The sequence below is a fragment of the Rissa tridactyla genome, chromosome 18, assembly GCF_028500815.1.
Source record: "Rissa tridactyla isolate bRisTri1 chromosome 18, bRisTri1.patW.cur.20221130, whole genome shotgun sequence".
Lineage (NCBI taxonomy): Eukaryota > Metazoa > Chordata > Aves > Charadriiformes > Laridae > Rissa > Rissa tridactyla.
This window is the reverse complement of record NC_071483.1, coordinates 8,412,585-8,555,090: the sequence shown is the minus strand read 5'-3', so window position 1 is coordinate 8,555,090 and position 142,506 is coordinate 8,412,585. Positions and strand designations below refer to the sequence as shown.

The 142,506-nt window shown below is 42.6% G+C and overlaps 3 protein-coding genes across 16 annotated transcripts in view; all 3 read left to right on the top strand.

The window, feature by feature from the left end:
• RLF (RLF zinc finger) overlaps positions 1–51,486 on the top strand; it is a 53,881-nt gene extending 2,395 nt beyond the window's left edge. The window contains exons 1-9 of one of the 10 annotated variants that reach the window (XM_054224020.1): positions 2,908–3,037; positions 3,436–3,472; positions 7,974–8,055; positions 21,339–21,468; positions 21,976–22,108; positions 30,963–31,165; positions 36,904–37,040; positions 43,753–43,894; positions 45,718–51,486. In XM_054224020.1, the coding sequence (XP_054079995.1) occupies positions 31,004–31,165; positions 36,904–37,040; positions 43,753–43,894; positions 45,718–50,454 (5,178 nt within the window). In that variant the 5' untranslated portion in view covers positions 2,908–3,037; positions 3,436–3,472; positions 7,974–8,055; ... (1 more) ...; positions 21,976–22,108; positions 30,963–31,003 and the 3' untranslated portion in view covers positions 50,455–51,486. Of the gene's footprint in view, positions 1–2,882; positions 3,038–3,435; positions 3,473–4,193; positions 4,275–7,973; positions 8,056–13,131; positions 13,330–17,762; positions 17,997–21,338; positions 21,469–21,975; positions 22,109–28,819; positions 29,001–30,962; positions 31,166–36,903; positions 37,041–41,740; positions 41,896–43,752; positions 43,895–45,717 lie in introns of those variants that run through there. The other 9 variants (XM_054224022.1, XM_054224019.1, XM_054224023.1 and 6 more) reach the window with 9 other exon arrangements.
• An 11,366-nt stretch (positions 51,487–62,852) lies between these two features.
• ZMPSTE24 (zinc metallopeptidase STE24) lies at positions 62,853–84,546 on the top strand. The gene is made up of 10 exons (XM_054223812.1): positions 62,853–63,022; positions 64,620–64,766; positions 71,784–71,870; positions 72,531–72,647; positions 73,860–74,012; positions 77,985–78,126; positions 80,533–80,693; positions 81,245–81,349; positions 83,307–83,450; positions 83,760–84,546. Exons 1-10 carry the CDS (start codon positions 62,906–62,908, stop codon positions 83,982–83,984), a joined length of 1,398 nt encoding a protein of 465 aa, XP_054079787.1. The 5' UTR covers positions 62,853–62,905; the 3' UTR covers positions 83,985–84,546.
• Positions 84,547–87,308: 2,762 nt separating this feature from the next.
• KDM1A (lysine demethylase 1A) lies at positions 87,309–132,290 on the top strand. 5 transcript variants are annotated; one of them, XM_054223332.1, is made up of 21 exons: positions 87,309–87,635; positions 91,304–91,469; positions 96,563–96,622; positions 100,249–100,382; positions 103,525–103,603; positions 104,591–104,683; positions 105,412–105,518; positions 107,526–107,607; positions 109,834–109,928; positions 111,244–111,363; positions 116,447–116,589; positions 117,120–117,210; positions 117,906–118,040; positions 119,345–119,418; positions 120,122–120,233; positions 120,625–120,757; positions 121,483–121,670; positions 122,118–122,232; positions 126,708–126,835; positions 130,350–130,496; positions 131,619–132,290. In XM_054223332.1, the coding sequence occupies exons 1-21, from the start codon at positions 87,351–87,353 to the stop codon at positions 131,802–131,804; spliced, it is 2,673 nt and encodes an 890-aa protein (XP_054079307.1). In that variant the 5' UTR covers positions 87,309–87,350; the 3' UTR covers positions 131,805–132,290. The 5 variants fall into 5 exon arrangements, with proteins under 5 accessions (XP_054079307.1, XP_054079308.1, XP_054079309.1 ...); XM_054223333.1 differs by lacking the exon at positions 96,563–96,622; XM_054223334.1 differs by lacking the exon at positions 111,244–111,363.
• Positions 132,291–142,506: the final 10,216 nt, after the last annotated feature.

The following is a 142,506-nucleotide window of genomic DNA, read 5'->3' as shown; positions in this document are numbered from 1 at the left end:
TGGCACAGTTTCCTTGAAGATTCCTGTTTTTGAGCAGGGGAGTAAGATTGGTGTCCAGGGTAGCACAACAAAGAAACTCATGAGGCCTAAATAGTGGGTTGACTCTGCAACTTTATATTGTACAAGCGTGAATGCTTTGCGTGTTCACCTTAAGAAAAACATGTCTGTTGGGGAGCTCAATATGTACCCAAAGAGCCAAGTAGAATGAACAGTGTGTGTGTTTGAGGTTGCGCTGTCCTAAATATGAGGGACAGTTAGCAGTGAAGCAGAGGTTTTAGGACATCAGAGCATCCCATCTGCCTTTCTGAAGGCTTTCTGAAGTTATTCAAGGTGACGCAGTTGAGGACTGTCAATTGCAATCAGGTACGTTTTAGAAGAGGTGTAAGGTTTTTTTGTTAAACAGAGCTTAAAGCTGTAATAACAGGTCAGGCAACTTAGACATGTTTAAGTTGGTTCTGAGCAAAAAAATTGATGATTCTGAAGAAATGTAGTTAAGCAGGTATTGCAGCAGTGCAGGACATGAGAATCTCTGCAAAGTTGAGGACCTGGGCTGGTCTGTAGATTACACGGTAGGTGGCTGTGTTTGGCTTCTGCTCTTCTCACCCCACTCGCCAATTACAGTTATTGCGTTTGCTTATTTGTCAGTATGCTGATACTAATAGCATAATAATATTCAAAACTACATCTTTGAAGTTCAAGCTTTATTAATAAGTCTCTTGCCTTGAATCTGTCTTATACACTGAAACTGTCATTGCTCATCTATTTGGGGAGAAGTTTCTGATAAATGGCCACTCAATGAGTTGCTAATATTAGCTGTAAGACTTGGATCTCAATGCTAGGATTGCGCTCCAGCAAGGGTGCAGTGTTTTCTAGTAAGTTTATTTAATCTTAGGAAATATTCTATCATGTTTTATGGTTTACACAGACCAGGGAGTTTATGTCTAAGTGTCTGTTAAAATAATTGAGTAATAAATTTGGCTGTTTTAATGGATGCATTTTCAGAAAAGTGCAAAGATTTGTATGTTTGATTTTCTATTTCTGTAGTCAGTATAATGGTGGTGTTACTGCTGGGTTTACTAAACAGATGACTTTATGATAGTCATCAATAGAGTATCTCTAGGGATTGTAGCTTGACAGCCTTTGAATGTAATTTAATGCTTCTAATGCCACATATAATTTGAGTTATATTATCAAATCCTTCATTAATCTGTTAGAGAAGCACTTAGACTGGTTGGTTGCTAGTCATTCACTGCTTCTGCTAATGGTCCTTCTGCTGTGTTTAAGGATGATTTCTGTAAACATCTGATCTTCCCTTCTGCCATCCTCCTTAAATCTCTGTAACTATTAATATTGTGTGGGGTTTTTGAGAGTTTATAACTACCATCTAGGAGTTATATAACAAGTACTCAGTTCTAGGAGAATAATCTACAAAGCAGTCTTGATTTTTACTGATTCTTAGATGGTATTTTTTTATAAATTTTCTTTTGCTTGTTTCTTAAATTTCCCAAATGGTTGTGCCAGTCTAGTGGATGTTTGCTTCTCTTTTTTTTTTTTTTTTTTTTTTATTAACCTTAGGACTAGTATTTTATAGTTAGATCACTGACATAACACTGGGTAGTCCACAAAATAGTGTGTAGCTGGCCACTTACTTCTTGCTGTGTTGGAAGTTAGGCTTTGTCTTGGAAGTTTCTGGCTGTTTTAGTAAGCTCATTATAGGGTCTGTTCAGTAGCGTCTTCCTTCCTGTCATAACCTGATATGATCATGTGTCTGTTTAAGGTGTTAAAATAAATTTCTTGTGTCAGAGTCCCAACTTGAAGTGATCTGAAGGCTGATATGAGCTGATCATCATTTTAGAACAATTTGGCTTGTATTGAATTATAGGGTGGGGCACTCTGAACTTCCCCCCCAACCCCATCTTGGCCCTAAGGGCTCCAGAAAGCACAGTTTTTATCACTGTTTTTTGTTTTCTTTGCAGCTGGCCTTAATCAACAGTGGTACCTTGTTTGGTCTAGGGAGGGTGCAACATGGGAGAGGGATTATAACTGGTGAGATCGCAAGCGTAACAGGTCTGGAGTTGTAGGAGGGCGTGCCTACAGAGAAGGGATGTTATTTGTGAAGCAAGCTGTTAGTAGAGCTAAGGTGTCCTTAGCTCAGCACCCTGCTTGCTCTCAATATTACTTTATAACCTGTCAGAAAATAACATGGTAGTGTACTGGAGCTTTAAAAAGGTTGTGAGATACTACTGTCATCCCTGTGCTGATTTTTGAAACTTATTTTGATTTCTCTTAAAACTGGCTAGACTTTACATTGCTTCTTCTGTACTGTGCTTGGATAATGTGGGATTGCTATGGTCAAGTAGTAAAATCTAAGGTTATTTTGCATTTGAAAATTGACTACATAACCGTCAGATCTGGGTTTTGTATCCCCTTCTAATGGCTTCATGTTTGTTCTATGGGTAATGCATGTATCTTTAAAATACTACAGCTGGAATAATGTTCTTAATCTTTAACTTCTTGCCTATTATTCTGCATTCTCACAAGTAATAAAGATTCCAGTGTTACATGTGCGGTTCTGTCTCCATGGCAGAAATTTTCCCTTAATTTTTAACTTAACAGTTCACATTTCTGTTGATTGCATCTAGCTTACTCGTCGGTAGAAATTCTGATAACTTTATCGAAATAGTAAAAGTAACAAAAATATTTTTGGATAAAAGGGAGAACTTCTATGGAGGAGAAAAGCTACCATTTTTAAATCTCCTTTGGAGTAAAAGCTTCTCTTCCAGAATTCTTCCACTATATACGCTTGATATTGCATATTGATGTTTATTTTCTAGACAAAAGTGTGTTATGAGAACTTCTAATGATAACTCATTTTCTTTCAGACGCTACTTCAGTATGCTGGCAGTCGGGGTGCATCGGAACATATTTTACCTTTTTTGGAAGTATATCGAATCTCCATCCAATGCTTTGCTAATGCACGACCTTACTTGACTACAGAATGTGAAGATGTTCTTTTGGTACTTGGCAGGCTAGTGCTGTAAGTTTTAAGTTGATACATTAATATTTAAAAAAACAAACAAAAAACCCACGAAAACCTGTGCTTTATAAATGAAAGGGCAAGTTGTTGAAATACTGTAATACTTAATTTGACAGCTGTATTTGTGATTTATTATCTAGTATATGTCTTTAGTACTTTTTTAATCATACCACAAAAATGTACTTGAGCATTTTGTTAACTAATGTGAACAAGTGGTAAGGCTTTGTTCTTTATTTGGATAAATGTGCAGGTATTAGGAAGGTTCTGTTCTTTCTTAAACATTCTGAAAATTATTATTATTTCCTGTAGAAAAGACTTTGTGTGGTCCATATTAAACAGAAGCCTTAATATTAGACGTTCATGCATGGATTGATAAACCCATATCACTTGCTCTGCAGGTGCTGCTTTCGTGTGTCGTCTCACCTGTAATGCAAGGTAGTTCTGAACGTGCCCCTGTTTGAAAAGGAGAAGCTGTTTTGTATTTATGGCAGTCTAAGCTGCACGTGTGGGCTGGTGCTGTAGGATAGCAAAACAGAGAGTAATTCAACCGGAGCTCTTTTGCAAGTATCTGTAGACATGACTTAAAGCATAGCGGCTCTTCAAACAAAACGCAGAACTGTTTTGCAGTCCATCAGCTAAGTTGGAATAACTTGTAGTTTCTCAAAGTCTGTTTTAAGTGCAAAGCAGCTATTTGTAATTGAAGAGTATAGCCTGAGGGCTTTCCCGAACATTGGCATATCATCAGTTACTACCAGTTAGCCTGAGAAGGATAACTTTGTCTTGCTGGTCCTTCCTTGCTGGTAAGGCTTCATTTGAGGGGGGAGGATGAAGATCTAGAACCTTGAATATAAATACTATCATAGAATGAAGATAATTCTGTGACACTTCTTCAGCTGGCTATTTTTTCTCTGTTATCAGTAGTTTATTTGCTTTGTAGTCTGAAGTCAGTTGTTCTTTGTGAGACGGATTTTGCCATGAACTCCTTGGTCAAATACTTGTTTTGCAGTGTACTGACTTGCAATATAAATCAACAGCTCAGAAACAGGTATTTCCATATGATGCATTGAGGGTTTGGGGGTTTATTTTTGGAGTTACGAGAAAAATGTGAACTTGGAGTGATTGATTTTTTTTTTCTTTTTTTAAAACCTTTTGCAAGAAGGGAAAAAGTGTGAAATCAGGAAAAGTCTGTCTTCTTAACTTGGAAACAGAAGGCTTAAACTGCCAAAGCACTTACCTGGTACACAATACATATATTTTTGGCAAAATACCCTAATTGCTTTTGCAGACTGTCCCTTTATGGGTACATTATTCTCATCTTTGTCATATTATCATCAACTAGCTTGTGTGTTCTACTGTTTCCTACTCATGTCACTTAAAGAGTTTGTCTTTCACTGTCTTCGTGTGCAGGTCATCCATATCTGGAGTACTTTCTATATATTTTGCCAGTGTTACATACTTTGGGGCAGGAATCCCAATTCTGTGTTAGATATGCTTATCAAAATTGCTTTTCTCCTGTTGAGAAAAACCAGAATATACTGCTTCTGCTAATGGGGTTTCTTCCATCTTTCAGTGTGAGGAGTGGGTTTGCTGTGGCTTTTGTATTCAGAAAATTTTGTGCTGGAGGACAGCAGAGAGGCTGACTTACTGGAATCTCCGCTGTTCTTGTTTTGATTACATTTGAGAGGAATCTAAAGAATGAAAAGACAAGGAGTGAGGTCACAGATAGGGTGAGGTAAATTGCATACCTAGCTGAACTCGCCCACATTTTTCTTTTACATAAGAGTTTCCAAGGGAGGGGGAAAGAAGTTAGAGCAGGGAATTAAAGATAAAAACTCAGTTCTGTGAGGGAGGAAGACTCTTACCTGGTTAGGGACATGAAAGTGTGCTGCTCCCATATAACTGATTTTTGGGGAGACAGCTGGGTTACCTATAGCTGTCATACACACTGTGTATTTTCAGACTTGAACCCTGATGAGAAATGAAATGAGCAAGCTTCCTGTTTTAAAGCACAAGTGCTCTACTTACTATTGAAATCCTCCTTTCCTTCCAACATCCCTCAAGGAGAAGGGGGAGGGACCTTCCTCCTCCTGACATCCTTCTCAGTGAGGTGGGTGAGCCAGTAGCAGGAAAACGCAGTATTCTGTGGCTTCCCCTGACACCTGACCAGGTCAATTGTGTGGTCACAGTAAATCTGACATGAGATAGAGACTGTGCCCCCCATAAGAAACACGATGCTGATGCAGCGTGAGACGTTGTTGGTCCACAGTGTAACCTTAAAAGCTCTGAGTTGTTGCTCTTGTAGTTCGCAGATTTGGCAAACGATTGTGGGGGAACAGGAATGTTATTGGCCATGGTTGTGAAGGGACGTACCTGCTTTGGTCAAGTAGAACTTGGACTGCTCGTGTCTGCAGCCATAAAGCACAGCACATTCCCCATAGCCCCCAGTACTACTATATCAAAGGTATTGACTCTATAGAAGAATGAATAAAGAATTAGCTTTATCAAAGGTGTCTTTCACGGAGATCTGGTTAGCTGGTTATCCTCATGAATCTTAGGAAGCCCTTGAAGCTGATTGTTCACTCAAGCTTCTGTAAGTGCTTTTTTTTTTCTGGGGATGCTGGTTACCATCAGTTTGAAAATTTTGCTTCCATCTGAAAATGGTTTATGTGGTCCTAAGATTAATAGACTAAGTTAACAGAGTAGAAAGAATGTTCGTAGTTCATGTTGTGTTTGCCAGTAGCTAATATTTGACAGCTTTCTACTTTTTCCTGTTTGCTGTGATAGCCTGAAATGGAGTTTACCATCTTTTTTCTACACCTTTGAGAAGATGTTTATATGCTTTTCAACCGTAAAAAGAGAAAGGAGAACTGAATGTCATTTGGTCTGAGTAGCAAAACTGGATTCAACTCATAGGACCGGTCTACCTCAGACTTCTGTAGGTGTATCTCACCTACTGGGTCTAACACACGTTGCTTCCAGGAAGAGTGTGCTTGCTTTCCGTAACACCCTGTGAGGAGGCACGTGTGATGGTTCGCTGCTTTGTCTATCTAACAAAGCATTTCTCAACCTAATAAACTGTTGCAGTTTGATTCACTAACTTGCATTTACCACTCCGCTGTCTGTCATTAAGAGCTAACTCAACCCTTAACAAATGCAGGATAATTCCTGGCAACAGGTGAACTATTCCTGCTGGTTATCTGATATATAATTAGTCATCTTTTTAACTCCAAAAAGCTTAGGATAAAAGTTTTCTAATACAATCTAAATATGAACACAACTCTGAAAGCTTTTAGAATTTACTTTTTAAAATTTCTGACTTAAAATAATAGTGAACTATGTATAAAGTGATTACAGAATAATTGTATGCAAATAATATGTTGATTTTTCCCTAGTTATTCCTTCCAAAATAAACAAACTCAAATCTAGGAGACCTTCCGCTAAAAGATATTTTGAATTGAGTGTTTGAGATTAACGTTTTATTCTTTTTAATAATGGAAGCATTCAAGCACCCGTTACAGTTTATTTGCAAAAATTGTGATTAAAGTTTGAGTTTTGTGTAGGAAGGTATTGTGGTGGCAGTGGTAAAGTGGGGTAGAAAGGCTTGACTTCATGAAGTGATCCTGGTATTTTCAGTTGTGATCTTAGCATGATACCTAAATTCTGTTTGATTGCATTACAATAAAGAAGGAAATGGGCTTTTAGGGATAGAGGTGCGTTTTGAAGTATTGTGTAAGGACCAAAATGAAGAATTCCGCTAAATGGCTGTTCCTCCTCCTTGCTGATATGAAAGGCTGCCTAGTCTTTGTGCAGGTGTATGTTTGAGTCAATTGTTGTAACAAAAACTTAGGCAATTGACTTAGAATTCTAATTATTTTTCTGCCAAGGAAACTGTAATTGGAATAGCCTGGATATTACTTTTGCAGTTGTGCTCTAAGCTGTTGGGTACTAAGAATTTTGGAACTCGCGTTTCCTTTATGGTCATCTTTTCCTTTTTCCCTTCCCCAAGCTCAACTCTTCTATCTATCGTAAGACTGAATGTGTTGTCTTGTCATTCTATTTACTGTGTGGGAGTGGAGGTTTTGAATTAAAAATAGCATGAGGTGCAACTATGTAACAATGTAGGTGTAGCTTATAGCAATTATTTAGTGCAGTTATTGTTTGTGGAGTCTTAGACCATTTTTCTTTCCCTATATTGTCATGATCTGAACATCTTTGATAGGCATATCAATGTGGTGGGGTTTTTTTGATTGGGTAAGCTCTTGAGCTTGTTGCAGTTCGCACCAGAGGTATTTGAATGTTTCCCTCTCCTCATGCTGTCAGAGACTCGCAGGATGTTTTTAGGAATCTGTTCTGTGGGTCCATTTCTGTGCTGATGCACTTCGTGACGTAGTTTGTCAGACGGTTGCTTTTAGGATACCATTAGGGATCTGTTCTCTAGGTCTGTTTCTGTGCTGATGCTCGTGTCTTGTTCTGTCAAGCTGCTGTTCTTTAGTTTTATTTTCTTATATATGTCAGCACTGAAACTTTAAGTTAGGTAAAGCTGGCTTTCATTCTTCCTCTTGGCAAAGAGACCATCCTGGGGTCAAAACAGTTCTATTCAGAGTGGATATTAGGATTCCTTTGTGAGAGGAAGGAGCAGAAATTCTGTAATGCAGTGTTCCTGAGCCACACTGAATAGCTACCTTGGATTACAAGAGTAGCTGGAGTCTTATCCTAGCAAGGCTGTGCATAGTAAAAAGGAGCACTCTTTCCATGTGATGACTGATGCCTGATTCTGGGGCTGTTTCTGGCCTTTAACTGATTTGTGCAGTCAAACATGTTTCAGTGTTACTGTCATTTCTTATCTGAATGCTAAGTAATATATGCCACAGATGTTATTTAACGTAATAGCAGAATGTGTTCAGGTAGCTTGCTTACTTGCCTCTTACTTTTCCAGGAGTTGTTTTGAGCTACTGCTTTCAATTCCTGAAAGTGAATTGCCGCATGAGGTGTGGTTAGAATTCCATCAGTCCATACAGGTAAGTGTTCTGAATTCCTTTTTTCCAATTTAAGTATTTTTTTAAAAAAATAAGGCTGCTGTTGTGCTTCTTGGTTTTTGGTTTTTTTTCTACCCTTACCCTGAATTCCACCTGTCCTGTGTTGCTGTTATCTAGGCAACAAGAATTTCTGAGCGGCAAAAGACTATCCAAAACAGTATTGGCAGCCTTAGGCCCAACAGCAGATTTATAACTACAGAATCAATGGCAGCCGTAGCGGATCTTGATCTGTCTAATGGTTTGTGTCAGAGAAAGACTGAGTTAGATGAAGTGACATAACAGCTGCTCTAAAGTATTACTTTGAAGATGACTGAAAAAAGGTGTTGGGGAGATCTGAGTGGAAAGTTAGTGTCTATACCTGATTTCAGAGAGATGAAAATAGTGGGACAGATTTTTAGTCCAGCCAGTTCCTAGGAGTGTTTCTTCTGAGGTGATGCTGGATCAAGCTCGTAATACTACTATTCCTAGACTCAAATGAAGATGGCTACTGTAGACTGTGTAGGAGGAAGTGATGTTTTCCGGGGTTTAATCTGAAGGTAGTACCTAGCTGCCTGCAAGGACTTGTGTTCCTTGTGGGGCTGAAAGACAGGAGTGGTAGTCTTGCTGTGTTCATACTAATAGACCCTTCCAGGACCAGGGACTGATCTGTTGCTGCTATTGCCGGTTCTGGCAATCAACTGTGACTAATGAAGTTGGAAGATAATATCAGTTAAAAGTTTCTGAAGTGAAGGCTTTGGCAGGAAGTAGTTGGAAGGAAGTGAACTTGCACCTTGCAGCTGTCCTTGTGCAGACCTTATCACAAGATCTTATACCCCTATGACTGGGGATTTCGTCAGTCCCTGAGGCTCGGTGGCTGCTGCTGCTGTAGCTCTGAAGATGCAGGTATAAAGGTTCTGAAGGAGCTGCTGCTTTTGTTTCACCTGCAATCAGGGAAATTGCACATGTGGAAACTCTTCAGTAGACTGAAGATGAATAAACCTGGCACTTTAAACTGAGAGAAACAGTCTTGTAGAGCTTTGTAGTCCCGCTAGTAGCGGAAGGGAGCAAGGTGGTCTGTGACTGGTGTTTTCAGATGTGGTCCTTTTCCTGAAATACCATGGAATACTTACTGTAATGGCAACCCTAAAAACAGTTGGGTGTGGCATGTACTTTGTAGTAGAAAGAATTGCATACAGTTTAAATCCTATGGTCTTAGTGGTGTCAAAGATTTTTCCTTTGTTTTGAGTGCTGATCCGTAAGTCCTGTAACTCCCTTAGTGACTGCAGCAGATGGTAGTGGACATTGCAGCACTCCAGAACCAAATTTGAAGGTATAGCAGTTTATTTTGACAATACCCAGCTACACCATGCTAGTACACATAGCCTGTAGCTATTAGCCATGGTGTTGCAGAGGCTAGGTCTGTGCTCCTAATCCCCTCATCATGTGGGGATGCCACAAATAAGGTTGATGAGCCACAGGTTTGTCTTTTGTGTTAGGGCTGATGGAAGAAGTTGGAACTTACTGTTTCCAAGGTAGCGCTTAAATTCAGTGATCCAGTTGTCATTGGATAAAGACGAGTGAATCTAGAATCATAGAATACCAGGTTGAAAGGAACCTCAAGGATCATCTGGTCCAGCCTTTCTTGGCAAAAGCTCCCAATGTTGTCCAGCCAAATCATAAAAGTGTCCAATGTTGGGGAATCCACCGCTTCCCTGGGGAGAGTGTTCCAGTGGCTGATTGTTCTCATTCTGAAAAATTTTCCTCTTGAGTCCAGTTGAAATCTCCCCAGGAGTAACTTGTACCAATTACTTCTCATCTTCTCCATGTGACTCCTTGTAGAAAGGGAGTCTCCATCATCTTTGTAGACACTCTTTAAATACTGGAACAGGGTAATAAGGTCTCCCCTAAGCCTTATGAGCTTATCATACACTAAAAGGCATATAATAAGTTTGTAACTGAGATGACCTAGGCCTGAAACAAGATGTTCTCTCATTCAGAACATGGGAGGGCATATACGGGCTTTTTCCCATTATAGCAGAGGTATAAAGCAGCTCTGAGAATTACTAACTTTTAACTGGAGGGATCTGCAAGGAGGATTCTTGTTACCAAGGAGAATAATTTTTGTAATGTAACAAGCATTTGTGTTTCTAGGTTTCTGAAGCCAGTGATTGAGCTTTGATACTTGTGTTTATAGAGAGCAAGTTTTTTAGCCAGATGAGATGACTTTATTCAGACTGAATATGTTGGAAGGAAACTATTAAATTCCAGGGGTAGAAGGGTGACGCAAGCACAGATCTCTCAAGGCAACTTTCAAAACGAAGGGAAAATTCAGGATGTGCTGCTGCTGCATTTGGCTTTCATACTGACTTTCTGAAACTGTGGCTTACAAATTTAGCATTCATCTAACGGTCCCCATAGTTCCAATAGTAAAAGATTTGGGCAAAGCTTCTTAAACACAGTAGTACTCTGAAACCTCGCTGAAGAAGTTCGTGGACTTTTACAAACAGGGGCTTCTAATGAGATTTTGAAGTGGCACTTTCACAGAAATATGAGAATGTTTGTACCCTGCCCTGGAATATAGTAGGAACTCACTCCTCATCAGAGAAGAGGAGAGTAACAGAGGAGAAGTATGCAGTCATACAGAGGGCAGTACAGGCCTTTAGACAGGAGTCGCTCATAGGGTCTCATATGAGGACTTGCAGATTTAAAGCCTGTGACCACGTTAATGTGCCCATCTCCGGGCAGATCCAGTAGCAAAGCACTGCAAAATTATATATTAGCACATGCCCCAGATTGACAGATGTGATTGTGCTTATCCTTTCCTAACAAAAGGGGCGAGTGTGGCTGATGAGGAATATCACTTCAAATGTAACTGGTAGTTGCAGCAAATATGGGACAGGTATTTCTTTCAGATCTGCCTGCAGTAATTGTTGCTCTGTAACAATCTGCACAGGTAGTGAGAGTCAATGAAACTTCAAGTGCTGATAAGGGCTTGCATTTCAAAGCAGCAAGCTGTAGGGACTGTTCTAAAGCTAAAAATGGAGTGTTACTGCTCTCAAACTTATATACAAAACACTGGTGTCTGAACCTGTTTGTTCTTTCATTGTAAATAACAGTAGTTACGCCCGGCAGTTTTCCTTATGTCTAAGCAAGAGCAGAGGCAGCCTGTGTGAAATGGAAACAAGATTTGACATTGTGTGTCAGGAGTCTTAGCACAGATTTTATACAGTGGCAGCAGGCAAAAGGAAGTGGACACGGGTGGTGAAACGCTGTAAAGTATGAGTGAAAGGGTTGGGGCAGATTTACAAGGCCCTTCGTAAAGGTAAACTCAATTAATGTGGGGGAGGAACCCAGCGGAGAGGCACTGTGGGAATGGATGTAATCTGGCCAGTTGAGGAAGATCAAACAGTGCATTTAGGGGAGTGTCATGTCCATGTATTGTCATGGGAATTGAATAAGGATTGCGGAACAAGGGTTCCCTTCAAGCCTTACAACAAGCCTGAATGCTTTCTTTAGAAAAGCTGTATATTGACGGTGAGCATAAAACTAAAACTTGTAACACTGTAGTAGATGCTGTTTGCTTTAAATTGCCAAGGACTGAAAAGTCCAGGTATCTTCAATAAACTTCCAAGGATTGTATTTTCTCTTTAACTTTGTCCATAGGCTCGTACTATATTATGTTTTCCAGACTTCCTCTAGAACAAAATGTGTTGTGTCCCTCTCTTCGGATCTGTTTATGATGATGTCCCAACTTAGTGAGATATATATACTTAAATTTCGTGTTAGGTTTCTTCAAAGACTTTTGAAGTATTCTTAGTAGATTTTCGTAAATATTTCCATTAATATTAGACTTATATTCTTCAGTAGGTCCAATAATGAAATGTTCAGCTAAGCAGGTAGAAGAGAAGCAGAGAGTATTGTTGGTAGTTAGTTACTTATGCTACATACGTTGGTGAGTTTCATATTCAGTATTTCAGTATTGATCCTCTGGAGCCCCCAACATGAGAAGGACATGGCCCTGTTGGAGGGAGTCCACAGGAGGCCACAAAGATGATCAGAGGGCAGGAACCCCTCTGCTGTGAGGAGAGGCTGAGAGAGCTGGGGGGGGTTCACCCTGGAGAAGGCTCTGGGGAGACCTTCCAGTCCCTGAAGGGGCTCCAGGAAAGCTGGGGAGGGACTCTGGATCAGGGAGGGGAGCCATGGGACGAGGGGGAAGGGTTTTAAACTGAAAGAGGGGAGATTTAGATTGGATATTAGGAAGAAATTCTTTGCTGTGAGGGTGGTGAGCCCCTGGCCCAGGTTGCCCAGAGAAGCTGTGGCTGCCCCATCCCTGGGGGGGTTCAAGGCCAGGTTGGACGGGGCTTGGAGCAACCTGGGCTGGTGGGAGGTGTCCCTGCCCAGGGCAGGGGGTGGCACTGGATGATCTTTAAGGTCCCTTCCAACCCAAACCATCCTATGATTGTATGAATCTCAAATGCAGTACTGACTCGGCAGGTCAGGTGACTTGTGTAATAGGCCCCTTCTTTCTCACCTTCTGAGGGTTTTCTTTCAGCTTTTAATACAAAGGTGCTGAAATGTGAATGATGCTCATAACTGAACTGGGCTCTGCTAGCTCTGTACTGCATCCTAAAGCACTTGGATTAGGGAAGAGTTACTGTTGGGAAAACGTTTGCATTGGCTGTCTGGATTGCAGAATGTCATAATCTGAGGGATAGCAGTCTTTTCAGTAGTAGTACCTCACCCTTGTCCAAATTGTATGATAGTTGTTTGGGTTTGTTTTTGTCAGTTTCAGTGGTGGCAGCAGATAAGTGGTCTGTTTTGCCTTTCTCTGAGGCAGTGGCTTCTATCTCCTCTTGAACGTGCAGCTCAGTAGCAGATGGACTTGGGATAAGTATCACTACAAGGCAACGAATCTCAGCTACTGTAGTGTGCCATTACAAAATCTGCTTGTATGGTCTTTTGGCACTTGTTGGTTGGCAAGTGTTTGCCGGGGCCAGGATGGGTATAGTCCTGTCCCATCAGTAGAGACAGTGAGTTCATGCAACCAGGAGTTGGTGTTTCCCTTTCTTTGCCTTTCAGAACTGTGCAGAGCTGAAAATCCTGTTTGTTCGTACTTCAGTCTTCTTCACCGATCAAATACCTTGGAGTTGCTGGAACAGATTTTTGGGTGACACCACTCTGTGTAATGTGTGCTGAGAGCTCTCTGTGGCTTCCTAAAGCAGTGTCTTTTGCAGTGCTGCAGTACATTTAAGTACAGTATAGCACTGGCAGTTTGAGGTGATTCTTTCTCATGTTTGTTAAACTATTTCTCGACAGCAAGGGCCAGGAATCTCTGAATTATATGCTCAGGAAATGGTATAAATTCTCAAGACTTGCAGTAAAATTGTTAAATTTTTATTGGTTATTAACGCTTTGTTGAAGCTCTTTGTGAAGAATCTGAACATATAAACAGCACCCTCAAAAGAAGTGCAGACTGATTACCAAAGGTCTTCTGATAATGAGAACTCTTCTGATTCGTCTGTTATTTTTCTTCAAGAAAACATGCTGTTTAAAAGATATGGTGTCCTTTCTCCTCTTACAAGTCATAACTATGAGGAACCTGGAACTTTTTGCCATTATTTAACACAAACCAATTGGAAGAGCTTTGCTGATCCGTTCCACCTCTTTCCAAAGCATAACACGTGCTGAATGCCTTAGCGGAGTGCTGTAGCTCAGTAGTGCTCACTGAGGTCAGTCTTCCAGGTGAAATTTGAAGTCATAGGCTGTTAATTATGATTTTTTTTTTTTTTTTTACTTAGTGTTTGACCTGATTTACACTTGACACTGATACAGGTTAAAGCTGTAATGTTAGTATGTGGAGGGGAATGCACAATGGATGCTCTGGCAACCTATTGGATTGAAAAGGCAACGTATGGTGCTGTACGGTTGAGAAAGGTCAAAAGTAGAGGCTGCCAAAATGGACTTGTATTTATTTTGTGGGTAAGATACAGTATCCCTTCTACCTGCACACTCATAATTGTTTTCTTAATAACCCACGTCTGAGGATAAAAAGATATACATAGACTTCTATATGATCATAACTGCCGCTTAAGGAAACTCCGGACTGTGATTCCATACTTCATAGGTATAAATTTAGATCAGGTTGTTGATATCCACTGACATTTTTAAAGCTGTCCTGAGGCTATAACTTGAGCATCTTTTGGCAGCAGCACTGACTTAAGTCTGTCGTTCACCTGCTTGATTCTACTACTGGCTATAAAGTGGGGAACTGATCATGCTTTAATTTAAAACAAAAAACAAACCACAAAAAAACCCAAACCACTCCTCCCCTGAGGCTCTTTCTGCTGAATTTGGTTTCCTGACCCAGCTTGCACAGGAAAGAAAGACTTGATAGAAGGAACAGCTGTGTGAGCATAAGGATTGCTTAAGTGATGTTTTCAAATGCTTAAATACAGACTGAAAAAAGCCTTTGTGTGTTGTAGCTCATGTATTAGTGTCTCAATGCTTTAGTTAAGAGCAGTTTGAGCTCTGGTTAAGAACAGATGAAGTTACTTGCATCTTCAGGGTGCAGCTGTGACACTCCAAAATTTATTATTTTCTTTTTTTCCGTTGACCTTGTGAGTAATGTTTCAGGCTCAAGCCTGGAAATCAGTCATTGTAAGCATTATACTTGGCTATCTTTGCACCTGCAAATTAGCACTAACTCTTCTACTGATATCAGCAACTGATTTTGAGGCCACGTCACCAGTAGCTCACTTGCTAGTTTTACTTTCTTTATAATCATTTTTAGAAGTAGCTTGCTCTTTAATACTGGATTTTTAGTTAGCAAGCATGCTAGGAGCTAAGAGTTGCAACACAGTTACAGCAGTTACCTAAAAATAAAATCACTACTGGGGCAATATTTGTAGAAAATCTTGGGTAACCCTAAGGAAGATGAGATGGTTAAAGTTATCAAAACTGCTAGATTGTTGCATTCAGCTATGAGGCTTTTAATTTTGGCACTTCTTAAGAGGTGGGAGTCTGCACTATAGTTCTGCATTTGGAAAGAACTCCTAATGTGTCCTTTTTCACTCACTTCTGATGTTAGTTTGGTTTTGTTCTTTCAGGCAGAGAAGAACAGGCAGAAAGAACTACTGATGCTGTTAAGTGTGCTTTCAGTATGTCTGGTAAATGTGTTGAATGTGCAGCCCTCTGAAGGTGTCTGTTATGGAAGAGTCGTAAGGTAGCTCAAGTTATCTAATCCACCTCTTCGCTCAGAGTATGGGCTATCTTGAATCAGGTTGCTTTGGGTCCTACCCCACCAAGTTTTCAGTGTCTCTAAGAATGGAGATTGCACAAACTTTGGGTAGTGTTTTGTCCTGATTTCAGCTGGGATAGAGTTAATTTTCTTCCTAGTAGCTGCTGTGTTTCAGACTTAGCATGAGAATAATGTTGATAGCACATATTGTTTTAGTTGTCACTAAGTAATGTTTGTATTAAGTCAAGGACCTTTTCAGCTTCCCATAGAAGCTCAGAGGGACCATAAACAGGATGAGCTGGTCAAAGGAATAGTCCACACCATAGACCATTCCCTGCTTGGGAGTGGCTGGTCAGCCAATCATTGGGTGGTAAGAGCAGTCGGATTGCATCACACCAATCTCCTGGTTATGCTCCGTTTGAAACTGTTCAGCGTAGTTTGCCTTGTTTGCAGTGAGGGCTCACTACTGACTTAAATTACAGACCCTAGAGGCCTGTTGTGTCAAACTGGAACCTAGCCAGCTGGTCACCAGCCTCTACTGATACCTGGGGTTGTGCCAGGTTGTCACGTCCCACTCTCAGTAAAGAGGGGGGGTAAGTGACTTCAGATTTGTAAATTCTCAACAGTGCGGACTAAGGTGAGATAAATCTCAAGGTCCATATTGAAACATTTATTAGCTTCCCAAAATGGTTAGTATAGGTCTTAACAAGTCCACGATAATTGGTTAGGTATATAACAAATGGTGGCAAATGGGGGGGTGTGCATCATGTTACTGAACAACAGGGACAGGACAACTTATGGCAAGCGGTACTTAAGGTTGTACTTAAGGTCGTTACTTCACAACTCTAACTGTTACTTAACAATTCTAAGAGAAAAGAGAAAGTGAGGGATAGAGAAAGGAAAAGACAGAGGAAAAGACAGAGATAGAGAGATCACCTGTCTTGGTTCCAGTGTCTTTTCCAGGGAGTCTTCCCAGGCATAATCATCTTCTTTCTTGGGAAAAATCTTCCCAGGCACTATCTTCTTCTATTGTTTCTTCTTTGTTCCCCCCTAGGGGCACTTATTTTCCCCTTTTATGTTTGCTGAATTAGCACGGTCCGCCCCCCTTGCCAGGGACAGCCTTGTCTCAGGTTTTTCCCTTCTCCCAGGTGACGTGTGGCATGATTTGGGTGGAGAGAGGAATGCCATGGTCATCCATGTTTAGCATGGTCTCTATAATCTTCATTAGCATATGCAGGGTGTGCGCTTTCATATGCATTTCACGGATAATGAAGCAAAGGTCACTCATTGAACACAATGGCCTCGAGAACTGGGAACTAGCGAGCTCACCACACGAGTGGCAGAACTACCCTGTCTTCACAAGACAGTTCTCCCACACTTTCAGGTGCCAGAAGTGTGAGCCTTATCAGTTCTTTGAAGGCCAGGCCTGCATTATTTATTTCCTTGCGAGTGTTTGAGGCATTCCACTGAAGGCTTGGAGGGGCTCCTGCCCCTCGGCAGGGAATTTACAGTCCGTCCCTCACACAGGTGCAGCACTTTGCGTTTGCCTGTGTTGAACTTCAGTGAGTTCCTGTCAGTGATGTTCTGTGGCCTGTTGAACGTCTTTCTGAATGGCAGCCCTGCCCTCCAAGTTCTGTATGAGCTGTGGGCTGGCAGAGAACATGCTTTGTCCGGTTATTCAGACAATTAATAAAGATGTTAAAAGTATCAGCTCAGTGTTGACCCCTGAGAAATGCTGCTAGGAGACAGCTGCCAGTTGGTTTTTGAACAATTGGTCACAAACCTTCCAGGCCTGGCAGTTGAGCTGATTTTTCTACCTGTATTATTGTTCCACTTTTCCATATTTTAAAAATCTCATTTTAAAGATAGTATGGGAGACTGTCAGAAGCCTTGCTAAGTCTGACTGCTCTAATGTCATCTGCAGTGTCTTATCGCAGAGGGTAGTCATGTTGATAAAGTGACTTGTACTTGGCAAGTCCTGGCTGTTCCGTGTCACATTTTTGTTCTTCACATGTGGTTTCCAGGAGAATTTGCCCTGTAGTCTTTCTGGGGATGGGTTATGCTGACTGGACTGTAGTTCCCTAGTGTCTTCACCCCTTGGTCTTGAAAATGGGCATGGTGGTTTCTTCCAGTCACTAGGAACCTTCCCCCAGTGGCTGTGACTTTTCAGAGCTGGCATTGGTCTTGCCGGTGACATCCGTCAAGACCCTTGGCTTCTATTTGGTACTGAGGATGCTAACGTGATTGTCTTAACATCTCATCTGTTGTGCTGCTTCATGGCCCTTCCCCGCCCCCAACTCTGCCACTAGTCATAGGGACCGGGAAGGTCAGAGTGCAGACCTTGACAGCAAAACTTGAGGCAAAGTTATTGAGTACCGCAGCCTCTTCTCTGTTACTTGATGCCCTGTCCTGTTGAGCTGGTCTCACACTTTTGTTGTCCTTCATTTTGCTTTCAGTCTTATATTTTCCTCAGCAAAATGAAGGAAACTAGATGGATGCTCGTGTCCTTCAGCTTGGCCCCCAGAGCCTCGTATTTACTCTGGATGTGCAGTGTGGTTGGTGTCCAGGTGTGTGAGCAGCAAGTGGTGGTAGCCTGAGGTCAAGCCTTGGCAGCTTCTCTGCAGCAGCCCAGATCCAAGTCGCTGTGAAGCACCAGACCTTGTGAGACATGAAGTCTGATTAGCAGCTGGAGGTGGTGAATAGTTAGGTAGGATTTTAGCCATGAAAACAGATAGCTTGCTTTATTTCCTTCTTCCTTTCCCATCTTACCTACTACAGTAAAGACTGGTTATTGCAGGAAATCCTGTTTGTTTTAGAGGTTAGTCTGGGCATCGTGTTTCTTTAATGGCATGACTAGCATAGGAAGAAGATTAGCTTAGCTGTGGAGTACAGTTCCAGTTTCTGGAATCAGGAATATGTTTTGTGCTATGTTATCAGCTTACATGGAAACTTAGAAAATATGCTTTACTTATCCTTGATTTCCCTATGTCTTGTGACAACAAGATCTCCTACAGATATTTAACACCTGCATTGCAGAAAGCCACCCCGTATTCTTGCTCATCCTCTAGAATTTCACAGTTCATTGTGTGCTAGATGAGCAAGCAGGAAGGTGACTTCTATAATGAGCTTTGTAGGAGTATATTATCTTTCTGTGGTCCCCTTTTGATCGTTGGATTCTTCACTCAGTACTTGCTGGGAATGACTTTCTTCTAAACTTGCCTGTGTTCTCAGTTTAGTGAAAGAATGCCCTGAAGTCATCCGTATGCATAGACTCCTTGAAGAGCCCCATATGCTTAGTTTCATATTCTGGAGACTGACCGACTGTCCAGGGGATGAACGCATTGGTATAAACTTGCCACTGGACACAGGCTTCAGTGGTGAAGTTATACTCGAGTTTATTCCATATAGTACACAAGTATGCTGTGGATAGATGTAATTGGGGAGCGAGGAGGGAACAGCCCTGTGTTAGCTGTGCTTCACTTTAACTTAGGATTTACAAAACAGCATGTCTGATAGTGTGGTTTTGGAATTATTTGAGAGGAGTCCTTTAAGAAACTTCTGAGACTATTGTGTACGACAGCTATGGATCAATGTAGTTGAAACTTTCACTGCAAGGATGTAATTTTCCCCTCATGACTCTCCTGCTGGGAATAAAGCTTCACTCCTTAGTGGGTAGATGCTTTGCCCAAGAGTTAAATCCAGGTTCTCCTGTGCAGAGGTTTATGGAGTACAGTTTGCTGCAGTATTAGAAAGGAAATTGATATTTATGTCAAAACATTAAAGTTGCTCTGAAATTGGTCTTCTCGTATTGAATGTTGTCCTGGTTTCAGCTGGGATAGAGTTAACTTTCTTACTAGCAGCTGCTATAGTGCTGTGCCTTGGATTTGGGATGAAAGCAGTGTTGATAGCACGCTGATGTTTTTCGTTGTTGTTAAGCAGTCAGATCCTCTTACGCTCCTCATACCACACTGCCAGGGAGTGCACAAAAGGTTGGGAGGAGACAAGCGAGACAACTGGCCCCAACTGACCAAAGGAACTGTACTGCATGGTTAAAGATGGCAAACTGAGATATATATACACAAACAAAATAAAATTTTATTTTAATTTATAATGGTGTGATCAGGCTAAAGGATACAAAATAAAACTTGATCTTGATCAATAATGGCGTGTTCAGGCTCAAGGACATTAATCAGAACATCTGCTACACAGTATAAAAACTATAGCTACTACTCATTACAATTATCATTTACTAAATCAATAGTTCAAAGCTAGGTTGATAAGTAACTCTTTTATAGAGACTGGTGTTACTCACCCAAGTGATGAGCACCTGTGGGTTGCTCTCTTTCGCTCAGCCCTGAGGGGTGTCCCCGCACAAGGGAGGAATCCCAGACATACCTGTGGGTGGGAGCGTACTAGAATCCCTCCTGATCAAAGACGGGACTAAGCTTTTATAGTATAAAGTGATTGACTGTCAGTCATTTGTTGCCAAGCCAAACTGTCTTGCTCAGCGAAACACCGTTATATTCTTATTATTTCTCTGTTCCTCCTGAAAATACCTGGTTTCGCATCCTACCCTGTGACATTCATTTTGGGGCTGCTGCATCAGGCTACTCCTTAGTGTCCTTCAGCCCTAGGGACCGTATGACCTCTTCACGTCTGGTAACTTTCCACCAGAAGACTTTTACAAGTAGTTCAAGATGATGCTAGGCAGAGTGTCCTCTATGGGACTATTCTGTGCCATATGACATCATGCTCAGTACCTAAAGCTGGGGGAAGAAGGAAGGGGGGATGGCTGGAGCGATGGTGTTTGTCTTCCCAAGTCACCGTTGCATGTGATGGAGCCCTGCTTTCCCAGAGATGGCTGAACACCTCCCTGCAGGGAAGCCGTGAATGAATTCCTTGTTTTATTAAACTCTCTTTTTCTCAACCCGTGAGTTTTCTCACTGTTACTCTTCTGATTCTCTTCCCCATCCCAACTGGGGGAGTGAGCGAGCAGCTGCGTGGTCCTAACTGACGGCTGGGGTTAAACATCAGTATCTACTTTATTAAAGGGAATCTGTCTAACGATTAAATGCCAAGATGCCTTTTACTGTTAGTGGGAAAGTCTTGGGTATTTTCATGGCAGATTCACTTGGTTGTAGAAGGTAACTCAGGAACTTGAAAAACACATCTTGTGTGCTGCAGTGTGGAATGCAGTTCATTGCTGTCTTTTGACAGCCCCTGATACAAGGCTCTTTGGTTACTCTGGTATCCCAGTGGTCATAGCAATGATAATTCAGAACATGGAATTGATTCCGGTATTTAGAGAGGATACAATAGAGGCTATGGAAAGCTGTGGCTAATAATAGTGTTTAAAGTACTGCTAACTTAAAGCACAGCTCATTAGAACTAGGGGACATTGTCACATATCAAACTAATTCTTAAGATGTGTTGTGACTTATGTGAGAAGCATTTTTACTGAACATGTAGCCACAAATTGCCTACAGTAAGTTGGCTTCAGTTTGTCAGTGTTAGGAAATTCTGTGTGGTGATATTTTAATTTTTTCAGTGCAAGTCACCCTAGATAGATTTCCTGCTAGGGACAGTAAGTGCTAGAATCTTTGTTTTTTTTCTTCTGTATTAGACTCCAACTTCTGTCTGTGCGTAACATCTCTTTTTTTTTTTTTTTTTTTCTTCTTCCTTCGCTCCTTGGATTTCCAAAATTGAAAGTGGTAGGGCCTAGATCACTCATGAGTGTTGTGCTATGTATATGGGTTTGGTGGGTGAACTTCTGCTGTAGACCTGGGTGCTGCGCAGAGTCAGCCTTCAGAGCGTGAAAACTGTCAGGATCAGAAATCCATGGTTCTTAGAGTACAGGCGCTGAGCACGGAGTAGTTTCTAAGGAAATGTTGTATCTGTATCCAGTAGAATGATGTTTTCATCTCAATAAATTATTCATTTCCAGTTTTGTGTCTGGACTGTGAGTGTTGTCCAGCAGACTGTTGTGGATATTGTGCACTGCTTTCTCTTTCTTAAGTTCCCCGAAACTTCTTGCATGTCTAACCACCAGGAGACCTCCAACTTCATGTGACCCCTGCCTCTTTTGGTAGATGAGAGTCTTTTCTGAACATCTTCCACTGCACTACTTCTTACGTAGCTTAAGGATATTTTGCACCGCTGCTCTCACATTCCTCTGACTAGTGAGTGACGGCTTTAATAATTCTGAGAAGTGAATTGGCTGGCTTATCTCAGTAGTGTTGACACTAAATGTAAAACTTTACACTCAGCATTTTGTTACTCATTTTAAACCTCATTCAGATTTCTTAAATGGCACTAAATGCTTTGATACAAAATCATCCTTTGTCTCTTATACAATAGTTTTTGTAATTTTATTTATATGTATATGTGTACATGACAAAACATAAAAATTCCAGAAGAGTTACAACTGCAGAATATGCTTTTTGAGTTAAGCCATTTCAGTTAACTTTCAGTACTTTGAAATTGGGAAGTTTTGCTATAGGATTAGAGAAGTGAAAGGACATACTGTTAAAATCCCAGTGCAAACATGTCAAAACAGTAATGACTTAGAAGAATGGTGTGAAATTATTAGAATACAGTCAAATATTAGGACAGATAATGTAAAATTGTATTGGTTTACTGTTTAGCAAAGACTTTAAATGACTCTCTTTTTTTTTCACATTTTGTAGGATTCACATGATGCTTTACTGGAATTTGGGAATAACAATCTCCAAATATTGGTGGATATCACAAGGGAAGGAGTATGGAAAAATCCAGTTCTTCTTAAAATTCTATCCCAGCAACCAGTAGAAACTGAGGAAGGTAAGAATGTGATTTTTAGAGATGATATGTGACTATTAAGAAATTATCTAGTGTAGTTTTGGTGGGGAACCAGTGATTCGAGGTCAGGACAGACTTGTATTTTAAATTGCGTTGTGCAATAGTACTCATGTGTTCCTAAACGATATTTGTGATGGAACTCTCTCACTGGTACTCTGAATACTGTGTCCTTGCTAGTGCATCTCTGCTTGGGCTATACTATCCATTAGTTTGAGTATTTTGAAACTCCATTTTTCAACAAAATTATTTCTTTTTTCCATCATAAAAATACGGAAATTTTCCTCCCTGAGGTGGTTTGTTCATGATTTTAAATGTTTTCCTGAATGCTTCCCAAGGAGGAATTGTATGTGTCCACACATTTCAGAGGCATGTGGAGGAGCAACCTGAGTGTGCATTTTTCCTTTATTAAGCTCTGGGCTGGGAAGCTTATTGTGTTTAGACTATGGAAATAAGATCTTGAATCAGAAAATGTTCGGAGGTGTGGAAAAGGAGATTTTAGCATTATAATTTTTGAATGTCTTCTCTTAAATTCTCTTCTTCTACTCACTGAAATTTTTTCATATCTATTAGTGGTACCATTAAGTACTTGCAGGTATTTCTTTTAACTGTTCCGTTAACAGTACATCAGACCGCAGTTACCTCAGTGGCAATCTAAAGTTAAAAATAATACAGAGGGGAAGAAGAGCTTAAAATAATGTCTTAAAAATTAAAGGGATTTTAAGGCAAGCTTTCTTCCATTGCAGAATCCTTCTTTCTGGCTTTGGGTAGCCTCTGTTTGAGTTCTGTTAAGTTAGTACTTTTTAATAAATGAGAAACACGTTAAGGTTATTTGAGAAGGTATGTTGCTTCTGTGTGCTAGAAAGCATTAAAAAAAAAAAAAGGCAGCCAAGTGTGGGCTGCAGTCTTTGCTAGTCTTCACTTCAGGTATTCAATGGTATGGCAGAAACATTTGAACTCCAAACAGCACTTAATCCCCTGTCCAACACGTCTTGAAAATAATTGCATTCCGTACTAATGTCCTGTCTTGGAGTCTTTCATTTATCGTATTGTTAGGCCATCCAGTTGCCCGGTTGCTGCTCTTAATGTATTTCTACGCAAAACGACTTGCATTTCATAATGGGTCCGTATTACTGAAAACCTTCAGCTATTGAAGAATCCCGTACTTGGAGAGTGGTATTCCAGCGAGGGCTAATGTTTAGCTAGCTTTGCAAACTCCCTTTACCTGTGGCAAGCCAAGAGTTCTTCTGGAGGACTGATGTGAATTCCAGTAGGAGCTATTTCCTCATATCCTGTGTGGACTCCATTATAGATGAATTTGCTTCTTACACACGGGACTGGTTTTATCAGTGGCTATATTACTAAATGCTGCTACACTTCTTTGTTCCTGTGCAGGAGGACCTTGACATGGTTCAGACTACCTCTTGACTTCAGCAGTAATAGAACTAGTTTGTTCAGTCCTTTGGCTTTTGAGTTGAAGTTTCTGCTGACGCAGATTGACTGACACATCTTTGACCATGTTGAATTGGACTGAGTGTAGGTTCCCATTTCTGAGATCACTTGGCATCCTTGAAACGATTCTTCATGTTCTTTATTTCGTACATAATTGTCTGTTTAGGTAAATCTGAATACATCCACAGAGAGTCGTCCTCACTGGTCGGTCTTTCATGTGATGCAAGCAGAGGCAACAGGACGATCATTGGAGCTCTTCTAGAAATTTTGTAACTGCACAAGTGCTTTCTCATACAGTCTGTAGTAGTCCACAGGCATGCATAAACAGTCTGAATGTGACTTTGGAATCTCTTGTTAGACCAGTCTCTCAAAGGAACGTTTCTCAAGTAAATCATAAGGTAATGAGTTAGACATCTTAAATAAAGGGCAGTTCTAAGAAGCCAAGTACCTGCCTAAAATGTTGCTTCCGAAGTCATGCCTTTGTGGCAATCATGGAAGCCTTGGTTTGGTTTCTTGCTTGCTTTCAGGGTATCAAAGAGCAGATAAACTTGAGAAAAGTGTCATCCTTGTAGCCTGTTGACATGCAGCATAGCTGCTTAGACATATCTAAAAGATCTTTCTACAAGCTTTCCAAGCTATCCAAATGTGTCAACTTAGCACCCAAGCAAGATGTTTTAGATATTGGTTGAGTGCTTTCAACTGACAATGCAGGGAGTGGTAAGTAGTAGTAGAGCTCGTGCAGTATGTGTTGATGCAGAAAGACAGCAAGAGCACCACAGGAGAGTGCTTTGCTCCTCCTGCTGTTCTGGTTTGCAGTAAATACTGTGAAAGCGGTGGATCAAAGCACTAGTGTTATTAATAATGGAAATGGGAAAACAGCGAGAGGGGAAATAGGGATATTTAATCATAGAATCATAGAATTGCTGAGGTTGGAAGGGACCTTTAAGATCATCGAGTCCAACCTTTAACCTGCCCTGACAAAAGCCACTTCTAAACCATGTCCCTAAGTGCCCCATCTACCCTTTTTTTAAACACCTCCAGGGATGGTGAATCCACCACCTCCCTGGGCAGCCTATTCCAATGTTTAATAACGCTTTCAGTGAAAAAATGTTTCCTAATATCCAATCTAAACCTCCCCTGACGTAACTTGAACCCGTAAATAATTAGGTTAATACCTAGAAATGCTATGAAGTAATGCTTCAATAGTTAAATAGTTCTGTGCCCTTACATTACAGAGGATGGAGGTTTTTTTATTTGGTTGGTTTTGTTCTTGTTAGCTTCTTGGGAGACTAAGAACATGTTGAACAGGTATTGAAGATTTGCAGGGGATTGTAGGAGAGAACGTAAGGCTGGGAGAGACAACGTAGGGCATAGGATTCGGTCTCCTGTAATTGTTGCCAGCTATTCAATAACATTTCGGTATTATTCAACATATTCAGTAATGCATATCATGAGTCACTGTGAGTCATACAACTCTGAAATGTTAGAGAAAGAAGTAGATTGGGGGTATACATAAAGTTTACTCTTTTCTCAGAAGGCAAGATGAACGTGCCAGATTTGCATACCCTACAGTGGTGCAAGGCGAAATGAAAACTTAAAGAAATCCTGCTCTCTATCCCAGCAAATTATGGCATGGAAAATCTTCTGACTACTGAATTGTGCTGCTAATGTAACTAGTTTATCTTCTTGACATCATCAGACAAGTGTAATTCAGTGACTACAGAAGTTATTTCTGAAACAACAAACGATCCATGAAGCTGTATCATACCATGTGTTATGATCAGTAAAATCTTACTGGCTGTGTTTCACTTCCATTTCTTTGTTCAGAATCCCTTGTTCAGGGAGTCAGATGCTGCTGTAATATTGTTTGGCTTGCAAAAAGTCTGTCTGGGCAGCTGGAATTACTCTTTTTGCCTTGTGTAGGACATGGTTGGAGCTGGGATTAAGCAACTATCTCTAGATGCCTACTGAGTTAACTTTTTACCTTTGTTACCTTCAATTACTGAGTTAATTTTTTACCTTCAGAATCATATCAAGTAAATGCTTGTAGCCGTAATAGGAGATCGTAAGTCAGTGATTAGTTACTAGGTTTGTCTTCCTGCTTTTATTTGTGTCACCTCTTTGATCTGTGTGGACTTCTCTTCTGACTGCCGGGCTCAATTTGATAGAAATAGCAGGAATCAAAATGCACTTTCTACGGGTCAGAGCAGGGATGACAGTTCTGCTGTTAGGCATGTTGAGTAAGGGTTGCAGAAATAGCTCTAGCACAGTGGTTTTTCAGTTGTTTTACTCAAACTGCCATTTTCTTCTTCTGCACAACAACAGTTTCACAGAGTGTCTTCTGAAGAGTTGTTGTAAATGAATGTGATTTCAGTCACGTAAAACTTAGTTTCTTTGAATAGCTTGTATTTCATGCTTTTTGTGGTGTGTGTCTGAAAAGCATTCGTAGTTTTTGCTGTTGTGGGCCACTGGTAAGCGAGAGGCGAGAGGAAATCAATGTGCTCGGTTGGAGCTTGTTTTGTGAAATGGTAGTGCACATTAACGATCGTCAGATCATTGCTTGAATTGAAGATAGTGAAAATGTGACATGTTCTTGTCTCTCTTGATTAGTTCTTAATACTTTTTTTTATTTTTTTTAATGCACTGGCCCTGAAAATAAACTGATATCAACTGTAAATTTGCTGGAACAGATTTAGTAAGCCAGGAGTTTCATAGCAGCTTAGGTTCTGTCTGCTGCTTCTATGGCTGTTAATAAATTAAACTGCCCTGTGTCTGGGGTGGTTGTTGCTGTTTTGTGCTCTCAGCTGACTCAACATGGTTGGTTTGGGTGTGAATATTTGCTTGAGGAAAGGGCTGCAAAAACATCATTGCTGCTTATGCCTGTTAGATGACTAAATGATATGAGCATCCCAAAGTGAACATAATAGATGCTGTTCAGCAATCTTGACCTCCAACGTTGTTCTATGCCTGAGAAAGCTAGCTTTAATACTCTTATTTCAAGATAATTTTTTTGGCTTAACAAATAGTATCATTGAGGAAGACCAAAAGGGTTAGGGTGAGCTTGTTGCTGTGTGCAGCATATGAATACCAGCATCTTCGTGTGTCTTCATTGACATGAGATGGTTTGTAGGAAAGCTGAGGTATCTCTCCCTCACACTGCTGTTGTAATATATACAGACCTCGATGTCGTTCGGGCGTGCTTAACGTACTTTACTGCACTGTAACATTGGTGTCCTGTTCCAGAGGTATTTTGGTGGAAATGCTCAGCAAGATGCTGTTTCGCTTGAGGATTTCTCACAGTGACTGCAGAGTCTTTTCATGCCTTAGTGCTATTCACGGTTTATAAAGGCCGTATTCACAATATTGTGGTATAACTTAAGTTCATCTTATATTACCAAGTGGTTTGAGTGAGAGGGGAGTCTTTTATCCTTCCTTTTTGATCCTGGGAGAAGAGAGCCCTTTAGATATGTGTAGAGTTTGAAACTGCACTGACCCTTTACTGGTCTAAAGGGTTTGGAGGAGGGAAGGCATTTAAGGTGTCTTTGCATTGATTTTCATAGCAAGGCTGTCTTAGTCTTGAGATGCTTGGTGGAAGATTGGGACGGAACAAACAGCAGGAGGTCTAGGAAGAGAAGGAACGAGAAAATATGCTCATGGACATGTTTGGAAACATAACAGGTGTAGGATTGAGTACAAAATTAGGTTCTCTGAGGGGAAAACAACTGTTCTGAGGAATAGGCAGCAAAACGAGGTTTGTTGCCTTTTCAGGGAAAGTGAGGTGGTTGTTGGCAGGTGGACGGAAAAGAATAGACACGTCAGAGTAAAACTAAGTGCTAAAATAGAAATAAATCACTAGTCAGGTATCTGATTTTTGCTTCTCCCTTCATCATTTACATCTGCATGACTGGAGGAGCTCAGTCTGTCGCTTGCATCCCTGGCAGAGTGCAGTACACCCTCACCCAGGTGGGGAGGGCTGGGCCTGGGGCACAGACCTCCCACCCTTGGCGGGGAGCAGGTGCACAGGCTTACCGGCCATTCCCAAAGATCGCAGCAAGTTGAGACCCTCTTGTCCATACCAGCAGTGAGTCCACCTCCTGTATTTCATTAGCAAGTTTCTCATCTAAACTTAAAGATTAAAAATGTGACTGTTAACCTGAAAATATTTAATTTGTCTGGCTGACTGCAGGTACTCTTAAAAAACACTTCCCATGTCGTGACTAACTGGCTCTGATATGTCAGTAAAAACTTCATTTGAGCAATTGCCAAACACGTGTCTTGCTGTCTAATAAGAAACAAGAAGAATCTAAATCATTTTTAGAGCAGGTAAATAGAATATCTTATTTTTCTATTATTTCTTTTAGTTTTCTCATGGAGCTGAAAAATATTTTTAATTATTCTGTGAGCCGAGAGCTGTAGAAACAGGGACTACAGAACTGCTTTGAATGCTTGTGGGCGCTAAAATCCATTATTGACGTGTCCATGAATAGCATGCTATTCAGCATGCTTCACCTGGAGAGATTACTTTGTTCTGATGTTGAGTAAGCAAGCCTTCTTAGAGCTCTTCCTTACCAGTGATCTCCTGGCCACCTTGCTGTGGTAGCAGTCTCTTACATCACGTAGGATGGATATCACGGCATTGTTAGTTTTCCTTGGTAAATTTTCAAGCACAGAAGCATACACAGATGTAATTTTTAAGAAAGAGAGGAGGCTTGTTTCCTAGCAACTGGAGATCTTCCTGCAGACTCTCTCTTGGTCAGACAGCTTTTTTTACCTTCTCTGTTGAAGTTGCTGTAATATGAAGTGTCAATGTCAGCCGTGTCAAGAGTTTTCCACTCAGAGGTTTTTCCTGTGAAAGATGGAAACCAGTACCATAGACTTGGATCTTAAAATGGTCTGTAATGGGCCACTAAGCAAACTTCTGCAGAGTACTAATAAGACCCCTACAAGCCTGTAGTATGTACTTGGAGTTTTCTGTTTAGGTAAGCCTTCTGCCAACTAGTGTATTGTCTGTTAGAACATGGCTTTTTTCCTGTTTGGACTATAACTTAAGTGCACAAAGCATGATAATTTTCTTGTATTATGTACGATCCTTTCAGAAATTTATACTATTAGTTTCTTAGCTACCCATCTCACATAGTATAAAAAATTGTTAAATAGTGAAAATATTTTTATGCAACAATGCTTCCAATAAGTTGTTATTCTAAAGCAAACTTTCTTTTTTGACTAATACAGAGTCTCTTGCAGGCTTTACAGGTAGCCGCTGCAGAACACTGGTTCTAATATATGTTTTATCAGAACGTCTCAGATGCTTCCATAATTTCTTCTACAGATCATCAGAGAGTTTGTTCCTTGGTTGATACGTATTATCGCATGCAGTATAAGAATGTATTGGCTCCTCTTTTGTAATTCTCAAGGGTCTTTTGAAGTATGTACAAATCTGGAGACTAGTATCAAGCCTTTCTGTAGATGTTTATGTTAAGCTGGAAATAGCACCATAGCTGTCTGGAAGCCTACTGTTTTGTCAGCTAAGGCAAAGTACGTGTACTTTAGCAAGGCTTTTGATGCTGTCTCTCACGTTATCCCTTTGGATAAAATGTCCAGCATACAGATCAAAAAGTCCGTAATACATTGGGCAAGGAATTAGCTGGTGCGTCAGGCTCAAACGATTATAGTAAATGGGGTTACATCAGGCTGGCGGCCCGTCACTGGTGGGGTCCCCCAGGGCTCCGTTTTAGTGCTCTTTAATGTCTTTATAAATGGTCTGGGTGCAAGAGTCAAGAGTACATTAAGTAAGTTTGCCAATGATATTACATTGGGAGGAGCTGTCGACTCCCTCAAGAGTACAGAGATCTTACGGAGGTCTGGATAAACGAGAGAGCTGAGCAATCGCCAACTGTATGAAATTTAACAAGAACAAGTGCTGAATTCTGCACCTGGCATGGGGTAATCCTGGTTATATGTACAAATTGGGGGACGAGAGGCTGGAGAGCAGCCTCGTGGAAAGAGATTTGGGGGTTTGGGCTGATGGCAAATACCTTACTGAGTCAGCAGTAAGCCCTGGCAGCCCAAAGGGCCAGCTGTGTCCTGGGGTGCATCAAGCACAGCATCATGAGCTGGTTGAGGGAGGAGGTTGGGAGGCCCCACCTTGAGTACTCTGCGCAGTTTTCGGCACCTCAATAGAAGAAGAACATCAAACTATTAGAGTGTTTCCAGAGAAGGGTGGCCAAGGTGAAAGGCCTCAAGGGCAACACTTAGTAAGAGGGTCTGAGGTTGCTTGATTTGTTCGGCTTGGAGAAGAGAAGGCTGAGGGGTGCCCTCACTGCAGTCTACAACTTCCTCAAGGTGGGGTGGAGGTGCTGATCTCCTCTCTCTGGTGACCAGTGCCAGGCCACAAGGAAATGGAATGAAGCTGTGACAGATTGGACATTAGGAAAAGGTTCTTCACTGGGAAGGGTGGTCAGTCCCTGGAACAGGCTCCCCAGGGAAGTAGTCAGGGCACCAAGCCTGTCAGAGTTCAAGGAGCATCTGGACGATGCTCTTAGTAATATGGTTTAGCGTAAGGAACAGGGAGTTGGACTCGATGATCCTTATGGGTCCCTTCCAATTTGAGGTAGTCTGTGATTCTGTAAGTACCTGGGAAGAAAATCAAACTAAATCTGTGAGGTTTTTAATCAGATTAAGTTAATTTTGCTAACTACTTACAAAAACGAATTTTTGTAAGTATTTACAAAATACTGTATTTTGTAACTGCCTGTAACTGAAGTTACATTTTTACTATTGAATTAGTTCATCAAATCTCATAACGATTGGTTGTACTAGGTTGATCTAGAGCATAATTAAACACAATTCTTCTAAAGTACCATAAAGATAAGGTTTTCACCCTCCATTTTGTGTATTTTGGCACTATGTGGGGGTTTTAATAACTTGGGTGGAAAAATCTGTAGTTGCAAAGTACGTAATGCTTTGAAATACTTTTGGTTCTTTGGAATAGGAGGCTACAATTAAAAGTTGAAGATTTTTGAATCTTTTCTAAACTACTGGTATCTTGTTCAAAATTTTATATGGTCTGACAAGTGTCCCTTGGCCACTGCTGTGGCGTACTTACTGCCCTGGTAGATGCTGTCTTATGGCTGGGGGGGATGGTGGCGTTGTGCGTCTGTTTTCTATAGCCCCGCATTCTCTTCCCTACACAGTTGATCTGAATTTGGGAGGAAATACTGCATTTATTGCTGTCACTTTTTATCATACCTAGAGTTTCCTAGGAAAGCTGACCATACTTATATAAGTTTGTAATAAAATAAAGTGTGAATGCAAATGCAATAAGACAATTTCAGTTAAGCGTCAGCTGTCAATTGGTGTATTCTCAAAGGCTTTTTTCTTTTCCTAGCTAATAAATTGATTACACGAGAAGGGCCTTCCTTTCTGCAGATGCGAATAAAACATTTGATGAAGTCAAACTGCATCCCACAAGCTACTTCCTTGTCAAAATTGTGTGCAGATTCTGCAGAAATTGCAAATGTTTCATCTTTTCGCCAAGCCTACATCACATGTGTGTGTTCTATGCTGCCTAATGAAGAGTCCATTAAGGAGGTTAGTAATCCATAGTCCCTTTTTCATGTATGTTTTAGAATTTATGTCCATTTTAGAATTTATTTCTGCGATAGTAAGGACTGAAGATGAAGAGTGAAACTGTTGCTGCAGAGTTCCAAAAGAGAAATGATCTCCTGCAGACTGCAGTAGGAAAGAACACTTGTATTAACTGTTGGTGTAATAAGTCTGTATTATATGCTTGCATTCAAGGTTGGATGTGTTTCGAAGGTTAAAATAAAGCTTGTAACTTTAGTTCCCCTTGAAAGCAAAATATAATTGGAAAGCTGTCTCTCCGAACTCAAATACTAGTGCTAGAGCAGTTACTTCTTTTCTAGTTGTTCTGACCTAGGAAAGAGAAGTGTGTTTAAAAAAAAAAAAAAAAAAAAAAACAACCAAAAAAAAAACCCCAAAAAACCAGAAAAACCCACACAAAACAAAAAGAAACCCCTTTAGAGTTGTTGCTCCAGAACCCTGAACTTATTTTTAGTAGTTAGCCTTCCTCTTACAATAACAGTCATAGTAATGATTTGTGTTAACACACTGCAGTCGTAGCAGCAGTCATACAGCTCTCGCCTCTGTTGCCTCTTGATCTCACACATCTGTTATTTTATCAATCTCAATGTTCTTGCTAGAGTTGTATGGATTTGGTGTAGTTTTAAATGTAAGACCTGAACGTTTTGAGTAAGCTTCTGTGAAACTGAGGGAAGCTTCACATATTTAAACAAAAAAAATGCAACTCTGATGTCTGCACTTCCTGAGTGAGTCGCAGACTTGTTAGGAGAGTTGTTGTTATATATGTAAACTCTTTAAAAAGCATTCCTTTAAAAATACTTGTTTTGAAAAATAAATATTTGGATAGGTGTATCCTCAGACAGTCTCTGCAGTTTGAGCCAGATTCCCTTCGGTTTGTTGTACTGTAGGAGCATTTAACAGCTCACTGCAGACACTTGTTGGATTGGCTACAAATGATGAATGACATAGAAATCACATTGAATTGTGTTCAGTTTTTCATTTCATTTAAGAGTTGTGAAGTGTAGCTGTATCTGGTTTACTAGATACTCAGAAAATCTTTACTTGCCTGTCAAATGTAAAAGCTAGAACACAGACTGATGGATTGAATCAAATTATGATAATCACCTAATTAAACCTTTTATGGGAAAATGAAGCCACTTAGCATCAAAGCAGTATCTTAAACCAGTATGGTTTATTGATTTAACTGGACCTGATGCCAAACCGTGAAAAGTGTAAGGTCTGTGGTGTTCAGTGCCAGAAAGTTGACATAAATAACTGGTAAAATGAGGATTTGCATGTAATGCTTTTGCATGCTTGGTCATGGGTATTGTGTAGTTGACACTCTTTCCAGAATTGCTAAAATCTGAGACTTCTAAAACCCTTTTATTTGTTTCCAGAAGGAGAGAATTGTATTATATGTTCATGTCTTTAGGTAGAAAGTTACCAGGTCTAATGATAAGTGGGGAAAAGAGATGGATAACAGATGAAAGATGAAGAGCTCAAAGAATGGCAGCTGTTGGAGAATGAGAGGTGGCAATGACCAAAAATGCAGCAGGGGGTAGAGGGAATTAACTGTAATAAAAGAAACAAAGGTTAAGTGAAATTTGAAGTTCAGAGTAGGCTGGGGTAGATGGAGAAAGAGGGCTTAGCTAAGAAAGTAAGTGTTACAAAAAGGGTGGATATTAGTGAAGATAGCTTGGGGAGGCTTGGAGAGAAAGAATTTGGTTTGGAAGATTAGACAATGTACAGCCATCCCTTTCCAGGAATGGGAGGTGATTGGAATGGGTAGGTCAGGGTTGGAAGTTAAATTGCCGAGCTCCTAAAAGTTAAGGCTGGGAAACTACTTCTGTCTATAGGCAATAACGTACATATATATATGTGTGTGTGTGTATGTACATACGGATATATATACAGAGGGTGGAAGCAAGGACAGTAAGCCTGGGAGGAATACAGAGAAACTGTCCAACCAGCCAGGGACCAGGTTAGGCAAGCTAAAGCCCTGATAAAATTAAATCTGGCCAGGGACATCAAGGGCAACAAGATGAGCTAGCTTCTATAGGTACATCAGTGATAAAAGGAAGGCTAGGGAAGATGTGGGCCCCCTCCGGAAGGAAATGGGAGACCTGGTCACCCAGGTTATGGAGAAGGCTGAGGTACTCAATGACTTTTTTTGTCTCCGTCTTCACAGACAAGGGCTCTAACCGCCCTGGCTGAGTCGCAGAAGGCAAAGGCAAGGACTCTAAGAATGAAGAACCACCCAGTGTAGCTAAAGATCAGGTTCGAGACCATCTAAGGAACCTGAAGGTGCACAGGTCCATGGGACCTGATGAAATCCATCCATGGGTCCTGAGGGAACTGGTGGATGAAGTTGCTAAGCCACTTTCCCTTATATTTGAAAAGTCATGGCAGTCTGGTGAAGTTCCCACTGATTAAAAAGCAGAAATGTAACCCCCATTTTCAAAAAGAAAGACCTGAGGAACTACAGGCCAGTCAGTCTCATCTCTGTCTGGCACAATCATGGAGCAGATCCTCCTGGAAACTCTGCTAAGGCACACGGAAAATAAGGAGGTGGTTGGTGATAGCCAACATGGCTTCACTAAGGGCCATGTGAAATGGTGCCTGACAAATTTGGTGGCCTTCTGTGACAGGGTTACAGTGTGGGTGGATAAGGGGAGAGCAACAGATGTCATCTGCGTGGACTTATGCAAATAGTTTGACACTGTCCCACACGACATCCTGGTCTGTAGATTGGAGAGACGCAGATTTGATGGATGGACCACTTGGTGGATAAGGAACTGGCTGGATGGTCACACTCGAAGAGTTCAGTCTGGAGAAGAGAAGGCTACAGGAAGATCTTATAGCAGCTTTCCAGTATCTGAAGGGGACCTACAAGAAAGCTGGAAGGGGACTTTTTACAAGGCCACGTAGTGATATTACAAGGGGTGATGGCTTCAAACTGAAAGAGGGGAGACTTAGATTAGATAACAGGCAGAAATTTGTTACTGTGAGGGCGGTGAGCCCCTGGCCCAGGTTGCCCAGAGAAGCTGTGGCTGCCCCATCCCTGGAGGGGTTCAAGGCCAGGTTGGACGGGGCTTGGAGCAACCTGGGCTGGTGGGAGGTGTCCCTGCCCAGGGCAGGGGGTGGCACTGGATGGGCTTTAAGGTCCCTTCCAACCCAAACCATTCTATGCCTAATGAAATACTTTTGGCATAAAACATGTTCTTTTATTAAATCTTGAGACAGCAGCTCCCAAATTCTTGCGGATGCAGCAGCAGTATTTAGTGTAAGTAAAGTAATATGCTGCAAAAGAGTAGACTGTGTTTACGGACTCGAGTGTGATGTCCCAACTCAGCTAGGGGGAGTTTACACTCTCTGACCTGAAACTAAGCTGCTTTCGGCTCGTTCGTGGTACATCTCTAGCTCCTGAAAGGAGAGTGAGTCTCCCTAGATAAGCAGATTGGCTGCCCCTTTTTTAAGGAGTATTAACATGATGTCTTACTAAAACTAGTAGAAGGGTTAGGTTAGCGCTAGGAGATTTTTATGATAAGAAATGAAGTATCTTTGTAATGTAAGATGTTTTCTTCAAACTAAAATGGCATGGAAGACAAAGACAAAATAAATCTTACATGATCGTATGTTCCATGGAGTAACTTTAAGGAGTAAACTGCCATCCTTCTTGCTGACGGAACACGGGGAGCATGTCAGCATTTTTCAACAATTCTAATGTAAAATATCTTAGTACTGTTCATTCTGTAGTCCCTGAACTTTCATTCAGCTATTGGTCTTGTTGGGTTTCTAACAGACTGACAGGAGCCCTGGTCAGTATTCCAGGTTTAGTAATGACACTTTCATTTGGTACGTGTCTGGTTTGTCGCTTAGGTGGCTGACTGGATATTGCTGGACGATTTCAAGCTGTGCATTTGGACTTTTTGTCTTAAATGTTATTTAAAAAAACCCACCCAAACAAAGAATAAAACGAGGTCTGAAATAGGATGGATTATTGCCAAAGTTTGAAATAAACAGGACTTGAAAACAAATCACCTTGTTGCTAACTCAGTAGTTATTGTCCTGAGCATGAGTGAATTTGGCCAAAAAGAATCAAATTTCTGTGAGGAGAGCGAATCCAATGTGCTGCGTGGCTGCAGGCTGCTCCAAGTGCCACAGACACGTTTGGGTCACTTAGCTATGTTTTCCTAATTTGCTTTAGAAAATGTGCTGATGGAAATTGTAGCCTATAAAGAATAGGAACAACTGAGTGGAAGAGAGGTGGAAGAATATTGTGAGAAGACTGGAGTTGCCCAGCTGTCAAACACGTATTCAGCCAGATTTCCCACACAAGCTGAAAGGCTGTGTGCCTGCAAATACCAAAGGTGGATGAGAACGTAAGCAAGGTACTGCTAGCAAAGGATGTTGGAGGGAGATGGTATGCAGCAGCATCCCTTGTTACCTGTAAGCTGGAACAGCCACGTTCTCTCCTGTGCAGTGATGAACACCTTCAGAATTCTTTCACGCGGCCATTGGTATGGGCTTGCTTTTCTGTCTTCCCCAGCCTGATGGAAGCGGCACTTGATTTACAGATATTGTAAGTGCTTATTATCTCTGACATGCAAGGAGCAATGATGTCTGTCCCCTTAGTTAGCAAAGCATTGTCATTTAAATCAGTTTTAGAGATTTCTCTCTTGCCAGAGGTGAACCAGTGACAAAATGCCTGACCAAAATAATTTGCTACGTTTTACTCTTTCTCAAATGCAAGCATGACGCATCTGCAAGCATTTGCACCTTGTGAATTGCTGTAGAAATGTCTGCTGCAAAAGGTCAGTCATGGGTCTCAAGTTGAACACCCAAATTCAGTGGACCCTAGAAAACATTGGCATTGCTCAATCAATGAGCTCCAGTGTCAAGCCTGTACAAAAAACTGGGCTAATAGATCTGCTTCTGCTCTTCCTGCTGAATGAGATGTCTGTGAAAATTATTTTGATGTATTTTATCTTCACTTTGTTCTTTCTATGTCATTATTTTTCATGATTAGCAAGAGGTTTGAATTGTTTATAATAGCAATGCCTGATTAAAGTAGATGTTGCTTGAGTACAGCCTGTTCTGTGAAGAGGAATAGATCTGGTGGAAAAAATGCGTTAGAAATAGTGTTGTCTTAATAGTAAAAGCACTAAATAATTACTGTTGGTGGTCTAAAACACTTGGCTTATAACCAAGGTAGTGCTCTATTTTGATACACAGATAGGTACTACCTTTAAGTAGGCTTTCCAGAACTTCCATGGGATTTATTTCTCCTCTACAGACTTCTATTTTTAACATGATGCTTTGGAGTGTGTTGTTCAGAATCAGCACTTATGGACAAAGAGGACAAGAGACTGGCTCTTTCACATCTCTTGACCTTTTTGGGCCTGGGACTGGGGATGCCTGCAAGTGCAGAGAAGGAATGGGCAGTTTTAGGTAGACTGTTGCCTGTATGTAAGTATTTTGCGAAACTGCCCAAAATGGAAGATGATCCCAAAGAAAACTAATACTGAGAAGGGACCAGAACTAACATCCGTGAACAACTTCTGCTGTTCTGTAGCTGAAAGGCGTGGTATGATCTCTGGGTATTAAAACGAGACATGGGGTTTTGTTCATGTGTCTGTGTGGCCGTGTCCTTTGATGCAGCAAATGTGCATTTCTTTTGTAAACATGCTGAGAATAAAGTGCCTTTTCTTTTAATTTTCTTTAAGATTGCAAAGGTGGATTGCAAAGAAGTACTGGACATCATATGTAATCTGGAATCTGAGGGACAAGAAAACACTGCGTTTATTCTTTGTACAACGTACCTTACTCATCAGCTTCAAACAGCAAATGTCTATTGCTCTTGGTAAGTAATGAGGTGACTGCTGCTCCTAACTGTTCCTTACTGGCTTCAATGCAAGAGAAATGAGGTAATGTAGCACAAAAGCGTGTAGAGAAAGTGCATATATCTTTAACTTGAGAAGTACATCAGGCTGAAGTACTTTCTAGATAACTTGTGACAAAATAAATAAGGATTCATCTTGCTACAGTAATAAAGCAGTTAGACAAAAGTCATTTTTAAATTCATTTAAAAACACAACAGCACTCGTTGTTATCATTAGCAGTAGTGCTTCAACCATGTAGTAGCTCTGTAAGTAGCGCTGATCAGCGCTGTCTGGGTTGATATTGAGCCCCAAAGCTTTGTGATTCCACAAAGTATGTTGTAATTGAGTTCTTCCCTCCTGAATACTTAGAGCCATGAGACTTTGATGCCTTTTGTCACCTCTTCCACAGAGATGTAAGTAGCAGCAGTGTACAGAGGCAGCACGCTGTAACCGACCCCCAACCCCAGATAGCCTTTTTATATTTTTGTAATTTCTATAACTCTGAGAATTGTAGTACTACATCTTGGACAAATTGTGACTATAAAACTTCTCTGCCCTCTTAACTGGCTGGAGGTACAAAACTTTTTGCCACTCTGTTTCAGCAGTGGCAAACTGGTAGTAGCAAAGCAGGGAAGCTGTTTTCTGCCCGTTATAAAATGGGTTTGTAGTTTTAGCTTTTGAGGCATGGCTAAATGTGTAGTTTTCTCCTGTTTAAACACTGATCTGGATAAAGCTTTACATTACCAGACATCTGAGTGTATCTTGGGAATTTGGGTTTGGTTAACTGTGGCATTGTTCATTTATTCACTCCACATTTTAATGCCCTTAAGAAAAGCTTTCATAGCACTTAAGTGTCAGCAGAATGACTGGTAGTTTAGCCTGGTCCAACCATCTGTACAAAAAGGCCAGAAGTATTTAGATATTGCTTCTGTTTCAGGCCAGAAATGTCTTTTTGAGCAAAAGCATACCTTGTAGGGAGAAATGAACTCGTAGAAGACTCAAGAAGGGAGAGTCCACCACACTTGGAAGTTCTAGAGACTGACTGGTTTTCGCTGCTGAAATGTGTTATTAGAGATGAGATTAGAGCCATGTCCAAAGAGATGTGAGCCTGAAGGAAAGGGAAAAAGGAAAAAAACCAAAACAAAACCCCCAACAACAACTGACATTCTTTCAGGGCAAATTAAATGATTCACTGTTAAGCAGATCTACCTAAAAGCTGGGTCCCTAGGGTGCAGATGAAGAGAGAGGGACTTCATGTATAGCTGAGACTTTTATTGGCACTGGGGAACAGGGTTCAGTGAGGTACCATTTATTGTTACAGAATAACATCTCTTTTTAGTGACAACTGTAGGTAGGGTTTTTTTTGCTTGCAGTACCATAGAATCATAGAATCATACCATGTCTGAACTGAAACTAGTTAGGATTTGAATGGAACTTGCAGGTCCTGTAACCCTGTCTAACCTTCATTTTCTCCTGACTAATGAGTCAGGAGAGATCAATTCGAGCTGCAGATTTCTCCTCTCCATGCCAGTCTGGCCCATGATGGGGTCTGCCTAAGTCTACACAAAACATGGTGCAGCTCTAACCTGAGTAAGTACTTCCACATAAGCTTTAGAATTGGCTAGCCTAGGTGACAAGCAGTGAAGGCTTGAAGATACAACGGTTAGCTCGGTCTAGTGTGTTCCTGCATACTTGTGTTAGCAGGTTTGTGTCACTTGTGCTGGTCACGTCACATCTGTGCTGTTGTCGGTGGCTGTTCAGGAGAAAGGTGCTGGTTCAGACTGTGCTGCCTGTGTCCATGCATGCCACAGTTGCCCCCTCTGCTGCTGTCTGGACAAACTCCTCAAGTTCCAGCTGCCTTTTCCCAGGGACGAGACAGGAGAATGAAGTCTTCTGTCTAACACTGAAATTGTATAGGTGTATAAATTCAAATTCTATACTGTACATAGCACAGTACACCTTGTACAAAAGAATCGCACGTAACCGATGCGGTCTGTGCCCACTGAAGAGCAAAGCTTCTAGGGTGCTGGGGCACAGACTGAAGAAGTTCATCATCTGATGACCTCCTGTCTTGTGAAACTGGTGTAATAATTCTTGACCATCAGGTTAATTGCTCACTTTGAGGCTGTGCCTCTAAGTCTGTTTAAAAAGTACTGTTGCTTGAAAATAAGAATGCCTTGCTGGTCCAACGGTGAACTGCTGTTTGATGGAGTGGCCTTTTTCATGGACCTCCACCTGCTTTCCCAGTGGCAGATGCAGATCCAGTGATTATTTAGCTACAGGGTAGATGAATTTAAGTGGCTGATGTGACATAAAACTTACAATTTAGAGGATTACTTTTGTCAGATCAGCCAACTTTACTGATAAGGTGTGAGATTACACATTACAGATGTAGTGGATATTATGGCTCACAAAAATGAGGAGGCCTCTACTCCATACGAACTGTGGCGATCTATGAAATCATTGCAGAGATGGTTTGAATCGGTACCCTGGAAAAGACACACGGTGATGTTTATTTCTCTGCATTAGTAAATTGAGCTCAGTCAAAAGAGTGATAAATGTCAAAGCCAGCTGGAAGGACAGGAAATGTTAAGATGGACTTACTGCAATGTGCATGTTTAGCCTAATCCTACAGCTAAAACTAACGTGGAGGAATCACATGCTAGAGGTTGCTTGCTAGCCACATATAGGCTTGAGCACAGCATAAATATATACCTAAAATACTTAGTTAAATTGAATACATAAACCGAGACATACTGCTTTCTGTGACCAGCTGCTGGTTTTAAGGGGCAGCAACTGCCTAATTCACTTCAAAGAGAGTCTTGCCTGGTTCAACAAGACAGCATTGTATTTGAAGGGTTACTTTACTCTGTGATGCTTGATCTACTGATGGTTTGGACTCTACTTAAAATTTTTCTAGCAATGTCATTAACACCTTTTTTGATTTTGATTGTTAATAATGTAACTTTTTGTTGTGTGTATTTAATCATAAACCTGCATAATGGTGTTTCAAGTCAATAAATGATTTAAGCTTTAATCAGTTTTCATAGTGTACTTCTGGCACATTGTGTAATTTGATAGACCAGAACTTAAGTGTTGATGAAAACATTGACTAAGGATCTTTGAGAGGAGAGTAAGAAGAGAAGAAATGCTCTGGTACGGTGTCGCTTGCAGGTCAGCTTCCCTTTCAACAGACAAGCCCTAGCATATGTACTTGGAAATGTTTCACTCGTCTGTAGGATCCTGAAATAAAATGGTTTCCTGGGTCATGTCCTCGATTTTTAGCATAGCAGTACGTTGAAATGTTTTCTGCTAGCCCCTGGCTGGCCTTTAACAGACGCTGTAAGCAAGCAGTGTTGCTGGGCGCAGTCCTGCTTGCTGCCAGCCACCATTCCATTTATTCTGCTCCATATCTTGCTTGATGCAGTGTAAGACTGAACTAGCATAAGTGATCCAGATGAAAGTATTCTGGTTTAGTCAAGGGAAAAGACCCATTGACAGCTGTGAGTAGCAGGTGAAAGTGAGGATGCTTTTGAGACTGTGTGTGGATGAGTGTCTTCCATAGCGGATGAAGATGGAGCTTTGGTGCCATACTCATACTTGCACCAGTCCTAACAATTTGCTGCTGCCAAAAAGCGGTAGGTAAATTCTTGCCGTATTGTGGTGCTAGCTGCACAAGCCTGCCTCATCTGTTGTTCTGGCTCTGGGCCCATCTGACCCGGCCAAAACGGTTTACAGCTTTCTACAGGTTAATGCTTGATTAGTTTACCATATGGTCAGACAAGTACCAGTGAAGAAGTGCAACACTGGTGCTTCGGGAAGTTGTAAGACGTTAAATCTGTTCAGCTGTAACATCACTCTCAGTCTTGGGAGAAATCTGCCTCCCTTCCCTCCCATCTCCACTTCTCTAGTATCTATCTGCCTGATGGCACAGTGCTAACTCTCCAACCCGGCACAAACTTCCTCGTAGTATTTGTGCATGTTTGGAGACGTTAAGCTATTACATTAGCTTAGCTCAGCTCATCCTGTAGCCTCAAGTGTGTACCTCCAAAAGAAGATTAGTAAACCATATATATGGAATGTGAATTAGTGCTGTTGGTGTGAAGCTTCATTTCACATCTGAAGAAGAAAGCAGACTTAGGTCTGTATATGTTATTCCTCACCAAAATTGGAATATTTTGCAGTGATTGTTGCTGATAATCATAGAATAATGTGTAATGCTACATTTAAGACTGGAGGCATCTGCCGTGTTTGGAACTTTATCTAAGAAGCAGTGCCGCCCTGGGCGGTAGCTCTAAGCTAGCTGATTGCATTAGTCTCCATGGAGTCAGGCAATTCATCGCTACATAAAATAATGTAATCCTTAGCATTAACACAAGTGGCATTAAGTATGCTAAGCACAACTTCTAAAAACTTCTCTGTGGTTTGATGTGCTAGTAAGATATTTTCTTTTTTTCTATTTCTAAGTATTACCAGCTATCGGTCTGGAGTTTTTTCTGTTCTCTGCACTGCTTCGCATCGATTTTGAAATGGAAAATGGCCCAAATACTGAGAGTTTTCCTTACTTGCCTTTCCATGTGTGTGAAGATTATCTGAGGAACACTTGTACATCACCGTCCTTGAGGACCCCCTCCAACAACGTATTTCAGCTTTGCAGAAAGAAGGGGTGGGATGAGAAAGAGAACAGGGCAAACACTGAAAACTTTTTGCTCTGCCAAAACCTCCTAGGCATAAGGGATTATCCAGAGTGAAGCCCTTCTCTCACTATTATTCCAACTGCCAACTATGTAAATATACTGAATAGATATACGAAATGACTGATAAACTATTTTTCAGGTTTGTTTTGTTTCTGTTGTGGTGATGCTGAGTTAAAATATTTTTGCAATACTTACATATGTTCTGTGCCTTCCTTATGTAAGCTTCCCTTCGTGCAGTTCTTCATGGGGGTCATCCTGATGTTCAATTAAATTTTATATTTTGTCAGCTTCCTGGGGCTAAAGGGCAGTAGAATAAGTTGCTGATATTGTGGGTTTCTGCCTTTTTTCCTCTCTAGTTTTGTTTTAGGATTTAAAATTAAAACACCTTGAATTATACTGCTTGTATATTAGTTTCTTGTAGGCTTCTTTAGCTTCTCAGCTGTCTCTTCCTCACTATGAAAGGCTGTTAATTGCATTTCTAGGCCTTTAAACAAAAAAAAAACTGCAAACAAAAAAACTCCAAAACTGTTACCAGTAAATACTGTCCATTTCTGTGCAATAGATGTGTCCCAGGTCATATCCATAACAAGGCCTCGTTCCCTTTCACTTGCCTTAGGGTTCAAGAGCAGGATGATCCGGGGGCTGGAGCCCCTCTGCTGTGAGAACAGGCTGGGAGAGCCGGGGGGGTTCAGCCTGGAGAAGAGAAGGCTCCGGGGAGACCTTCCAGCCCCTTCCAGTCCCTAAAGGGGCTCCAGGAAAGCTGGGGAGGGACTCTGGATCAGGGAGTGTAATGATAGGACAAGGGGTAACATTTTCAAACTGAAAGAGGGGAGATTTAGATTGGATATCAGGAAGAAATTCTTTGCTGTGAGGGTGGTGAGCCCCTGGCCCAGGTTGCCCAGAGAAGCTGTGGCTGCCCCATCCCTGGAGGGGTTCAAGGCCAGGTTGGACGGGGCTTGGAGCAACCTGGGCTGGTGGGAGGTGTCCCTGCCCAGGGTAGGGGGTGGCACTGGATGATCTTTTAAGGTCCCTTCCAACCCGAACCATCCTATGATTCTAGGATACCGATAACTCAAAGGAAAAACCTTGCCAATATTCACTGTAAAGTTTGCCTAGGTGTGTTTTCTTGATTTTTGGCTCTAGTGGCTACGACTGGCCTTGCCTCTAGAAATGTATGTGTATAATTTGATGCACAGGCAGGTTAAATTAGTAAAGGTGAAGTTTGGTCTGCTACAGGAACAGAAGAAAAACTTTTTTGAAGTGATGTAAAAGATACAGCTCCTATTGCTCCGCAGCTTTTCCATTTCTGTGGCACTCATTGTGATAGTGAAGCAACACAAAGTGACAGATTTGCATCATTCAGTGGCTGTGTTACCTTGGTTATAATAAACTGCTTAACAGAACAGTTCTGTGCTCAAATTTATGAGCAGTAAAGCACATAACTGCTCAAAGACAGTAGACAAAACCCTCAGCTTGCATATCCTATATGTAACACTTTACAAAGCGTGTTCTATTAGGGGTAACTTTTAAAGCACTGAGTGGCAGTTGCATGATTTGAATGCAGGTGTCAACATCTAAGCTGCTTCCCTAGTGGGAGAGAAGCGGCTACTTCACATTATGATTCTTCTTACCAACTGTAAATTTCTGTGTGAAAAGTTAAGCTTCTGCTAGTGTTGGGTTTTTTTTTTTCTTGTCTGGAGAGGAAATCTGTGCAGCTGTAGATACCCGCATTAAGCGAGATGAATCCCATTGCCAGTGTCTTTCCACATTAAATAACGGGACATACACTGTGCTTTGATCTGGTGCTTGTTTAGGAGTAAGGCATGATAACAGTTCTCTTCAGCATCTCCCAGAGATGGAGACCGGACTGAAGTGTGTGCTATTTTTTAATAACACTTAAATTGCCGTTGCATCAAGTCTGAACTAAAGCCTGTATACTCTGGACAAATTTTGTGTATCTGAAATGTTCTTATGTTCTGCTTTCAACCCTTTGCAGGGAACTGACACTTTTCTGGAGCAAATTGCAGAGAAGAATAGATCCTTCTTTAGATTCCTTTTTGGAGAGATGTCGTCAGTTTGGCATCATCGCCAAGACACTACAGCATTTATTTTTCTTGATAAGAGTCATACAATCTGAAGTAAGTAAGCTGCATTCCGGAGTCTTTGGACATAGCCAGAACTGTTTACATGTTGTCTTAATAATTCTACTGAACTGATGTGAAATATAGCTCATTTCATTATTCATACTGTCTGATTAAGTGCTAATAATTTACTAACAAAAATGCCTGCCATTGTAGTCTTGTGTCAGCTTGACACATTGAAGTGACCTTCAGTCAGTGTGGAATGGTTCATTTGTTACTCTGAAAATACAGTATGACAGTATTTGGCAAACAAAGCAGAGCTGTGTTTTGATCTCGTACCTGCTTAGATGTGAGGCACAGCAACAATCTTCTGCAGCATCTCTAAGAGATGGAGACTTGGCTAAAATGTCTCATAATCTTGTATTCTGAGAAAATACTTTTTCCTCAGAATGTGGGATACAGTCGCATCTGGACTTCTACCTTCTGTTCTGATGCCTGTATTTAGAAAGTTGCAGAAAGGTTCCAGAGATGCTTAACAGCAATTTTTATAAAGTCATAATCTCTGTTTGAGGAGCAATGGAAAGACTTTAAACTGATTCGTGTACCCAGGAGGCAGATACAGCATGTTCTTTGTAAACTTAACACGATTGTCTGTTTGACAGATCATAGAGAGTCCAGAGCTCTAATTTGACAAAGATGAATTCCAGTAGTGATTGCACAGAGAAATGTTTGCTCTCAGTTTCTCTAAGATTGGCCTGTTTCTGCTTTTAAAGCATGCATGAATGTGCACTTTATATATAAAACGCATAATACATTGTTAACTATATGCCAGTCCTTTGTGTTTCCTGCTAAAGCATATTAAAACTTCTTCTCCTGGGGAAGCAGGTTTGGGTTTTTTTGTGGCTGTTTAGCAAATAAACACTGTGAATTAAAGAAGTAATGCATGACTTCCAGTAGCCGGTGCGCAGTGAGCGTAAGAGCTTGCAATGCTTTTAACTTGGTCTTAGTGCCTTTGGATCTTTACCATCTGAGCTGGTGTGGATGTGGTTGTGTTAGCAACATCATCTCTACACTATTCATAAACATCTTAACTGTTACTTACCTTTACTAATAATGACTAAATAGTTACTTCGTGCATTCAGATTCTTCATACTGAAAAGTATGCTTTTAGAAGAAGGTAACTTTCAATTTTGTCCATGTAGAATTTAGAACGTGGTATTTTTTAAAATGAGCATGTGAATAATATTTGTAGGTGTGCTGTTGATGCTATGGAGCAGCACCTCAAAGTTGCATAGACTTCTCAGAAAATATTTGGAGGTGAAATGCCAGTTATCTTCATCGAAAATCATTTCTGCTACTGTACTGCTTATGCTGCTGAAGGTTATTTTGTTTCAGTGTGTGAATTTAGATTAATTTCCTTATTACACAGTACTGCGTTTCCTGAATTAATATCCTGTGTGACTGCGGCAGGAGGATTGTACATGGAAGATTTACACCATTCTCTTTTAAGACATCTTTCTTAGTTATGATGAGAGTCACTCAATGAAGAGAGAGAGGAGTTACAAAGATGTTTTGCAGCATCTAGTGCCTGTACTAGTTCATGTAACTCCACCACAGAGTGCACTAAATGTGAAGTGGCTCCCCCCACTTGAAAAGTAGAAGAGGTCGCCCACGTAACAGAAACCACAGCATTTTAGAACATGTTCAGTGACTCGGGCACTTAGCACTCAGCACTTAGCCTGAATACGTTCTGAATGGGCTGTAGTCTATTGGATGCTCTCATTGACCATTTTTTTTCATAGAACAGTTCTGGAGAGAATGTACTTATCAAAGAAAATTTTTGTTTGTGGCTGTTTGTTGTTTGTTCTTCTTTTAAATAGGCAGAAGAAGCAGGACTTGCTGTGTCTGTGTTGTTATGTGTGAGAGCCCTTCAGATCAGATCAAACGGCAGCGACGAAATGAAGACATCAGTATGTAAAACAATTGCATGCCTTTTACCAGAAGACCTTGAAGTTAGAAGAGCTTGTCAGCTCACAGAATTTTTGCTTGAGCCAACTTTGAGTGGATTTAATGTGTTGGAAGAGCTCTATATGCAACCAGATCAAAAATTTGATGAAGAAAATGCACTGGTTCCAAATTCACTCCGTTGTGAGCTGCTGTTAGCTTTAAAAGCCTATTGGCCATTTGATCCTGAATTTTGGGACTGGAAGACTTTAAAGCGACATTGCCTTAAACTGTTAGGGAAAGTAGCTTCTGATTCTGAGGATGATGCAAGTTGTAATATGTCAGTCAATGAAACTGACATGTTAGAAACTTTCTTTAGTGACTGTGATGAGACGAAAGAACATAAATACTATGATGGAAAAGACACAATAAACCACCCAAAGGAAAAAGCAAGAGTGAAAAAGCCAATTGGTTCTTCAGAAAGATATCAGAGATGGCTTCAATACAAATTTTTTTGTGTACTCTGCAAGAGGGAGTGTATAGAGGCTAGAATACTGCATCATTCTAAGATGCATATGGAAGATGGTGTATATACGTGTCCTGTGTGTACAAAAAAGTTCAAGAGAAAGGAATTTTTTGTACCACATGTAATGGAACATGTTAAAATGCCACCTAGTAGAACACACAGGCCTAAAAAGAAAATAATACTGAAAAAAGAGAGATCACCACAAAAGACAACAGCACCCAGCAGCCCACCTCCAGCGTTTCAGGAAAAGTCACATCAGCCACAGCTGCCCGAAAACTTTGAAGATGACACACAAGAATATGTCACATTTAGCCAACTGGAAAATTGCCAGCTACAAGACAGGGACATCTATCCATGTCCTGGAACAGATTGTTCTAGAGTATTCAAACAGTTTAAATACTTAAGTGTGCATCTGAAAGCTGAACATCAAAACAATGATGAGAATGCAAAACACTACTTGGATATGAAAAACAGGAGAGAGAAGTGTGCTTTCTGTCGCCGACACTTCATGACATCCTTCCATTTGCGGGAGCATGAACGAGTGCACTGTGGACCTCAGCCGTACATGTGTGTGTCGATGGATTGTTATGCTAGATTTGGGTCAGTTAATGAGCTTCTCAATCACAAACAAACACATGATGATCTTCGTTATAAGTGTGAGCTAAATGGCTGTAATATTGTTTTCAGTGACTTAGGGCAACTTTACCATCACGAGGCACAGCACTTCAGAGATGCATCGTACACGTGCAGCTTCTTTGGTTGCAAAAAGTTTTACTATTCGAAAACTGAATTTCAGAATCACCTTGCAGTGCATAATATTGAAGTGTCAAATGGGGAAGTGAAGCAAACACTAAAACTTGAACAGTCGGTTTCAAAGGACAAATCCAGTTATCTTCCAGAGTCTCAGCTGCTCGAACAATCTGAAAATTCCAGTCTGAATGATAACTTGGATCCCTCAGGCTCTCAGGAAATTCCACAGATAAAGGAAGAAGCTCTCTCTGACAGTGAAGATCTAGACAGTGAAAGTAATTGCAGTCTTCATTGTGGGGACCACAGTGCAGATGCTGCCGTAAACCAAGGCCAGGTGTCTCCTCTGCTGATTGAAACAATGGCTCACAATCAGTCAGTTCCAGGTTTTCTCATGTCCCAGGAAGGAGTCTTCCACCCAGCAGATGTGAAACAACAGTGTTCCAATGTGTCAGTTTGCCTTGATGAAAAAAAACTTTCCTGTGGTTTTGAAGGCTGCTGTTCCATACACAAAAATTCCAGAAGTATGCAAAAACACCTCCGCAGGGCCCACCCGTATAACTTTAAAGGTAAAAAAAATACGGAGATGAAAACTAAAGACTTTCTCGATCTCTTGAGTGATGCTCAGGATAGTAAATCCCCTACAGACATTAGTGCAGAGCTGGGTCATAATTCAGATACAAATGCTGACTCTCCCGAAAGCTTGTATTGTACTATAGATGCTAAAGGAAGCAATGGCCTGAAGGAAGAAACTTGTCCTTCTTCCCCAGAAACGTCTTTTTATGACAGTACTAAGGAATCAAATATTGAAGATAACATGTTGGAACTAATGTTAGGCTTGAAACACCTAAGCTTAAAAAACTCTAACATTCAGAATTCCTCAAGACACAAGCCTTTTTTGGGCTCTTTACAGCCCTATTCATCTAGGGATGCCAAGTGCCCTCAGTCAGTAGATGAAACTACCTCAAAATTCCAGCTTCAAGAGCAACAGGACAACTTACCCAGCCAGTACCTTACTCAACTGGCAGCTAAACCATTTTTCTGTGAATGCCAAGGATGTACGTGTGAGTTTGTGACCAGAGAAGCTCTCTTAATGCATTATGTTAGAAAGCATAACTATTCAAAGGAAATGGTTCTTCAATTAAATATGTTCCAGCATCGGTACTCGCCATTTAAGTGTCATATTTGCCAAAGATCGTTTACAAGAAAAACACACCTGAGAATTCACTATAGAAACAAACATCAAATTGGCTGTGAGAGGGCAGCTCACAAGGTATGTTCTAATGAAAAATTTGATCATGCAGGTTTATGTTCAGACGACGTGCATAAAAATAGCACTGTTCCAACGTCTGTCTGTGCAACCAACGCTGAGTTCGTTGAACGTTCAGACCACTCTGAACAGCTGTGTCATCCAAAAAAGGGAGACTGTAGCTCCGAGACAGATTTGGAGTCCAGTGAAGAGGCAGACAATGTAACAAGAAAAACGTCTAACATAGCTTCCATAGACAGCCATAGGGAAGAACTGGAAGCACGACAGGGAAGAGGAAGCAAAAGAACAGTTGCTAAAGGAAACCTGTGTTATATATTGCATAAGTACCACAAACCATTTCATTGTATCCATAAAAGTTGCAACTCGGCATTTACCAACCAGAAAGGTTTGATTCGCCATTATAGAACTGTTCACCAGTATAACAAGGAACAGCTCTGCTTAGAAAAAGACAAAGCAAGAACAAAAAGGGAACTTGTCAAATGTAAAAAAATATTTGCATGCAAATACAAAGAGTGTGGTAAGCGTTTTTTATGTTCTAAAGCTCTTGCTAAGCATAGTAGTGACTTCCACAATGAACACATAGAGGATCAAAAACTCCTTTCTGAAGCTGAATCGGCAAGATTTGCTTGTAACCAACCCCATTGCCCTGCTGTATTTTATACCTTTAATAAGCTTAAACAGCATCTAATAGAAGAACATGCCAATGAAGAGAAATTAAACAAAGACTTTGAAATCCATTGTGACCTTAATGGCTGTGATCGGATTTTCACAAATTACAGTCACTACTCTCAACATGTGTATTTCCGACATAGCGAATATTACGATAGCCTCTTTGGAAATCAGAGAGAAGAGGAAGATGATAAAGATAAAAACGAACAACGTTACTTGAAAGACGGTTTTGACATAAGCAAGCAGAATGGGAAGCAGTCAAAAGAAAAATCTAAAAGAATCAGCAGAAGTAGAGAAAAGCATTTGATGAATTTCAAAACAAAAGAGGAAGCCCTACAAATGTGCAAAGAGAAGTCTAACCAGACCCAGTACCCTTGCATGGTTCAGGGATGTTTGTCTGTTGTCAAACTGGAAAGCAGTATAGTAAGGCACTATAAACGCACGCATCAGATGACCAATATGTACATAGAGCAACGCATTCAGAAACTTGTTGTTTGTGTTAAATGTGGCATCATGACCGAAAAACAGTCCTGCTCCGACACAGCTTCAGACTTGGATAAAAAAGGTGTAAAACCTAAAGAGGATAAATCAGCTAATCCTGAGAACGTGCAGGAAAGTGACAAACCTCTTGTTCCAAATACTGACTGTGATCCTAAAGATGTAAGCAACGAAGACCAAAAAAGATGTCCATCAAGTAGTGTGAGTTTTGATGCGAGTGCCTTTATGTATTCAGGCACTTTAAAATATAACCACAGTTCAAAGAACACCTGTTTTGAAGAGCATAACATCAGGGAGACAGTTACATGTAAAACTGAAGATTTTTCTGAAAATAGCGAAAGAGAGAACACCTCTTATTTCTCCAGTTTACAATTAGAGTTGCCAAGAGAGAAAGACCCAGAAGGATGTCAACATAGCGCAGTTAATCAAAACACAAAAAGAAATGTACTTTGTACTACAAAGGACAAAATCCAGAAGCCTCCAGCGTCCAAACCTTTTGATCTAAAGACATATAAACCAATGGGATTTGAGTCTTCATTTTTAAAATTTATTCAGGAAAGTGAGGGAAAAGATGACGACGACGACGATGATTTTGATGAGGTAGTAGAATGGGAGTCTCCTGAGCAGTTGCCAGTAGATAAGACCTTGCAAAAAGAGGGAGATGCTCAAGGGGATATACCAGTAAACAACTTTGTAAATGATAAAAATGTTATCTTACCCCAGAATAATCACAGGCAGCTAACAGAAATCCAGCCCTTGTTGTCAGAATCGTCATCCGCCCCTTCTTTAGAAAATTTGAGGGCGATCTTGGACAAGGCACTAACAGACTGTGGAGACCTTGCCTTAAAACAGCTTCATTACTTAAGACCAGTAGTTGTTCTTGAAAGATCCAAGTTTTCCACGCCCCTCATAGACTTATTTCCCACAAAAAAGGCAGATGAGCTTTGTGTAGGAAGTACGTAAGTAGTTTTGCTTAGAGCAGATCGCCTCCACTACTGCTACATGGGGAGAACTTCAAATTAGAACAATAATTGTTACAGTACACACTGTTTAGGTTAGGTTAGACTGTTTAATTCCATGAATGTATAATAGCTGTCAAAAGTATTGGCCAAGTTAATTTAGCTCCCCAGTTTTTTTCAATGGACTATGCTGATTTTGGTGCTATTTAACACATCAGAATGCTGGGGGCTTCCTCTCGAGGGGTAAATGTGCATGATTGTATATGGAAGAAGTACTAGGGTACCAGGGTTTGGGGGGCGATGGAGTTATTACTTGACTTGAATGTGCACCCTAGGGTGCTTTGTGTAACATATTGTACACTACAGCATCTTATATTTTTTGAGTTATGAGTTTCAATAAATTACAGTTTTTTCACCCATTTGTTTACTTTACAGTAAATCTTTAACGTGGTTTACTTGTAATTGAATTTGGGACCATTCTGACTGCATTGGACAATGTTGCCTAAGTTTTATGCATTTGTAGATAACTTATCAGATGGAAACAATATAGATACAGAAAAGTAAAGTATTGCATTTTATTTTATAATATTCTCTGTGCTTTTTTCAGACTTGAAAGCATTATAATTAGTACAGGCAGAAAGCACTTGCCACTTAAAGATGAGAAAGTCCTAGTTACTTTTCCCTTTAAAGGAAGAAGATGCTTCTGAGAATGTATGGTACAACGCAAGCGTTTGAAGAGCGGTGCCGGACTGCCAAGAGTTGTGTGACATGAAATTATCAGTGCACATTTTGGGTTCCCTAGTTAGCTTTTTGGATAATTAATAAAACCTAGCTGGAAGATTCACCAGAGGAGCAATCTAATGTTTCAAGGTCTGTTTCCTGTTCTTCTGTGTCTGTTGGCTGGGTGCAGGAATGAAGAACGCTATCTAAAACAATATCTGGAGAACTGTTATGACCAAAACTAGTCAAAAATGGCATCTTCATACTACACTGTTACTTGGGCATCCTTAAAATAAAAGTTAGATTAAAAGTCATACACCAAGCAGGAGAAGTGTAGTTTATTGCATATCTTTCCCTGTAATTTCCTTTCTCTAAACTATAAACTTCTTGTAATGAAGGGAACGTGGTGCATGAATCTTCTCACTAGCTTTTAAAAATGGAAGTGAGACAGGGTCAAAAGGTTAAATACTGCAACAGGGTCAGACACCTGAAGTGTGTTCCAGAGTGTTTCTTGTCTCTTTAGAAAAGAAAAAAAAAAAAAAAAAATCTACCTTTTGATGTTGAGCTTGTGTCATGTTTGAACGTACTTGAATCTTCAGGATCTCAAAACAGGGAAAGAGATTAACTGCAAACTTAATAAAGATGTGCTGGCTGTTGCAGGTGATGTGCCTAGAGAGGTACCAGTACGGTACTGGGTTCTTTGAGCATCCCCCAAAGCAATCTGTCCACTTCAGTGCTAGAGAAAGAAAACAGGTCAGCAAGAATAGTAAATGCATTGAGGTTTTGAGTCTTCAGTTTTGGGTCAAGCAGGTGTGTTTCCAGTAGATAACCAGAACTTCAAATATGACAGAATTAAAGAATTTAAGCATTTAAAATACTTACTTTGAGAGAAATTAGATGAGAATGCAGGAATGAAATGAGATGGAGAAAGTGTACATATGCCACAGGCCAGAGGGGTGGTGACACAAAGGCAGTGTGCACGCTTTTGCTTTGTGTAGTCCTAAAAATGTACCAGATCTTTTAAAAAGTAGTTCTGATGTCATCGATTGCTTCCTACAACTTAAAATGTTGTGAGTACAGTCGGGAAAATGGAGATGATAAAAGGCAAGACTGATGCTTAATGTGGTGATAAATTAGCTGGGTCATGAGACAAGTAAAGAACTTTCTACATGGGGAACAGCAAAGAGAAATAGATTCCACCAGAGCGAGAATCTGCAAGCTTAAAAGGTAGGAGAGGATTTTGTGGTGACTCCTTAGGCCACCTGAGGCCCGTTTGAAGGTAACAGATCTGTATGTTCCTGAGACAGTTGCATCGTGTCTGATCCTGACAGCCACTTCCATCCATGAGCACACGCGGACGGAAGTCTACGCTGTGCAAGGACCTGAAGTTGCCTTGCGTCCTCAGGGGACGACTCGGTTTTCGTAAGAAGTTTGAAAGGTAATACTCCTACGTGCTCACAGAAACCAGAAGAAAATTTTAAAATTAAAAATGGGATTTATTTCCAAGGCGCTGCTTTATGATGTAGATGCAGCTCTTGATAAATATGGTATTTAAGGTAGTATGTGGCAAATAATGCAATCTTACAGATATTTTTTTTTTTAATAGTAGTTTTGGAATAGTCGCAATGCCCTTGCAAACCTGAAGGCGTTTAAACACAGACTTTTTGCTTTCCACTTGCAGTGGTTTAGTTGACAGGTGGAAATCTGTTTAGCTGGGGTAACAGTTCAGTGTGATCTTTTTACCTACATACACAGGAAAAACTTCTCTGAGAAGTTTGCGTTTATTCTTTTACGTCATTCGCTAGACCTTCCTCTCATGAAAACCTGAGGTTCTCGGAGAATAATGACATTACTCTTTTTAGAAATGCTGCAAATGGTTCGGCTCCGACTGCAGATCTGAGCTTCTTCCCCCCATTGCCCGTTGCATGTTTTGCACCTATTGTAACCTGAAGCTGGATAAGATTTCACTTTAACTCCCCGGTCACATTTTTCTCTTTCTTTTTACGCTTGACCGATACTCAAGTTTGATTGTACTTGAAACTTTCTTCAAGTTGTTTTCTTTCTTTTCTGTTGTTGCCTCTTGGGGTCAACGCTGGTAACTCCTGCTCAATAGGAAGCCATGGTCACAGATTCCCAGTGAACAACCTCACGGAGTTTGTGAATTAATTCTTTTTATAATGAAGAAGACTCTGGGACGACAGAAGTTTTCCAGAAATAAGGAAAAAAAAGAGTTTCTGCCTGGCATGCGTGAAGCTTTTCTGTGTAAAAGATTAAAACTTGGCAAAAGTTTGCCTAAGACTGCTGGATAAATTGTCGCGTGAACGAAGGCTTATTGCAAGTGTCCGTCTTCTCTGATGTAACTCACGGCGCGTCTCTCCCGGGTCTGGCATGAACGGGGGAATGGGTTCACTTCTAACTCGCCGTTAGAGCAGCAGTTCCAAGTGCAGGTTGTTTGGAGGTACCGTGTGTCCTTGTAGTGTGACTGACGAACAAAAGAAAACCTACAGTGGCAGAGCCGCGCCTCCCCCTTTGGAGCGTAGCGTCTTTCTTCTGCCAAGCTCCTACATTGTGGATAATTTTAAAACTATAACTCTGAACGAGTTTGTATATTTGTAATTTTTTGTATACTGTTCATATAAGCTCTGCTGCAAACTTGCCACCAAAGAACTCTATAAAGTGATACAAAATTATACAATCCCGCTGTGTTTAAGTTGTGTCTTAAAGTTCTTCAGTGTTCAGCTTTCCTATTAAAAAAATTGATCCTAGCACTCGTATAAACAAATTTGCATATTAAGCTTGAATTTTGTGACAGTTGTAACTGTGTAATCCAACGGAACAGTCGTGTGAAGCTTTGAGTTCCTTGAAGGTATTCAGCTCTTCCCAAAGAAGAGTTCCTGCCCGTGTGTGAGTTACCGCCACCAGGCGCAGGGCAGGCGTTTACAGACGCATCTCTCAAGTGTTCTGTACATCCTGTTGAGTCGGCTGCTGCTGTTGCTTAAATTACCGCCCTTTACATAGGCTGAATGTAACGCCGGACGAGATAAAGAGGCAGATGTCATTTCTGTCTGCCAGATAGGGAGACGGGTCCTGTGACGTTCTTCAGTCTAGAGCTGCCTTAGGAAGTGGAGAGTGGCTTTTCCTCGGTGGTTGTACACAGGCGCCTTACAGGCGTTGTCGTCTGGTGATGCGGCATCCTGAGCTCTACTGGGGTTTTTAATACTGCGCTCTCAACTTGTATTCATATTTCTGGTGAACGATACCAGTGTTGCATGGTTCTATCAGCTAATTCTAGAAATAATGTCTTCTCCATTTCAGATACTGACAGTGTGTTTCAGTTTTTGAACTCCACTTCTTTATCATCTACAAAAAGGAAGCACCATCTCTGCTAGGTGATAGATGTTACACCATCAAAACCATACAGTTTGATCCACATCCTGGTTTCTTTTGTTTATATTATCTTGCTAATGGCCTGGCACTAGTGGGGAGGAAGGCCACAAAAGGGCAAAGGTCTGAAGTTACGAGTTTTTCTGTCTGTGTCTGTTTCATCTCATTGAGTAGGCTCAGTTTTCCTTCCAAGTGCTGCTGCAACTTGTCTTGCAGTGAAGATGTGACATTTCCAGCTTCTTGCTTTCACACATATGGAAGAAACATTTTGTTCTCCAGTAAAGGAACACTATCAGGTTGACTTCCTAAAAAAGGATTCTTGAAGATACCTGAGAAAACGTAGGTGTGAGTTCATAATCGTTGAATCACAGAATGGTTTGGGTTGGAAGGGACCTTTAGAGATCATCTCATTCCACCCCCTGCCCCGGGCAGGGACACCTCCCACCAGCCCAGGTTGCTCCAAGCCCTGTCCAACCTGGCCTTGAACCCCTCCAGGGATGGGGCAGCCACAGCTTCTCTGGGCAACCTGGGCCAGGGGCTCACCACCCTCACAGCAAAGAATTTCTTCCTAATATCCAATCTAAATCTCCCCTCTTTCAGTTTAAAACCCTTCCCCCTCGTCCCATGGCTCCCCTCCCTGATCCAGAGTCCCTCCCCAGCTTTCCTGGAGCCCCTTTAGGGACTGGAAGGGGCTGGAAGGTCTCCCCAGAGCCTTCTCTTCTCCAGGCTGAACCCCCCCAGCTCTCTCAGCCTGTCCTCACAGCAGAGGGGCTCCAGCCCCTGGATCATCTTTGTGGCCTCCTCCTGTCCACATGTCCTTCCTGTGCTGAGGGCTCCAGAGCTGGACACAGCGCTCCAGGTGGGGTCTCAGAGAGCGGAGCAGAGGGGCAGAATCCCCCCCTCGCCCTGCTGCCCACGCTGATGGGGATGCAGCCCAGGGTATGGTTGGATTTCTGTGTCATTGCTGGCTCATGTTGAGCTTCTCAATAATCATGGCATGTTGCTCCCATTTTTTAAATCACTGTCTTCCAGTGTATGGATTTTATAGGAAAACAACATGTTTGTTGTTGCGCATGCCTAAATTCCCCAAGGCTGTGGCTGCCCTGTCATGTTCCCGTGGATAGTAAAAAAACTGAATGCCGTTACAAGGAGAGACCTTCTAGGCTGACTTCTGTACTTCTGGTGGGGCCCTCAGCAGAGACAACACTTCTCTGTTTTCACTTGCCTGTTGTTTTCTGGCTGTCTTTGTTCATGCAAGATCTTTGAATGTTATGATCCCGATAAAGCCTTCTGACACTATTTCACGAATTCTGCATCTTGGCTGCAGTGGATTATTTGAGGGAAATTCAATTTCCAGTTAAGTCCGAGCATGTCTTGTCAAGAATGGTTACGGCAGAGAATGGGGGAGGCTTAAATGAAACCACCTCACCTTTGTCTGGCCCTGCCAGGTGCAAAACCTGTTCTCCTCCCTCTCCCCTAAAGTTTACAGCTGGTGCCCTTGAGCCCTTCAGTTCTCAGTTCAGTTCAGTTTTTCAGTTTAAAAGATGCACCAGAACAACCTACCCAACAGTTCTGATACGCAAAGGACCAGCCCAACTATCACATCACATAAAAGTTCTGAAGAGCAAGATATTCAATGCCACAGTTACAATACAACAGAGTCCCTAAAAGTAATTTCAGCTTCCATATCAAACATGCCCAGCTTTGGGCACAGTCAAGATCTTCAAAGTCTTCTGCAACCAGTTTTCCAAGAAAAAGTTTCACAAAAAAAAGATAATGTTCTCAGATGTTCAGAATAACAGATAAGAATTACATACCACAGGCCCAAATTACTGGAAACTATTTATGGCCTTTATATGCCATGTTTATGGCATTGCTAAATCTCACCCTAATACAGCATTGGTTCAACTCTCCAACACCAACTGAGGGAAGCTGAAGAACAGGGGACTGAGTGTAGCCATCACCAGTGTCATTCCATGCACATAAGTATCAAGAGAAGCTGCATCCATATAACCCTAGTAAGAACATGAAAGTGCTCATGAAAATGTAAGATCATAAGAACTCAGATGCAATGCTACAGTGTTTTTGTGGGGGTTTTTTTGCTGCTGGATATCTGACCAGGAAGCCCTCCATAGTTCCGAGGCCATCGCAGACTGCTCTCCTTTGTGAAAGCACGAGTTCTCCCCAGACCTCATGATGGCGAGCGGTGACTATACAAGACCTTAATCCGCATTAGCCTTTGCCAGGTGCAAAACCTGTTCTCCTCCCTCTCCCCTGAAGTTTACAGCTGGTGCCCTTGAGCCCTTCAGTTCTCCTGGCTCCCCACAGGAACATTCCCCCAGTTTTTTTCTCTATGCCTACATGAGCTTGAAGGGGGTAAGGGTGTGATAAGAGCTGTTGCTCTTCACTGAATGTCTTTTAAGATTTATGAGTATAGGGAAGGAAGTAGGTGAGGGATGAGTCAGGATGCAGTCTGGTGCTGGGGAGGGATCTGGCTTGGCCGGCTTCCATGGATTGCTGGAGCTTCCTCTAGGAAAGGAGACAAGCGACAGCCAGTAACAGCTTGCCCAGAGGAGCGCTGCCTTGTCTTAGGTGGCAGTTGGCAGGGATAGTATTTCTTCTGGGGGGACCTACCTTCTTACAGAAAAGATAAGGTGGTTTTTAATTGATTTGGCGGGTCATTCTGCTAAATAGTTACAAATGGTAACTGACAGAAAATGAGAAAATTAAGTTGGGATCATTTTATTAAAAGTCAATTAAAAATCCACAGGCAAGTTCTGTTATACTTTAGACTGGTAGAAATAAGATGAATGACTGATACTAAAATGCTTTCTCAAGAATTGGCTAAAAAGGAGCATTCATTAATGCTCCTCTTATTGCATCTCTATCAAGTTACACGTTCATGCTCGGCGTGGTACGCATGGCCCTGGTGCTGCTGTGGCAAGCTCTGGGGATTTCAGCAGCACCTGTGCTGTCTGCACTTAACGTTAGAGATACCAAACACGAAGAGAATGTTTTGACTCTGAATGAATATTGATTCCTTGCAACTTTGTATTTCCCAGAACATTTTGGGTTTATTCTGGTTCAGAAAGGAGGGGACCTGCTTGCCGTCGGAATGAACGGGTTTAGGCAAAACCCGTGACAAGCAAGGCTTGAAGTGTTTTAACGTGGTTGAGTTCTTTGGTCCTTGCTACAAAACCATGTAAGTGTGTGGGCACCGTAAGCGGGGGGGAGAGAAGGGGATTGGTGCTCTGCTTTTGGTGGCAGTGCTGGTGCAAGTCAGCTTCAAATGCTCGTTGAGACAAGCAAGGCAGTAAACGTCTCATTGCCACCGAAAGGAGCCTCTGCTTCTCCTGGTCCCAGCTGTGATCTGCTGTTTCCTTTGTGCCAGCTCTGGCGCTTCTGTGAATTTATTTAACTCCTTGAAACATTAGAAAACAAACCCAGCAACAGTAACGTACAATTGAGGACACATTACAGCGCAAGGAAATAGGGCTGCAGCTCACAGTCACAAGTTATTAATGCTGTTGGGGCTACAGTTAACGTGAGAGATTTGTATCCCGTTTGGACGCCCGTGTGTCCTTGCCCAGGCCTGTATCACGGCATCTCTCATCGCCTCAGTTTCCCAAACTCCCTACCCCAGTCCTCTAGGCAGGCTTTCCCTCTTCTGCACTCTGATCTCTGCACTCCTATTTTCTTCCTGTGCTATAATCGATCTTGTCTTCCTTTTCACAAGTAAACTCCAGTGTCATCTCCTTACCCACGAGCACGGCAAGTGTGAGCACGCTGCTTGCTCAGTGAGAACGGAATTGCCAAAAGATAACAGTTCAGACTCTGGAGTCACGGCCTTCCTGATGTGAACGTGCCTGGCTGCGCTCTGCAGGGGTCCCCTCTAGCCCAGTCCCTTCCACTGTAAGCTGTTGTGGTCCTTCACCGAGTGTATTACTGCTGTGCACCACGTTACTCCTGTCTCAGCTCTGCTCCAGGGACGGTCGGTAGCAGTCGCTTCTCTCTGTGGCAGATCTCTCTCTGGTGGCTTGACCGGGAGGGCCTATTCACCTTTAATTCTTCCCTGGTTTTAAAAAGAAAAGAACCCATGTTCTGGGAGTTCCCCTCCAGCAGTATCAGGGCAGGGGGTTGGAACTAGATGATCGTTAAGGTCCCTTCCAACCCGAGCCATTCTGTGATTCTGTGATCTGCCTGTCTGCGATAGGGAGTCCCAGAGCAAGCATCCAAACAAATGACTTTATGAGACGTGTGTTGTGCCAGCCTGCTTTATTTTAGAAAGGACTTAACAGAGCTTACTCTAGTAGAATTGGAGTGTGTGAGCCAGCACAGGCAGGATGCAGGAACAACCACAAAACCACAGGTTAAATGCAAGCAGTACATTTATTTTCACTGACTCCCCAGGCAGGGGATCCCCAAAGCAGCGCCTGGGCAGAGGCACAGTGGGGACGCAGGCACCGCGGAGCCCAGTCCCTGCCAGAGGATCCCTGAACCCACTGTTCTTGCCTGTTTATCAGGGATTCACGCAGGCGGAATTTACCACTGCATCCTGATCTCTCCCACAGCAGGGCGGGAATCTCAAGCGTGTTCAATAAGGTGCCTCTAAGTCTATCACAAGCCTATGGTACCTAGGCACAGGTGTTCTACTTGTCAAGCACACAAGACTAAACAGCGATTAGTATGATATATGTGGGGTTTTTATACACCCCAGCTGCAAGTAGCTTGAGTGTGTTTACAATCCTCCTTGCCGATCTTCCGTTATTTTCCCACCGTATTAATTTTTGTACTTCCCTTCTCTCCGTGTGGCTGTGAAAGCATTTTGCCAAGTACTAGTGAGGCTTTCTGTGCATTGTTGTGTGCAGTCTGGGGAGCTTGCACTGAAGAAAAATTATTTAAACATCTCATGTACAGACTGCAGTACCCGGGGAATGAAAAGTCTGGTGGATGAAGAAAAACTAACGGCCCTTGGACCAGTCAGCAAATGCAGCCCAAGGAGGAATGTGTCTCCTGTCTTCCCCTCAAGTAACATAGAGAAGCTGCGTGAGCCTACAGACGGCACTGCACAGAGCAAATCAACAGGAACGCTGTGCTGGAAATCAGGAAAAAAAAAGTTGCAAATTATTAGAGCGGTTCTGGAAGATCGTTTCTGCAGAAGCAGTGAGGAAAGAGACCTCTTTGAGCTTGTGAAAGGACAGAGCAGGGATGACTGGCCTCAGTAGCAAAAATTGCATCCATCCAATAATAAAGGAAGGCCCTTCAAGCTGTATGCTAACAACAGAGAGAAGCTGTGTGACAGTCGGGAGTTCACTCTTTTGCATTTCAGGCCACTGAGAAACTCCCTGCTTATGCAAGCAGGCCTTCTGCTGAAGTTCTTAGTTTTACTGGAGAGCGGGGAGGGCAGGGAGGAGTGTGAACAGAGGAGCAGCAACACTGTGTTTGGGTAAGGGAATTCAGCTCTAGCATGTAAGTTCTTGTGCAACACTGGGAAGAATGGCAGATGTAAACGGATGCAGACAAGGATTGCTGAGTCGCAGCAGCAGGAACTAGCAGAAACTATCAAATAGCAACGACTGGTGGAAAATTTCCTAATGTTATCAGATGGAGCCAGCTGAACAGTATTTGGGAGGGGTGGAGTTGGAGATAGGGCAGGATTTCAGATCCATGTGGGGTAAACAACACAGCATGAAGAAGGTATTTTGATTCCATAGGATCTGAAATCAGAGACAACAATGAAATGTATATGGCTTCCTATCAATTTCAGCGCGAGATATGCTAGTGTTAGAATAATACCCAGAAAACACTGAGTGGAAAAAGGAATTCCAGATTTATAGTTATAGGAGGAGCAAAACTAGGCAAAGATGAAACCGTACAACTACTGTACACCTCTCGTCTTCAATGAGCACAAGTGTCAGTAGTGCCCAGGAGTCCTCTGGAGCACTGCAAGGTGAGTGCTGCTAGACACCACGGACGGTAGGATGAGCTTTCCCTTGAGCCTTGTGCCTCCTCCTTCAGAAGGGAGGCCCTTGTGTCATGTTCCTGCAGAACATACACCGCGCTCCGCTCACTGAACTCAGCTCTCTCTAGTTATAATGACCCTGCTTTTCCCCAGCCTGTTTCCTTCGAGTTGCCAAGGTTATAGCAGGTCACCTGCTGGACTGTGAGAAAACTGTATTAATTAACTTGATGAATGCCTGTGCCCTGATGCCAGGCCCAGAAGAAGTGCAATTCCAATAATGTTTGCAGCCAATAATGTGCCCCTCCTGTTGTGCAGAGTGGGGCCTGTCACACTCTTCTGCCCAAGCATTGACACCTCTGCACCCTACAGAACTGGTGCCCAATGCTGCTCCTGGGTGCAGGCTCCAAGATCCTTGTGAAGGTGATCTCAGTGACCTAGCTCTGTGCCAGGCAATGTGATCCCTCCTGACCAGACCTAGGTGATCCCAGGTTGGAGCATCTTGGACAGCTGTTTCACAATTTGCTTCCCGTAGTACATAGTGCCAGTCCCTTCTTTGCCTTGTAGCAAAGACATTTCACGGCAAGAGACGACAGCTACCACCCAGGGAAACTGCAGGGGTTTGCCTCTGACCTCCACTATGTGAGGGAAGTGCTTGGGCGAGTTCAGTAGTGTGTTGACCTAGCTGATCAGATTCACTTGGGAATTGTATTAAGTTTGCCCTTGCCAACCAATTCTACTCCATTGCTGTCAAGCCATTCCTCTGCCTCCTCTGGAGGAAGATGATGGGGTTGTTGCTCCACAAGCTGGGCCTGTTGCTGTACACAGTCAATGTTCTCCCTGTGACTCAGGAGACCTGGTGCATGTGAAGGCCCATAGAAAAGTCTTCTCGGTGTCCTCTTCCACCTTGGTCAAGCTGTGTCCTCATGGTTTGAGTCAGGTGGAGACAAACTTTTTCCTGCTTCTACTGCACATCAGAGTGGGCGCTGGCCCACTGCTGCCTCTGGGTACCTCTGTGATCCCCTCCTGCTGAGTCAGACTGGAGGCTGGGGTGCCAGAATGGCTGCACAGATGGCACAGAACTCCGAAAGGGTCTTCCCCTTTGGAGGGATCACTGCATCTGGTCTTGCTCATGGTCTGCCCCTCAACATCCTTCGCCCCAGCCTTGTAGCCCTGGCCAGCCTCCAGAAGAAATATTTAAATTTATTGAGATCACAGCTACAGTTTGCTGAGTGGGCCTTGAGTCTTGCTCTGGAGAGCAAAGAAACCATGGCTTGCTCTGTACAACCGCTCAGTGGTAATGAAAATTTGCAAACTGGCCTGTGCCAACTAAGGAAAGAGGTCAGGAAACAAAGTACAGAATTACACAGGTAAGTACTTAATCCATGCTCATGAGGTGACCCAGTCAAACTGTGGCACCCTGAATGTGGTTTTACAAGGGGTTCTTATACCCTTCAAATGCTCAGGTGCAACATGGTTTGACTAATCACTAACACCCATGGTACCAATTACTAGTCATAGTAAAACTTTGCAAAGCAACTGTATTTCTGCATCATTCTTGCTGCTTGTTTATCGTTCCAGATGTCCCTGCAGTCAGTCTCACTCGAGCTACTTATCTCCAGATGGTACTGGGGTCGCCAGACAATGCTGAGAGGGTTTCAGGGGTTGTCCGGGGTGTCCTTTATCCTTCATGGACAGCTCTAAGCCTCCAAGAAGCAAAGCCCTTATTTCCAGGGCTGGGCTGTCCTTTGGTTTGTTTTACTTAAGCATGAAAACATCAAAATCTCCAGTAAAATTCCACTACCTCATCCCATTGCAGTGAACTAATGTATACATCAACAAAGTTAATAAACTTTCGTACCATAAAGACTGATTGATGCAATAGTTAGGGAATTTCCCCAACATCAGTCCCTGCGTCTTTGCACTTGGGCAGCAGGAGAGGTTTCTGGGCACTGCGAGGCATCCAGCGCTGCCGGGCGCCTCCCTCGCCGGCCGCGACACCTCCCAGTCCCGCCGGCAGCCCCTGAGGGCTCCCCTCCGCCCTGCCCCGGTGCCCGCAGGAGCAGCGCACCCACCCACCGCGGCGCCCCCGGGGCCCGTCCTTGCCAGGGGCCCCTCACACGAGGCCTTCCCGCTCCTGCGGGCTGCCGACTGGGACGTCAACCGCGGCGGCCGCCCTACCCCCTCCCGCTGCTCGCCGGGGAGAGGCGCCCGCCCCGGCCGCCCTGCCCTGCCCTGCCCTGCCCTCTCCGCGGCGGGGCTCCTGCCGCCGGCGCCGCGTCTCCGCCGCCGCCTCAGAGCCCGGCCGGCCCCGCCCCTTCGCGGCTCCTCCGGGCGCCAGGCGGCGCCGCTGCGCGGGCGGCTGGAGGAACCGCGGGAGCGGCGCGGGGTCATGGCGCTGCCCGGCGAGTTGTGGTCTGAGCTACCGGCCGAGAAGCGCATCTTCTGCTCCGTACTGCTTTTCTCCTGGGCCGTCTACCTCTGGGAGGCCTTCCTGGCGCACCGGCAGGTCGGCGGGGGCTCGGCGGGGACAGGCGGGACGAAGGGCTGTGGCGGGCCCAGCCTCACGTGGGGGTGGCGGGCCGGGCGCGGAGCGCCGGGGCCGGGGCCGGGGCCGAGCGGTGCGGGGGCCGGCTCAGTCTGTCCCCTGCCCGGGGGGACCTGGGCCTGCCCCGGCTGAGGCAGCGGGGCCGGACGCTGTGTCAGCCCTGCTCGCCCGCGGCCTGCGGGTGGAAGCGGTTTGCCGCCGGCAGGCCGTGAGGGCGGCCGGAGAGGAGAGAGGGCCTGCGGCGCACCCCGCGTCCCGGAGGGCAGAGCTGTCAGCCCAGCCCCGCTCCGTGCCTGCGTCTGCTGGCGCTTGCCCGGCTCTGGAGCGCGGATGATTCTGGGTGGGCTGGCGCCTCTTCCTCGGGTTGGCAGCCCTCGCGTGGGCGGGGTGGGGGGGACGCTCGTCCTCACGTCAGTCAGCACCCACCCAGCAGCTCCATCCTCCTCCCCCAGGGCAGGTGAGACAGCAGGAAGAGCAAAAATGAGAAAACCCATGGGCCGAAATAAAGACGGTTTAATAAGCGAAGGAAAGAGGGGAAAGAAACGCCCACAAGCGCTGCAAAGACGATCACTCGCCACCTCCCACACACAGGCCAGTGCCTGGCCAGTCTCCAAGTAACAGCCACCTTGGAAGTCAAACCCTCTCCCCTCCCTCCCTTTCTTCTTCCTGTACTTCAGTTTTTACTGCTGAGTATAGTATTATACGGCATGGGATATCCCTTTGGTCATCTCGGGAGAGCTGTCCCGGCTGTGTTGCCTTCCAGCCTCTTGTCCACCCTCAGCCTCCCTGCTGGGGAAGACAGAGAGAAAAAGCCTTGACACACTTTAGCAGCAGCCAGAACACTGGTGTGTTATCAACACTGCTTGGCCACAAATGCAAAGCATGCCACTGTGCAGACCGTGATGAAAAAATTAACTTCATCCCAGCCAAACTGGGGACAACGCTGCAGGGAGGGCAGAAAGCAATGCTGCGTGCTCTTGTGAGCCATGGGATCACCTGGGCTGTCTGTGAGCCCCCCGATGCTCCGGTCAGAGCAACAATGTATTTTGAAGTGACAAAGGGTAGGAGCTTTTCTTTTGGGAAGGGGTAAACACACTGGCACCAGATAAGGCAGCATATGGAATAAGGACTTTTAGTCTTTAAAAATTTTAAAGTGGTGAGTGCTCTACTGAAAATGAAATAGCTCCTCGTTTATGCAGCCACATCATAGATATGTTTTCTGGTGAAGTTGCGTGGTTTCCACAGGAGGATCTGGTGTTTAGTTTCAAACTCTGCTTAGTCGTTATTGTGGTGCAGTAAGTCATATCCTGTGGAAAAATGCGTGTGTGTGGTCTTTGTATAATAACTATATTGGAAATAAATTAAGTAGGCAACTCAGTTTCTGGTTATCACATAATAACTATGCTTCAGTTTTATGTTTGGAACTTGACAGAAAACAAATTCAGGAATATTTGTTATTTTGTTGGTTGTTTTTGTTTTTTTAAACTCTGTGGTGGCCCACGGGATGATGTTATGTGTTACTTTTAAATCTTAGTTATCTTCTTTTTCAATTTTTCAGAGACGGGTATATAGAACAACAACACACGTACCACGGGAATTAGGACAGATCATGGACTCAGAAACATTTGAAAAGTCTCGCCTGTATCAGCTGGACAAAAGTACTTTCAGCTTTTGGTCAGGCCTGTATTCAGAGGTTGAGGGCACTGTAAGTACCTTAGTTGTTCTAGCATTCATGTGACACTTTTAATGTACTTAAACTGTGAAATACGTTGATTCTTGGTGATCCTGTGCAGCTGCACTGTTGGCATTCTGGTGTCTCGCATCAAACACTGAAATTTGGAAGGTCTAGGATTCTGTGTTTCTTGTTTGTGGCTGTATCTGCCATATAAAAAGAAGGAATTACTCAGCACATAATTTCTCTATGCAGTGCTGAGGCATACTGCACAACTACAACATATATTATATTAGTATGTCTTAGTGTCACAGCTGACCTATTGTGGTTTCCACTGCCAAATAATTAAGCAACATTAGAATTATTTTAAGTTGTTACAAATACAGACCTTTTTGTGTTTGGAGGGATGCATCTACTTTCATTTTTAGATAAAATTTAAGTAGAAGGTAGAAAGAAGAGTGTGTGAGAAGAGGAGGAGTACCAGTAGATACTTCCCAAGTGTAAGAACAAATAAGCTGGGCAAAATAATGTTCACATATGTGAAAAAACAGAGCCATTGAGTTAGAACAAAGTATTTACATGTGTGATATACAAACAGTCTGAAGAGAAACCTTTTCTGACTTACTGCTGAAATGCAGTGCTCATCAGTAGTACAGCTGGGTGAAAAAGGAATCCTGAAATGCCTGGCATTGCAAAATGATGAACTTAAAGAAGCAAAAAACGTCAATTATAAAAGATGATGAAAATAGTATTGTAAAATAGTGTAAGTCGTGTAACTGTATAACTGTGATACAAAATCAGTACTTAAGAATCGTGACCTCTCTTAACTTTTGCATTTCCTGATCTCTTTTGTGCAGCCTAACCTGTACATAGTTTCATTTTCTACGCACGGTAAAAATGTTGTTATACATGTGTCAGTATATAGCTGTTATATTCTTCTTCTTGGTTTTTTTGGTACGCTGAGTAGAGCTCAAGACAATTTTTCTGGGTATTTGAATCTTGTCTATGTTTTTGACTGACTTGGGAGGCAGTATTTCATTTGAAAAATGAAGCTATCCTCCAACAGTGGATTAGTGGACAGGGTGAGATGGTACCACCTAGCAAGCATAACAAGTCAAAAGGTTCTGAAGCTTTATCTTGATTTCAAGAGCTTTAGCCAAAACAGCTTCCCTTGTTGTTTTTAAGGGAAATATATAGGACTGGAATGAGCCTCTTTTGCCACTGAATTTAGTACCCTGCTAAACAAAGAGCCGTATCACCAGTCTGCGCTTATCTTCACCCAGGCTTACTATTGTTATGGTCACCCACAACATTCTAGCCGCTAAATTGGAGAGAGATGGGCTTGACGGATGGACTGTTAGATGGGTGAAGAACTGGCTGGATGGCTGCATCCATCCATGTCCAAGTGGAAACCAGTGGTGTTCCTCAAGGGTCGACACTTGGATGAGTACTATTTAATGTCTTCATCAACAGCATAGTGGTGGAACTAAATGTATCCTTGGCAAGTTTGCAGGTGACACCAAGCTCAGTGGTGCAATTGATATACAAGAGGAAAGGGATGTCATGGATGGAAAGGGATGTTGCTCTGGGCAACCTGGTCCCTCTGGATGGCATCCCTTCCCTCCAGTGTGTCAACTGCTCCACACAGCGTGGTGTCATCGGCAAACCTGATGAAGGTGCACTCAATTCCACTGTCCATGTTGCCAACAAAGATGTTAAACAGCACTGGTCCCAGTACTGACCCCTGAGGAACACCACTCATCACGGGTTTCCACTTGGACATTGAGTGTTGATTGCAACCCACTGAGTGTGGACATCCAGCCAGTTCCTTACCCACTGAGTGGTCCATCCATCAAACCCATGTCTCTCCAATTTAGAGACCAGGATGTCATGGAGGACAGTGTCAAACACTTTGCACAAATACAGTCAGATGATGTCTGTTGCTCTTGCCTTGTCCACCGATACTGTAACCCCATTGTAGAAGATCACCAAATTTGTCAGGAACGATTTGCCTTTGGTGAAGCCATGTTGGCGTCACCGATCAGCTCCTTACTTTCCATGTGCCTTAGCAGAGATTCCAGGAGGATCTGCTCCATGATCGTGCCAGGCACAGAGGTGAGACTGACTGGCCTATGATTCCCCAGGTCTTCCTTTTGAATCATCTCCCTCCATCTGCTGGCCACAATTCTTGTTATGCAGCCCAGAATATGGTTGGATTGGTTGGATTTCTGGGCTGCAAGGACGCATTGCCAGCTCATATACAATTTTTCATCCACCAGTACCCCCAAGTCTTTCTCTACTCCGCTCTGGTGAGACCCCACCTCAAGTACTGCATCCAGTTCTGGTGTCTCCAGTGTAAGAAAGACGTGGACCTATGGAGCAGGTCCAGAGCAGAGCCACAAAAACGGTCAGAGGGCTGGAGCACCTTTCCTGTGAAGAAAGACACAGAGAGTTGGGGTTGTTAGCCTGGAGAAGAGAAGGCTCTGAGGAGACCTTCTTGTGGCCTTTCAATACTTAAAGGAGGCTTATAAAAAAGATGGAGGGAGACTGTTTACTGCGGACTGTAGTGACAGGACAAGGGGCAACTGTTTCAAACTGAAGGAGGGTAGGTTTAGCTTGGATAAAAGGAAGAAAATTTTGATGATGAAGGTGGTGAGACGCTGGAACGAGTTGTCCAGAGAAGTTGTGGGTGCCCCATCATTGGAAGTGGTCAAGGCCAGGTTGATGGGGCTCTGACCAGCCTGGTCCAGTGAAAGATGTCTCTGCCCAGGGGAGGGGGGTTGCACCAGATGATCTTTAAAGGTCCCTTCTGACCCAAACCATTCTGTGATGGTGCCTCTGTAGGAAAAGCACAGCCATTGCTTTCTCTCGTGACCTTTTCTTTCTGTTCTGTCCCTGTTACTGTAATAACAGGTCCACAGTGATTTTGGCAGGTGATGGATCTGTTAAAGAAATTACTGCATCCAGCTGTCTTCCACAACTGAGCCACAAAAGCCAGACTATGCTGGTGCTTCCTAAGCAGCAGTCAAAACCAGTTACTACATCAAGCATCTCAGCTTGTATGTTATTCCGCTGTTTCAGCTGTGATGGTGATACACAGCTGGGAAACAGTTGTGTCTCAAACTGCTGCTGCTGTTTTCGAATTGATTGCGGTGCTCGGCTTTTTGTGTTGCAGTGATACTGATGAACAAAAGCCAAGGAAAAAAACATGGAATATGCGAGTTAAAGCTGCCAGGTAATTAATTGAGCACTAGCTCAAATAAGCAGGTCTCAGAGCAGTCAGCTGAGATACTGCATGCCCATATCTCACTAGTATCATCAGTCGTTTTCATCTTCTGAACAAGAAGTTAGTGTTCCTATTTGGGCTTGATGGGTTCTGGTCTTGGGATTCTGTATCCCAGAGCTTCTTGAGTCTGGGATTGTGAGCGAGCTGTCCCAGGAGCGTTGCTAATGGGCCTGCGAGCTATTAGATGTCCAAGCTTTGCGTGCGTTCGCAGATTTGCTACAGAGGTTGCAGAGCTTTGTGGAAGCAACGTAATGCTTACAAGTCCAGTGGCTCCTACATATCATTTCTTCCTTATGGCTCCATTAATATAAGTTTTGCTTAGCTAGAGCTAAATAATCTACAACCGTATAGTATCCCTGATACCCGGTCACCCCTGCAGCAGGGTTTCTTCATTGAGTGCTGCAGATTATTTTACATTACTTCTCTTGGCGCTGGGCATTGGCTGGGTACTTCCTTCTTTGCAGCATTGCCACGGACTTTTGAAAGAGTACATGTTTGTAGAGTTTCCTTAATGAATTTTATGTTAAAGTCACAAAATTTGTCTTTGTGGTTGAACACTCGGGTCCCATTTGGAATGATGTAAGGGAAATATATCGTAGCCAGCTGTGAGCTTTGAAGCTGAAGATTTCCACAGCTAGTCCTCTCTGCCGCCCTTGTGTTTAGAATTCTTGTCCTTTAAAATCGTGTTCCTTGTTAACATGCTTCTTATCTTCCCCTCTCCTTAGGAGAGCACACCCTCAGGTTTCTCTGATTATTTTGTTCCTGCAAAGGGAAAATTACACTTGAATGTAAATTCCACACCCTACATCCCACAAATCCATTGTCATCCCAGGACAAGATGTTTTCTTGGAAAATTGGGTTGGAAAACATCTTTTTTTTTTATATGTTTTAAACATCAGAGAAAAAAAAACAGATAATAGTGCAGCTGGGAAAGTGCTAACTGGTCTAAAAAAATAGACTCTCTTGGAGGCATATAAAGCTTCTTCTGGTCAGTAATGTCAACTACGCACTGAAAAGATAATACAAGCTTGGAATAAAGTTCAGAGCTGAACTAGTTAGCAGCTGGAGCACTTTGAGTGATAAAGTAGTCAGTCATTACCTTTGGAGTAGTCCAACTGGTAAGGATAGAGAACTAGGGTGATCATTTTTTGAGATAATAGCTTGTGAAACATTAAGAACTTACAGCTGTGTACCACGGATTTAGCAGAGACACTGACCTCACTTTTAGCAGAGATTCGAGCTCACTCTGATCTTCTGTCTGTTGCTGCTAACACCCCTCGACTTGATACGCACCTTCTTAGATTTTGAGAACTTGTTCTCAATTGTACTGATGTCTGCTTGTTTCACTTCAGACTTGAAGAGCTTGTGTTTCCAAAAAAACCTGCCTGCCTGTTCCACTTACTGTGATCAACCTAATAAAAAAAAAAAGAGATAACATACAAACCTTGTCCTGCATACAGCCCTCCATGCTGTTCATAGTTGCAGCGTATTTTCTAATAGGGAAAATACCTCTGGTCTGAAGGCTGCAGTAATAGTATGGTTGTAACTAAGCCCATCATTGCTTGTTAGATTTCACAGCTTCTTCATACGTTCCCCATTCCCAAGGAGAGTTGTTATATGAGGTTCAACAAGGCCAAGGGCCGGGTCCTGCACTTGGGTCACAACAACCCCATGAACGCTACAGGCTGGGGCAGTGTCTGGAGAGCTGCCCGGCAGAAAAGGACCTGGGGGTGTTGGTCAACGGCAGCTGAATATGAGCCAGCAGTGTGCCCAGGTGGCCCAGAAGGCCAACAGCATTCTGGCCTGTGTCAGGAACAGTGTGGCCAGCAGGGCTGGGGCAGTGACTGTCCCCCTCTACTGGGCACTGGTGAGGCCCCACCTCGAGTGCTGTGTCCAGTTTTGGGCCCCTCACCACAAAAAAGACATTGAGGTGCTGGACCGTGTCCAGAGAAGGGCAACGGAGCTGGTGAGGGGTCTGGAGCACAAGTCTGGTGGGGAACGGCTGAGGGAGCTGGGGGTGTTCAGCCTGAAGAAGAGGAGGCTGAGGGGAGACCTTCTCGCTCTCTGCAGCTCCCTGAAAGGAGGGAGTAGTGAGGGGGGGTCGGTCCCTTCTCCCAAGCAACAGGTGGTAAGATGAGAGGAGTTGTACCAGGGGAGGTTTAGGTTGGATGTTAGGAAAAAATTCTTCGCTGAAAGGGTTATCAAACATTGGAACAGGCTGCCCTGAGAAGTGGTGGAGTCGCCACCCCTGGAGGTATTTAGAAGACATGTAGATGTGGTGCTGAGGGGCATGGCTTAGTGGTGGACTTGGCAGTGCTGGATTACCGGTTGGACTTGATGATTTTAAGGGTCTTTTCCAACCTAAACGATTCTATGATTCTGTTCTACAATCAAGCTGATACCGCTGATGTGTAGGGTATGTTCTTCTCCACATGTATGTGATGATGAGTTATTGCTCCTTTCTGTGATATTGAGCTGTGTCTCTCCGTTTCTCGGAATCTGTCCTGGGATTATCAGGTTCCAGCAGAGATAAAGTGAGGTGGCCTCTGCTGTCTGGGTTTGCGACTTCCTTAGGGTGTAAACTGTATCCTTCGTTGGCTTTGGGAACTGCCTGCACTGGAAAGAGGCTGTTGTGGCCAAAGTTGATGAAACTGGATGACAGTTTTGCAACATTTTGCTTCTAGTAGGTAGAAGTATGATTCATTAACCTAGCGAGTTAATTGAAGGGGAGATGCTGTGTTAGAATTACTAGCATGCTTTGATTTATTTCAGACATTAATTATGTGGGTTTCCTTTTAACTTGTAAGTAGTGTCAACATCATGCTAATAGCTGTCTTTGTTCAGGGATTGGTACTTCTGGGATTTCCAGCCCTGAAGCTTAACAAGTAGCCTGCAAAGCAGAAACAAGCTTGCTTTTGTCCTTTCCACCTCCTGCTGACACTCAAAATGCACCCTAATAGTTAGGTTATGAGTAAGCTTTTTAAAAATAAATAAGTAAAGAAAGCCCTGTTACTGTCCGTTCTGGAAGGCTGCCTACTTGAAACCTGATCTTTATAAATACAGTGATGCATCACTTGGTAAGAAAGTAAATGTGAAACATTTGGAAGTCAAGCTGTTCATCAAACACTACCAGCCCCTGCCTTGAACTGCAGCTACCACTTGCTTCAGCAGCTCTGTCTCAAGCATTTTGATGATGGTGTGTCCCGAGTAGTTCACTCCCTGTTCCTCGGCAACCTGTATGGCAGAAGGCATTGCGAGGCAGGCACAAGGAGGAGAGCATGATGCTTTCTTAAAATGGTTGAAGCAGCACTAATACTGAAAGTGAAATTGCGGCTTTATTCTGAATGCCTTTTTCTCAGTAGGGAATGCAGGAGAGACTGTCCCTGTGCAGTCAAGTTGCTGAATCTGGCGTACCTCTCCTAGAAATTGTGTTATACAGCCATAGGGCAAATGAGTTTTAAGGTCTTCTAAAAATACACCTTGTGTCTGAGCCAATATAGTAGCAAAGTCTACAGTAAATAGGCTTCGAAATATGCTAGTAAAAAAAGCCTGACCTGATCTCTGTTTCTGTAAAGCAAAAATGAACCATTGCCAAATGTTCCAGGCTTTCTTTATGCACTGCTAAGATCAGAGGGGGACAGGCAGCCTTGTTATAAAACTTTTCTCATTCACCCTTAAAAGGTCCTTATCATGCTGAAATTTTAGTAGAATAAGATGACATTCTGTTTCATATTGCCTCTGTGGTCTATGTTTTTCTTTTCAAGATGATTCTCCTCTGTGGAGGAATTCCTTTTCTCTGGAATCTGTCTGGTCAGATCTCTGGTCATGCTGGATTTGGACCAGAATATGAGGTAAGCGGACTTTAAATTTTAGTGAAAGTGACTGGTCCATGAACTATAATGTTATAATAATTTTTATTTTTAAGCTTGCATTTACTTAAAGTGAGATTTAGCTACAGGTACAATATAGTAAAAAACCCAGATATTTTCTGGTGAACACAACGATTGGGCGAGTCTGAGATCTGGTAACTGTGCCTTTTAAATTAGCTCACTGATTAAAATAGCCTTGTGTGTTAAAAACATCCAAGTGTCAAAGCCACTTGAGTCAAACAAGGTGGTGGGTTAGGTTTTTGTGGCTTTTTGTTTGGGTGTTGCCTTTTTACTAATCCTGGATGTGATCTTCCTGCACAGTGAGAGGGTAAGAAATTTGAGGCTATTGTTTATGTTGTCTTTGTGCTGTGGATGAGGCATCTATACAAATTCTTGTCCTGAATCCTTAGTTTTTGTTTAAATCTGTTTCATGGGTATATGTATTTTTTCTTTCTTTAACATAGTAAGGTATTCCAGTGATCAGTAATGTAATCATCACAAACACATTATTTCTGTGAATTTATCTAGCTTCATCTTCTAACCCCCGACATAAAATCCATTTTTAACACCCTGAATATTAATGTTACTACAGGTCAGTAAATATCAGATTTTTTTTTTTTTTATTTTTAAATTTTTTCTTAGATTGTCCAGTCATTGGTATTTCTGCTGCTTGCAACACTCTTCAGTGCAGTGACCGGTCTCCCGTGGAGTTTATATAACACATTTGTCATAGAAGAGAAACATGGCTTCAATCAACAGGTATTATATTGACCTAATGTCTTCAGCAGGTTTGGTATGTCCATATCTGTGCCAAAGATCATTAGTTTTAGGAACATTTCTACTCGCATTGCATAAAAATAAGAGCAGTGACAGTTTGTGACTGTTGCAGGAGTGTCCGTGCTGCACCAGAATGTCTCTGCTTGAGCCCATGCCTCTGAGCAAAGGCAAGCATGTCTTCTAGCCGTGGAACAAAGAACACCTCGGCTGTTCATTTTCGGATGGACTATTCTTTGCCCTTCCTATGCCCTTCCTAAGAAGTCTGGATCACTGCTTGACAGGGGCAGTTCTTATTCCTGGACACTGAACAGATGAGACAAAATCTCATTTTGTTTCGCTTATTGATTTCTTGTATCAGCCTTTAGTAAATTAGAGAATGCAGCTCTTCATTTGTACTTCTGTTAGGAACTCACTTAATATCAGCCCTGGCTTTCTTAATTTCTCTCACCAACTTGGTTTAACCCATTTCAGTATCAGTTTCTCATGGGTTCAGATTTTCCTTTTGGGAGAGGAACCTCAATTACATATTATTAGCCATTTTATGCCGGAGCGTAAGACTTGTTTTCTGCTTTCGGACCCAGCTAGTGTTGTCTACAGCACTTTCTATTCCAAGTCTACTAGGAAGTTTGGTTTTCTTACGGGCACATTTTAATAAGGGTAGAGATGCTCTGGTATTTGCCAGTTTCAGCTTCCAGTTTCTATGGAGGCAGGAAGACTGAGCTAGACCTGAAAAAAAAAGCTCTAAATGCAGTGATTCAGTTTGCACCCTCTCTCAATCACCTTTAAAACAGAAGTGCATAGATCCTGACACATCCTGTATTATTTTGGTTCATGTCAATTATTTAGTGGCATGCTATTTTCTTTCCAGGAAAGCCCAACTATGAAAATTCTCACTGCACAGTTTTGCATCTGAATGTATTCCCGGAAACTGCAGGGCTTGTTTGGTTCCGCCCTGCCACGGCCCCGATGTTTGGATACTGTGCCAGTGGTGGCTCCTGCTTCAGTCTTTGGGAAACAAATATGAAGATTGTTGTCGTTAGTCGTAAGCCTTGAGCTTGTGACCAACTCAGAACTCTTTTTATACTCCATATAGCTCTCTAGCCTTATAAAAAACACTTGTGCTTCTGAAAACATACGTGTAACTTCTAACAACCACTTTTTCCCCTCACCAGCACTGATATCTTTTCTTTACAGACTCTGGGATTTTTTTTTAAGGATGCTATCAAGAAGTTTATCGTGACTCAGTGTATTCTGTTGCCAGTGACATCCCTTCTGCTTTACATTATTAAAATAGGGGGAGACTACTTCTTCATCTACGCCTGGCTCTTCACGTTAGTTGTTTCCTTGGTGAGTATGAGACTACATTTGGGTTTCTTCCAAATGCTAGCTTACTTGCATGCTTCAGTGTGATGAGGTTTAAAAACATAACTGAAAGGAAATGGAGAAAAATCTAAATCTCCTGTGAATTTTAGTGTTTACAAACTTCAACAGTGTGTCTTACTTTCGGTGTACTTGTTCAGGAATAATAGTTCATTTTAATTGTCCACGTTAATGTGATATCTTATATTTTTATCTATTTAGTACTGGAGTGTCGTCATCAATTGAAAAATAAACATTCAAAAAGTTTTGGAATAGATACTGCAAGTACAGCAGTATGTGGTGATAGGTGATATTTTCTTAAATATAGAAAGGGCACAAGGACAACTACCAGCAGTTTGGCAAGACACGGCAGAATGTGCTTTGGTCAGTAATGTTTCCATTGGGCTTTTCTTACAGGTTATCAAACACCAACTCTCAATTGCATTGCTTTGTATTGAGACAAGAAGCAATTTTCCAGTTCTGGTTCAGATATTGCTGGTTTTATACACTGAATTGGTAACTGACATTTTTAGGGCTTACGTTAAAAGGATCTTTTTGTGTACATCATAAGGATTTGATGTTTTCTATTGCTACTGTAAGCTCTGGGGTCTGTATTTTTTTTTTCCTATTTCAACATAGTGTTCTACTGTTTTTTGCTCAATATACTAACCATTGGTCACCCGAGGAAGAAATTACAGAAATATGGTTGTATATATTCATTCATTTCTAGATTAAAAGAGCACCTTAACAAGTAAAAGAATTATTACATTACAGTAACGTAATAAAGCCTGCCACGTTAGCTAACAATAAATTTCGGTCAATTGGTCCCAGTTCTTGTGTCAAGTTCGGACTTTCTGGTTGAACTGGAGTGCATCACCAAGAAAATTTCCTGTGTAGGAAATCATATTTTTTCTTTCCTAAACTTCTCTCTCATGACTTAAGCAGGTGTTGCTTTTTGTTTTGTTTTTTTTTTTTTTTTTAATTTTCCTTCTCCCCACTGCTTCTAGATTCAGATTGCTTTTATAGCTTTCTTGGACTTTCAATTTGTCAGCTTCCTTTCTAAAGCACAGGCATTGTCTGGTCACACTTTAGAAAAATGTGATCATAATGCTACATGGGAGGACACTGCAATTAACACAGGAGAATCCGATTTCCCACCCACATATCCCATAGCTGCATTGACTTTCTCAGACATGGCAACATGAAAGGAATTGTGGCTCAGTTTAAATCATGACCGCAAAGTCTTTTCATAATCCTGTTTTTATGGGGTACAGATCTCACGTGAACTGTATTTCTTGCTTACTTGTATTTTTGCTTCATTGATGCTAACATGTAACTGAAATAAAACCCGCGTGGATTAGTGCATTTCCGTATGGCCACTGATTCTGGCCTAGGGCCGTTACCAGTGATGTGTTTCTGAGGAACTTGGTGACGACGGTATAGTAGCAGAAGTGCCCCATTTAGGTGGTAGGTCCAGCTTACAATTACTACTTTGAGTTCTTTCAAGCTTTTTTTTGTTTGTTGGTTTAATTATACAGTGTTTCCTGTTGTGTTGTGGTGCTGGCACCTGCCTCCTGTAGTCCAGGTGTCCTTATGCTCTGGCATCTTTCCTTTTTTTATCTCTTAATGTATTCTGAAAAATTGTAGTGTTAGGTCTCGAAAAGGTCAGTTCACGTATATTGAAATGACTGCCAAAGAAAGATTTGTGCAGACTCTGATCAGTACTTCTTAAAGAATTTTTCGTTTTCTTTCAAGCTTTGATCAGCAGGACACTCCTAAATAATAATTCAGCATTTGAGCTACTGCTCTGCCAACCTGCATGACACAGTCCGTACTTACAGGTTATTCTAGTGTAGCCATATTATTTGCAAAATTGGGAAGATGTTAGTTCCTCATGGGATACCCAGTTTATGTTTTAAATCTTTAGTCTTAAAGGCTTTAAAGACTTGCTTTTTCATAGAACTATTAAGTGAAAATTTTAAAAGAACCGGTAGCTCCAGGATTGAAAGAAGATACAGGATTTTCTGAAATGGCCTGCCCTCGTTTGTACACCGAAAGTGAAAATTTTTTTGCTTAGCTTCCTTTATACCAGTCATTGACTGCTTTTATTCTTTAAAATTTTCTAAATGCATTTTCTTTAAAATAGATATTGTAAAAAATGCTGTATGAGAAACTTTCTGAATGTCCATGTTATAGTCCTTATCAAGCAAGGTTAGTAGAAAGCAGAGATGTAGGTGAGCAGTAACTAACACCAAGTTTGAAGGTGAGAACCAGAACTTACTCAGCTGATACCGCATTTCTTTCTTGGTCACTTTCTTAGCACAAAATATTATTTTATCTTTGCTTTGCCTGCCCCTGCCAGTTGAGCTGTCCATGTAGATTTTTTTCCCTGAGATTTTACAGTTCCTTTAGAAACCGATAAAACAGGGGTTGTCCTGTCGGAGTTACCAACTTCTGTACTGAAAGATAATACAGCAAGACCAAGTGGCCCACTCTTTTTTATTTTTTTATTCCCACTCTCTCAGGCTTTTTTCCCTGAGCATGAAGTGCATGCCCATACAATTGGTCTTTTTCAGGTGTCTTGCAGTGTCACTGCTGCTTTACAGGGCGTTAATCATGGTGTGAGGCCTTTATGTGTGCGCTTGAACAATCTTTGACATGCAAAATAACCTTAAGAGGTGCTAGGTTTACCCTTTCAGTTTAGGGAAAAATTCCAGTTGTAATTACATTCCATAACTTCGTAATCACAGAGTTGCATCCTTCTACCAGTCCGTGATACCTGCTGATATCAAGGGATTACACAAAGATCAGAGAAGAAACTTAAAATTAGTCCACAGTTGTCTGGACTTAGACAGATGATTTCTGCTCTGTAAAATACCCTCCTGCACTTCCTGCAAAATATCTGGAGAATTTTAAACCCTTGTCTTAACAGTTACAGTAATGAAAATAACTTTTATTTTCTAGTGGTGTTTCATATTGATGCCCTCACTTGCTATGACTTTGGAAAAGTCAGTTTCCCTAGTTATAGATTTCATTGGACTGTTTCTACAGTGTACATACTTTCAAAAGTCAAGATACTTGTTTTCAGTGGAAAAAACCCTCTCAAGATAACTTTGAAGTGAATGTTGATGTCTGTTTGCCTCTCATGTCCTGTTCTTTTTTTGCTAACCAGTATTTAAACTTTTCTCCAGTCCTTTTCTTTAAAATAAATAAATAAAAATCACTTTGTGAAGGTCTAGAGCGTGAGGGAAGGGAGTTCAGCTTTCCTTCCCATCACAGTGACATTCCAGTCCTGGCTTTCTCATCTGGGCTCCATCTGCTGCCAGTTTGAAGAGATGCAGGTGCATTGTAGTGATTTTTGGGACATGGCTGTTAATCGATGTGGACCAGGCATCAGGCAGTTCCTTAGCCCTGCATACAGCTGGGAGAAGGGGAAGAAAATGAGGGACATGAAATTTCTTGCCTGTTTTAGACCATGGCTTTGTAAGTTAGCAGGAATTTGAAGAAGTGGGACTGTCTCCTGGTTCAGTCGGCTCTGCTGCTCGTTATGAAACACTTCAGAGCTTTCCAGTGTCGGTGAAGTGGGTGACGGTCACAGCCTGTCGCTGATAAGACCAGTGCTCCCAGCTGCCATTGTGGCTTTGCCTTCTGCGATTTGATGAACCCTCCTAGCAAAAGCGCTGTGTGCACTAATTCTGCTGAGCACTGCAGACTGTAGATTAACCTGCCCCTACCCCCATCTGGCGGTTGAATTGCTGACTGTCAACACACTGAGCAGTTGTCTCCCCAGATGGGGTGACCTGTAGAGCGCCTTGCTACAGATGGCACTTCATACAGGACTCTGCTTTACGAAGTGTTTTTTTTGAAATTGTGCCCTCTTTTTGTACTTACTCATGCTCCACCTTTAGTACTAAACACACATTTGTATGCCTTGTTTTTAATATCTGTATGTGTTTGCAGGTGCTTGTTACAATCTATGCAGACTATATTGCACCTTTGTTTGACAAATTCATTCCGCTTCCTGAGGGAGAGCTCAAGCAACAAATTGAAACAATGGCAAAGAACATTGACTTCCCATTGACTAAGGTGTATGTTGTTGAAGGTGAGATTTTTTTAATAAAAAGACTTAATATTTTTGAATTTGTGGATTTTTAGCTTTGATTGTGGGTGCTGTAGCAGGGCAGTTGCTTATACTCCTCAGCTATTGTAATACCTCTCAAAGTCTGTACCATTTTCCTTTTTCTGCCTTGGGGTCAGAAAGGTGAAGCTGAATGTTACAGCCTTAACTCTCCATCTCGTTGGAAGCATTGTCTTGGCTCTGTGGAATGGCAGTACAAACCACAGTCAGAAATGGAAGCAGCAATCGAGATTCCAATTTTAGAACTTTAAACTAGAGGGAAAAGGGTTTTTTTTATCTTTTCTGGTCTCAAGTTTAGTATTAATTGTCTCAAAGTCCTTGGTGAAATAGTTTAAAAAGTTATGAAAGTTAAAAACACCTATTGCTCCTTAGAGTGTTCACATGGACGGTTTCGTATGGTGTGGCTGGATGCACTCATACCTTCTACTTCAGACTGTAATTTTTTCACTTCCTAGTAATGAATTTCTCATCCTCTTTTCTTAGGTCATGGAATATAAAATGGAGCATGCCAGCTGCCATGTCACTTCCTCTCCACTTCTGTGTTCGTGGAGTACTTGACTGTTTGACAGTTCCACTGTTACTCATTTTGCTCCCTTCTGAACTTGATTTCAGGGACTTTCACAAATTTTGGTTTTGTTTTCTGCCCCACCTGTGAGGATCAGAGGTGTTTTTATTGCCTTGGTGAAAGCAGTATGATATGGTATGAAGAGATGAAGTGGTCGAATTTTACTGTAAGAGAGGGTGATAAAGGCTTTACCCAGCCTGGAAGCTGTGGCTTTCAGAACTTTGGGTTGGCCAAATCCAGCCAGTTCTCTGCCTCAGCGTAGCCAGGGACTACTACTATTGATATACTTGGCACCCAAGAAACTCCTCTCTTTCCTAGTGAAGCTGAAGCTTTACAGGCTTGAGAATCACTACAGACCCTTGCCAAATAGGTATTGCTTGCCAAATGTGCATTGCTGGCTGTACCCTAGCTTTTAACCGTGGTGAAAGTCCTATCAGCCAGTTGCTGGCACTCTGGCACCTGCGTAGTGTACTGCTGCACTGCCTTCTTCGGCATATCTGCATTTAGTGGCAGAGATCTGCAGTGGAGGGAGGCTGCCAGACCACCCTTTCCTTCCCTGGCATCCTTAAGAGTGTTGAGCCAGCACCATTGCCTTCTGACACGGGGGACTGGATGTGTGAATATCTTTTTGCCAGTGTTTTTCTGAGCTCTGTCTTGGCTCTTCCCACTCCAGAGCTGATTTTTTAGTAACATGTGCAATGAAGTCCCTTAATTTCAGGGTTTGTTCTGTAGCAGGCAGACTACAAAGGTTCCTTCTCTACCAACACTTAGTGGAGGATGAATTTTTTTATAATAGGCAGATGAAAGGGAACATTGCTACCCTGCGGCTGTTCAGATTTCTTCACTGAGAAGGGACTGCATGCTGAGGCTTCATACTCTGACGGGCCTCTTCCTCTGTTGATCTGCTTTCGTTTGGTGCTGAAGGTTATCATGACCATATCATGGGTTGGCTTGCAATGGAACAATTGATGTTTTGTGTCTGAAGGAGTTGATGCAGTTCATACATTTATAGTGAGAGTTAAAGGCAGATGCCTTCAACTTCAAGTATCTGATCTTTTGCTGCAAAAACCAGAGCAATCCACCCCTTCTCTCAGAGACCGCTTTCAGTCCTGATGTTGCAACAGCTCCTGTCCATAGGCAACAAAAGGCAAAGTTTTAACAGCTGCTTTGAGCTAGACATCTTTTTAATCAACTGAAACAGTCCATGTTGCATGGAAAGAGACAAGTTTCTTGGCCCCAAGTATATTGCTGGTAGAAACAGTCCATGATTCACCTGATGTAGGTAAAAGTAACTGTAAAACATTACCTATTTCAAACAAAAATAATTCTGAAGTTCTGCCTGATACCTATAATCCATCTCTTCCTCTTCATCCTTACCTGTTTCGAATCATTTTTGCTCACACACTGAAAGAATTCTAAACGTATTCGTCACGGATCCTTTGCCAGCAGGGCAGATGATGTTCTATGCAGACTGTTTTTTCCACTCTGAACTTGAAATTGCAGTACAAATTGCTTTTCTTTTGGATATTCAAACTACTGCTCTTCCAGTTTTAGTGATTTTAGTGATTACAGGTTACAGATGAAAAAAAATTATTTCCCTACTGGAGTCCGTAAATGAGATCATCATTACTGAGATTATTTTAAAATATGCTTCAACCTGCAAACTCATTTGCTTGAGTTTGTCTACCGTTCACTTGGGGACTTTGAGAATTCCTTTGGAAGAACCTGTTCTGTGTAATATTGCATAGTCATCAGTGCATGGGATTATTCAAATCATAGTCTTTAATGTAAATTTTCCCCATCAGGTTCTAAGCGTTCTTCTCATAGCAATGCTTATTTCTATGGATTCTTCAAGAATAAGCGGATAGTACTCTTTGACACTCTCCTGGAAGATTATTCTGCATTGAACAAAGAGCCAGCAGAAGGAGAAGATGGTGAGAATGAAGAGACAAAGTCTAAAACCAAAGTGAGTTCATCTTTGTTTTTCATCATGTTATTTACATTAACTTCTTGTTGAGATATTCCCCTGTGTTTTCTGAATATATTTTAAAGGTCCTGAGTGGGATGCTAAAATCCAAAAGCTAATGATTTCAACACCAAAGTATCCCTGAGCTGCTAATTGGAATTTCTGAGGCTGAGCGGTGCAGAAAGCACCAGAGAGCACAGAAATCCACAGGGGCTTTAGCAAAACTTTGTTTCCCTGCATGTAAAAAATAGGTCTTCCTTGTAATTGTTTGAATAAGGAAATGCGTTCGGTTTTTTAGCTTGTTTTCCTTCTCTTGGGACTGCCACACTGAAGCTTCCCTTTCAATGAAACGCTTTTGACTATCAGTGTGTCATTTGTGTGCCGTTTACTACGTGCAAGAATTTTGGTGCAAGAAGCAGGCACATGGCACACACATACAGATTCCACGCGTGCATCTTCCCCCGCCCTAGTCAAGAACAGGATGATGGCCTTTCATTGTCCTTTCTGTTGATGTGCAGCTGCACATTACCTGTGCTTTGTTATTCCCTCAGAATAAGAAACAAGGATGTAAAAATGAAGAAGTTCTGGCTGTACTTGGTCATGAACTGGGTCACTGGAAACTAGGTCACACTGTCAAAAATATCATCATCAGCCAGGTAAGTTATGATAAACTGGTGGTTTTCCTAGAGCATTCTGTAATTACAGCTGTTCCCAAATGCCTGCTTCCAGATCTATAAGTGTACATTCACACAATATACTCTGCTCTGCGACAGAAAGTTGGGTTGGTGGGTTTTTTTTCTTTGCTGTATCTAAAGTGAATATGCACTAGCCTTTCTGTCCACTCCTTGCTCCATCTGGTTAGTGGAAAGCACCTAAGAAAGCGTGTCTGCTGTCATTTTAATTCATCTCAGCTGCCTTCTGAAGTTGGGACACATTTCTCTTGCTCTGTAACACTTCTTCCTTGTCTGTTTGAATCTCAGGGCCTTCTCTGAAAGTCCGTTTCCATCCCTGTGCTAGGGATAGCATTGGATGTGTCCTGTCTCCCAGCCTGCATTTTTTTTTTAGGTCTTTGCCATTATCTCTGAGAAATTTATTATGTGTCTTGAGAGTTTCTGTCGGTCTTGTTCCTTGGAGGGTTGAGAAGCAATGTGACTGAGGATTATGAAATCTGACACAGGAGGGTGTTCTTACTTATTTATATTGTATTCTCATACCTTGTGCATTGATTATTGGTAAATAATCAATTGGTAAATATTGTGCCGTTCTTTGTGCGTGCCCAAATGGGGGTGAACACTGAAGCAGTCTGTAGAGATTGCCCAGCCTGCCTTTGAAGAAAAGGAGCCTGGTGGTCTGCTGACTCATGCACATGCCTCTGGGCATTGCTCAATAAAAAGGCCTTCCTCCCCCAAACCTCCTACTTCAAATTCTTTTATTTGCAAGGCACAGCTATGTGCCTTCTGTTAAATTACTATCAGCAGCCTACTCTATGCTTTGGTGTAGATCTATCTTGTTCCAGGTAGGACTCACCCTTCTTTTCTCCAATTCCCAGCCTTTTTCGGGTTGCCCTCCTATGCACCTTCTGTAACTCTATCGTGTCTTTCTTGAGATTAATGTGTCATTCCAGGAATGCTGTTCTGTTCTTTTTCTAAGGCTATTCACAAGCTTTTCAGGCCGTAAACATCACTATCAACCTTCTGTTTAAGAAAATATTTTTCTGTTTCCACACTGGCTTTTTCTTATCCATGTAACCGAACACTTCAGTGAGGTCTTTCTCACTTTCTGCTTTAAGGCAATTAATTACCTCCCAACTTCTGACTTCAGTGTTGATCCCTACTAACTAGCAACTATTATGATGCCACTCTGCTAACTCATGTAACTTTTGCCTTTGGATCCACTTTCTAGATACTATTATTTTGCTGTAATAGGTAGATTTTACCTTCACTTCCAGAAATTTTCACAAATTCTTCTGCAATATCTTCTACTTTTTCTGATGATTACTGTCACAGCCATCCCTCTTTTTTCTGTCCTGCGTGTTTCGATAACAAACAATACTCTGGCCCCTTCCACATTACTCTAAAAAGACCAGGCAGCCGCTTGAATGGATTGAAAAGGTACTAATCGCCTTCTCTAGAGAAAGTGGTAAGGCATGGCCCTGCCTCTTGCCTCTGAAAAGCCAGGCAAGCACAGTGCTTGTACGCAGTCATGCAGTGGCTTAGATGGAAGTGTGGATTGTTTCCAGGCATAGAAGTATGACACAGCATAGACACATGTTTGGTTTTAAAATTTTTAGAACCTATGCTTAATTCAAGGAGATGGATTCTACTCTGTACTCCCTCCTCACTAACCGAGCCTTCTTGCCTTTTTATCTTCCTTCACTACTCAGACTTTATTTTTTAGCTCACTGACAGAAAGTAACAAGTGTTTCTGTACTGCATGCATTTACAGAAAGCAGGTAAAGGCCAGCTGTTTGTTCCTCTTTGTGTATTAGTTCTAAATAATCTATTTGGGTGTTTTTCAGTGGTGTGTCTATGCAAATCTGTAATATGAATAGGCTGTGTTTTAGACTTAGATGAAAAACTCATCTGAATCAAGAATGTTATTTCCTTTCTCTAGATGAATTCTTTCCTCTGCTTCTTCTTGTTTGCTGTGTTAATTGGTCGAAAAGAACTCTTTGCTGCATTTGGTTTCTATGACACCCAGCCTACCCTGATCGGATTGATGATTATTTTCCAGTTCATTTTTTCACCTTACAATGAGGTAAATTGTTTTCAAGACATAGATGATGAAGTATCATCCTATTTAAATAATGATTTTATTTTGACTGAGGGGGAAGGTTTGAAGTTTTGAGGGGCTCTCTCTGGTATACCATTTTAATAAGTAGGCTTAGTGTTCCATGCTGGGACTCCTGGTTTCAGGTGTGACCTGGATAAACCTTAGTGAGATCATTCTGCAGCCACAGTGATGTTTGGCATGCGGGAAGGAACATACAGTAGTGTGTACTGATACTGTGAGGAACTTTCAGATAGCTGAATTGTAAAATAATTTTTGATATATTTCTCTCCACAGGTTCTCTCATTTTGTTTGACTGTATTAAGTCGACGATTTGAGTTTCAAGCAGATGCATTTGCCAAGGAACTTGGGAAGGCTAAAGACCTATATTCTGCTTTGATCAAGCTAAACAAAGATAATTTAGGATTCCCTGTTTCTGACTGGATCTTTTCGATGTGGCATTACTCCCATCCACCCCTTTTAGAAAGACTTCAGGCGTTGAAAGATGCAAAGCAAGAGTGACAGGAATCATTGTTGGTTCAGAGACAGTGCTTCCATCTCAGAAGCAAAGTTCAGAGCTGCTTTTTAATTTCTTTTTGAAAATGCATAATGTTAATTAAGTGCAATGTTAACAGCACCACAGATCTGAGAATCCTGAACAGGTATTAAATTATAAATGACTTTTTTTAACAAAAACAAAACTGTGGAATTTAATTTAGGAAAAGTATTGGGTGGAAGACCTTCCCCCCCCACACGCTGACTTTTATCTCCGTATCATAGTATAGACTTGTGAAGGGAGGAAACCAAAAGTATAGACTTCAAAGCACCTATTTCTTCAGTTTGTCTATGCCTTGAATGTTGCTTTTGATCCTTTTCCCATTCTCAGCATTCTGTGAACCATCCCAGTCTCAACCCTTTTCACAATGAAGAGGGTTTGAGTGACTTGATTTCTTCTGTAACAATACTTGTACTCGCCAGTCACTGTTTTGTGTTTTAAAAAGCTGAATGCAAGTACAGGCCTCTCTCCTGGATTCATGTCTGTCGTAATTGAAAATGCTACTTAATAAAACCTCCTTTCTCTGAAGCGTGGGAAGAAGGATGAATTCCAGGTGAGGAAATGTGCCATGGTGTCCTGGTTCTGGCGTGGCTTCCTTGAAAACGAGCACTAGTCGGTACTTAGTAGCATTACAGTGGGATTAGGCTCCTCCTTTTCTCCACTGTGCTGCTGAGGGTGTGGAAGGATGTTACGGAGAATCAGAACAGGACCCACACGTTAGAGAAAGTTACTAATTCTCTGTTCTCTCTTCTTTGCCTGTGGATGGAATGGTTAACAGCTTTTCCACACCTCAGTTCCTCCATTTCTGTTTCCTTTGCGTAAATTTTTTGTGTATATGGAAGTGTCCAGTTGCTCAGACAGCGTATCAGAGCCAAACTTTCATTCTGAGGGGGTTTGTCTTCCAGTCCGTGGTGGGTTTTCCATTAATATGAATCCAGATGAAATGGCCATGCTGGAATAGCTAGAAAACATTCCTCGTCATTGTTCTGATATAAATAGCCCAAGAACAGTTTGTTCATATAGGTTAGTGAAGGACAAAGGGATTAACTGCAGAAATGGCTTCTGCATTGATTATCTCAGATTTTTCTGATGAAGGGTGGAATTAAATTTACTTTTGTTGAAATAAAGATGAAAGTTAAATGTAAGCTTGTATGTGCTGTACAAATGTTTTGGACCAGACTGAATGCACATACCTCATATAAAAATCAGGTTTTATATCTGCAGTACAGCTCTGTGCAAAGAGAGAAGTCATCGCAGCAAATTCTCATTGTTTCAGATGTCAGATTATTCTCAGAGACTTTACTGTTAGCTTAAATTTGCTTTTCTGGTCATAGGGAAAAATGCCTTATAAGATGATGGGCATGATGATGTCTCAGGTGCAACAAGGTGTAATGTTGCTGGAAGCTCTTTCTATGCCTTATTCTAATTGTGTTTATACCCTAGCAAATATGAAGCTAAAATGTAGATAAGGACTTCGGAGACAGTTTTACAAATATGGGGAGCCTATATTTGTCGTGTTAACTGCATTTAATAAATGGCCCTTAAAAGGATTAACTTGAATCTGTGAATTCAGAAGAGTAAATAAATGTGTCAAGTTTTCAGTTTGAGATGTTGGTTGGTGTAAACCTATGGAAAACATGTCAAATGTGCTCTGAGAAAACCATTTGTGTCACCCATTAGTTAAAACTTATACTAAAACATGAATTGTGCAGCTATTTCAGAAATTTGGCTAAACACAAACAAAAGGAGAGTAAAGTGGGATAATGAAAGAAATGCCAATTCCTGTGGAAGCATGAAATACTTCAAGTACTTAGGCTTACAGGTGAAGATGTTATGGCAATTGCCTGTTACTTTCTTTTCTTCCCTGTCACTGTTTGGAGTTGATCTCTGCGGTTCTCCAGATGGATTTTGTCATCTAACTCCTCTGAACAACGGTTCAGAGTTGGTTCCAGACGCTTACCAGCACTGGCATCGTTTGTCAGTGTGTGCTGTTGACCTTCTGCCTTTGCCCATACTACGGTGCAGACATCTGGAATGCATCAGCTACACGTTGCAGACCTTCTATGGCTTCTAGTTGCTTACTTTGTTCTGAGAATGGTTGAAATCACACCTAAATCTTTTTGGGCAGCTGCTGCCTTCCCAGGTATCTAAATCCTCCTGCAGAGTCTACACAACCTCATGACCAGCCAGGACAAACCAGCTTGATGACAAGGCATGTCTACTAGGATGAGCCACACCTCCCTTCTGATTAACGACCAGTTTTGAGGAGAGAGGCAAGATAAGTGGGCTTTTGTTTTCTGTTACCTTTAGCTAATAATGTTCAAATATTTAAGGCAAGGGAACCTAGAGCAGACCATCTCTGGCAGTACACTCCATGCTGGTGTCCGTGGGGCTGGTGGGCACTGATCAACAGTGTCCTGCCCAAAGGCTGATGGCTCCTGCTTCCCATTCCCTGCCTCGACAGCTTTTTCTGGTGGTGTTAAGTAGAAGCTCGTGAGAGGACACAGTGGACAAAAGTCCAGCCCAGGCCTTGGAAAGGAGGCAGGACTAAAATTTGAACGCTTTATGGAAATAGTACGATGACTGCTCCTTTTTAGCAATTTTGGGACGTTTCAAGGGCCTCCATGAGTCAAGCTGTGGACATACTTATTTCCACGCAGGACTGCTGTGGCCACAGGGCTTCTCCCATTTCTTGGGTCATGAACAGGTCCTGCCACTTTGTGTCTGGATTAGACACGTAGGCAGGGAAGCTCCGGAAGAGATCAATGCGTAGGTAAATTTGTCTGGTGGCACGAAGTGAACTGGACATGCATTGTTTCAGCTTGCTGAAGGGATCTAATGGAGGCGCTGGGGAGGCTTTGCAGGACAGAGACCCGCTAAAGAGCTCTGCGAGGCCAGGCACATAACCGAGGGCTCCCCTAGAATATGCCTCAGAAAAAAATAAGAATTTGTGAACTCAGGCCAACCGTTGTCTGTAGGAACAGCGAGGGCCACAGCACGCGGGCAAAGAGACTGCGAAGTCGGCCTCGAGGCCTCCACGTTTGGGCGTCCGGCCCGGCCCGGCAGCGCCCGGACCCCGGGCGGCCTCAGGGGGGCGGCTTCTCCCCAACCCGAGCCGCCCTCCGGCGGCTGCGCGAACCCCTCCTGCCCCCTTGGGGGCCGCGGCCGTGAGGGGACTCCGCCTGCCGCGGGGGAAGGTCGGTCCCGCCTGCGCACGCGCACGCGCGGCCGGCACGAGCGCCCCAGTGCGCGCGCGCCGCGGCCCGGAGGTGACGTCAGGAGGCGGTGCAGGCCGCGCACGGGCGGCATCCTTTGTGCGGTGCGGCGCGGCGATGCTGCCGGGGGGGAAGAAGGCCGCGGAGGCGGCGGCGGGCGGCGAGGGCGGGCCGGAGGCGCCGGTACCTCCGCCCGCCGCCGGGGGGGCCCTGGCCTCCTCGGCTGAGAGCGGTGGGGCTGCGGAGCGCACTCCCCGCAAGAAGGAGCCGCCGCGGGCCTCGCCCCCGGGCGGTCTGTCTGAGCCGCCGGCCGCTGGCGCCGCCCCTGCGCCCGGCGCCGAAACTACTGGCATCGCCGAGACCCCAGAGGGTCGCAGGACCAGCCGCCGCAAGCGGGCCAAAGTAGGTGTGGGGTGGCTCGCGCTACGCCGGCCTGGAGCCACAGCGGTCCCTCGGGCGGGACGTTCTCTGGCCGTTGGGCTGCCGGGCCCGCCCCTACTCGGGACGGCTCCCTGGGAGTGGGCCGCGGGGCGGGCGGCGGGCCGGTGCCCTCGGGACCGCTCGTTGCCTGGCGGGCGTGGGGCTGAGCCGAGTCCGCGGCCCGATCGGGCTTTACCGGGCGGCGCTGGTGTGTGCGGTGCGGCTGCTGCCCCGGGAAGGCGAGTCCTCCTCCAGGATAAACATGCGGGCGTGCAGGAAGCTAATGCGGATTAAGGTCTTGTATAGTCACCGCTCGCCATCATGAGGTCTGGGGAGAACTCGTGCTTTCACAAAGGAGAGCAGTCTGCGATGGCCTCGGAACTATGGAGGGCTTCCTGGTCAGATATCCAGCAGCAAAAAAACCCCCACAAAAACACTGTAGCATTGCATCTGAGTTCTTATGATCTTACATTTTCATGAGCACTTTCATGTTCTTACTAGGGTTATATGGATGCAGCTTCTCTTGATACTTATGTGCATGGAATGACACTGGTGATGGCTACACTCAGTCCCCTGTTCTTCAGCTTCCCTCAGTTGGTGTTGGAGAGTTGAACCAATGCTGTATTAGGGTGAGATTTAGCAATGCCATAAACATGGCATATAAAGGCCATAAATAGTTTCCAGTAATTTGGGCCTGTGGTATGTAATTCTTATCTGTTATTCTGAACATCTGAGAACATTATCTTTTTTTTGTGAAACTTTTTCCTGGAAAACTGGTTGCAGAAGACTTTGAAGATCTTGACTGTGCCCAAAGCTGGGCATGTTTGATATGGAAGCTGAAATTACTTTTAGGGACTCTGTTGTATTGTAACTGTGGCATTGAATATCTTGCTCTTCAGAACTTTTATGTGATGTGATAGTTGGGCTGGTCCTTTGCGTATCAGAACTGTTGGGTAGGTTGTTCTGGTGCATCTTTTAAACTGAAAAACTGAACTGAACTGAGAACTGAAGGGCTCAAGGGCACCAGCTGTAAACTTTAGGGGAGAGGGAGGAGAACAGGTTTTGCACCTGGCAGGGCCAGACAAAGGTGAGGTGGTTTCATTTAAGCCTCCCCCATTCTCTGCCGTAACCATTCTTGACAAGACATGCTCGGACTTAACTGGAAATTGAATTTCCCTCAAATAATCCACTGCAGCCAAGATGCAGAATTCGTGAAATAGTGTCAGAAGGCTTTATCGGGATCATAACATTCAAAGATCTTGCATGAACAAAGACAGCCAGAAAACAACAGGCAAGTGAAAACAGAGAAGTGTTGTCTCTGCTGAGGGCCCCACCAGAAGTACAGAAGTCAGCCTAGAAGGTCTCTCCTTGTAACGGCATTCAGTTTTTTTACTATCCACGGGAACATGACAGGGCAGCCACAGCCTTGGGGAATTTAGGCATGCGCAACAACAAACATGTTGTTTTCCTATAAAATCCATACACTGGAAGACAGTGATTTAAAAAATGGGAGCAACATGCCATGATTATTGAGAAGCTCAACATGAGCCAGCAATGACACAGAAATCCAACCATACCCTGGGCTGCATCCCCATCAGCGTGGGCAGCAGGGCGAGGGGGGGATTCTGCCCCTCTGCTCCGCTCTCTGAGACCCCACCTGGAGCGCTGTGTCCAGCTCTGGAGCCCTCAGCACAGGAAGGACATGTGGACAGGAGGAGGCCACAAAGATGATCCAGGGGCTGGAGCCCCTCTGCTGTGAGGACAGGCTGAGAGAGCTGGGGGGGTTCAGCCTGGAGAAGAGAAGGCTCTGGGGAGACCTTCCAGCCCCTTCCAGTCCCTAAAGGGGCTCCAGGAAAGCTGGGGAGGGACTCTGGATCAGGGAGGGGAGCCATGGGACGAGGGGGAAGGGTTTTAAACTGAAAGAGGGGAGATTTAGATTGGATATTAGGAAGAAATTCTTTGCTGTGAGGGTGGTGAGCCCCTGGCCCAGGTTGCCCAGAGAAGCTGTGGCTGCCCCATCCCTGGAGGGGTTCAAGGCCAGGTTGGACGGGGCTTGGAGCAACCTGGGCTGGTGGGAGGTGTCCCTGCCCGGGGCAGGGGGTGGAATGAGATGATCTCTAAAGGTCCTTTCCAACCCAAACCATTCTGTGATAATCAACTGCAGCATACCGGGGGTTTACTTAAGTGGTTTGTTAAGAAGTAAGAATTAGTGCACTATTTGTGGGTTGTATTTCAATGATGTTTCTCTGCATTCACAATACTCATTTGCTATAAGGGCATTAATCTGTTTTTAACACGGTATATCCCTGTGATCACTTCAGGCTACCACAAGGTTGCCTTACTGTGAATGTTTGTGGTATGAACTCAGTTGAGGAGGTTATCCAGGTTAAAAATAAAGCTAGGGAAAAGCTTAGTTTTTTATTGGACTTGGTTGTTCTCTGAAAGTTGTGTGAGCTCAAGGAGGATGGGAGACTTCAGAGGGCCTTAGTTGTTTGTGTTGGTTTCAAATACGTGTGTTGCTACACTTAGGATGCTGTGGGATCAATGTAACTTGTTTCAGAGTGGGAGTTCACAAAAGATCCTGGTGGTGCAACATCTGCTCAACAGCGTGAAAAAATGAATGTGCTGGACAGGACGGAATGTAAATATTTGAGAGGTAGCAGATCATGGAGTGTTTTAGTGTTTCACTGAATTTAGGCTTTCCTATACATAGGCTTCCCAATGCTACTTTGAATTGTGCCCATTAATGCCCTTTCTTAATGACTGAACTGTGAAAGATTATGTCATTCTTTTGATGAGAAATTACGAGTTGCTTTTGTCATCTCATGGTAGAAGCTGACCTGTAGGATGTTGGAGGTACACTAGCTGCTTTCTTTTTGTTCTTCTGGTGGCTGCATATTGTGAGAAGTGCTTTTTTCCTTTCCACTTGGTAGGGAAATTCAATAGCAATCTACAAGGCTTGCTTGCTTTGGAAAAAAGCTTGGTTTATTAAAAAGCATGATATGCATCCCTTCTAGGTTATTTCTTGGGGTTTCCATGTTCCTTTAAGTTGGAGTGAGTCTTTTTAGCTGGTAATATTATTTATTTTTACTGGGGAACAGAACAAAACATATATGGCACTAAAGGTGTTTTTTTGTTTTATATTTTTTCCTTGTGTTGAGCCACTAGTGTGAGCATCCCGAAGAGGAGGCAGATGTGATTCTCTGTACCAGGGCAAGACGAAATCTTGTGTACAGTTCTGGTCACTTGCATCTAGCAGATAAATTCAAGTTGGAACATATGGATTGGACATACAGGCAATTTGTTATTCCTGAGTTTGTCAGGGAGGTGAAGGAAGGGAACAAAACTAGAGAGGTTAAATGATGATACAACAAATACACATAAACTGGGCTCAGTACGAGTAGAAAGTTCCTATTATTGGACAGTTGGGTGCTGAAGATGTTTTTATTTTTTTTAGTGGAGGTAAAAGCATGTGGAATTTGTTAAGCTGTTGAAGATTTTTATAACATGGTAGCTGTAATAAGACTCTGGACAAGTTAACTCAGTCTTTTCTTGGAGCTATAAGGAATTTTGTTGCTTGCAATGTTCATTTCAGTAGTGAGACTTACAGATATCTTCAGTGTGTTTATCCTTTGTTCTGCTTTTTACAGGTCGAGTATAGAGAGATGGATGAGAGTCTTGCAAACCTGTCAGAAGATGAATATTACTCTGAAGAAGAGAGAAATGCTAAAGCTGAGAAAGAGAAAAAACTACCACCGCCACCTCCACCAGCTCCTGTAGAAGAAGAGAATGAAAGCGAGCCAGAGGAGCCATCTGGTGAGTAAAGAGAGACCACCTCCTCTGACACTACTTGTTTTATTGCCAGAAATTAAATGGGGTCAGGTGCAGCATCATGAATCCTGTATCTGGTTTTGAATGATTGTTCTACAGTGTTTTCTTTGCCGGCCTCATATGTGGAAGGAGGTGAAAAAACGCAGAAGAGCAGCCTGATAAAGATGGGAATATGCACAATCTAATTCCAAACTAAGCCAAACCTCTCATACTAGATTCTCATGATCCTTATTGATTTGTCTTTGGAAGCTTATTGTCAGAATAGCCTCTTTGGCACTTAGCTGCCACACCTGCTCATGTACCAACATTCACTTATTCCTCTGAGAGAAAAGAGGTTAGATTTACTTGGGGGGGTTGCTATGCAGGAGGACAAATTTAATCTACAGTGATTCCTGTGGCTTTAAACTATGACTCTGATCTTAAGGTCTAGTTGGATACTGTTTGCTTGACGTTCAATGCTTTCGGCATTACCTTTGACAGAGTTGTAAAGCTTCACTTTACATTGGAAAGTTTTTTGGTCAGTCTTGTTCAGGAAGCAGCTTTTGAAATTTACGGTATTAGCAGTACCCTATCCATTCTTTATCTCTGTTGTGTTTACAGCTACCACCACTGCTTAGGTTTGGTGTTGGTGTATCACTCTACTATCTACAAAATCATGCTTTTGCAAAGTTTAGGTGTCGGAGAGATTCTGTGATATGATATGTGGGCTGGTTGGTTTTAGGCAATAACTAAAATCTAGTAGTTGAACTTTTGGTGGTTCATCACTGATGTGAATAACTTTTGGTCTTCAGTTCTACTGCTCTTAATTGGCTTCTTTTTGACTGGCAGATTTGAGAATGTAGACAATAGGACTGACGTCAGTTTGGGGATGCTTACCTTCAGTTTCAGAAAATACTAAAAGCCACAATTGTGTTCTGTCTCTTAGGATTTACCCTGTAATCTCTCCTCAGTTGTGACCGTTGGCTCCTGGCTTGATACAGGAATACTGTAGCTCACATTCTTGACTGAAATATTTGCAACGGTAAAAATCAATCCCACCCATAGTTGTAGCTGATCTATCAAAAATGGCATTTTAATAGGTGTAATTAAGCAAGTATCTTGAGTTTACTGTTTAATTTAGCTTAGACTTTGGGTTTAATCCTTGAGACCTAATATTAATACTCTTTTGATACTTCTCAAATGCCATTTTGTGCCTCTAAGAATGATTTGAGGCATAATCAGTGAAGTACAGTGTTTCATCCCATGATGGAAGAAACATGGAAGAGAGGCAGTGATAGACTCACGCTATTCTATGTGCACAACAGTCTGTTGAACAGTTATTCTGCAAGCATTGTATTTCACTGTCTAAATGTCATCTAAATTGTGTTCTCTGCCCATGGCAGGGGGTTGGAACTAGGTGATCTTCCAACCCAAACCATTCTATGATTCTAAGTACAATCAATTTTAAACCAGGCTATATCTAGCTGTCTGGAAATAAGTTGATCTCAGGTCATCATAGCCTTTCTCCATTCCTAGAAATCCTGTGATATGCATGAAGCAGTTATGTAGGAAGACGACAAATTTTCAGTTGTCATGCCATAGCTGGTCTTGCTTATTTTTGAAGGCTTCTGAAACTGTATACATTGGTGGAGCTCTCTATTTTTGTTTTTATTAATGCAGGGGTCAGGAGCATCAGGTCATCTTATACTGAGTGTTAAAGTGCATTGAAACTTCCAATTCAAACAACTATTAGCAGGAAGAGGTGTCGAGGCTGCTGTATGTAGAAGCAATGTTTATAATTGAGGTTTTCTCTCTATGTCACTTCTTTGAAGCAAAAATGTAAGTGTTCCATAAGAAATATTAAATAGGACAGTAATACTCGAGCAGAATTGCATATTGAAAACTTAACAAAATACAAAAAGTTAGCTTCTGTATTACTGTTAATTTATTCTCATTGCAGACCTTAATAATTTCCTTTGTATGTTTAAAGCCTCCAAAAACATAGGTAATGCAGTAGAGGTATTAAGCGGTCGTGTTATAGGTTATGACCTTTTGTGTTGAAAAGCCTAATTGTGCAAACTTAAAAACGTAATAGTGTCAGTAGCTGGTATTTCATTAGCCTGTCCTCACAGACAGATTCCTGTAGGAGGTGGTCATTAAGTATCACACTTTAGGTGACAGCGAAATGCTGGTCTTATTTGGGATTGGTTTCATCAATGTGTTCAGCTGGTTTTGGCTTTGGTTTTGTTCCAGATGTTTTTGGCCATGCAGGCTGTTGTAGTCTGGATTTGCAAGATTTACTGCATGTTGCTGCAGAGCAGTTTTAAAAGGTGTAACAGTATTTCATGATTAAGAGACTTCCCTTTAAGTATCTCTCCTCTTTTTTTACTTGAGAAATATTGCCTGATAGCATAAACCCTCCAAACTCACTTTCAGTGCTAAATGACATTTGTGTTCTTGTTTGCCAATATCCCTTTTACAATTAAGGAGCTTACTTCTTTTGGTTTTTCTCCTCTAAGGATCTTTTTTGTTTGCCCTCACCAAATTGGATTTTCATTTTTATAGCTTCCTGAAGATTTTCTTTACCAGATCCTGTCTTTTTAGTTATGTCAGTATTCTTTTGTGGTAATCTTGTGTTTCTAGCTGCTGTTTTCCAAGGAAATGTGAGACTGAATATGATCCAGATTAACGTCAAGTGAATAGTCGAACTTAGTGGTGCTCTGTGTCTGTCTTTCATCTGAATGCCTGTTTTCCTAATAAAATTCAGTACTCAGTGGTAATCGCATACCACTATTCTTTATTTTAAGGCAGTGGATGGCTGTATGAAGTGGAGTCCTTTGTAGACCTTCCTCCTGATTGCTCTTCAGCTCATGGTCCGTTACTCTGTTGTCTTGAGACTTCCAGCAGGTTCTGCTCCTGCACACGTTGTGTTCGGCTGCAGTAATTTGATGTTAACGTGGGTCAGCAGTTTGCTGGCTGCTTTATTCCTTTGCAGCTGGAACGCGACTTTCTTATGGGGAAGGAGAGACAAATCTGCATGAGCAGGCCTTGTTTCCACACTTCTGTACTCTGACTGGGTAGGGTTTAGAATTGTCTCCAAGCAAGCTGTAATAGTGATGCTTTTTTTGACTTAACATTGGAAATGGTTTATCTGTTATTTACAGAACACGAAAATATTGATTTCTTTTTATAAGTAAACTGAGAGCAATTTTGCCCCCTCTACTTATTGTCGGTTCTCGTTCAGGGATAATGAATGCCACAGGCCGATGTCAGCATCCTTTCGATTTCTTAACTTGTGGAAGGCACAAGTGTAACTTCTCCTGCAAACTAGTGGCCTCTGCTGGAGCATAAATATTAATGTTTGAGTTGTGTTAGTCTCTCTCAGAATGCAAGCAGGTCTTGTGATGTTCCCAGCAAAAAAAAAAGTACTTACAGTGTAGGTGAAGCGAGGAATTTTCTCTTGCTATTGCAGATACATTAGTTCATAGAATTACAACTTTGGGACTTCTGAGGCCTGTCAAAATACAATTATTCGTCACTGTCTCTTGTGAGTTCCTGAACTTCCCTGCTGGTAGACTGATTATATAAAAGTACTGACAATTGCTTCTCTGCTGTAGCTGAGTGAAAATGTCTTGTCTCGTTTCAGTTCCTATTCTATTTTATCTGGAGATGTGTGATGTTGCATTTCAGATGTTAATTTAGGTTATTGAAGTATGAAAATGTTTGCTTCGCTTTGTGTCTTGCTTTAGGGGTTAAATTTGCAGTTCAGATGAAATTCTTTTAAGTTAGCGTATCCCCTAAGAGCCTCAAATTACGTTCTGACAAGATTGTCCACTCGATCCCAAACTCTAAAGAGTAATCTTAACAATTGTGTGTTCAGCCTCAGGTTAGACCTTACTCTTACCTGTTTGGAGATTACTCCTTGAGCAGTTGCGCTCTAGGAAGTGGCTGTTCTATTTGCTACCTTAACCCCAGCAGTTAGTTTCAGTGTGGGTTTGTTTGGACTTTAGACTAAATACCCAGTTTGCTGACTGTTGAAGCACTTGGTTTTCAAGAGCCTTGGTACAGGAGCAGCTAGCCAAACAGTGCTCGTAAGTGTTCCACGGCTTCCTGTTCTCTGGGGGTGACGAGACTTCAGTCGAACATCTGACTGTGGAAGAGTATTGCTGATGAGCTAAACTCGGAGCTAGTGTCTCCTGTGAAGATTAGTAGCATGTGACGTGACTGATACTAGCTTTGTTCCTGCAGATATCGCAGCTGTACTTGTCTCTGTTCCAGAAATGCTCTGTTCCTGGCTGTGTCGTAGTCCTGTCAAGGCTGCTACTTAGGACTTAGATGCAGGCTAAGGTCATTTTGAGAGTTCTTCAGGGCTTTCAGATGAGTGCTTTGCCTTTCCTCATGTTTCTAGCCCTGGGTACGTTGAAAGACTGATGTCTTTCATGCTAGGTATTGATCACGTTACTGATCAATGATATTGACATGTACTTGGCTTCAAAGGTGGTCTTCAGTGTGTTAGAACATTGTTGGTGTATCAAGGGCGGTGAAGCTGAAATAAGTGGTCTGAGCCTTTCAAAAAAAGTTCTGTCATCAAGCTCCAAGTAAGGGTTTTATGGCAAAGAAAAGAATAGGCTCTCTTGAAAATAGGAGGCTTTTCAGAATGGTTCAAACTATCCCCGTGCATATGGGAAGACTCGGGAGTACCAAGGGCAAGATTATAAAATGCTTAGGGTTTGAGAGCCATAGAATCTGATGGTATCTGTCCACCAGATCTTGGCAGTAAGAAATGTAATCTTATTATCGAAGTCCTAGCCAATAATGAAATTGATCATAAGTATTTAGCCACCAGGAATGCTACATATTGTGTACTTCTTTATTTCCCATAAAATCTGATGTAGAGCGTTCCAGTAACATGGATGACACTTTAGAAGACCACAGAGTTTGGTGCCCTGAACCTAGGTTCCAGAAGATGGGATTCTCAGAAAATGGGTTTAGTTAGTTGGTGAAATTTAATACCTAAAACGCCAACTGCCGGGCCTTTATGTCCAGTATGGTTTAACTTATGGAGTAAGGTCCCTGAGTTCTCCTCTTTCCTTCCACAGGGCAAGCAGGAGGACTTCAAGACGACAATTCTGGAGGGTATGGAGACGGCCAAGCATCAGGTGAGGGTGGCGTTTGATGCTTGCCACTTAGTAGCAAGAGCCGCCAAGTTAGGCATTGATGCTTGCAAGTGCGCATGGGTGTGGTTGTCCAGAACTTAGAAACAGGAGTTGTTCACCCACCTGTTAAAAAAGTGAGGAGTATCTTCAAATGTCAATTGAGGTCTGTACCAACTGCGGAAAAGGACGCTGACCTATGTTGACATGCCTCAGGCCGATCTCTCATCCCTCCACTCCTCTCCATGTTTAGAGGAGTCCAAATGTGCAAAAAGATACTTCTTACCTAGCCAGTTTCTACCACCTAGAATGACACAGAAAGCCCTGGTCTTCAGCACAGTAGACTTTTTTCTAATTTGCTGAAGAAACACAGTGTGAAGTGCCTTTTTGCTCCTTTGTTTTTGTTTTTTTCTTTTGAAAGGGTTTGTGTTTGAGCTGCGTGCCAGTGGTTAGCCCAGGAGATTTATCTGTTGGGGAGATTCATAGTCTGCTTCTCAGTGGACTGGATTGTGAATTGTATTTGCCATTTGACCTAAGTATTGATGCTAGCAGTATGCATTTATTGATTAACTCACATAATTGGTGTCTTTACTCTTAAGAACTTAGGGTGCTACTGAAAATCTTCCTCCAACTCTGTCACTTTCGATCTCGCTTGAGGATTAACGTTTTAAGCAAAGGAGTCACAGGCTCCAGAACTTATTCTGTACCACCAAGATGATGTTTTTGAAGCAAATATAACTTCAAGATATTAATCTGAGAGTCCATCCCTACTGTTCTGAGTAAAGGAGCCTTTGGCTCTTACCACCTGCATAGAATTTCTGACGATTGTGGGCTTAAGGATGCATTGCCTGTTTCATTTTTAGGCAGGCATTGGCTATTTGGAAATTCTGCGTATTTTGCATTTTATATATGTGCTGAGGGTATGCTTTAGCAATTGTCTGATCCAGCAGCCAAATAACTTTCCTCTAGAGTGTTTTTCATCTGCAGATGTTTCAGTAAGTCTTTAAATAAGCATCATCCCTCAAGATTTCTTCTGTGGGGAAGAAGATAATCAAAACTTCAGCACATTAGTTGCTGATGCTGAATGTCAGGAAGTGGCAAGTGTGTGCGCGAAAGTGTGTGGAGATGAGAATCCAGTCTAGGCAGAGCCATTCCTACAGTCATTAAAGAGCTGCCTGCTCCAAGGAAAGCGTAGGTTGTTCTGAACTGGTACTGCTTTAACGTGTTGCTTTGTTGCTTTCATGAATCGCAAGCAGCAAGGGTGTGTGATGGGGGGGGATTTAATCAGCCTGAAATTCATTTAACTTTTAAGTTGTGTAGTTGCAAAAGTAGATTCAAGGACATTTAGTTCTTCTAAGATCTTTGGGTGTCTGGGCCAAAAAAAATGATGTCTTCGCTAATAATAGCTAGGTTTTTTTCTAAATTCTGGTGTCAAACCTCGTTGTGGTCTTTTTTTCCTGAATACCAGTGCTCATCTGGAGCTATTCTGGCATGTTAAAGTTCAGGTATTGCCATAAAAGACATGTGGCCATAAAAACAACAAGAAAAAAATACTTTGGAGTCCTTTCCATGGCTGTCAGGAGGGCCAGTTTCTCTGGCTTCTCCGTTTGAAGAAATAAATCACCAAGCTTTTGAAGAAACTGGTGAGTTGCCTTAAATCGACATGTCCGGGAGTTTCCTGGTAGTTGATCACTGTATGACAGTCAACCTTTTTAGCAAATATCTGGAGAAGGCGCACTCGTTTTAGCGTAAGCCTGTAAGAGGGAGTCAGGGTCAGCATTTCAGATCTTTGTTTAACTGGCCATTCTCTGAAAATTGTGCTGCTGAGCTTTTTGCCAACACTTGATTGTGTTAAGCTAGAGCCTTAATTAAGAATTGTTAACATTAATAAAGTATCAGAGAATTGGTAACTTTGGTTTGATTTCCATGTACAGTGTTATGGAGTTCGTAGTTCAGCCTCTGCATTCATTTGTAAATGTTTGCACAGTCAGTTCAGTGTGAGACTGAAGGACAGCAAAAGGGCTGGGGGATGTTTATTACTGCAGATGAAGTTCTAGCAGAGCTATGGGTTCCACAGCTGAATATTAGTGTCAAGAAGCATTGCGAGTGTGTCAGCTTTTCCTATTGTTAATTTCGTTTTACTTTCTTGCAGTGCTCTGTAGCCTCTGTTACTAATTTCCTCTTGTAAAATTCCTGTAAATTATTACAGACAGTTTTCTTTACCTTCCATCATCACACAGTTGGATCTTCTAATCTTTGCTTGTGAATGAATTTTGTTAGCTTCACAGCTGTTCCCTTGCATAAATTTTTTTCTTCACCTTTGGGATGTAAAAATGCTTGGAAGTTAAAGGTGTGTGTGGTTGCACCAGAATTGAAATAAGAGATTTCCTCTCCCCAGTACAACGACGTGTGTACCTCTGCACGTGAACTTCCAATTTCAAGCAGTTGTCTTGGTTAGTGTAACACACTGCAAGCTTATATTTTCTAATCTTTTCAACAATTCCAGTTTCAGCAAATGGTCTTAATCTTACTGCATTACTTGTGGGTTTTTTCCCTTTGGGGTGTGTTGGCTTATATCTTTCCAGATTGGATGTCCTCTCCTCTCTCTGTCCTGATCTTAAGTCACTTCCTAGGACATAGGAGATTTATATTGTTCTTTCTGTATTTCACATCTCAGTATTTCGTTTTGCTTGCTGTGCCTGCAAGATTCGCTTTCTGCACTCTACTTGTGCTGTAGCGCTTTATGCAGCTGTGTCTTAAGTTTGTTACTTTATATATAGTATAACATTCAGATGAGATTAAGGATTGTAGGGTATGCAACCGTATTTTTACTGCACTGCCAGTGTTTGAATTGGTAGTACAGGTGCCTTTATGAATGGAGTCTTTCCACAGAGAAGACGTGTTCGACGTTAGTCTTTCACACGTGGAGCATTTAAAAGGAAAAGTCAGAAATCTGTAGTCGTTGATTGTAGGCGGCACTCACGCAGGGGACATGGGAAAAGCATAAGTAGGATTGCATTTCATTGCACTGTGAAATATCCACAAAAGGAGAGGTTTAGACGCGTTCCTCTAGCTTGGGGAGTTCAATGCAAGTGAAACCTTGAAAATCAGGTGAGAAGGGACTGTAGGCGTTCTGCTTGTATCTTATAGATCTTTTGGCTTTGAATGGGTTCCAAAATGTTTGGCATATTCTAGTAGAAAGTGGAAACCACACAAATGAAGGACAGTATCTAAAGCAGTTACGTTTCATTGGTATTATATTATATATATGTGTTATATATAATATATATAATATTATAAAGTATATTGATATGTACCTGTGCCTCCCTTATTTTTCAGGGGTTTTGTGGGTTTCCTTTGTGTCTTCCCCCACCCCCCCCACCCCCCCCCCCCGCCCCTGCAGTATAGCTTTTTCACTAACCCTAGATGATACCTGTTGTTCAAAGAACTGTTGATTTGGGAACCTGCATGTCTTGTAGAAATAAATAAAAGAACTAAATGAAAGCATGACGTGGAATTGGGCACCATTATCATCTCAAGGCTAGGTGTGCTTGCTAGGAAGGGTAGTGTAAAAATACTTATTTAGCAGTTCCTTTTGCAGTGCCTGTAGACAACTTGTCTTTTTATTGTAGGTGTGGAGGGTGCAGCTTTCCAGAGTAGACTTCCACACGACCGTATGACATCTCAAGAAGCTGCCTGCTTCCCTGATATAATCAGTGGGCCACAGCAGACTCAGAAGGTGTTTCTGTACATCAGGAACCGCACCGTAAGTTTGTTGTAAAAGTATTGATGGAAAAAGGATGGGACGCTTGTGTACCTTGCAAAGACTTATTGGCAGTTACCATGTCTAACAACTGATAGGTTCATTTATTTGTTTCTTTATTTCGAGAGGGTGAGGGTTCATTTCTCGCATCCCATCATGCTCTAAGTTGCCAAGGAAGGTGTTACCCAGTTCTTGGTTGAGGCAGTGCTGTGAGGCAGTGTAAAGAAGCTGTAGAATCTGTACAATCTCCAAAACACAGTCATAACAACCATCAAAACTATGTGATTCAGCTAATACAGCTTTTAAAAAGACAGAAACAAATAGAAAGCTGGTGCAAATGTTCTGTTACTTGATCTCAGATTAAAGAGGTCTCTGTAGAATACTTGAATAATATTCAGTCAAATACATTGTTGCATAGAATAAGGCAAACCTCTCGGCTTTTATTCTTTTACTTTGCTTATCGTTCAGTTGCTGTAATACTGGGACATCGAGCCAGTCATGTGGCTTATTCTCAGAATAGAATAGTTACTTTGCCAGCTTTGATTTCATGAAAGAAATTCTACCGTTGAAGAAATGAAATTCTGCTTCTGAATGTTTGTAGCACTTCTGCCCAATCCAAAACTTCCACGCAATTTAAAATATCGAAAGGAGTTACATTCAAGTAATTCAGTGGGGAGTTCATTCACCTGGGTTCAGGCAAGCACACCTGAAGCTTAAACCTTAATAAAACTTAAGCGGTAGTATTGTGTTTTGCAGATGATGCTTTTAAATTGTGACAATGCCCTGTATTTAGAAAAGAGTGTTTCAGGAAACTTAAATCATGTTAAAAAAAATAACAGTAGAAAAGCAAGAAATATTTTCAGAATTGCTTTGTTACCCTAGGTAAGAGAGAAAACACCTTATGCACCATTCAGTTTTTTTCAGATTTAAGATGATCAAGGGGCATCACAGTGTATTAACCAATGCTTAATAACATAAAGAAGTTATTTGAAACGTATGCATGGTAGACATCTTCATGCTAAGAGTATGAGTTTTGTTATTCCTGTGAAATCTCCCTCTAATTAACCTAAGTTGTAACTTTCGGGAAGTCGTGAGATATGTAAAAACAGATCAAGGCAAGCCAGAAAGTTTGAAAAACAGTTTGCTCAAAACGTATAGTGAGGAATTGTTTTCCAAACACATTAGAAGCAGAAGAGCCTTCCCCTGAAACTAATAAATCACCAGGACTTAAAGGAGTGCTTGGAAAGGGCTAGTTGCCGGGCTGTACTGTTGGTCTTCAGTCCCTGTTTGCTATGGAGGAACTTGGAGAAGTTCCTAAGCAGGAATCGCCTTCCGAGGAAGACTTGTGAGAGGATCTCTGGGACTTTGAGCAACCCGGACTAGTCCCTGCCTATGGCAGGGGGGTTGGAAGGAGGTGATCTTCAAGGTCCCTTTCAACTCTAATCATTCTATGATTCTGTGATCTTCTCCAGTCACGATAGCAGAGATTCTAGAACAGCCGGTGAAGCAAATGGTAATACAAACCCAGTGCTCAGCAGAGCTCTGCAGGAGCTGTGGGCTGCCATGTGCATCCTCTTATATCTGGCACAGTACTGAGGGATTTGAAAATATCGAAGAGGGCATGAACACCTGGGGTTCCCAGAGCTTAGAGGAGTTGGAAGTATCAGACTTATTAGTCTAATTTGCCTGGTAATAAATGGAATCAAGAATTGAATGAATGACCTGCTAAGTAAAAATACATTTACATTTTGGAAGGCTCACAGTAGCTTTTATAAAGGGAAGTCATCCTTTACGATCCATATGAGTTCTTCGAAGGACTCGTGAGAAAGCGAACGGAGATCCACTTCATGTGATCTTCTACATGAATCCCCCCACCCCGAAACAAAATACTAACCAACCGATGAAAAAAAGCCTGCAAAACAGTAAAAGCTCTTGCTAAATTCCTGTTGTGAAAATTTACAAAGCAGAATGTAGGGTAAATGATCTGTTGTGGCAGTGCGAGGCAGTTGTGGTTTGAAGCCTTTAAAATCTTTTAAGGCCTGCAGTGGTCTGTGTATTTGTAGAGGGTCTAAAAATCAGAATTTGTAAAGAAATGGTCAGTCGTTACACATGCTAAGTTACTTTACGCAGTAAAATGGGGACTACAAAACCTAAAAAAGATGAAGACTCTTATGAGTAACTGGGTTATAACATAGCAGATTAAATTAATTTTAAATAAAAGTAAACTAATGTGAATAACGGAAGTAATTATATGCATACATAGAGATTTATATTAAAAAATATAGATTATGGGCTGTGCGCTCTTCCAGCTGAGAATGGATCTCAGCGTGGCAGTACATAGTACTATGAAATGGTTAGGTCCACACTCGGAAACGATCAGAAAGAACATTGTTAAAAATTACTTGGAAAAACAGTAGAAGAAAGTACTATGCTAAATTTGCCTCGGGAACTTTGCCTCAAATGGCCTCCCAAGTTATATGGAAATTCTTTCTTAATCTTTCCTATTCGTTATACTTGTATGATTTCCACTTTAGTTTGGTATCTGTGAGGAGCTGTGAAGTTCAGTAATGCAATTGTAGAGAAATACCTGAATAAATGACTCATTCTGGAATGTTAAATGGTGTGGAGATGCTGTGTATGACCTAGATTGAGCAATAAAATGTTATTTATTAACTATTGCCATCTATGCTGTGAAGTAAATAAACTTCATAAGATGACATGTACTTCTGTAGCTTTTACAAAAATAATGGGAAATTTGATGCCGAAACGTCAGATGGTGGCTGATGTTGCAATTAAAATATCGCTCACCTATGCGGGTGGAAGGAAGGCTGTACACGTAAGCATTCTGGCGCTTTTGTTTCGTAGCTTTTGTTCTTCCTGTGTATGTTTTCTTGTATGTGTGGTTAGGAGATTGCTAACTTGATGCATTTCCACTGATTTCAAATGGCGTAGGAAGTTAAAATGGAATGTATTGCACCTTAAATCATGGGAAGGCGAAGTTCAGTGCGGCTTGGATAGCACTGCTGAAGCTTAACTTGTTAGAGCCTTTCATCTCCTAACAGTGTTGGTAACAAATATGGAAACATGGGAAACACCTCTTCTGTATTGCTTAATATAAGATGTCTTATTGTTTGTTTAAATACAGCTGCAGCTCTGGTTGGATAATCCAAAGATTCAGTTGACATTTGAGGCAACTATCCAACAATTGGAAGCACCGTATAATAGTAAGTCTTCTACTGCCAAAACCATACTGTACACGTCATTGCTATGCTTCTTCAGTTTTGGTTGGGGAAAAGCTGCTCAGAATTAAGAGAGGACTTCATATGGGTCCTTTTGTTAGTGGAGCTCCACGAGCGTTCCTGTACAGAATGCAGTACGCTCATGTTTCAGGTTTGTTAGGTTCGTTTGGCTGGTAAAGAAATATATCCCTCGCAGAATTCAAAAAAGCTGGTAAAAAGAGGGGTTGTTAAAGAAGTTTCCTGTGAGTGAATTCACTTGCAGCTTTTAAGGTTCGCTACAACTTCGTGGTGATTTGCAGCTGTGAGATTTTGTTAATTGTAAGGTTCCTGGGAGGTATTAAAAGGTTGCATGAGACTTGGACGGAGTGGCCGTGATGAAAGAAGGCAGTAAAAGGGCAAGGAGTTACTGCTTGCGAATGTAGGCCATTCCACCCTTCCCAAAAAAGATCCCAATAAACTGAAAAAGGGTGGAGGGGAGCCACAAAGAAAGAGAATTAAAGAAGGAAATAATGCTGAAATGAATGCAGATACACTGTCGAGTATTGCAAAATAGTGAATTATTGTGTTTATAAAAATAAAAGTGAGAATTCGGTGCTCTAGTAATGGGGTGGCTTAAAACTGGCAAATCGCATTACAGTTCTGTGTGAAGATCTCCAGACTTCCACAGTCAGTTTCAGACAAGGTGTTCTTCTGCACTAAACAAATGGAAGCATTTAACGTCCTGTACAGCTTTTTGGGCAGTATTCAAAACTGCAGTATATCATGGAAAACAGCTTGTGGTTTCCGGAAAGCTTTAACCTCGCCCTTCTTTGAGAAGATTAATTTTTCGGTAGGGCAGCTGGGGATGCAGAAAGGGATGTGTTCCGTGTGACTTTGCTGGGTTGCTGCTGTGACACGTTTGCTTGTGAATGTTTTCAGTATATACGTGCTGCCAAACATACAGAATAATTTTAAACCATTACAATTTTTTAGGTGATACAGTGCTTGTTCACAGAGTACACAGCTATCTGGAACGGCACGGTCTAATCAACTTTGGTATCTACAAAAGAGTGAAGCCCCTTCCAAGTAAGAAACTTGAAAATTGTCTCTGGTTGGAGTTTTGTTTTATTGTTCGGTGATGTGTTGGGACAAATTTCGGAGTGCTTCTTTTAGGATTGCAATGCTGAGGGAAAAAAAAAAAAGGCGGGAAAGCCATCTGGCTATAGATGTTCATGTGTTTTGTTTTGGCATGGCGAAGCCACGTGTTTAAGTAAATCACTTTGAGAGGGAAGATGATTCAGTGGCTGTCACTGTTTAATGAGTTATCCTTGTTCCTCATCTGAATTACAAAGGCAGAAACAATGCTGTACGCTTTTCTGATGCTTGAATTTTACAACTGCTGAAATTGTCTGTCCTTTCGAGGTTTTATTCTTCTGGGGCAGAAAGAAATAAGACTATGATACTTTGTCCCCCCGTAATTAATAAGACTCAGTTTCTTCAAACAGCTGTCCTTCAGAAGTATTTTTCCTCCTGTTTTCTTCCTTGTCACAGGTGCACCATTGATGTATTTTTCTTGTACCTGTCTCATTAAGAAAAATTGTGAAGTGTCTTACTGTTGCTATACCATGTGCATAATTACTTCAGTTTTCTTCTTGTGGCTATTTATTCAGTTAAAGAGTTTGCTCTGTCAGAACTGCCAATGAGAAGGAAGCTTCTTTTTGTTCTTGGTATCTCTTAAATGCAACTTTAACATGACCGCTTCCAGTGTAGTGATGCGCATATAGAACCTGTAGCTTATTTTCCCCTTTCTTTAGCCAAGAAGACTGGAAAGGTGATCATTATCGGTTCTGGAGTCTCTGGGTTGGCAGCAGCTCGCCAGTTACAGAGTTTTGGGATGGATGTCACAGTTCTGGAAGCCAGGGTATGAATTTCTGTGCTGTTTTACTTCTGTATGGAAACTTAACCCATAACCCCATTTGGTACTAGCTTAAAGCTAAGTCTCCCAGCAGCATGCCCGAGATGGGTAAGTTTGTGTGTCGTTACAGACGGCTGTGCTGTATTGCTGGGTACTAAACCTGTCTCACTAGGAAACAAGCTTCTGTTCTCGCTGGCAGTTGGCTAATGCTCCCTCGGGGGTGGGGTGCCTCATCGGGTGCTAGTGTCCTACGCTTAAACCAGTAACAGCTTGGAACGTTCTTCCTTTTGTGATCAGGAACTGATTTTTCACTGGACAGCAGAATGCAAGTCTGCATTTCAAGAACTTGCCTATTAAATAGAATCATTATTTGGAATTGCCAGACAACATCAGGCAGGTTTTTTTCTTCTTGCACCTTTTAAGTCTACGTTAATTCCTTCCCTTGTTTATTAGTGTGTGCTAAACATAGGCTTTAAAGTTACATAGAGCTACGTTTTGTGGTCCATGAACTAGCTGATTGTTCTTCCAGTAATAAGGTAGTCTTTAATATCCAGCCCTGAGTGGAATCTCCTTTTTTTCAAAGTGGAAGTTTATTTTCAGATAATCTAATCAATTGAGAACAACTTGATAGTCATGTAAAATAAATGAATCTATTGACAAATTAAATTTGAATTTATCTTATGTTTTACTTCCAGACGTCATTTTGTTAGTATATTTGCTTCTGACACTTTTCTAGCACAAATGAAAATAATCTGCTTAAGTTTTTTTATTACAGTAATGTTTCAGGCCCTTAATTTTGCTAGCTATTGCTCCTGGTGCTGCTGGCTCTGTGCTTCTCAGGCTCCACGCCACTAGAGCAAAGGAGAGCACAACAGTCCCGTTGTTTGTGTTGTGGGACTTCTTGCTTGCTTGATTGGTTTGGTTTTTGCTTTTGGGGGTTTTTTTGAAGCTGGAAGAAAAAGATCTGTGCTGTAACCTGGGTTTTGTTCTACTCATCTTCGTTATAACCAGTATGTAGATCTGGAAAGAGGCCATTTTAAAATAACGCACAATGTTTTCAGTCGTTTTTCTCTAGTCTGCTGCATCTCTTCTTGAGTAGTCTGTATGTTTTTTATTTTTTAAGGCTGTCTGGTGTTTTCTCACATGATTTCAGTGATTCGGGTGGTAGTTTGTTTGTGCCACTCATTTTCGGTAACTTTTAGACTATTAGTTTACATGCTTCCGAATTGCCGATTTAATTAATAAAATTCAAATTTTACGTTTTTTATTAATCGGTAGCTGTTTGGGATCTTTGCCCAGCTGTAATTGGTATTTCTCTCTATCATCCTGCTAGACGGACTAAGAATAGGGAAAGGCAGATATTTTTTTTTTTTTTCCTTATTAAGTTTAAAGTGGCAGGAAAATAAGTGTCATCCTTAAGTCAGTAGTATGTGTCAAGAATCAAAACCTTTTTTTTTCCTGCTTCTAAAATGGGCTGTTGATTCATGGTTATCTTTGCGATCGATAGCTGGCTCTTCCGCGGAGGATAGGAATAATTGGCTGATGGTTTTTCTAACCCTACCATTTAGTTTTCTCAAGCCCAGCTGAATCATTTCCTATATAGCTATTGGATTTTGTGGTGGGAAGTGGTGGGGGAAATACAGAATGTAACCTAATCTGTCCATGGACAATGAGGGATTGGTTTTAGAATCACAGTAGATCCTGCTGTAGAGATAGTTAAATCTGTCCAAATCAGGTTAGGCTTTTTTTTTTTCTTTTTCTTTGCCTTTTTCCTTCTTTTTTTTTTTTTTAATGTAAATGCAACTTAAACATTTTATTCCTTACCTTAGGCAAATTAATTGAGATCAAGCGTTCATTTGCAGAGGTTCTTGGAGAAGTATACATCCTATTTGCTGAACCTTTGGATAAGAGAATACTTACACCATGTTCTATAGAAGTTTCAGCGATTGTATGTAAGGGAGGTGTAATGTCGAACGTTACCAGAGGTTTAATATGTTGTTGTTCTTTTAAAAGGACCGAGTAGGAGGAAGAGTTGCTACCTTTCGCAAAGGGAACTATGTTGCTGATCTAGGAGCAATGGTGGTAACAGGACTTGGTGAGTTTTTCAAAATTAAAAGAAATGTGGAGGAAAATTGTGGAGCAAGATGTTACAAATCTGAAACCTTATGCTATTCCCTTTCATGGCCAAAATAATTGGGTATTTTTTACTATTAAAAAGTAGATGTTCAATTTCTTTGGCAGTTGGCATTTTTCATCAGTGAATCTTTAGAACAGATGGCAGCCTGTACTAAACGCTGGGATTTTGGTTGGTGCCATAGCTGCCGTTGGTCACTGAAGTCATACAGGTGCTTGTCACCTCATCAAACTGTTGTGGATCCATTATTTTACAGATCACTTGTGCTTAGTGTAATTCCTTGCTCTTTCCTTGGCATGCTGTCCTTTTGTGTGTCTGTTCCTTTGCCCAGTTCCTTTAAGGTGGTATCTGCCCTGGGTTTACTGCACTTGCTGAACAAGTCTTTCTAAAGCTGCTTTACCCAGCTGACAGTGGCCTCTGAGTTCAGGTCTGCGGGCAGAATTTCTTGGTAACTCTCGTAGTTGTTCCCTTGGATCTTCCCAAGTAGAAGCTGAAATTGAACGTGGAGAAGTAGGGATGTAGTGAGGGGATTAGCTTAGTACCGAAGTAAGAAAGAGCAAATAAATAGCAAAGTTATAAGATGGGAGAGACCCCAAAGAGATGGAATATGTTTTTGCATTTACATGGGGGAAAAAAAGGGAGGAGAGGGAATGAAGAGTAGAGCCCGTCTTAAAGTCAGAATTTAAACCCAGAAAGTCCTTTCTCTAAGTGTTTTCAAAATTAGTTGAAAAAATAATGGCAGACAAGCTATGCTTCTTCCTGTTTAATGCTGGTTTATTGGGTGGGCATCAGTTATTAGTATTGGTTACTCTGCTAAGAAGATGGGCAGGTGTTTAGTGTGGAATACATTTCAGTAATGCAGTGAAATGATAAAATACTATAAAACTTGAGTTTTACTTACTGCCAAAACTTAGTGTCTGTCTTATGGTTTGTCTTTATTACATTGCATCCCGAAGCTGTTCCCAGACAAGTTGCATGTCCTGGTAAAACAGATTTAAGGTTGCCTAATATTTTTATGTTTTAATTCATCATGGCTGTTTCTTTTCCAAAAGAATCTACCCTTTGCCTTGAATGAGGCAGCATACGTTACGGAGAAGGAAAGAGTCTCGTAGTGAAGGAGATGGTTTGAAGGGCATCCTTCATATTTCTGAATCTGGAAGAGATGTGAGGAGGGAAGACTACTTAAGGGGTTGGGCTTGTGGTTTGGGAAGGTGAAAGACTGAAGTTACAGGGTCTTTTCTGGGTTTGTTAGTAAACTGTGGAAGAACTAAAATTTTTAGTAGGTTGTTGAACTTGAAACATGAACTTAGACTTATTTCAAAACTCTGTTCTGCTTGTTCAGTCACCTCTCTGAAGACAGGAAGGTAGTGTGGCTGAACTGCCCCCTCTGTTTTGAACTAAGGCTCTGGGTTTGGCTGGATTGCAGAATCAGAGAACAGTGGGAAGCTAGATGTGAAAAACTTTTCCCAAAGTTAGTTTTGTGGAGGAAACCCATGTTGCCTCTCCCGTGTGCCATTTCTTGTTTGTGTCCATTCTTTTTCTTTCCTGTGCTGTACTTACAGAGACTTTGACATGTAGTGATTCTGGATGCTTAAAGTTGACGCTTTCTGCCTTTCTCATGTTTTTAAGTGGAATCTCCTAGATTGCTTTCTAATCTGTTTAGTTACGTATCTTCCAGGTACAATTGCTGTATGTGGTTCTTCTTCATAGATTGTATTCACAGGTGTCATTTATTGGAGTTCCAGTAAGATTTTAGGGACTGAATTCTTCAGGTTCCAGCTCCATGTCACAACACTTTCAAAAGCTTCCGAAGTTACTGTGCAGCTGTGGGAGCTTCCCTTGGCTTTTCAAACACTCTGCTCACAAGCATTTTGAACGTATGTTTATACCTATAAACTGTCAATCGTACTAAGGTTGCTGCCACCTTAGAACTCTGCTTTTATAAGCAGCCCTTTTTACATACTGTCCTTGAAGTGTTGGTGGGCAGGTTTGGTTTTTTTCATGACTTTGTTGCAAGAATTACTGTGAAGAGTAGACTTTCAGCAGTGTTATATTACTTCACTGGAGCACGTTTTGCACTGGAGTTGGTGTGTTTAGCCTTTGAAATAGCTTTAACTGTGGAATTTGTATTTAATTGCAGACAAACTTTGCAGGAGCACTCTGTTGACTGTACAAAATGTTTTCCAGGAGGAAATCCCATGGCTGTGGTCAGCAAACAAGTGAATATGGAATTGGCTAAGATCAAACAAAAATGCCCACTTTATGAAGCAAACGGACAAGCTGTAAGTCTGATCCTGTTTTCATGAACCTTTTAAATAGGAATAGTATCTCAAGTGTATTTGTTACCAGGCCATTAGTCTAGCAGAAGATAGCTTCCGTGGAGAGGGAGCAGTGAAAGTGTGTGTCCGTTTTTAGGCAGTATAGTAGTACTCTTGCATATCTGCACGTATTCTTCTTAAACCCGTTCTTTCCACATGAGTTATTAACTTTGAATTTCAAAGGTTTTGTGGAAGCTAAGTTCCTGTTTGTTTTTCCCAAATTCATTACTGTTTTTCCTTAGACAGTTGTCTGTCTCGATCTTTGAAACAATTGTCTGCTATGCTGGCACTCTAGCTGTTGTCGTTGTTGCTGCTACTCCTTTTCCCTGAAATAAGCTCATTCTGGCTGTTCTGCTTCTATGTTGCTGTTTAAAGAATTGACTACCTGATGCCAGCTGGTTGAACATGCGCAACAGTTCAGCAGTAATTTTCTAGAGCTGGGATTCACAAACCTAATTAGCTTGATTTCTTTGCACTCTAATGTCAAGGATTGCTGTTAGAGGTAGATAGGATGGATCGTAGCTTCGTGCTGAATCTCACACCTGTATTGACTGGAAGTGTTCCTACATCCCGAATCTTAAAACATGGTACTCAGAGTAACTTCTGAAAGAAGACAGATGAGGATACTGGGCTTCTTGCTAGAGGCGTGAAAAAGTGATGCGTGGCACAAACCTGTTGTAACCTGGCACCTGCAGCTTTTCTTAATTACACATGAGTGAAGAGGGTGTTCCAATGAACTCAGGGAAAGCTACCAAGGCATTGTAGGCAGTTGTAGCAGTTAATCTGCTCTCATGTTGTGAAGCCCATCCTGCATGTAACACGCTTGCCTCTGCACTGCTGTGGTTCCCCTCTGCCAGCTGTTTTCCATGTCTGCCCGAGTAATGCTTCGGTATCTTGCAGTGGGGCAGATGTATCCCTGTGCGATTTGAAGAGACTCCCTGTGTTAACACCACCCGCTAAGACACACAGTTCAGCTGCTTTGAACTTTAGACCGTGCTTTTATTGTCTGAGTAAAGCACTGGTGCCTGCAGCTTTACCACGCAGCTTTCCTTTCTGTAACTCACTCCTTTCTGTTCACAGTATGCAGCAGCTACATCACTTAAATCCAGCTAAGCCCTGCAGCCTTATGCAGCTCCTGTGGTTCAGGAATTTCTCTTGCTTATCAGACGGGCACTTACAGAAGAAGCCAATGGGAGCGGAGTGTTTGTCTGAAAAGGAATATTCCTTCCAGTCACTCTGTAGTGTTTCCTGTACCACATCCAAATGCTATTTATCCTAGGAGACCCAGTCAGGATGGAGACTGGCAGTGTGGCTCCATGCAGTCAGCCATCGGGGTAGGGCGGAATCCCTCAGCACAGAAAAGGTTCTTACTGCTCCTTTGGCTAACCCGCTGGGACAGGTAACATCCTTGTGTTCGAAGGGGGTTGCTGCAGCGAGGAATTGCCGCTGTTTAGGTGTGTGCATTTATTAGTGTAATGACAGGAAGGTTATAATGCTAGTCATATTTTAAAAAGGCATGTCACAAAATTTGTCAGCTTACCTGTTGCAAACAAAGCTTGATATGTAGAAGTGGATATATTTTCCAGGTGAAACTTTGTCACTTCCCTATGTTGAATGTTGTCTTGGCGACTACGTAATGAACCAGAATGCTATTCCTTGGTTTAAAAATAAATAAATATATAAGATTGATTCTGTGTGCTGCTTGTATCCTAGCATGTCTGTCATGTATAGCTTCTGGAACGTTTGACTAAACTATCCAATTTGAAGCCATTTTAACTGGGACAGTTAATTAGGAAGAGAAGTTGTGGTGTGAGTAATGGTGACCAGTATTTTAATCTTCTACCACCCAGATACCGCAAATGCCAGTATAATCTTGATTATGTGACATTCACTATCTGTGCATCTATCTGTGGCCGTATATTTAGGTTGCCCAGAGAAGCCATGGCTGCCCCATCCCTGGAGGGGTTCAAGGCCAGGTTGGACGGGGCTTGGAGCAACCTGGGCTGGTGGGAGGTGTCCCTGCCCAGGGCAGGGGGTGGCACTGGATGATCTTTAAGGTCCCTTCCAACCCAAACCATTCTATGATCTCTGTATTGCCTGTAGCTCATGACCATCTAAACTGTTAAAGGTTGTCACTTCATATGATAGAGTAAGTAAATGAAAATGGAAGCTCTAGAAAGAAAAAGAAGTCGCTGGCTCGGATGCGGTGTGGTTGTGCCTTGAAAGCTGTGTGTTTTGCACATACTGCTCATTTTGTCTTTCTCTTGTTTTTCCTTAACATACTCCATGATGTTACTTACACCAAGGCAGTTATTTTACCAATCTTTCTTTTTCTTTCTTAAGGTTGCCACGCTTTTTCCTTTGATTATTAGCGCTGCTAAAAACAAAATGCTGATTATCTATTTCTGCAGTGGTTTCACATCTCTAGTACTTTGATTTTCACCCCACTGTATAAAGCTTATCCTGAAATAGCTGTCAGGCTACTTCTGTTGTATTTCTTTCTGCTGCAGTTGTTGAAAGGACACTACCAAGGTACTACTTTATAAACAGTGAAAAATAAGTTTAGTTTAAGCTGAAATCACTTTCTACAGGATATTCTTCTTCCAAAGGTGCGTTCACATTGGGTTACTAATGAGTATTGGGCAAGGAACTTCTAAGTACTTTCTTGGGGAGCAAAAATTTTTCTCACCCTGCAAATAGAGCATCTACTAACTTGATAGTGTCTCTTTACATTTTCCTTCCAACTTGTCCCTGAGCCCAAGTCCATTTGTTGCCCCACTCCTCAAAACCTTCTCGATTTGTGTCCACCAACGTTAGCCAAGAGCACAGCCTGTCTTGTCTCAAACAAAAGAGCATTCATGTTCTGCCTCTCCCTCTGACATTTTGGCAAACATCATGGTGCTTGACAGGAGGCAAGCTGTAACTTTTAATTAGCTAATTCCCCAGCCTTCCTAGGAAGTATCAAAGATCTCCTTGGACAACAATACACATCTGATAATAATTCAGACATTTAGAGCAGGGAAGGCATCTAGAAGTCTAGGGACAAGTAATAATCAGATGTCCTTTGTACCTCGGCTACTGTCTTGACAGCTTTCCACATCTACACAAGTCTCTTTTCAGTGGTTAACTGCTCCTGCCAGTCTGTCTACGTCTTTTTCTCCACTATCTATGTTTTACTGAAGGGCAAAATACGTAGCAGTTACACGCTGAGTGTACATCCTTATCGTTAAGCCTTGCACTGAAGGCATAAATCTCTCTTGCTGCTCACTACTGTATGACCCAAGCTTGAGCAGTTTTCTACCTCACATTACCACTCCTCTAAAGCGTCGTTATTATTTTAGTCTTTGCTGTGGTGTTACCTAATTAAGAAAGACTTCTGTCCGTAGAAGTGAAGATGGAACCAAATTATCTGCATATAGGACGGGCTCTTTATGATTGCAAGTTTCAGATACTTTATTTGTGGTGAGTTGGTTTCCTCCGAAGCTTACCAGTTTAGGAGTTCTGGATAGTCTTTGGGAAGTTCTACTGCCTGCACAGCTGCCTAAGCTTTGGAATGAGGCATTGATGTCAGCTGTGGAAAGACAGGCAGCGTGAATGTCAAAACGTTGTTTTTCTCCCTTTCTTCATCCTAACTTCGCGTTGCTGGGAAGTGTGCATTTTGTAATGCCATCTTCAGTTTGTTGTCCACCAGGATTCTCACTTTTCTTCATAGAACAGTCAGTCCTCAGCCTGTCCTGATGCATGGGGGTATTCAGTCACAGTTTCAAGGCTTTGCCTTTGAATTTTATGGGGGTTTTGTCAGTCCATTCCCCCAACTTGTTGAGATTACACTGAGAGAAGAGACAGAGGAGGCCTGAGAAGCAGACCTTACCCTTAAAGCCAGAGGCACAGAGGAATTCAGTGCTTCTGCCTTTTCCATATCCATTACCACTAGGTTCAGCAGCTGGTCTGCAGTCTGCATTATCCTTATTTTTGCTACTGTTGTGTATGTAGAGAGCCCTTCTTGCCCTCTTATGTCCAGCATCTGAGTTTCAACTCTGGCTGACTTCTGTTTTTTTCCAGTGCCATCTCTGCATGCTTGGACAATGCCACTTCATTCATCACAGGTGACTTGTAGCTGGAACTTGGAAGATGAAGCTTAAATGATAAAACTGATGATCAGTTTCTTATGATCCCTATGTATCTTATGATATGTACAAAGAGATGGAAGTATGGCTATTAATTGTGAACCGCAGTGTTTCAGTCTGAGGAAAATGCCAGACAAGAAAGATCGACAGAGCTAGAAGATAACTATTGGCACAAAAACGAGCGGCCAGCCGCAAAGCAGAAGAGGAATCCTAATTAGAGCAATGAGATACTGATACAGCTTCCCAGTCAACACAGGTTATACTTTATATTAGGTGTGAATAACAGTTGGAAAAGAGCCATCTGATAGAGTTATAGGGATAGGCTTAGCGCTGTTAACGGCATCTCTCAAGCTATTTTTGTTCTGATAGCAGTCATCCAAGAGCTTTCCCAGTCTTTCCGAAGCGTATACTTTTTTTCTAATCCTTATGCTGATCTTTCCCTTATACTCATCAGTGTTTTCTCTCTGTCTTATGTTTAACCTAGACTGGGTTTAACAGATGTTAATACCATGGGATGCTTGCTTTTTTCAGCACGTGCAGCTGTGATCACCTAACAGATATTTCCACCCTGGCAGCAGCACACACTATTTAAATGAGTATCTTCAGTACAGTCAAATACCACCATTCTGGAAGTGTCCTGCAGTGCTTCTTCCATCATTCTGGAAAAGCTGGATTGGTAGTTCTTAGCCATGCTAACCGCCCCAAAAGATAAGTTACTGTCTACTTCGCTGGGCGATGCCAGGCCTTCTAAAGCTTTGTGATTGCATTAAGCCATCCTACCATCAGAGCGTTCTTTTGTCCCATTGACAAGCTTCTGGTCCTTGGATCAATACACCTTCCAATAAGGAAATCTTCATGTGCCCATAAATTGGTTTGCTTTCGTCATGCAAGAGAGATTGGTTGTCATCATGATCTGCCAGCTTTTCTTGGAGCTCGTTGGCCAGACATCCTGAAAAAGTGACTTTGTGTTGTACAGGCCTTGGTGTCTGACCATTTGAGAGAGCTAAGGCTATTGAATTTCTTTTTACGAGGGCTAGCTACGTTTTTGTTGCAGTCTTGAAGTATCACTCAAGGGCATGTGATATCTTTTTTTTTTTTTTTTTTTGAGCATTGCTGTAAGAATTATCTGCATTATCTGCACCCTGTTGTCACGTCCCACTCTCAGGAAAGAGGAGGGATAAGTGTCTCAGATTCGTAAATCCTCAACGGGGTGGACTAAGGCAAGATAAATCTCAAGGTCTCTATAGAAACATTTATACTAACCATTTTGGGAAACTAATAGGTCTTAACAAGTCCACGATAATTGGTTAGGTATATAACAAATGATGGCAAGTGGTGAGGTGTGCATCGTGTTACTGAACAACAGGTATACAACAAATTATGGCAAGCGGTACTTAAGGTGGTTACTTACCAACTCTAACCATTACTTAATTGCTCTAACTGTTACTTAGCAACTCTAAGAGAAAAGAGAAATCGAGGGACAGAGAAAGGAAAAAGTAAGAGGAAAAAGACAGAGATAGAGAGATCACCTGTCTTGGTTCCAGCATCTTTTCCAGGGAATCTCCCCAGGCATAATCATCTTCTTTCTTGGGAAGAATCTTCCCAGGCACTATCTTCTTCTGTTGTTTCTTCTTTGTTCCCCCCTAGGGGCACTTATTTTCCCCTTTTATGTTTGCTGAATTAGCACGGTCCGCCCCCCTTGCCAGGGACAGCCTTGTCTCAGGTTTTTCCCTTCTCCCAGGTGACGTGTGGCATGATTTGGGTGGAGAGAGGAATGCCATGGTCATCCATGTTTAGCATGGTCTCTATAATCTTCATTAGCATATGCAGGGTGTGCGCTTTCATATGCATTTCACGGATAATGAAGCAAAGGTCACTCATTGAACACAATGGCCTCGAGAACTGGGAACTAGCGAGCTCACCACAGGAGTGGCAGAACTACCCTGTCTTCGCAAGACAGTTCTCCCACACTTTCAGGTGCCAGAAGTGTGAGCCTTATCAGTTCTTTGAAGGCCAGGCCTGCATTATTTATTTCCTTGCGAGTGTTTGAGGCATTCCGCTGAAGGCTTGGAGGGGCTCCTGCCCCTCGGCAGGGAATTTACAGTCCGTCCCTTACACCTGCCTTTCTCATTCCTCTGATCTGGGGAATGGTAGCATTTTGAGTTTGTTATAAGGTGATGTGAATTTGGACTGCACTAGAGAGTAATCTGTGCCATTGCTCTGGTTTCTTTTAAAATTTTCTCTGTACTTCTCAAGTGTCTTGTCTCTGAGGCTTTGAGCTTTGGTGACCTATGTTTTTTCTTTTTTGTTTATGAATGGGTTATTAAGAAGAAAGTTTGTTCTTTTGACTCCTAGGTTCCAAAAGAGAAAGACGAAATGGTGGAGCAGGAATTTAATCGTCTGCTGGAAGCCACCTCCTATCTCAGTCATCAGCTGGATTTTAATGTTCTCAATAACAAGCCTGTCTCTCTTGGTCAGGCTCTGGAGGTTGTCATACAGTAAGTGACTTCTTTCTTTATGGTAGACTTCCTTATTTTGTGAAGGATTTTCCTAAAGATGCTTTAACAATTGTGATGCTGCTAGGGTGAGCACTACCCACCCGATACAGCTGTTTGGTCTCTGCTGTGTTCTCATTTGTGTATGTGTTTCTTGTTTATTGAAGCAAAATATACCACAGATGGTTAAAGGAGCAAACATCTTCTATTGTAAGCTTCCTGAAAATCACTGCTACAGTAACTGGTAGTAGATAATTGACTTAGTATGAATTGATGTACATACAGCCCACCCAGGCTACTTGAAAGCTAATACGCCTTTTAGTAATGGTAGGTAACTTCAGACTCCTGTTAAGCTAGTCAAGTATCCCTTATTTACAGAAACTTGTATTGCTTTTCTAATTGTCATAAGAGTATTTACTAAAATACCCCATGATGTGCTTTTATTGCATTACACTAATTAGATTGTGATAATGAATTTCTCAATAATGCGAGGATTTTGTGATGAACTGAGTCTCACTTCTCACCTTTTCCAGATTGCAGGAGAAGCATGTGAAGGATGAGCAGATTGAACACTGGAAAAAAATTGTGAAAACACAGGAGGAATTGAAAGATCTTCTTAACAAGGTCAGATCATGACATTTAGAACCAGAGGATAGCACTGTCTTCATCAGGAAGTGGCAAAATGTACAAAAATTTCCGTGGAAGAATATCCAAAAGTTGCCATTAATGCTGTTTTTAAACGTATCTGTTCATTTAAGATCTGCCTAGAAGCACTGTTATGACAAAGAAGTCTCCGTTTTTGAGGAGGAGCACATAAGTGATTAGGCAGAACACTGTACGTAATAAATAGCATTGTGTCATAGCTTCCATTAGAGATGTTGATAATGACTGAGGCTTTTGAGGGGTTATTTTAAAATGTGTACTTTCTTCATCACAAATCTCATTTGTGGTGTAGAAACGGTGTTTTAGGCCTACTTAAATGTTTTTGGTTGTGGTACTTCTCCATGGAAGTTTCTCAAATTAAAAATGACTAGGACAGCTCTCCTATCCGAAGTCAGTTGCAACATATTTTGTAAGAAATCGATGATAGGTTTAAGCCATGTTGTTTTGGGGTCGGTGGTATTTATTGTGCTTTCTTGGAGGTAGAATTACATATAAGTAACGCCTGCCAAAACCAGGGAATCTTTTTGGTATAGTGGCATAGTTTCAGATTAATATCCATTTCACGCAGTAACTTGCATGAAATCTAGCTTCCCTCATCTTTTTTTTTTTTTTTCTTTTTCCTTTCTTTCTCCCTATTCCTACTCCACCTGAAAAAGATGGTGAATTTAAAAGAGAAGATTAAAGAACTTCATCAACAGTACAAGGAAGCATCAGAAGTGAAGCCACCTCGGGATATTACAGCAGAGTTCCTTGTGAAAAGCAAACACAGAGATCTGACTGCACTTTGCAAGGTAAAGGGTGATGTACATAAAGCACTTAAGTCAGTGGTTTCTGAGGACTGCAGCAGCCAGGGAAGATTAGCCAATATAAATGTTTCCACATCTCTCTCCAGTCTAACACTCTCAAGAGAATGTGACTGATGGTAATTCTTGGCTGTAATGTGATAACAGGTCCGTATTAAGTACCTTTAGGTCCCCGTCTTTCATGGCTCATGGTGGAGAGTAGTAACGTGTTGAAGGCTCAACGTTAGGTAACAGTCTGTGCTTGCTCATGTGAGATGGCATTTAGTGTTTTGAAGGCTAAATTTTAGGTCAGGCTTAGTCTTTAGTGCTGCTAGGTCTCACAACAGTCTGTAAATAAAATCTGAATTTGGAGAGAGATGCTCTTTCCCTAAGATAAAAAAGGTGGTTTCCTGAATAAAAGACTCCTTTCTATCCAAAGATTATCAATTACAGAGTTCTGTCTTGACAAGCAGAGTTAGTCCCCCGCCCCCCCCCACCCTCTCTGTGTATCTTGATGTAGAAATGGGACATAAAAAGGAAACCTTAAAAACCGTTCTTCCTGTGATAGTGAAAGACACCTTGCTAACACGGGTCGGATAAAACCAAGGATCGTTTTCAGCTGCATGTTCAGCAGGAGATATGTACCTTTATTTGGAAGCTCGGTGTGTTTGTGTACACATAAGTAGTAGCTCTTCTGTTTTGTCACCAATGAGCCGCTTTGTGCTCTTGTCGATATTATTGGACACTCCAAATTATTCTGCCTTGAAAGAAAAGGATTGTTGCCTAGTCCTAATTCTACTAACGTTTTCTAAAATAAGAGGAAAAAAAAAATGAAAACCAAACAAAACTCTGAAAGAGTCTTGAATTAGATCATGTCTTTGCCTTTTGCATGACTGCTTCTACTTGGGAAATTTCTGTGTTCGACGTTAGCTAGAATCTTTTAAGAGAGAAACAAGAATAGAAATTAGATTTTGTGCAATATGAAAAGCTCTTAGTACTATAGGAACGCTGGAAATACCAGGACTGTAATGGACCTGCATGTCCTTCAAATCTGAGTGTTTAAATTCCTGAAATATTAGCATAGTAATCTTTTCTGTAGTATGGCATAGACGTCTGTATATCTGAACAGCAGAAGGGCAAAATATGCTGGATTGTATGTTTAAAAAAAAAAAAATGAACTTGATTTAGATTCTACTAAAGCAATGAATCTTCCACTGATTTATCCGGAGATTAGATCTAGTCTGATGCTACATGATGTCTTTTAGTCCTTTTACACATAAACTGATTTTAATGTTAGCTTTTAATCTTACTAGGAGTATGATGAATTGGCGGAAACACAAGGAAAGCTGGAAGAGAAGTTACAAGAACTTGAAGCCAATCCACCAAGGTAAAAATACAAACTATAAAAATAACTACTCGGGATAGCAGGGTTTTTACTGCTTTTCACTGAGTTTCAAAAATGCTATGGTGTGCTTTCTTTTAATTATGGTGACTCAAGGGGTTGGGAAGGTACAAACATGAAGTTTGAGCTCCCTCAGCTTTAGAACTCATCTTTAAAACTCCCCTCGTTTTTAGAGGTGACTGGGACAAAAAAGGTGGTTCTTAGCTAGGGTGGATTTCAGTCGAAATCCCTGCTGTAAGCCAGTGACTGATCCCGGGAAGCCTTTGAGATTTGAAATTCCTGTCAATAACGAGAGCATACCAATCTTGCTTATTTGGGCAGAGTATTATTATTTTGTGCTCTGTGTGATCATACTAGGTTTTTATTTGTCGTCTTAATACATTCTACTTAAGCCACTATTTACGTAATATTTTATTTCTAAAGTTTCTAGCTTCACTTAGAGTATTTTACACGAACCCTACTTTGAAAATGTGAATTTGCTAGTTTTTGACAGTCAGCTTTCAGAAGGAGGTCCAAATGTTTGAAACAGGATTTGCTTGTGTTCTTTTTTTCATTTTTTTATTTCTCCACTAAGGAGAGACTCAAACAAAAAAGATGGTGAATAAATTTTCAAAAGCAATGCATTTGCAACATCCTGCTCTAGCAAACTAAATGTCTCTGTATTATGTTTGTGTTTTTTTTTTTCTAGTGATGTTTATCTGTCATCAAGAGACAGGCAAATACTCGATTGGCATTTTGCAAACCTAGAATTTGCTAATGCGACGCCCCTGTCTACGCTTTCTCTGAAGCACTGGGACCAGGTAGCCAATCAATGTATTCATTCAGCAGTACACCAAAAACTTAAGCTATATTTATGTCATTCTCATGGAAGCTTCTCTGTGTTAACAGTTTCTAAACACTTAAGTCCTGTCTGCTTTTATGCAGATACTGAGCTCTGACGTGATTCTTACTTGCTGATGAAGTTCCAGACAGCTTTTTGTTAGTGCCAAAACAATCTCTAATGAAACTGTACACGGAAAGTTCCTATGCTTATTACTTGACTAGTAAACAGAAAGGATTTTGAATTTATTCAACTGACTCTTCGAAAAAGTTTTTGAAAAAATGTTACCATTGTGTAGAGTTGCAGATTATTTTCTACTGAATTATGTGATTTCATTATAAATGCATGCTTTTTATGCGTCTTCATTTTAGGATGATGACTTTGAATTCACAGGCAGTCACTTGACTGTGAGGAATGGATATTCCTGTGTGCCTGTAGCCTTGGCAGAAGGCTTGGATATTAAATTAAACACAGCAGTTCGACAGGTTCGCTATACAGCATCAGGTAAATGAAACCACCTCCTCTGGAACACTGCTCTGAGGGATTTTGATCACAGAAATTAGATTTCAGTGCTCCTGGAGGCAGATGTGAAGACTGATCTTGTACTAACCATCCCATTATATGTTTTGGGTTAGATAAAAAGCCACTTCTCTCATTGCAATTAATTGTGCAAGAAGCTGTTAGATATTAATAAATCTTGAAATTTTTTTGCTTATTTCTGTGGCTGATTTGATGCCATCCTTTTCAGTTGTATTTACTGGCTCACAAGTTCACATTCATTCTCCCATTTCTTTACTTCATTGATTGAAGTGTTTGAAATAAGAGGTCTTGGACTGCTTAAGACTTGGTGCCACATGATCTGATATTAGAAGTATAAATGAATGGACTCAAATGGCAGGAATATATCTTCTAGTTGTTCTTTTGGGATTTGGGAGGCTGTCAACTGGGAGAGCAACTCGGTGAGAGACTCTCTCTCTACTTGCTATTTATTTATGCCTGTATTGAAATACCATTTATGGCCTAGATGAACGTTTAGGTTTGCCCCAGTATGGCCACGTTCAGATGCTGTGTAAATTGTGCTTTCTGGAATTGAGCTATGTGGCAAGGAGCATTCACTGGCCTACCAGTTAAGTAATTGTTAATGTAAAGCTGTCTCCGTAAACTAAATTTTTTCTGAAGCGGGTATGTTTTTATGGTAGTTCATTTCATTTTTTCTCTCCCCTTTCCAGGCTGTGAAGTGATAGCCGTAAATACCCGATCTACTAGCCAGACTTTCATTTACAAATGTGATGCTGTGCTGTGTACTCTTCCCTTGGGAGTACTGAAACAGCAGCCTCCAGCAGTACAGTTTGTGCCACCTCTTCCTGAGTGGAAAACTTCTGCAGTGCAGCGTATGGGATTTGGCAACCTTAACAAGGTGACTTGGTCATGGAGGGAACTGGAGCAGACTGGGGGTTGCAATAGGTAGAATCTGAAACGTGCATGGAATATGTATGGTGGACGAGAGAAAGAATGTTTTTTCCACTGCCGTTTTGCTACATTTTGATGCTGAAAATTATCTGAAGAACTGTAAGAATCTCTTCTCCGTTTCCCGCACAATTTTTAAATAGTTAAATTGCAGAAGTAGCTTGACTCAGGATGTCTGCTATAGCTTGTTAACCAGCAAATTTGTAAACTGTGAGAGCATCCTAAGCTATGGAAGGCAGTGCAGGTGTACGTTTTATGTTTTACGTATATGCAGTATATATTCACCAGATTTTCCTTTCTTGACCTTTCCAGTAATAAACATCAATGAGTGTAATTGTCTTTATTTTATTTTCTTTCTGTGCGCTCTTCCTAACTCTTTGATTCTTTTTGTTTCTAGGTTGTGTTGTGTTTTGACCGTGTCTTCTGGGATCCGAGTGTCAATTTGTTTGGTCACGTTGGCAGCACTACTGCAAGCAGAGGAGAACTTTTCTTGTTTTGGAACCTGTACAAAGGTAGCTGTGGTGCATGTCTACTTTTGCCAGTGTCTTATTTGTGTAGTTTCAGATCTAGAAAAGAGCACTTTTTACGGTGCTGTTGGTGTTCACATGTGGATATGATAAGAAGATAGTATTTGTAGGAAGACAAATGGAAGCAGAGAACACCACTGACTTGCAAACAGTTCTGAAGTAAATTAGGGCAGAACACGGACAAGTATGGGTTTACTAATGCTGAATGCCAGGCTACGTCTGTTAAGTTGCATTCCTACCTATCTACTGTAACACTTGGGTTTTTATAGGCCACTTCATTGTCTTGCACCTTGGTGAAGTTGTCCTGTGACTTAGTGTTATCTTGGTTGCTTCTATTAAGCATCTATGTAATTGCCACTGGTATTCTGAAAGACTTAACTTCTTTGATTTTTATTGTGCTGTATCAAGAAAAAAACCCAAAAGCGTAACCTAACATGTTTATTAAGTATTTCAGAAATACAGTAAATAATGTGTATTCTGTTTGCTGGAGAGCAGTGTTGTCTTAATTAAGTATCTACTTTGTCAGGAGGAGGTATTTAGTTCTCCAAGAACAGGGTGATTTGTCTCTGCAGCATCTGTGAATTAAAAGCCATTTCTTAGTTCATAAGTCTCTTTGACATTGAGTTTCTCTCTGGCCGCGTGGAACACTGAGCTCTTCCCCTCCTTTGCTAAGATTCTCATGCAGATGGGACTGGCATCCAATATAGTTCTGGTTTTGAAAACCTCAGCTTCCTGGATGTTTTTCAAGCTGAACTGCCAGTTTGAAGCCAGACTTCTTTGATGGGGCTGTGTGTCCGATCTGGGATGATGGGATAACTGTAGATGAGCCCCTTTCATTTGTGACCTCAAGTCCTTTCTGGTACAGGTGACTTTGCAAACTTAAGTGTCTAGGAACCAACCAAGATTTTTTTTTAATTTTGTTTTTCCCCTTCAGATGTAAGGGGAAATACTGACTTGTGTATTCTCGTATGTGCTTGAGTTGCAGAACTCAATGCTTGCAGGTTACCCTGCCTCGGTTTCTCAGGGCGGTGCAGCGCAGCCTTTACAGAGTGTTGAACACTCGGATTTCAGCGGAGCAGACTAGAGATTGTGTGATAGTTCCGTTCCTCTTGCTGAGCGTTCCTCTTCCAGCTTGGTGAGCTGCAGGCCCACCCAGATGGTTACGATGCAGCGTGCCCAGGAGGAAAGGCAAGCTGCGGTGTCTCCAGTTTATTGAATGGGTGACCTTGGTTCCTGTTCTGAGCAGCAAAGCGGCTATGACTGTAGGCAGTGGGTCTCAGACTGACAGGTGATTTTTGAACTCCTCTTTAGAAATGGGTTAAGTAGGCAAAAGGCACGGCTCTGCCTGTTTCTACACCTGGACTTTGCCATTAGTAGTTTTGTTTCATCTGCAGCTAGTGTCTGCCACAAGAGGTTGTCAGAAGATGCTTTCAGTAAACGTACTGGGTTTGTTCATTGCCATTTACCATACTAGCAGCAAAGGTGTATGTACGGTGAGCATATGAAGTGAGTTATTTTTCTTGCAGATGATGGTTTTAAAGTACCAGTGGGTTTTCTTCCACTCTCATGGGCAGGCCAGGTTTTTCTTTTAACTGGATAAATTTGCTGCACAAGGAAGGTGCCTTTCTGGAGTATTTAATTCTTAAAATGTTTGATAATAACTGACTGGAGAAATACAAGTAATGAGACTTGGATAACAAGGTTGTTTGTGTATCTGCTTTCGTGGCTTTACGATGTCTCTATTACATACTTACCAAGTAGTGTTGAGGTTTTGGTTTGGGTGGAAAGACCATCATATCACATACAAAGGTTTTGCTGCTAGATGCAAAACCTTCCTTCTCATGAAAATAGGCAGAGCACATAAAAATAAAACAGAAATGCAGTAAAATTCTATGCTAAAGCACAAGTCAGGTAGCTGAAATAAAAAAAAATCAGTTACCATTTCTCATGGGTAGTTAGGTGGCAGGCAGCGTGATTACACTGTGAAATATTAAAGTAGACCAGTTGAACTTGTGAAGCTGTTGCTTCCTTTTGTCATATTAGGCATTTCTGTAGCCATAGCATTTTGGGCAGAGGCTATTTAAACTGAACAGATTGGAAAACTTATTTATTAATCCAGAAACCAAAAACTGTAAGTATCACAACACATGCTGTATTAGCTCTGTGGAAGTTCTTTAAAGGTCTTGTGTTGGCAGAGACCAGCTGGTCTCTGGGAAGTGTTTAAAGAGAGGTGGGTGAACGGAGATGGAAAGGCTGCATGTGTTCGAACTGCTGCTGGGTGACCTGTTGTAGCTCAGACAGGAATCCTGCAGTGGTTTAAGTCTAGTTCTGCTGAGAAAACCTGAAGCCTCAGGAATGCTATGCATGTCGTGGAGCAGTTGGCCTGGGCTGTTGGTGCTGTTGCATTGTTATTGTGGCCACACAGACACACTTCAAGATGCTGAGAATCAGCATAGGGTAGAGGAACTCCCGGCAGAAACACTCAGTGTTTTCTAGAAGTCCAGTGACATTTCAGTGTCTGTTTTCTTGCCTGGCTCTTCTGGTTTTCCTAAAGATGGGGTGAAAAAGATAGGAAGCCCTTTCTCTGTCACAGTGTGGTTACGCGCCGATCTCTGGCTAAACCACATTCTCTGCTCGCTGTTTGGTGTCAGGGCTCAGTGAACGTCACTGTCTCAAGGAGGGAAGTTTCTGTGGAGCAGTGGCACATGGTCATCATGCAAGAAGCTTTTCTGAGCAGCGCTTTGGTGTTTGCGTAGTGACTGTTCTGCTCCAGCCTTCTGGCTTTCTGTTACAGTTCTGAATTAATCCAGGTGACTGAACAGCAGCATTTCAAGGTCTGGATAAATGCTTACAAAACAGGGTCTCATGGCTGGAAAGGCAAGATTTCCATAAAAATATGTTGGGGTTGTCTGAATACAAGTTTCCATGAGCAAATTCACTGGAAGCTGTATTTTGAATATGTAGTTGTTCCATCAAGAAAAATATGTTGACTGAATAATTGCTGAAAAGTTCAGAGATCTCATTGTGTCAATTATGGCAAACTGGGGAGAACTTTGCAGCTGAAATGACAAAAAAAAACCCCACCCAATGCCTATGGATCATATGAAACCAGGTTTTTTTGTTCTTTTATGCTGTTGTTTGAAAGACTAGGCTTGATCTTTCAGAAAATGGAGTCTAACTAGAGGAACAATCCTGTATCTCTTTTCACTAATAAACTGGATCTAGTGACAGAGGTCCTGCGTATTGAAGTGTCGTTAATTGTGTCTTGAGTAGTGTAATTATCTTCGTAGAAGTAACAGCATTACTGGTCTAATTTCTTCAGAATTTCAAAGACTTTTGTTTTTAACCGTAATATATTACTGGGTCTTCCGGTCGCAAGTGAACTTCAGCCGGTTTTCTTTAAAGAGCAGTAACTTGATGGGAATGTATACCAGGAGATCTCTGTATGTATGTACCAGGATATAAGGAATTCATTCATTTTGGAAACCTGTACAAAAGCTAAAGCCAAATTTTTAACAAGGACTTTATTTCTCATTTCCGTAGGCTTGACGTATGTTTCTAGCTGCAGTATTTCCTTTGCTAAATTTAGGAGTTCATAAATATCTCCAGCAAGAGAAAGATCAGCCGAGAGTTTTCATTAAGTAACTGTGCTCGAGTTTGAGTCGCTTCTTGTAAATGCATGTTTCTTGCCATTGGGTTATTTTGGTAGCTCTTCATACTTAGCTAAGATTTTCCTTGAATTTGTGACTACCAAAAACGTGTGCTTAGTCTTACCATAGGTAGTCAGATGTCAAGTGACTCATCTATTTGTATATCCTATAATCACATGAACGCTCTTCACCACGGCATCACATGGGCAGCTGAGTTATTTCATATCTGGGCATTTGACTTATGAATTCTTCTCAGAATTGCTGCTTTTCTGGATATTGTTCTCCTGTTCAAAGTTTCCACTCCATTGGGATTATTTAATGCGAATGTGCATTGGTAATGAAGAAATCTAGGTACTTTGTGTGAGTGAAGTACTTATGTAGGTAACTTAACTGCTGCGCTGATGTTAATCATACCTAAATTAGAGTGTTTGGAAGGTATTGAGTTCCCTTAAATGTAGCGCAGATGACTGTTAAGTCCCAGGGGAAACTATGTCAAACAAGTGATGTCTGCACTAAAGAAAACCTTTCCTCTCTTCTCCGTGATCTGCTTCCTAATGTGTGTATTTAATTTTAAATATATAAGTTCTGTTGATAATTCTAAATAGTACCATAGCATATATTAATTAATTTTCCTTTTGGTAATTTGACACGATGGTGGAAGGTTTAGGACTACTTTTCTTGGGTTTGTTTAGTTTTTAAACTCAAGACTTAGCTGCAGATCCATGCCTCTTCCAGTCCAACTTGTTTGATTAAAATGTTCGATTTCAATAACTCAGTTGTGTTTCTGTCTTCTCTCCCACCCTCCCCCAGCACCAATTTTGTTGGCCTTGGTAGCAGGAGAAGCAGCAGGGATCATGGAAAATATCAGCGATGACGTCATTGTTGGACGGTGCCTTGCCATCCTCAAAGGCATATTTGGTAGCAGCGCTGTGCCGCAGGTCAGTACAGCCAGCAACTTCGAGGCACTTCCCTGCGCCTCCGAGTGGCCTGCGATTCGCTGCAGCACGGAGCTGTGTGGTATCTGTACCGCCTCCGGGTGTTTGCGGGGTTTTGGGAGGAGGGGTTGTTGGTGGGTTTTGGTTGCTTTTAGCGTTGGGTGGGTTTTTTGGTTTTGGATATTTTTTTGTTTGTTTGTTTTGGGTTTGTGTGGGTTTTTGGGTTGGTTTTGGATTTTTTTAATTTGTTTTTGACCAGGTAAGACTCTGGCTTTTCCAGAGTGTCAAATACTTCAGTTTATTTCCTACCCTTTATGTTTCTGGGGCTACAGCAGGGCTGTCCACGGCTAGCGACAGCACTGCTTAGATGCTCTCTGCCATGTCCTGCACCTTCTCCAAAGTACAGTAAAGCTCTTTACCAGTGGAGTCCGCAAAGAGACTGGGGGAGGAAGGGAGTAAAGGCAGCCTTTCCTCTGGGTCAGTTCCCTGTGCAGCTGGCCAACGATTAGATTATTTAGGCACAAGAAGTGTTAAAGGTCAGTGAAGGGGGAGTTTAGAAAATACTTAAATATTACTCAAAAAAAAGAAGCTTGTGTACTTAGGGCATGGATTTGGAAAGTCTTATATCTGTTCAACCTACAGCGTGTGTGACTGACTTGAATATTTGGTCTGTTCTCCTGACAGGCAGTGTGGAAGCAGTTCTTACAAATGGCATTGGTTGTAAATAAATGGCTCTCCTCTACCAGGATTTCTATATAGTAAAGTAATACAAAAATACATGGTAACTTTAATATACCAGTCTTCTCTGAGCATGAGGCCAGGCATAAACTGGACGGTTTACTTGCTTGGTGTTTCACGTGAGGAATAGATTCACTTGGCTGTCTCTATTGTCGAGTAGTTGTAGAGCTCTTTTTGTACGTGGCTTTATCGTCCCCAGTATTTTACTGCTCTCCATATGACGGACGAATCCTCACAGCTGGCTGTAAGCATGGTTTTTTAGTTAAGGAGCGGATCTCGGGTTTTGGAAATGCTCAGTCAGTTGAATTTTACATCTCAGACTGGAGAATAGAAGAGAAGGAAACCCTAGGCTTGCTGTTCTGTTAAACCCACAGCTCCTTCTCTGAACTCTAAGATGACAATTTCACTTCCTAAAGAGAACTCTCTCTGAGAGGAGCTTTGAGACTCTTCTGTCTACAGGTGCTGTAGAAATCATGTAGCATGTAGACATCACTACAGAGCAAACCTAGAGCAAAGTGTTCTATTGCAGCTGCTCTCTAGTAGGGTTTTCAAGTGAAAAAACCCACACACTAGGAAATTGCAGAGTCTTGAGGAACATGGATTCTACTGTAGATAAACATCAAATTTAGAGAACTTATTTGAACGTCTAAAATATTTCAGTGCATCAACTGATAGTCTCCCATTGCAGAATTACTCCGTACCTGGTCAGTTGTTCAAAGGAGAAAACAGTTCTCGGTTGGGATAAGTGAGATCCCTAAGTGAGCCTGTTTTAGCGTGTTCACGGTTCAGGTGCTTATGTACCATGAGCACTTTAGTGGAGAGATTTGCTGGGGCTGTCCTCTGGGCAGCCGTTCCTCAGCCTGGATAAACTGCAGTCTTACCTGTTGTGTTGGATGAACAACTATATTTGAAGTGGAGCTTCCTGTGCAAGTGCAGTTCCTTAGATCTGCCAAAAGCAGGGAGGTAGAAAAGTAAAACGAAAGCAACACTTCATTGGACTGTGAGCCTTCCTCCTCGTTCCTGTGCTGCTGCTTCTTACTGCCTTATTTTCTCTTTCTGGTTTGGTTTTCATTTCCTGAAGATAGCTATAACCATTTCCCCCCCTGCTGTTCTTCAGCACGTGGAAACGTTTTCAGCCTTGCTGTGCAGCTAACCTCTGCAAGCTTCGTGTCCTCTGCAGAGTAGGGTTCCGTTTTGTACCACTCCCTTGTAGTACATGTTCTGTCCTCTAACCATCCTTCTCCCTGTTCACAGGGAATCCTAATTACAGCATTTCCTTATCAGGATGAAAACAACAGTTGACTCGTAACCGTTGTGGGCATGTGGGCACACGAACGCCACAGTTGCTGTTTGGGCTGGTGCACTCTCAGTACTGGGGAACCAGTAGTTTCGTATTCTGCTCTGCAGTAGTGTCGGGGTTAGCCATACCTTTAAAACCACCTCGGTGGAGGAAAATTTATATCTGGCTTTATTCCTGTACTGCAATGCTTCACATGATTACCGGAAAGAATTAAATCTATGAAATGTCTGAGAGTTTTCTTTGTCAGACAGACATGGGATAACATACAGCGCCATCACAGTGGTCTCCATCCAACAAGGAGGGAAATGTGAGGTTACTTTTTTCTCAAGAAGCAGTCAATATTTGAGGGCTGGCTCATCACTCAGTTTCTTACCTTTGGGATAAAAAAGTGATGAAAATTGTGGTGAAGAATTTTCTCAATGAAGTCATGAGACCACATTGGGAAATACGGTCTCCAGCCTCCGGTGACGTCTTGCACCTTGGAACGTGGCCCCAGTCCTCCGTGGCCTTTCCACAGACTCAGCAGAAGTCATCAAATACAGTCCAGCCTCAGAGAGATCATCTCAGATCTGTTGGTATTGGGGTCCAGGAGACTCCCCTTGCAACAGTGCGGTGCAGTGCCTGCTGGACTGGTTTCTGGATAACGCCCTCACTAGATAGAGCCTCTTTTTCTTCCTTTGTGGGAAGGTTTGGTCGAGTAGAAACAATCCCATGAAATATCTTTGTGCCCAAGGAGAGGAGACAAGGTTCCTGTCTTGATGTTTGCATTTTTATGGGGTTTGATTCCTGTTGAAACTCAGGTACGCATTTGGAGTCCTGGCTGTTTTAAGATCCACACTCATCACTTTTCAATATTACGTCTGCAAGGTGATGAAGATGTCCCGTTTTCTGTTGACTGCTGTTACGCCTTAGAGTGATAGTAGTTTGAGTCCTGGTGATGCTCTCACTGTTGCATCTTTCAGTGGAATATCTTTAATCGTGACCATTATCTTGGGAAACCAGGTGGCTTGGAGAAATACAGGTGTTTGTGCAGGTGCCCTTCATGCAGTTGTTTTCCCATATGAGTTACAGACCTTATATAGGCCTGTATCGAAGTCAAATCAGAAGTATTCCAATGAGCTGTGGCTGAAAGGAAGTAAAGGAGTAGGAAGTGCGCATTGTCGTTATGTTGATAATAGGAGAAGAAATGCAAGCAGTACATAGCGTTCATGTAGAGCTGACTGCAAAGTCTTGAGTTCCAATGCAGAAGCTGTGTGCAGTAGGTTCTGGTGATATATTGGAAAGAATTAAGGTGTTTCCACCAAAGACAAGTTATTTACCTTAGTATGTGTTATCATGGAACATAAACTTGGAGTTCCACCATTAACGTTAGCCTAAGGACTTTGTGTCTTTTATTCTTGGCAGTTTGCATCTTTTGTATTTTGCACTAACTGTAGAACTTGCAGTGTGTCAACAACTGAAGTTACTGTCTTGTCCCAGCCTAAAGAGACTGTGGTGTCCCGCTGGCGTGCTGACCCATGGGCCCGGGGGTCATATTCCTATGTAGCAGCTGGATCTTCTGGAAATGACTATGATTTGATGGCTCAGCCAATTACTCCAGGGCCAGCCATTCCAGGTGCTCCTCAGGTGAGACATGTCTAAATTTATTTTTTCTTTTTTTTTAGAAAAAACTTCAAAACAGGATGTTTTTCCTAAGTAACTGTCTAAGCACAAGTTTAGATAACTTGCATCTTCTGAGGAATAATTAGAACCTGTGAAATTAGTTTTCCCTCCATGAATTCTGCCTTCTCAGGTTTGGTGTCACTTGTATACTAGAAAAAGCATTTTTGTTCAGAAAGTCAATTTGGTAATGTCTGAATATAGTCATTGTGTTTCATATTTTATATTTATATTGTCCATCACCTTATTTAAGTGAGTTGTAATGATTTGAAAGAGAGTGAAGGTCAGAGTGAGAGTAACAGGAGTCCAAAGTCTCTTCCAAATTGGGAGCGAACACCAAGAAGGCATAATTCATCTCCAGCTCACTTTTGAGAGGACGAAGTTTTGAAAGCAGTAGCCATTCAGAAGGTACTGGCAGAGAAGAATGTATGGCTTTGGCTTTATTTAGGTTCTTTTTCTAGTGATACAAATCATTAATAAACATAGCTATGGATAAAATGATTCTCTGCAGAATATAACGTATGAAAGTCTGTTTCTCTCCTTTTTATGATACTGTCAATAGTTGTTTTAGATCTCAGTTTAAAGAGAAACTGCTAATTTAAGTGAATTGCAGAAGTTTTTGTTTGTTTACTGCGTTGGAGTTCATGTCCCAGGATCAGAGACCATGGTTCATCTTAAACAGTTTGGCTGTAGAGTTGTAGATGAAACATTCAAATGCTTTTTTGGTATACAGCTGGGGATGTTAATCTCCCCGGCTTATCTGGTTCTGAAAGTATTGTTTTTCAAGTAGAGCTTTATTGTCTTTGTATCAAAGCAAAGATATTGGCAAATAATTGGAGAATATTTCCTCATATTACAGTTGGTACAAAGATGAAACCCTCCTATGAAATGAAAGGTGTATATAAAGATTTTCTTGGTAACTTGTAGGACAGGTCGAAATATTTTTAATATAGACTATTTTATATACCTTCATGTTAGTGGAGACTGGTGAGATCAGAGGACTTTTAACCTTCTTAAAGTGTCTGTTTGCTGCAGAATCCGAAAGAATGCGAACAAGCCTTAACAGTGTTCTTTCTCTGTTTCCCCCAGCCTATTCCTCGCCTGTTTTTTGCGGGAGAACATACAATTCGTAACTACCCTGCAACTGTTCATGGAGCTTTACTGAGTGGACTGAGAGAAGCCGGTCGCATTGCAGACCAATTTCTTGGGGCCATGTATACTTTGCCTCGCCAGCCTACACCTGGGGTCCCCCCACAACAAGCTGCCAGCATGTAAGAAAAGTAGAAGGTGTCAAAAGAGAGTGACAAGACCACAGTGCTGCTGTCGTGGACTCTTTGGGATGAAGATATTCATGTAGTCTGTAACAGTATCTGCTGAAAGGACTTAGCCATGACTTACTGTATAACACTTCCATTAGAACAGCCTTACAAAAACTTACCTAACCTTTGGCTTGGCATCCTTTTACAAAATCTGTTATACCTATTTGAAGCGTCACTGTACACAGAATCCTGTACTACCAAGCTGGTCAGGGACTTTTTTGACTGCTGTTACTTTTTGAAAGTCAAACTTACAGCCAGAGGGTTTTTAGGGTGTGTTTTTTTTTTCTACCTATACATGTATTTACAATTTGGTAATTGCATAAGGCCCTCTAGAAGCTGGTTGCTACAAATAGTAGCTTAGTGTAGAATTTATGTAAACTTCTTTGTCGGATGGGGTTTTTTATTGGTTTGTTTTGAAGATATTTTTTGTGGCATTTGAGAATTTGGTGCAAGTGTTTCCCTAGCAAATCACACCCCTCCAAAGTTGTCCATTGGCTGCTACAACATATGCAGCCTGCTTTAGAAAGAAAGCTGGTATTACAAAGAGTGTGCAAAGCACACAGTTTTATTAAATACTTTCAACAAAAGAAATAATCAGAATTGGATATTTGCAACTTAAAAACTCAAAAAAAAATTTGTTTCATAGAATCATAGGGTTGGAAGGGCCCTCTGGAGATCATCCAGTCCAACCCCCTGCCAGAGCAGGGTCACCCAGAGCAGGTGGCACAGGAACGCGCCCAGGCGGATTTGGAATGTCTCCAGAGACGGAGACTCCACCACCTCTCTGGGCAGCCTGTGACAGGGCTCTGCCACCCTCGCAGCAAAGAAGTTCCTCCTCATGTTTAGGTGGAACTTCCTATGGTCAAGTTTGTGCCCGTTGCCCCTTGTCCTGTCGCTGGGCACCACTGAGAAGAGCCTGGCCCCATCCTCCTGACACCCACCCTTTAGCTCTTGCTGAGCATTGATGAGATCCCCTCTCAGCCTGCTCTTCTCCAGCTGAACAGCCCCAGGGCTCTCGGCCTTTCCTCAGCACAGAGATGCTCCAGCCATCTCCAGATCATCTCTGTAGCCCTGCACTGGACTCTCTCCGGTAGTTCCTTGTCTGTCTTGAACTGGGGAGCCCAGAACTGGACCCAGTACTCCAGATGTGGCCTCCCCAGGGCAGAGCAGAGAGGGAGGATGACCTCCCTCCACCTGCTGGCCATGCTCTTCTTCATGCACCCCAGGAGACCATTGGCCACCTGGGCCACAGGGGCACATTGCTGGCAACTTGTTGTCCACCAGGACTCCCAGGTCCCTCTCTGCAGAGCTGCTCTCCAGCAGGTCACCCCCAACCTGTCCTGGTGCATGGGTTTATTCCTCCCCAGGTGCAGCACCCTCCACTTGCCCTTGTTGAACTTCATTAGGTTCCTCTCCACCCAACTCTCCAGCCTGTCCAGGTCTTGCTGAATGGCGGCATGGCCTTCTGGTGTGTCAGCCACCACCCCCCCCAGCTTTGTATCATCAGCAAACTTCCTGAGGTGCACTCTGTTCCCTCATCCAGGTCGTTGATGAATATGTTGAACAAGACTGGCCCCAGTACTGACCCCTGGGGAACACCGCGAGTTCCAGGCCTCCAACTAGACTCTGCGCCGCTGATCCCAACTCTCTGAGCTCTGCCATTCAGCCAGGTCTCGATCCACCTCACTGTCCACTCATGTAACCCACACACTTCCTCAGCTTACCTATGAGGATGTTACGGGAGACTGTGTCAGAAGCCTTGCTGAAGTCAAGGCAGACGACATCCACTGCTCCCCCCTCATCCACCCAGCCAGTCATGCCACCGTAGAAGGCTATCAGATTGGTCAAGCATGATTTCCCCTTGGTGAATCCATGTTGACCACTCCCAATAACCTTCTTTTCCTCTATGTGCTTAGGAATGACATCCAGAAGGAGCTCTTCCATCACCTTTCCAGGGATGGAGGTGAGGCTGACCAGCTTGTAGCTTCCCGGGTCCTTTTTCTTGCCCTTTTGGAAGACTGAAGTGACAGTGGCTTTCCTCTAGTCCTCAGGCACCTCCTGTTCTCCATGACCTGTCAAAGATGATGGAGAGTGGCTTTGCAAGAACATCTGCCAGCTCCCTCAGCACTCCTGGGTGCATCCCATGAGGGCCCATGGATTTGTGCATGTCAAGTTTGCTTAAATGATCTCTAACCTGATCCTCCTCGATCGAGGGAGAATCTTCCTTACTCCAGGCATTTTCTCTTTCCTCCAGGGTCTGGGATTCCTGAGGGCCGGCCTTAGCAGTAAAGACTGAACCAAAGAAGGCATTCAGTAACTCCGCCTTCTCTGCATCCTCCATCACTAAGGCACCCACCTCATTCCTCAGAGAGCCCACGTTTCCCCTGGTCTTCCTTTTACCACTGATGAACTCGAAGAAGCCCTTCGTATTGTTCTTGACACCCCTTGCCAGGTTTAATTCCAAGCGGGCCCTAGCCTTCCTCATTGCATCCCTGCATACTCTGACAACGCTCCTGTACTTCTCCCAAGTGGCCAGTCCCATTTTCCACATTCTGCAGACTTCCTTCTTCCATCTGAGTTTTTCCAGAAGCTCCTTGCTTATCCCTGCGGGTCTCCTGCCTCCTTTGCCTGATTTCGTGCTCCTAGGGATGCACTGATCTTGAGCGTGGAGGAAGTGGTGCTCAAATATTAACCATCTCTCTTGCACCCGTCTACCTGCTGGAGCCCTAACGCATGGGATTCCTCCAGGTAGGTGTTTGGAGAGGCCCAAGTCAGCTCTGCTGAATTCCAGGATTGTCATCCTACTTTACTGCCCTGCTTCTTCCACGCAGGATCCTGAACTCCACCATTTCATGGTCACTGCAGCCAAGGCTACCCTCAACCGTCACATCCCCAACCCGGTCCTTCTTTGTTAGTAGAGGGTCCAGCAGAGCACACCTCTCCTCTTCTCTTTGTATAGGAGCAGAGTTGCCTGGACAGTCAGTTAGCTGAAGGACCTCATCTCTTAACCTCTGCGCGCTGCAGGTAGGCACTCTGTGTACCTGCTGATCTCATTTCTTCTAGGCTGATGAGGTGATGTTGCAGCTGCTATTGTTACGCTTCTATAAAACACTTTGGTTTGTCTGCTTTTCCAAATATTTTCCTTCTTGTTGATTCAGCACATAGAGCCTTCCTTTCGTTGCACAGAGCAGTCTTATTTAAGCGTTTAGGTCCTCTTTTCCCCTCTCCTCTTTTGCCCATTCAGCATTAGGCTTTTCTTATTTCTTCCAGCTTTTCTGATTCTCCTCTTTCTACAGTTTATTTCTATCTCATCTAATCATGGTCTTTGTTCAGTGTTTTTTCTACTTTTCGGTTTTTCTGTTCTCACTCTCTCTGACTCCATATCTGTCCCGACTTCTTCTGTCCTTGCACCTTCTGTTCTGCTGGAGGACTGGTACCTCCTCTTGTTCCATCTTCATCCCCCTACAATTGCATTGCCTGTACTTCTTCCTGAACAAAGCACGCACACAAACATGACTGCAGCCCCTGCTTGTTCACAGCTGTATTGTCTTTGGCCACAGACTCTCCATCTTCTAGCGTCGTTGCTTCTGCTGTTTTCTCATGTGTCCTTCTCAGTAGCTGGAGATCGTTCTTCCTCCTATGTCTGTTATCTTCTGGATGCTTTCTTGTTAGATGTTGAAGGCTATGAGGGGGTATCTCCATAGGCAGTGCTTCTGACCAGCTGGGAGAAAGGCGAGAACTCGGATGTGGCAGGGGGAACAGCCTGTGAGAGGGCCTGGACTTGGGGTGTCAAGGGCTAAGCCCTTTGAGGTGGCTGGGGTTCGTGCCCTGGGGCACCCTCTATCCCAGACCTCGGTCTAAATTAGTGCTGCCTTCCCTGCATCTCTGACTTTGCAAACACCATTATTGAAAGGGGTAACGCCTGAGCAACACTGCTCGTTCCCACTTTCCCTTCCAGGGAACGACACAGACTTTGCGACGGTGTGTTGGAAAACTGCCACTGAAGCGGGGCAGGAATTGGAAGTCAGCAGGGGGTGGAGGAGGGGTGTCCGGGGGTGACTGAGAGTGAATAGAGAGTAATTCGAGACTCAAGACTCCCTGCCTTGTGTTCAGGTAAGAGCTTATGAGCACCACTGCCCAGAGAAATCCTGCTCCAGGACGTGTGGCGGGCCTTCAAAATCCAGCAACGGCCGATCTAGTCTCTTGGCTGGTCTGGCTGGCGATGGGAGAAGAATTTGGGAACTGGGGTGCCATGTTCTGTAACCCGTGGGTCTCCGTATTTGTGGGGTGGTTTGCTGTTGGGATCAGCGATGGTGCTGTCTTTTGCCAGGAGGACCGTTATCCCACTTGCTCTAGCAAAGCGTCAAAAACTCAGAAAAAGCAGTTCACCAGTTTCTGGAAAATAAAATAGTTCTCAACTTAACATAGCCAAACGATGCCTTTTCCAGACAAATACCAAGCTACTTCTGCATCAGCCTAGTAGTGTTGTTTTCAGCTGCTTTGTTCTGCTTTATGTTTGTTCTGAGATTTAGCAGATTGTTCGGCAGGCTAATTCTGACAAACAGTGCACAGTAATTTGTTGGAGACATTCAAATGTAAACAGAATTCCATTCCCACATTGCCCTTGGTTTGGCTGAGCGGAGCTAATCTCTCCCCTGGCAGTGCCCTGCCTTCCCTTTTCAAACAGACATCTGAAAACTATGGTGTCCGTTGACGGGAGAAGGCGGAGGAGCCCTGACAGTTCCCACCCTTTTTGAAGGTGTGCAAGGAATTGGTGGGTGCTGGCTGATGTTGGTGATGGGCACGAGCGAAGGAATGGGAATGCCAGGCGAGGGGAGGAGGCCCTGTAATTTGATCTAGCCTGTTCATTGCTTTCAGGGTTTTCACGGGAAGATGAGGACCGTGGTCTGTGGCCTCTCCATCACCTTTGGGGTCTCTGGACCTATTCCTCAGCCGGTCCCTGCTAACAAGCTCTAGTAGGTGTTGGAGAGTGAACAGCTCGGAGTGCTTCAGCTCTGAGGGGTGTTTGGGGCTCAGCACAGACGCAGACGGGGCTGTGCAGCCAGCGGCTGCTGGACTCCTCAGAGCTGCTGTGCTGCAGCTCCTGCCCAGTTTCTTGTGGTCAGTGGCACTGGCTGCACCCCGAGCAGAAGGGAGCAGCGGTGGGGGGAGAGTCAAAGACTACTGCCTTTGTTCCAGTTGTGTCCTCTGGAATTGCTTGGGATGGAGGGAGGAGCCTGGGGGGAAGCACTGCCACCCCAAGGCCAGCTGGAGCTTGCAGGCTGGAAAAGGTGGCCTAAGCACGTAGTGATGTCCTCTTAGTGTTGGGGTTCAGCTCTCTGGGCCACATGGTGAAACTCCCATTGTTCGTCCAGGAGCAGGATGGTCTCACTTTCTTTGCGGTGCTACCAGTGCATGTCATTCCTTGAGCGGGTCTTCTCCCGGCGGTTAAAGCAGCTCTTGCCTTGTTGCTTCTGTCACCCCCGCAGTGCCTTCTGCTGTGCCTCAGACAGTGGCTATTGAGTCCCGACCATCCATGTGCGTGTTTAGGAGCATATCGCTCTCTGCTCCCCATGCCAGGCTCTGTTGGATGGACCTTTGGTCTGACCCATAATGGCTTGTCCTACTTAAGTGCTGTCTGTGCAGTCTTCTGCCACTGTCACCTACGGAGGAGACGGCGCTGTAACTAAATGGGTCACCAGACCCTCTTCATCTCAGCGTCCTTCCACGTGGTGTAGCCGCTCTTCCCCTTGCTGCTGTTTGCTTGCCCTGACTTCCCTGGAGGAATTGCCTGAGCTGTTTCAGCAGATCATGGATGACCTTCATCACAGATTTGAGGCTGCTGGGGGCAGTCACAAAACCTTGCGACCAAGTCCGGTTGCACCCTCTGTAGCGTACCTTTGTACCTTTCCACCTCTTCTCAGGGACTTGCCCTTCTCACTGTACTCCACGGCTGTTTCTGACAACAAAATTGATTGGTGCCCGTTTTGGAAAGAAAAGTGTTCTTCCCTGGTCAGACTTCCCTTCCCAGACTGAAGATGCAAGACCAGAGGGATCCGCCCCGGGGTTCTGAATCCCGAGTGAACGCCTGCACTCGCTGCTCAGGTTGTGGTTTTGGGACGGGGTGAATCTGCAGGAAGATTGACGTTTCTCAGTTCTGACATGTCTGTGGTGGTGTCAAGTGCTAGCATCTACTTTGCAATAAACTACCGTGAGCTCAGGGCCTTCGTGGTCAGCCTTTGTGCGTAACTGAGAATATTTGCCGTGGGGTTGCCTGCAGTGGAAATGAGTTGCAAAGCCTGGGTTCTCCCTGGTTTGTTACCTTTGTAACTGACGGGATCGTAAACCGAGAGGAACGACTTCACTGGGGGGGCTTCGGTTTCATTTTTTATTATGAATCTTTTAATCTGACCAGATCTCTTGCTAGATTTCTAAAAAAGTTCAGCTGAGGGTCCTATGGTCAACAAGGAGCTCAGAGTTCATCTCGTAGTCTTTAAGCCATGAAGTGGCTCCAAAAATTGACTAAACTTAATTTATTTGTATACTTCAGATTCTTTTTAAAGGTGGTGATAATTCCATTAGTTACTTTTTCCCAAAAATGTAAAAATGTTTACCAAAAGAGAATTGGATGCCATGGGCTGGTTTGTTTTCAAGTTTGCTGCTTTTACCAACTTTTTTTTTTTTTGCAATTTCCAATATGCGTAATTTCTGAAGGTGTAATTTTGTGTTCATTTGGAAGGAGTATTAAAACTTACAGGAAATGCTTACACTGACGTTCTTCCCCAAAGCAACTGGCATGCTTCCGGGCCTTATGCCCTGGGTGTTATCTGTTACCAGATAAATAGCCGAAAAACCCACAAGTTGTCACCTTTAGAAGGTCAGTGGAGAGTGAAAGCATCCCTTTAATTGTCTGTGCTTATCACTCACGGAATGTGTCTTTTCCGAAGAACAAATTGTCTTAAAATTAGGTTTTTTTCCAGCTTTGCTGATGTGTCTGTTAAAAGCTGTTGCCTCTTTACCGTGTCCGTTGTCGTGAATTCGCAAAGCTCCTTCAGGGCTGGTGGAGTCTGTTAATCCCAGGAGCTGATGGGCATCATGTCAACGTGGTGTTTAGAAACTCCCTGGAAGACATGACAGAGGGCTGAGAAACGCCAGAAAATATCCAATGCAAGTATTCACACCAGGAACGCAGGCCAGGCTTCACAGTCCTGCACTTCTGTGTCTCATCACATTCTTGGGTGCGCACGTGGATACGGGGCAGAGCAGCTGGCCACAGTCCCTGGCACACGTGGTTCTTCCCCATTTCCAGCTGACCGGAGACACTGGTGATACTGGGAGCCTCGTGGTCGTATGAGGTGTGACCGTGCTTCAAACACACAGACGACACGTATTTTGACTGTAGCTGTAGTTTCAACCTTTCCATGTCCCTGATGAATCGGTAAGGAAGGCTGACACCTCGACTGGCCTCGCTTCACCGATGCTGTTAATGGGGCTGTTCTTGCGCTGAGACACTCAGAATAATTTTTGTAGTTTCTCATGCAAATATTGTCTGGTTTAGTACATGCCTTATGAAATAACAAGAAAGAAATAGCGGCAGGGTGGCTTGTTCACAAGCATCCAGGAGTGCTGTTAAGCTGAAGAAATCCCTTGTCGTGTTCCTGCTGTATCGGAGTATTGGAGGACTCGGCTGCGCAGGCGCGTGCGACGTTTAAACCACTGCCCAGCAAAAGATGTGCAAAGACATTTCATGGAAGATTTTGCAGAAAGACTTATGGTAATGTCTGAAATACCTACTTAGGGTGGGGTTTATCTTGCCTAACCTATCCGTTTCCTCTGCACTAGTTACCTAGAGAAACTCGTCACGTCCCTGTGTCCAGATAGTTTCAGGGCTGTTAATGAGTCTGTTAATTGGGGCTTTGAGTTCTGGTATTGCAGGACTTACATCCAGACCTTTCTTACTAGTATGTGGCCGAATGTGCCACACTCAGAAGCCTCAGGTGTTGGTAGTGCAGTTGTACACTGTCAGCTCAAGGACCTTCTGGAGATAGTTTCCATTTACGACTTCCATGTTCCAGACCCAGCCGGCAGCTTCCCGCTCACAGAAACGACTTTGGATATGTCCTGTGCTTGGGGGTCTGCTGTCTCATGGGGCCAAAAGTTTTGATCTCTGTTTCATTCATTGTTGGTCCCCATCAATGTAGTGTTAATTACACCTCGCCATGAAGGGACTTCTGCTCACTGTTAGTCTCTTGTTTTCTTCTAGACACTGTACTGCTGCAGCCAACAACTTTAAGGTTATTTAACTTGAAAAAGGGTAGATTACCTGTTTTTTTAGACTTGACACTTGAAAGACAGAGAAGTCTTGGCCTGCCAGTCCAGCCTAGATGATAATAAAGTATCGTTTCCATCTGTCAGGGTCATGCCTTTCAGAAGCTCCTGAATGCGTTTACCTTGTTTGTGGAGAGGTCCCAGGTGCGTGTCTCTTTGCGGAGGCTGTCTGGATAATCCCGTGTTGATATCGCAGTTGGCTGCGTGTGGTCCCTGGCCGGAACCTCCTGGCAGGGCACAGTCATCCCTCGCAGCGGTGCAGCGGGCAGTCTGTTCCTCCTTCCGCACAGGCTCCTTCTCTTCTCATACCTGCACCAAATGCTGCTCCTCCACTTGAGCATCTGGTAATTAGTCCTAGATTTTGCAAATGGTGCAATTACCGCTTGCTTTGTTTGCAAGCCACCCTTGGGTATCTGCACCTCTGTGGAACTGTTTGAGGTTACCAAAGGTTAAAACAGACGTGTGGCCCCCAGCCACCTGAAAATGGAAGTTACCGAGGTGCTGTGTGATGTATGTACTCCACACACTCAGTAGTTCTTCATCCTCATAGTCCCATGTACCTTTTTTTTTTTCTTTTCTCCCCAGATTTTCTGTTGAGCCTTGTGTGCTCATGGCTTAACACGTGGGTTCAAGTCTCAGCCACGATCCACGGTTATAGGAGAGGAATGTCTGCAATTTCAAGTTATTGGGCAGAGTTAGAACTGATGTTTGGACAACGCGCGCCCGTCCTTAGTAATTTTTCCTCACTCACAGAATCATGCCCTCGTGAATAATATGTAGAGCTTGTCAGACCACTCGCTTTGAATGCTTTTTCCTGATTTGCCGAGGATACTGCAGCTTGGTGGTCTGAGGTAAGCGTGAAAAAATTACTGCAACTAGCAATGTATGAATGAGACTACTGAATTCCTGCTCAGCAACAGAAGCCAGCTTCTTCTGAGGCTGTCAGTGATGGAGGATGCGATGTAGAATTAAGTGTGACCGGAGTACTCAGTTTGCCTTTCTTAAACCTTATGCCCTGCCTGATGTTGTGCAGGTGCTTGTAACCCAGAGGGCCAGAATCTCCCCATCTCCTTGGTACTCGGTGTGCTCCTGCCGTGCTGCACTGTGCAGTGTGGGTCAGCACAGCAGGGGACGTGCTTTTTGGAGTGGATAAGGATTTAGGACGTTACTTACCTTTCAGGGTATTCCGGTGGGAATGTGCCGCCCAGCGTTTCCTTGTAGTTGAAGTGTGAAGCGTTTGGGCACTGCCCCTGTTCTCAGAAGCAGCTGAGATGCTGCAGCTTTTGAAGAAAACAAGATTCCCGTTTATTGGCAGCTCATCACAGTTCTGGAGGTAGCTGGTCCATTTGAGGAGATGGGATAGCCAACCTGCTCCTGAAGGCAGGTCCTAGAATGTGGCCTGGGATGGGAAGGGCTGCAGCTGGTAAGATCTTGGTGGGCCTGAAGGCACCTGGAAAAAACTCCGGCTGAGAACACTGAGCTAATGTGGATGTTTCGTGAAGGAAACAGTAAGAGATGACCTTGTCGTAGCCTTCACCTCCCTCCGGCTGTCACGTTCAGTCTACTTGTTTTGATTCCATTGTTTACCCTGTACAATCCCAGCTTTGTTTGGATGCATCACAGGAGCATCCTGGATGGGAGCTGGAAGTTAAAGGCTTCAACTCCATGGCTAATCCAGGCCTAGCTCTGCCGTTGCTAGGAGGATGTTGGGTTACTCTCCATAGCATCATAACTGGGGTGATTAACCCCAGGTACGCGGAGGCGTTACCCACGGTGCACCAGAGGAGTGAGAGCAGTGCTGGGCCCCCGTCTGGGTCAGTAAGAGTTAACATCAAGTAAGTTCACCGACAGCCTGTGTTTGCGCTTCCTATGCAGAAGGAAACAGCTTCTGCTCCCAACAAGATGGTGGTTTTTAAAGAAGATAAGGGGAGTCCCGGGTGCCTGAGTAAGTGCGTATCGCTCGGGATGAAGGAAGGTATTGACTGGCCTCGGAGGCAGTTTGGCCGCGGCCGTCCCCTGGGACTGGAGGGAGACATTTGCCTTCGTGTTGGGGTATTAGGGAGGCGATGGGGTCACGGGCTGTGAACAGGCACCACGTGGTGCCTCTTCGCCTTGAAGTACTGGGAAAGGCTTAGAACGGAGCTAGTGCCGATGAGTCCAGGGACCTTGGGACGAGTTTGGCAATTCTCCTCCCAGCTGAGCTCTGCAATGGCAAAGCCTCAGCCTCGTGCCAGTTCATTTATTTCCTCCTGACCCGGCTGCGTTCTCGCTTGTGCCATGGCTGCTTCAGCACGAGGGTGCCCCCCCCCCCCAGCCCCTTCTCCCCTGCT

Excerpts from the sequence above, each read along its gene's own strand:
- KDM1A (XM_054223332.1), top strand. The coding sequence starts at position 87,351 with ATGCTGCCGGGGGGGAAGAAGGCCGCGGAGGCGGCGGCGGGCGGCGAG. Across the intron at positions 91,470-96,562 it reads CGAGCCAGAGGAGCCATCTG|GGCAAGCAGGAGGACTTCAA; the intron begins GTGAGTAAAGAG and ends TTCCTTCCACAG. Across the intron at positions 120,234-120,624 it reads CTCTGAAGCACTGGGACCAG|GATGATGACTTTGAATTCAC; the intron begins GTAGCCAATCAA and ends TCTTCATTTTAG.
- ZMPSTE24 (XM_054223812.1), top strand. The coding sequence starts at position 62,906 with ATGGCGCTGCCCGGCGAGTTGTGGTCTGAGCTACCGGCCGAGAAGCGC. Across the intron at positions 63,023-64,619 it reads CCTTCCTGGCGCACCGGCAG|AGACGGGTATATAGAACAAC; the intron begins GTCGGCGGGGGC and ends TCAATTTTTCAG. Across the intron at positions 81,350-83,306 it reads AAAATATCATCATCAGCCAG|ATGAATTCTTTCCTCTGCTT; the intron begins GTAAGTTATGAT and ends TCCTTTCTCTAG.